The following is a 140444-nucleotide window of genomic DNA, read 5'->3' on the forward strand; positions in this document are numbered from 1 at the left end:
TAGATGGGCTGTTCTCTGGTGCATGCTACCATATGATTAGTTCTTGAATTAATTGAGACTATAACAAGTGGCCCATCCTCCCTGTGGTCAGTGCTCTGAAACTCGTTAGCACCAGTGCACAGCCTATTAGCTGAGGACTTGCAACATCAAACCCACCAAAGGTTTACTGGTGAACAGGAGTTGCAGTCTTGCAGCCTTTAGCAAATGCAAGAGCTACCGGCATTCCTGGGAATTAGTACTTTGCAATTATTTGCATGAGAAGATCTGGAAGAGTGAAGTACAGGGAGGACTTTTGGGACTCTCCGAACCAATTGAGAACACGGACAAATTTTTGTGGGCTTTCTTTTTCTATCATGCTGGAGAGCATTGGCATTGCTTTGAGCTGCTTGGTGCACATAGTCTTGGGATGCGCTGTTTCCCAAGGGTCAACAAAAGCGAACTTGCAAATTGCTGATACCCAGGCAAGAAAGCAGGCAGGAACGTTTGGCTGTGGAGCTTATTTTCTTAGGAAGGTGGTTTGGGGTTATATTTTTCCCCTGAATTTTCACACATAACTACATTAGTATAATCTGAGTCATGTCTGCATATTTACAAAGAAACAGATCCCCATGGAGTTTATGGATTTGTCATCCCCGTGCCGAATCTTTCAGAGCTCCCCTTCCAGACCATAAGTAGATATTGTGTTTGCTCCGGGAGACAAAGGCCGTCCCCAGATGCTTGTGCAGCTTTTCCAGAGAAGTGAATAAGAGTCATGTGTCCGTGGTTCTTGTGCCAGGACTTGATGGGCAAAGTGAGTGCTGAATTCAGGCATAAGGGCATCGCTACAAAAACTTCAACTTGAGTAACCTCCCTGCCAGATTTGATTTCTGCAGCCCTTGGAGGGCACCTGCAGCCCCAAGACCTTGTTGCCATATCCCAGCTCGCTTGAGACCCCACAGCAGCTCCCGGCTGTCATACGGCCTTCGCAGACAACCAGCCCCAAAGGTCTCCTGCAATTTCCCTCACCAGGATAAGATCTTCCCTTTGCAGCTCAGATGCTGCAAGCTGTGGGTTTCGGTTAGGACAGACACCCAGCCCTGGGTCTTTCAGAGAGAGCTGGCTGGCCTGTGCTTGTGCACATTATTGCAGTTACAACCTTTTCTCCATGCAGCAATATTTAAATAGGTATGACTCTCAAACATAATAATGCAACATGTGCAAAAGAAATACCTTCCAGCCCTGACTGATCCACTTCTCCTTTCATTGCACCAGCTAGCAACAGGACACACTGGGGTTCAGGCCCTTTTCCTCTTAAGACTTACTGGGGTTTGGGGAAATGTGTGGCGGGGGGGCTGCTTTTACTGGAGGCCTCATCTACCAGGTGTGCATATATTTTCAGTGCTGAGCCTTGCCTAAAGAGAAACTTTTAAAATGTGAATTTATTCGACTGCTTGTAGCATGTGCAACTGCAGCTCTGTCTAACTGTTGACACTCACTAAGGATATAGGAACCAAAATCAGCCCACTTATGAAATCGATTGAGTTATTTTCTTCTAAAAGCATCTAATAGTAGAAGGAAGTGAAAGGTTCTCAGACACAGATAGAGCTGGAATACAGCGATCATGGGATTTTTTTTTTTTTTAATGTTAGGCAATTACTGATTGCATCATACCTCAAAGTGTGATGGCTTCTAGACCATTTTTTCTCCAGACATACTCGCTGGGCCTTTAATCACGTAAATGCTTGACAGTTTTGGAGTCTGGCTAAATTATCGGTTTCAATGCTACCTTATGAAAATGATTCCAGTGAATTCAATGTTTACTCTTAGTTTTATGAGAGAAACAGGTGGTCACAGCTCTATACACACTGCCCTGCACATAGAGAGGATGAAAAAAATGTCAGTTCAAAGCAATTTAAGTGTATGTGGTTTTAAAAAACAGTATTTCTTTTTACTGTGTTTATATCTATTGTCTTCCATTTTCATCAGATGTCACTTTGCTTTAGTATTAAATAAAAGGAAATAGTATATTCAGTAGAAATTATTTGTATTATATCAGCTTGTCAGGTTTCGTATTGTTTCAACTACTACGGTCAAGTTCCTTCACATCTACCATAACTCTCTCTGACGTTTTTTCACCTTTCAGTCTCTTCCACTCCTCAAACTGTTTTATTGCTCTCTCTATACCATTTCAGACCATTTGACTTTATCTCTGAAGTACCTCACAGGTTTTTCTAGTTTTGATTAACCTGGGCAAATGGACGTCATCTGCATATTTTCCCATTGCCTTGTTCAGCCTCTTTCCTAGCTTATTAAGCAGTATTTTCTCCAAGCCTTCCTTCAACCTTGGAAACAGCTGAAGAGCCACCTATTGCTCAGCTTCTAATTGTCCTTTAAACATCTTGAGCATGGTGGGTACAAAAAAGTCATATGAGGCTACTCTGGGCAAAGGTCTCCTGCCTCTCATGCTGATGAGCATCTTCCTCCTACTCTGCCCACTGGTACATCTGTAGCCACTTGCTATCTTTGCTATATTGAAAACGAACTCTTGACTTGCTCTCTGTTAGCCAGTTTTTATCCGGGACAGACTTGCACCCACATGCCTAAAGCCTATTCAGTTTTCTGAGGAATGTTTTTTAAATGCTACTGAAAGCATGAACATATTTTTTCAACCAGTTCTGCTCTTTACTGCGGAAGATCTAACAGATGATGGGAGAGGCAGTTTTCCCTGGCAGAAGCCACGCTGGTCTGCGGCTGTCCTGCTATATCCACCAAGCTGTTTTAAAGTAGTATTTTAGTTATCAGTTGAGCCAGCACTTCCTGTTCCTGATTCAAGACTTCCTGGTGCATGTTTTTTATTTTAAAGACTGGTACAATCACTGTGCTTCGGAGAGTCTTAGCAGTCCGGAGAAAAATATTCTAAATTCCTTTAGGGCTTGAGGGGGATGTTTTTACTGGCAACTCACATCAGTTCCAGTCCATGGCTGTTTGATACGTGGTGAGGGAAGGAGGAAAGAAAAGAGATTTGTGGGTAGCAAGCCTCCAAAGTATCAGGGCTTTAAAAATGGAAAACAATACCTTAAGTTCTGCTGCAAAGGTCATCTCCAAGAAACACATTGTCGGGATGGAAAATGCTCCTGAAGCAAGGTGCTGCTGGCCAGAGGCCTCCTGCCACATATTGGTCACCATGGCATTTGACCCCACCTGGGACACACGAGAGCAGGCCCTTACTGAGATGAGAAAAGGATGGACAAGCGCAGTCAGGCATTACTGGAAAAGAAGGTCACGTTTGCTTCATCAAATGCCTTCTCCCTGACGTGGTTAAAAGTATAATTCATGCTGACTTGTCTTGTGTCATACACTTCAACCGGTAGAAACTTTTTCAGTTTCTCTTTGTTAACTTACACATATCAGCCAGGGTAGGGGATATAACTGCACGCTAGGGCAAAAACATGCATCATGATGGATGCAAATAAAGCAAATAACTGTCAGGAGGGAAAGGGTGTCTTCAGTGGGGTTCATGGTTGTGTTCACAGACGCCACAGGAGCAAAGACCATCTCCGGATTAGTGGTGATTTCCCATCAGGGACTCCTGCACAGAGTCCCATGAACCACTCTAGGATGGGGCACGCACCTGCAGGACGTAGCAGAGTATGTTCCCTCTCTAATGTTATCATTTCTAGTAATATAAAAATAGAGTCAGAGCTACACAGCATTGAAACAATCACTTGGATAGGCAATTGCCCTTGGGTGTATGGAGCTGCCATGATTGCCTGGCCAGTGAGGTAATGACACAGGATTTAGCCCTCTTTGCAAGCTCTCATTAAAACCATTGAAAACACACGCACCTCTTGATGATATGCTTGTTTTACCATGGAATTGTAGTTCTCCCTTTATGAGAGAAATTCTCTTTTTTCTCTGTCTTGTTGACAGTCTCCTTTTTAAGAGAGACATACAGAAGAGTGGTACGATACATTCAAACTTCTCATTACTGCGATATTCAAAGAGTTTGGCTTTACTGCATCTCAATAAATAATTAAAATATTCCATCAATGCAGTAGCATGGAGAGTGAGAACAATGTATGACCAGAAAATTAAATGTCTTGTCTTTAAACAAGAAGCAAAGCCATTTTGAACAGAGACTGCTAAACCAAGCGCCCTTGCTCATCTGACATGCATTCTGCGCTGTGTTTGGTATTCTGTGACAAGTGACTGTGTGGGGATTTTGCTGGATGCAAACAGTGAAAAAAAAAAACATGTTTTTTCTGCTATTCTTGCTTACTCATCCCAGATATGACTTTTCCAGCCTCTCTGAGGACCTTAAAGTAGATGAGTGGCTCCGTCCAGCTCTGCCATGGTCAGCACAAAGAAGAAACAGAAGTTGCTTGTTGTCACATCGGCTCAATTCAGCGGAGATTCACTGGCAGCAATTGCTTGTCCTCTTCACTCACCTCCGTACATTTGTCTGTGTGGCACCACAGATGGTAGCATCCGTCTTCCCCATCAGCAGTAGGCTAAAGAGTGGGTCACGTCTGCATCCATTTTGTAACTCTAATATTCAAAAAAACTATAGAAGATCCCTTAGGGTGGCCAGGGATGAACATGCCATAGCCAAGGTTTTGCTGCTGGTTTCCCGCTCACTCATTGGATGCATGGGAGGCCCGGCATGGGTGAAGATGGGCTCTCATCCCATCCCATCTCCATCTTCTCTCCCATGGGAGAAGCAGAAGAGCTGTTCTCCCTTTTCTCTAGGCAATAAGGTGCTGCAGACCACACACAAGCAGCATCCCCTGGCCTGGCTTTGCCCTATAGATCCCGAGCTGAACTATGCTGAATCAAACAGCAATCATGGAGTGCTTCCAGTGAGCTGCTGGGATCTGAGAATGAGCTGCTATCAAAAATATAAACTCTTTTTAAAGTGGCCACTTATGTTATGACCTATTTGGTGTCAAGCACTTCTTTTTATTTTTTTCATAGATCTGGTGCTACAAATTTGGTCAAATCAGTAGCTAAAATACTTAACCTCAAGAAAGTAAATAGAATACGGAAGGAAGAGGAGAAAATATCCATATATAAAGGATAGTTGTATCTTACTAATCTACTATAATTCTTTGCAGATCTCAACAAGTAAAAACAGATGTACCATTTTGGCTTCGGTATTTATGAATGAACAGCACAAAACCAGAATCAAAGGGTTAAACAGTGAGGTGGAAAAATTTGCTAATTATGCTTTGCTTCCAGATGAATGAAGACTGTAGGGAATTATGTAGGGACTTAACAGCTCGCAGTCATCAGAGCAGCACAATGCTACACGAAGTGCCCAAATGCCAAACGCAGCCCGATGCACTCAGAGAGAAATACTATGAGTACTCAGGCATACCTCACACAGGATTTGGCACTAATCAAAACCAACCAGAAAACAAAAGGAAGGAGACACTCGTATTTTTCTCTCATGCTTCCTCTTCTGCTTTGAATAAGCTTCTGTAGACATCCACAAGGCTACCTCCTACAAATCCCTCCAAAAATCCTTTTGATAAATATATATCTTTTCAAAAGGCAGAGATTAATGTGCATGTACTATTCGGTTCTGTCTCCTTGTGGTCGTGCATCTGACTTCATTTGTTTTCTGCCTTAAATCTGGTGAATTCACTCTAGATTTTCTACCAAACCTGAATGTAAGAAATCCTCCCTCATTGGTCATGTCTCCTGGCCAACATAGTAATGTAAATAATGTTGCATGAAATTGAAACACAGCAAATTGAAACGTGATCTGAGGATTTTATTGAAAATTATTTAAGTAAGTAATGAATGGACCATCTTGGGGACCACTGTGCCGTAAGAAATCGTCAAGACCAATGATTTTCTGCCCTCAAGAAGGATGAGAAGCTTACAAAAGAGCATTTGATGTTCTTTCTTCATTAAAAAATAACTTTTTCTCTCATTTTCCGAAGTCACAAACTAAATGAGAACTAAAAGAGAAGGAAGCCTCGCCTAAAATATTTTTCCCTAGTTGTCGCTTTTAAATGTACTTTACGTCTGCCTTCAAAATATTTGTCTCTGATTATGTTCAGAAGTAGGATACTAAAAGAGATGGATCCTGGCTCTACATGATATGACAATTCCTCTATTCCTGCCAAAACCTGTTGGCTGCATTCAGCAGTTACACCAGATAGTTTATGATCCCCCTGAATTCCTAATTATCAAACTCTTTTCCAGCTTTTTGAGGCTGTTATGTAACAGAGTTCCCAGGGAATTTTCTATTTCAGGGCAGCGTTACATCTGGCGCGCTCAGGAGATCGGCAGCAAGAGTGCAAAATTTCCTTCCAAGTTCCCACTTCCATTTCAACTTCTCTGTAATGTTAGGGAAGAAAAAGGAAAAAAAAAAAAAAAAAGAGAGAGAAAACGCAAAGCTATCAGCTGGGATTCACTGGCTGACTGACAGGAGTAATCTGGTGTACGTCATGGACCCAGATTGAAAATAACATGTGACCCAAAGCAGCCTGAGCATCTCGCGCCAGCTGGTTCCACGGGCAGAAGTGCGAATGTTAATAAACACCCAAATGAAAGGAAGTTGTTGGGTTGTAATTAACATATGCCATTAGTATCTGTCTCTTTGGCCAGACACAGCAGACAGGCTGAACCCATACATACAAATGAGTGTCTGCCTGAACTGTACAGAGAAGAAAGAGAGATGATTTCATTGTGAGCGTCTGGTGCTGTCAGCAGCTTTAAATCACAGCGGTACTTACTAACAAAAACAGTGAAGACCATTGTGTTCTAGCACAATAATATGGCTTTTAAAACCTCATTTTATTTAATAAACATTACTAAATGCTTGTTTGCCCTCTTCTTTTCGCCAGAGATGCTTTATTTAAAAGATATTTCAGTTGAAAAACTTTGGCTAGCTGCGGATATTTTCAGTGCGATTCTTTTTCCAGGCTCCTGCACCTAGGACTCTTTTGCAACACTTTCCAGCTCCTCTGCCAGCTAGGAAGGTGGTGACAGCAGTCCCGTGGGAATCATTATCAATGCACTTCCGAAGAATGTGATTCACAGTTTCTTCAAGGTCTAAAACGAGCTATGAGATTGCCTGAGCCACCCACTAGCCGAGATCATTTTAAGTTATTCTGCGATCTACATTAGGGCAAGCTGCACTACACGGGAAGCTCAGAGAAGGCAAAAATTGCCTGGGTGTGACAGCACCTGCCAAAATTATGCCACCTCTTCCCAGGGCACGAAAGAGTGGCCACGACCTGCCGGACAGGGGGATGGAGATGAGGGGCCACATCCCATCCCCGTGTGCCACCAGATGCTCTTGAGCCACCTGAAATGCCGCTCGAGGAGTGGGGAGCGTGCGGAAGCTCATGGAGGTCAGCTCAAGCATAGCCATTGTTCACCAGGGCACCAGTAAAGTCGAGAATTGGCTCTTTATGAAAACAAAATATGCTACTCACTTCAGGTACAGGGAGACACAGGCCTTTCATAAAACCCAGAGCTAGAGTTGGACACTGACCTTTTAAAAAGCCAAGGTCTCTCTCTGTCCTCTTATCTCCAAGCAATATCACTACAGTGACTTACACATCTTATTGTCATCCAAAGTTATAATTTTCTCCTTGTAAACTCTGATTTCAACGGGCCAAGCAACAGCGTGCAATAAATTAACTAAGTTAGGATGTGAGTAGCTATTAGTCTCCCGAAGTGGTCACAATACTCAGGTTGGGCCCTTTTATTTTGCGGAAGCGATAATGACACTATTCTGTTCTCATTACCAATAATTACCTTCGTGCAGTTTTATATTTCCCACCTCACGATTTTCTGTCTCCTAGGGCGCTGAAAGACTAAATCTCATAGGCAAGTCTTTGCCCACTGGCAGTGTCTGAGACCTCCCAATTAATTGCTATTCGTTCTGTTCTATCTCTGAAGAGAAATGCCAGCAATTGAAGGTTTAGTGGGTTTCATCCTCTCTAAAAGTAAAGCCTTCGTGAATATGAAAAACAATAATAATTTGTAATCCCCATAATATATTTTGGGTAGGTAACTGTAATTAATTTTTCAAACTATTTTAGTCTTCCTGTAGATATTTAAATGTTTATTTACATAAGTGATTAGTTCAAGTACCATCACTACCAAAACCGGTATATCTAGGACTGTAAACGTGGTTCTGCTGAATTGCTAAATTGCAGTGAAAAGCAACAAAGTCAGAAGAGTCTGGGCTACGCTCCAAGACGCTGGATTTATATGATCACATTCTGCATCTTCAGTTCAGTTTGACAGAGTATTTTCCTGCTTTCTCTATTAAAAAAGCTTCAGAGATCTCTGTAGAAGTCTCTCTTTGGAGGCATTTGAGATGGCAAATGACAATTAGACATTTCTATAGTGCAGAAATTATTTTCTTTGCATTTCCCAGTTCACAGGCAGAGCTGTAGTCAGCAATCCTGACTCATTTTCTCATCCTCCTACTTTTAAAACCTCCAAATTCTCCTATTTTTTTTATTGAAAAAAAAAACTGTCTTAGTATCTCTGAAAAAAATCTATCCTATTGTCCTTATTTCCAGCTTAGTACAGCAAAAGCTTCTGCTGACTTCAGTGCAATTTGTGTCTGAGGAGACACTGCAGAAAGCCCAGAGGATTCCCCACTGTGGCTTCCCCATTTTAAGGACAGAGATGTCTGGACCAGCTGGCTCTCCACAGTCACCGCTGGACACAAGAGGTACTCCCCGAAGAGGCCAATGAGAAGCTGTAGGACTATCCCTTTCTGCTGATCCTACATCAGGAGAAAGGCCAAAGGCCAGCTGTTATTCAGCATGGCAATGGAGGTGTTTTGTTTCATGTTTTTCCCAAGTTTTATATTAAAAACCTAAGAGACAGTTGTGGTGACACATCCTCTGTAGCATGTAGAGATCAACCAGCCAGCTTGGATGCAGCCAAGCATCCCTGGATGCACAGCTGGGCTACCAAGGGCATCTGATTTTCCCCCTCTTACACCTCTAAGCTTCACCCTGTTATAATTTCCCCCTTTTCCCCCTCTTTGCATCATGATGTGGGTGGGAGGCCAGTGCATCCATGCTGCATCTGGGACACGTTGTGAATGTCCTAACTGCCCTTTGCAAGATCTGCATTGGTCAGTCCCCTCTAATGGAAAGAAGACCTAGGCTGCTGTCATGGCTTCTTTAGGGACCCACAGTGAGCTCCTGACCCTACCTATGGGCTAGAGAGAGATCCAAGTTTATTTCCCATCCCAGGGCAAGTAGGGTAGAAGTTGGACTGTATGACCAAGCTTGCTTTGGTGTTCCCACCCAAACCGTTGCATGGCAAGATGGCTCTTGAAGGATATCTTTGAATGCAGGACTCAGAATGTTGTCAGGCTTTTGGATGGAGAAATGTCCCGCTAATACCGTATCATGAGACTGCTACTTTCTTCAGAAAGACTATAACATTATATATTTTACCTTAAAATGGTCTGGGAAAAAAGTACTGTAACATTTGGAAGGTGGATTGGGCACCTGCAGCTAGAGCCTAATTTTTCTGAAGTCTTCAGTCACCCAGGGAATAGATTCCAAAATCTACTTAGCATCAGGAAAAATGAGATGTTCTTGCATTGTGGGTATTTTCCCCTTCATGACGTTCCACTACTTGAAATAGGATACCCAGAGAGAAGATTCAGCCGTTTTAAAACAAATTCCAAGACCGAGACCTGAATCTGAGAGAGCATTATGGGAACTGGTTTCACTGATTTTAGTTGCAAAAACTTTATTCTGGATGTTCGAGTTTTCTTTAATCTTTTGATAATGCTACCTTAAGTATTTTAACTTGTGAAGCTGTTCCACCCAAAAGTAGTTGTTCAGCTACACAGAGTTCAAAGGCTTGAGAAGAAAAGGATGCCAGTAGAAAGTTCCATTAGGAAGCAGATTTAATCTTAAAACATGTATATTCATCATTGCTCAATGTATTTAGTGCAGTGCCCAGGGCAACCCATTATGTCAGCTGTGATATAGCTCCACCCTCATGCATTCTGCTGCCTTCGGATGCAGCTTCCGAAGCCCCAGTCTAAGCTGGGGCTGCTGCTGTCCCACTGCCCCCTCCATCCCCATGCTCCCACCCTCTCCAAGTACCAGCACTGGTGTTCACCCCTGCACATGAGCAAACTGGAAGAGCTCCACCAACAAGAAACATCCCTGCAAGGAAAGGGAAAACATTTTCTGCCAGTTTAGCTCCGTGAATGGGTTCACTATGGGATCGGATGGCACAGGGATGGAGGCACATATTTGCAACCAGAGGCCACAACGCTGCTGGCTGAAGGTGGATTAAATTGTGATGGAGTCACAGCTGAAGGCTTCAGCCTTGAGACCAGCGTGCTTCCCTTTGGACTCCCATGTAACCCCATTGGCCTCAATGGGCTTTGCTCATGCTTACGGTTAAGTAATCTCACAGGTAAGATTTTTCAGGATCAGTCCTTAAGTTTCCACCTAGTGATTTCAACACATTCCGATTTCATGAGATTGTTCAATTTTTGGGGGGGCAGCTTCAATATTGTAAGCCCAGCAGCAGGTAGCTGCTGTGAGATAGATATAAAGTGTGGGTAGTTTTCCACGGGCTAATTGCGCTAAAGCCCAATTTCATGGGCTAATACATGACAAATAAGACACTGACAAATTGCGGGGGACTCAGTGAGACCGTCCAGAGTGGTGGGGGCTGGAGCCCTTACCCTGTGAGGAGAGGCTGAGGGAGCTGGGCTTGTTCAGCCTGGAGAAGACACAGCTTCATGGTGAATCACAGCAGCCCCAGCACCTGCCGGAAGGGGACTGAGAAGACGAAGCTAGGCTTTTCACAGTGGTGCATGGAGGGAGAATGAGAAGTAAGGGGCAAAAATTGAAATAAGAGATCCAGATAGGACACAAGGAAAAAGCTTTTCCCCAGGAGGATAGTCCAGCAGTGAAATAGGTTGCCCAGAGAGACTATGCCGTTTCCAGCCTTGGAGGCCTTCAAGACTCCACTGGATAAAGTCCAAAGTAACCTGATCTGACATCACAGCTGATCCTGCTGTAAGCATGAGGTGGGACCAGCGACCTCCTGAGGTCCCTCCCGACCCGAATTTTCCTATGTTCCTATGATCCTAAGACTTGGAGCCTCTACTCTTTCAAATCTTTGTATCTATAGCCCACCTAGAGCCTTTGCATTTACAGTAGGTGTGTGCAGCCTCCGCAGCTGCAGTTGTGGTAACTCATGTGGAGGCAGAGACAGCTGCGGTGAAACCCTCCCTGAGTAAAGGCACAAGCTCCTATTGGTTTGGCCTCCCCCTGGCCCCAGAAAAGCTCATCACCCCACACCAGGGTGAGAGGACAAGCCCAAAGCTAGGAGGCATAAGAAATAAAAACAGGAGCCCATCACCGCAGGGCTAAAGCTAGTTCCTATTGAGGCTCAGCCGCAGACATTAAAATATGACTTCCCTGGTGCTCCAAATGTGGTGCATTAATCCTGCAGGGTCATTATCTGTCTGATAAATATGTAAACGATAGGCGATGATATTGCAGTGGCACTCGGAGCAGGCGCGGTGCTGGATGAGGAACACCTTGTAGCAGGCAGGCGGTCCTGGCTGAACAGGTGGGCTTTGGCCCGGGGCTGCAAGGTTTTATCCTGGTAATTGCAGCCTGCGTCCTGCAAGTGCAGCTCTGAGATTTTATTTGACTTTGCATTTTCTGGGCTGGTGGGAAGCCGGATCATGAAGGGTGGCAAAGAGCGAAGCATGTGGTGAGGAGCAGATGTGAAGGAGGTGGCTGAAGCACCTGCGAGCACTCATCTTTGTGCTGGAGCATCTCTGGGGCTTCCCAAAAGCAGAGCCTATCGTCAAGGCTGAAGAAGCACCCTGCTAGCCAGACAATAGAAACTGAAAACTCCTGAAATATTCGTTTTTCCTTCTTTTATTGCATGTAAATAGGGACAGTTAGTTCGTTCCTTTTGCATCCCTTTGCACTCCAGATAAAAGCTACCTGTGGTCCCCGGTGACTTCAAAACACTGGTGCACAGAGGGGAATCGGCCTCTGAGCTGAGGGTGACAGTCCATTTCCCAGCAGCAGCTCTGTGTGAGGACATAAGTCATGATTTAATTCATTTTTCCAAAGGATCGCCAGAGAGCTGCATCCTGATGGTGCCAACAGTGCCTAGAGACATGGCGTGGGGGGTGAGCGAGGCACTCACATGAGATGGACGGCCCCGGCTTGCAACTGAGAGGGACACCCAGACCCTGGCTGGGGGAGTCCATGCCAAATGTTCCCTCTCACGCTTTCTTCTGGATCTGGAATTTTTTTTAAAAAATTTTCTTTACATAGAAAAGGGAAGAGGAGGGGGGACTTCAAGAAGAAAAAAAAAAGCGCCCTTTATGGTTTTTGACTTCAGCATGGGAAACTAGAAGGTTATGAAGGGCAACATAAGAAGCAGAGCGAGAAAAATACAGCATAGTTTTAGTATTAATTATTCTTCATTATAATTAAGTTCTTTGTCACTATGAAGAAAAGCTGAGGATCTTAGCCATTTGTTTTGCATTTTTATAAAACAATCATGTATCCAATTACCAGTCTTTATACCACATAGACTGAGTGCAAGCATCACAGGATGATGGGTCCCGTAAGGCACCCTCTTCTGGAATCATCAGATTACGTGGAAATCTTATATTTGATTTCTTTGTAGAAATCTAACTTTTTCCTTCCAAAGCTGTGACTCCCATAAAGGCAGAGAGGAAAATAAAATTATCAACAGTTTTTAAATGGGTATTTTTTAAAGCTTATTTCCTAACTTTGAAGGGACTTGACTCACGTTCTCTTGTGTGTTTTATGTGACAGTACTGCCTGATAGCGTATAGAACAAGGGTGGCAACTTGACAACCTCAGTTCATGTAAGAAACAACCCGATCTTAATAGATGTCTTTTCCCTCTGTGATGTGGTCTGTTCCGCTTTGTTGCACCACCCTCACGAAGCACATCACCACGAATGAGGTAACTGGACATTTGAGTCTGTGTATTTTTAAAAAAAATGATGCAAACTTTTTCTCCCAGACTATGTTATTCAACCTCTTCCCTTAAGTACAATTTGCATAGAAATAATCCTACAGTTCTGGAAGGTCCTATGTTTCTCCCAGGCTAATAGCATATTATAAGTAAATTCTCCCAAAGAGAAAGATGAATTCTGTCCCTCATATTTAGGTTATTTAGGTGAAACGCCTTCATTTCTGGCTAGCACATTTGAGAACCTTAAAAAGCCTTGACTTCCTCCACAGCATGAGTGCTCGTTTCTTTCTAAAACCTTGTCTCCTTTAAGGATGCCACAGGCTGAGCAACTAAAACTGCTAGTCATCTTTGAAAATGTTGCCCTTTTAACATATTGTCCGTACTGTCCGTGCCTGGGGACTGTGAGGGCGCAGTAAGCTGCTCGCTGCGGCAGCCTGCAGGCAGGGGAAGGACGTTGCCGGAGGGCTGTCATGCTCCTAATGCTGCTGAAAGTCATTCGTCGGGTGAGTCTTCCTGGGAAAACGGGGATTATCTAAATTTCTAATGTAGCAAAACAAGCAGGAAAGGAAGAAATCTACCTTCTAAGGCCTTTTTTTTTTTGTCTCATTAAAAAACTGAAAAAGACCCAGGTAAGGTCTTACTGCTCAGTCCTTGTAATCTCTTTAACTTTTTTGTGGGTTTACTTGTTTTTGTTTTTCCCTGCTGGAGACAGTGATAAGTTCTGACAACCATGAGACAATGTTTCTGAGGCTCCGGTTTCAAATTGAACTGTAAGGTCTGAGGAGTAGCTGTGCCTATCTCTGGGTTTACACGGTGGCGCTTCTGCAGTGGAGCCATGTTTTCCCGTAAGGAGCCCATGAAAAAAGCATTTTCCTGTTCATCGATTCTTTCTAGCTGGTGTGGGCTAGACCAGCCCACTGGTAGACCAGTTTTCTACCCCGAACATTTATCCAGGTACTTGGCAGAGTTTATTATTTTTGCAAGCTTTGACCGTCTCCTGCATGCAGACAACACGATTTTCACATCCTTTCGAGTGGCAGTGATTCCACATCAGATTTTAGAAAAAAACGTGTGTTCTTTTGGTATCATGTTTTAGCAGATGCCAGTGCTCAACTGACACTGAAAAGCCTCCAGCGGCCAGTCAGAAGAAGAGCTATAAATGAAATAGGTTGGCCACGATAATATGAAAGAGCTATACTTTCCCACATCCTTTCAAAGTATATATCACTCAAAATTTATATGACCTTTCTGGCTGACCTTTTTACATACACATCTCACTGGACAGTTGTTTTCTTTCTCACATATTGGACTACTTTTTCTTTACAAAATTATGTGTCTATACAGAGACTAGATGTGTTCTCAAACAACAATTACATAGCGCAGAGTAATAAACCTATTGTTCAGCCTAGCAAATCAGGCTATTTAATCAAAGAAATTGGATTGTTATTTCTTCACATTTGTAATGCTTTGTTTGACTTCTTATACACTCGTACATACATACATGCGTGCACAAATACATGTTCACAGGGGGCAAACACAGCGATCTCAGCAGCACAAACAGAGAAGGGCCTCTACGGCTTTTCTGATCCATCGGAAAAGTGTCTGCCAAAACAGCCCTGGTCACTGAACTGAAGCCTTTCTGAACCGGGTTTTCCAAAGGTGCAAGCTCTGATGTCTTAGAAGGAAAGTTAGAGCACCTCGAAAAGCTAGGTCACAAATATGGAATATTTATTAACGACCAGCAAAAACTGGTGACTGGGCAAGTGGAGTGGAGCTCCTTTTTCTCAGTGTGTTTGAGGGGAGCTGATGTGGGCTGGATGGCGAAAAGGTTTCAGTTTGCCTTAGGAAAGGCTCCAGGGCTGTCCCCCCCCAAAGGCTGCATGCCAGCGGTGGCAGGCCCTGGCCAGCAGCAGTCACTGCCAGGGTCGTGAGCCAGTGGCCTCTGAGCTCCCATCCAGCAGTCCCAGAAAACACGGTTAAACCGTTTGATGTTCGGTGAGACCTCCTCACCTGTAAATGATAACGCGGAAGTCTTAACGAAAAATATGCTGCTGAGGTAAAGAGACAAAAAGGAAACAGAAAGGTCAAGAAGATGATACACAATGACCTGTTCCTCCCTTTCCAAAAGACAGTGATAATTGCTGAAAATCCTCTGCTTCCTCCTCTGGGGCAATGCAGAGCTGGAGCCCCACCAGGATGCCGGTCCGCCCTCCCCTCCAGTGCCGCCACCAGCAGGAGCTCCCCATGCCCCACTCTGGAGCGTAGCTCGTACTCACCCTCGGTTTCTGCCCTTTACCTTGGACGCAGCACACACTGATGCTCTCCGTTATTTAAAATGGACCTCTCAAATGGGCTGCGCTGTCTCTCTTTTAAGCCCCGCGCTTCTGCAGTCGAGCAGCATCACCAGGAAGTGTCAGTGTGGATGATTCCCCCAGACTTTCTCATGCTGTTGCAACCTCCTCTACCTTATGGCAGGTGTAGGGTTTCTTTGCAGAAACAACCCTCCAGCTTTGAGAAACCATATCATCTCAGTTAAATAAGTTTCCATAGGATTACATCTCTCTGGAGTGCTTCTGGATGGGCAGCTCTTCATCTTGTAGGCTCCCAGTGCCAGGTTTAGCTCAGCTAACCCTTTCCTTGTGTAAGTAGACTGCGGGCAGATACAACACATGCAGGGCCTGTGTGCTACCCGTAAATCCTGATTTCTGTTCTGAACACCCACCTTTCCCTTCAACAATTTGTCTTCCAACCATGTTTTCATACAGCAGCCTTCATGCCTGCCTTTAAGGCACCTACTGTGATTTTATAATATACCATGGGAATGGGATGTATCTAACTCTCCTTCTGGGACTGGATATTGCAGAAGGCCTTTGCGCGCTGTATTCTGGCTCCCTTTGACACTACCTGGCAATGAGCAAACAGCCCTTGACGTGCCACCGTACAGCTGTCCCCAGCTATTTAAATTCCTGCTGGGAAATTTTCATTCCCATCTCCTATAACGTTTTTCCAGAACAGGCTATGGGCGTGACTTCACATCAGATCCCGACAACCTGCACTGGAAATGCATTGCTTTGGGGACACAGCTCTGCATGCAGTAAGCTTTAAAACCTTACGCAAAACTACTCTGGGCAATTTCCCTACTTAAACTGCAGGTCTAAAGTCACTGCAATTTACTGGGTGTAACCAGCTGCATGTGAAAGTCATATCAAAAAACTCTGAAACTCTGACAAGCTCTCTGAAGGGTCAGCCACCAAACCTCCAGTCTGTTTCAGCCTGGCTGTCCTCTGCTTTTGGACATCGGAAGTCCCAGATTCACTTTCACAACACCCTGACTCGAGCTAAGTGCACACACACACACACACACACACACACATACACACAATCGCTGTTCTTCGACTTTGGCTGTTCTTCTCAAAATCCCTGAGACTGAAAGCATTAGCTTACCCCCAAAGATGAGAGAATACTAAGAGACAAGAAATTTAGGCTTGCTTCCCAGATTTGCCACAGTTGTCTGCTATGGCCTTGTGCAAAAAATTTTCTCTCTGCTTCCCCTGGGTCCTTATCAGGAAAACTAGAAAAACACTACATCACTCCCAATCTATCCTGTCCACTTTAGTGGTAAGTTTTATGGGTAAGGAGCCGGATCTTGCTACAAAAAGGTACAGCACAACCCAGCACAGCAAGGTCCTGATCTGGGGAGTGGGGCCTGGTAGGATCATTTCCCGGATACAGAGAATAATAATCCTAGCTCGCTGTTTCTTTAAACTCCATGATAAACTAGCAGAAGCTAGAAACAGATACAGTTTCCTTAATATCAACAGGGATCATATTCTGCGCTGAAATGCTTTCCAGAGGTCACAAGAAGTTTACAGCCCTGCAACTTTAAGATGCTTTGACATCTCTGGTAAGGGCATGCTTTTTATGGGGACAGAGTGTTTATGGGAAGAGAATGGCTTTCACCTCGCAAGACAGCAAACCAACTGCAAAGTTTATGAATTTTTGTACCATCTGTTTTGCTTATTAGTACTACTGCTCTCAAACTCTTGAGGAGAACCTGTTTCGGTTCCTATTTCTTCTTGGCTTCTGCAATACCTTTCAAGAAACTATAATATAAATGTCACCAGGCGATTTCCTTGCATGGAGCCTCCCACATTCTTAGCATGTGAGTGAGTTTCGTTTCATGCTGGGGAACGTGCAGTTGTTGCACTAGGTTGCACACAGAGCAGGAGCACTGATGCGGAGGAAGCAAGAAGGTTTTCTTTTTACTCAGGTATTTCTTTCAAGGGATACTCCCTGGGGTCAGGAATTGGGTGGAGATTCTTGGAGGAAGTGACCGACCTGCAGCCTGCCAATCTGGACTGGAGGTGGCGGCATCTTGTTCTCAGAGCTGGTCATCTCTGTGTGGTTGATATCTCCTCTACTGGTGAGCTGGAAGGTGCAAACTCCTGCTAGGGCTCAAGAGAGCGACAGCACAAGTTGCTCAGGAAAAGTGGTGCACGAATTTCAAAAAGCCTTTGGGAGGTGTATGTCCCCCAGTCCGAAACAAAATTGTTCATGATAACGTGCCATCTAGGGCTGTAGCCAAGTGGATTTCAGAGCAGAAGCACTTTGATTTCAGTGGACTATTACAATGCCGCAGCCAAAAGGCATCTTACCCGACCTCTTTGTGGACTTGCTCACATACCACAGACCTCTGGAGAGGTTCATTTACATAATTACAGGGATCACAGATCTTGCACTTCCCCTATCAGTGAACATTTTCCCTTTGGGTACAGTATGTTCTTGCAGATTCCAGTGATAAACCACTCTAATGGTCTTTGCAGTCATCTGATTTAGCTACATAAAAATGTCCTCGTATTCAGCTGGAAATGCAGCTCCCCTCCACACAAATCTGCATGGGAACAGGGTGTGTGCAGCACGTTCCATCCACGGATAAGCTAATCCTTTCTGCAGATAAAAACTGCCAGCTCAAAGTAGCCTGAAAAAGTAGTTACTGAGCTTGTTTATTTTTTAAAGGATGGATAAAATTTCAGAGTGATAAAATCATTTCCTTGAAATATTTGCATTCCAATAATTTACTTCCTTTTGAAAGGCTAAATCTTTGCTTTGTTTAACTTTTTTTACTGCCAAACAGGGTGAGCAAGGGCAGAGATGGCCCTGATCTAAATAGGGGTATGTGCAAAACCATGCACACACAAGATGGTGCTTTGTGATATTGGAGCATGTGCCATGCCAGCTGGTGCTAATGCGTGGGGGGGGGGGGGGGGAGACAACTAACACCCCCTAAGCCCTTCAGTAAATGTATCATTGTCCTAGTAAATGTCTCACTGTGTAAATTCACAGGATCCCTGCAGATGGCTACAAAGAAAATTGTTGTTTAATGCCATTGTTCAGGCTGTGTCGCTGACTTGCTACCTGGGACGTGTTGGTAGGCTACACCTTGCAGGAACAGAGCCTATGAGAAGCCTAGAAAGGAGATCGCGGCATGTACATCGCGGCCAGCTCAAAGCTTCAGGCTCGGAGACCGGATCCTCCAAATTCTGGGCTAAGGACTTATTTTTCAGTGAAGGCTGAGCTTCTTGATTAATTGCATGTAACTGTAGGCAAAACACCAAGTAGCACAAGATTTTCTATAAAGCCACAAAAAAGCTGGCAGCGCCGGATGAGTGGTGCAAAATGAATTGTTTTTCAAAGTCACATAATTATTTTCGTAATGCTGGGAGCCAAAGCCTCGAAACCGCTATAGAACAGAAAATAAAAGCCACTGAGAAAACTAAAGGGTACATCTATGTCTTGAGAGCTGGCCTTGACTTCATCTGGTATTCTCTGTCCTTGCCACGCAACACAGATGGCCTTTTAGACGATGGTTTTGCAAACAGTAGGGATCCATTTGACCGCTATGGAAATCAGGGAAGTGCAGTAGGATCAGGCTACGGAGTCCAGCGTTGGCGGACTTCTGTCCGTCTGCAGGATGTGAGAGCCCTCAGTCCCCTGAGACTGTCATGCTACGAACATCTCACTCAGTTATCCTTGACCATCAGATTTCTTTCAGATGGTTTGATGGACAGTGCTTTTCAGCAGGTGTTTTAACTGACGGTAAGATAGTTTAATTCCTCTGCCTTTAGACCCTGGACATGAACCAAATCATGGAGGAAATTTTCACCAGGAGTCTCCTAATTGTTTTGGAGAAAGCAGACTACTTCTGCACAGGGCATAAGGTAGAAAAAGAGGAGGATATTCGGCTCTTAAATATGACCGACGAGAGAACGATGATTCATCGCGTTTGCTCTGTGAGAGATTTTGCAGGTTGACGCTGCAGAGGTGTGTCTGCGAATGCAAGTTTGTATCATGACATTATCCACCTCGCCTTGCATGGATTTACTGGGGGAAAAAAGGGGAAGAAAATTAATGCCTCTGCTGCCCCAGCATATTAGCCGCCGGACAGCAACACCTATCCATGCTCCTTTCTCCACTAAAGGAAATAGGCATGTGATATACTGTCCCCCAAACCCTTTGGATGAGTTGAAGCTGCATGTATCTGTTTTGAGGTTGTCAGGTGGCCCATTTCCTCACACTCCCAAAGCACCCAGCAAGCAGAGCACTATACCGATCTAAAAGTTAAAAAGAAATAGGTGAAGAAGTTGAATTATAGTGATGAAAGCTTAACAGGATTTGGTAGAGCACGTATCAGGTTGGTTTTCCACCAAGGTAATTCAACTGGCAAAACTGGCAGCTGATTCACATAGATGAAAATCCTGATTGGACTTGGGTGCTTTGCAGGAAGAATGAGAAAGAGTAGTACCAGCAGAAGCTGAGCACTTTTCCTGTTTTTGAATGAATGACCCGGATGCAGGAAGGCAGAGTAAGCTTCAACAGGGAAGGAGAAGCAAATCGCTCTTTAGCAAAGAGCTAAAGTAATCAGAAAAGCAAACATCTTCACGGAGGCTGATCTGAGAGCAAATGAGAGAATCAGAGTGCAGAGCGATCTTGGCGGCTTTGAGGGGGGCAAGTTATAAGTATTTACCCTGCATCCCACAGCGGCAAACCGTGAGATAACTCCGAAACTCTCCGAACTCTCCGAAATAAGGGTTGTTCTTGGAGTATGAGACCATACCTGGAGGAACGGTATTGTTGCAGCTTTGGTGGTACTACTCTATAAATGAGGCAAAATCTACGGTGAATATCTATTAGCAGATCAGCTAAATACTGTTGAGGGAAAACTGAGTGCATCAGCCTTCTGTGGGTAACGTGGCCATCAGGCATTCATTGTATAATATAGATTGGCTTTATATAAATTAATTTAGGAGAAGTATACGTGTCTGACAGGATGATGGCAGGCCATTGTACTATGCAAAGGCTCCAGACAGACGAGATAGCAGCAGAGGTTTGGGTTTAGCACTGATGAGCTAAAGATATGCAAGAGGCAGGGATACAGGAAGAGATAATATCTTGCAATCTATATCTATAACTTCACCGTGCAACCACATACAGGATCTCTGGTCTATCAACTCCTGCGACAGAACCAAGTAATTGTTTCTATTCCAAGACCTTCCAGAATAAATTACATCAGAAATGTAAAATGAAATCCATAATAATACAAATAGGTGGATAGTTTAGGTGATGTCTGCCTCAAATTTTCATATTCAATAATTGTTTTTGAAAAAGCTCAGCATCATCTTTTCTACACATATTTAAAGTAGCAACTGATTCATTTTCCCAACACTCCAGTAAAACAGGTAAGCTGCCTTACATACTTTTACAGATGAAAAACTCTAAATCGGGAAGTTAAGAGGTTTGTTCAAAGCCTCAGGGCAAACTTGTGGCAGAGCTGAGCATAAACCTGAGCTTTCCTAATGCCCCACATGCTATTTGACCCTCTGGCCTCTCTCTCTCCTCCTAAGGCACTGACATAGGAAGTCGCATAGGATTTGAGACCTCCCACAGCACTCACAAACGGCCTAAGTTTCCTACATAAATCCTCATTTCAAAACTCACAGTCTATATTTCACAGATTACGAGCTCTGCAACAGAGAGGAAAGATAACTCAGCTAGCCTAGGGCACAGGAAATCCCTACACTGTCTCTGACTTCTGAGGTGACCTGAGCAATTTAGGCCTTAGTTTCATTAGCCCCAGTTTCCCACCAGTAAAAACACTATAAAACCATGAGACAGGAATGTTATTAGGATAAATCCACACAAAATTCAGTGCTAACCGTGGATATACTTCATACCATGTGGTTACCTCAGCATGTAATGATGAGATCTTTAGCACTAGAGCCTACTGAAAATGAAGATCACCACTTCAGATTTTGCTTCTGTGCTGGCGTCATCTCATCCTTTTAAGTTTTTGTCCTCCTCTTGTTTGTCTATGCTCATTCTCCATTCAGAACAGCTTACTAACGTGTATGCCATCAGCTGCAGTAGTTGGACAGTAATTGCCTTCTCTGGATTTCATACTTGCTTCAGTAACGTGAAGAAAATGCAACTTTGTGGCCTGTGGTGATGGAAAATTTCCAAAAGCATCTGTGTTTAATAAAAAAAAAAAAAAAATTTTAATCCTTCCCAAAACTCAAACCAATTTCTTCTGAGGAAGGCTTTTTTCCAAAAGAGTTCCCACACGTACTGTAGAGCAGATTCTCCATTTACAGAACTAGAAATCTGCAGTCATTCCTAGTCAGCACAACTACAGCGGTATAAAATTGCTGTCACTGAGCAGAGTCACAGGCCTCTTAGTTACAAGCTCACCTGTGCAGGCGACAGCTGGAGGAAAAGGTCTGGTTCAGCGGAAGAACTGACTGACCTCGGAAACCACAGTATTAGGTGCAGAGATGAGTTTTGACATTCAATATTTTTGCTGCTCTCCGTCACTAGAGCAGAATTATTTATCTTTTTTGACTGAATGACTCTGTGATAAGCTAAAGGTGCCAGAACAGTTGATGCAATCAGTTTGTATAAGCTGCAGCCATATTCAAGCAAATGGTTACAGCTTTGCTGGTGAAATAGTTTCTGACTCACCCCCAGTGAGTGAGATCTGTCTTGCGTGAGCTCCTATAAAACTAATGAACCCTTTTCTCTCAAGTAAGGCAAAGCAAAGGCAGGAAAATAAATGGTAAAAGCCCTGCTGAGTTAGATACTCTACCTCTGGCAGTAGACTGTGTCTGAGGGTGGTGAATACAGTCTCTCAGCAAAAGAAAAGCAAGAAAAATTCACTTGCAGTGAGAGAATTGCATATCAGCTCCTTGAAGCTACTGAACACAAAAGATTCTGCCGGCGTTATCGTTGTTAAAGGAAAAGAAAGTCTAAAGGAAATCCCCAGAAGCCACCTTAACTGCGGACAGAAGCACGCAATGCAAGAATAAATGCTCAAAGTAGCAAGAGAGGAAAAGTTTACAGAGCAAAGTGAAGGGAAGGATACATCGGAAAGGATAGCCAACCAGCAAACAAAAAAACTCAAATGAAATCTCTGAAAAACAAAAAAAAACGCCAAGTTCTGCTCAGCTCTGTTATTAACTTGCAGTACCCTGTCTCAATGCACCAGTTTGGCACTTTGAAAAATGAAGTCTTCCTAAGCTTTTGAGGCCCTGAATCCTAAAAGGTAAGTGACTACTAATTATTGTCAGTAAAAGATGTGTTCATCATTAAAAGTCAGTTTAATGATTTCCGAGTAGAAGTGGCAAGCGGCATTTCCTTCACATCATGAAGGCACGAGGGAAAAATGACTATTGCTTCATATTTCTCTGTAAGCAGAGCCCAAGGAACTCAGAAGGAACCACTGTCCTATTGTGCTACAAGACCAGCACGGAAGCCAAGTGAGACTTCACCCAGGTAGTGTTAGGTACATGCATAATCTCAGGACCCAAGTCAAATAGCTCCTGAACAGTGCAAGCAAAAAAGCAGCAAACAAACTAATTTCTGCCATTCTTATGTACGTGACTCCTTACCTTATTAGGGCTGATCTTAAGCTCTGCAATTATGTAAATAATATACCGACTTCCCCTCTGCCTTTGGCTAGCTCGTAGCGCAAACCCCAGAGCAGTGCAGAGCCAAGACTCACAGACCGCCAAGTCTGATATGGGGTGCCCTTTGCAGAATAAGTCCTTGGCTAGTTCCCAGGAGCTGGAAACAAATGTCTGAGGTAACTCTGGTTGTCGGTGCAGGACCAAAAGCATTTCTTGCTGTACTGGAAGCTTAGGAGCCAGAAGAGAAGGAAGCTGAGAGAACACCATACTGTGCATTAGCTGAGAAGTGGCAGACCATGATCTGCAGGACAGTCCTTACAGGGCAAACTGACCCAACCTATGTCACGTTTAGAGCTGTTTTGAGTCAGTATGCATTTCTTTCCACCTCTTTTTACACCATACTCACTCAGACCAAACCTAAAAACTTAAATTCACGACTGAATTGGTGAATGTTGTTTGAGGAAGCACATGAGCAAGATACCAAAGGTGGATACAGCTGCAAAGCAGGTAGCTGCAGAGCCTCCCACTTCACCTTGTGACACCAGCCACATGCCAGATGGTGTTAACGGGGAGAAATGGCAAAGTCCACTTAACCCCAACCAGTAATCTGCTTCTGTAGCATTGCCAAGTCCAGGTCTCTGGCCACGTGTCTGCTGCAGCATTTCTGCCTCGTACGGAAAGGCCCATACAGAAAGGGTGGAGCACGGTTCACGCTGACTCCCTTTCCTCCCATTTCTCTGTGATACCCCAAGACAGCTGGGAAAGTGGTTCTACCTTTGTAGCATAGAGGCCATCCCTATGCTTCATGGAAACGTGAAATCCCCCAGCATTGCACAGGCAGACAGTGAGATTCACTTCCAAAGGCTCTTCCAGGCACTTTTGCTGCACGCAAGCGGTAGATGCATGGCAAAGCATGCAGAAACCCAATATGTGTACCGCTGCAGCAAGCCAGCACCACCTGTTAAGCACATATAACACAGTAAATTCAAAAAAACATTTAAACAAATGATGCTATGAACTTCAATGAACATCAGTGCAGCACTGAGTAGCTTTTTGTCCATGCCAAACAAAAGGAGGAGGCATTGACGTGCAGGCCTTGGCAATTAGAAAATAGTTTGTTAGGGGGAGTGAAGAGAGAAGAAGCTCTGGCTGTAAGAGGGAATAAAATGCATTGTTCACTGAAAGCATATAGGAGGTGACAGCCCTAATGGAACAACTGGTGACTAAACCTTTCAAGGGCCTATGCACCTGAAAGACAAGACTATAATTGCAAGGCAAACAATTAATTTTGAGCAGCACCTGGCACACAAAAGATCCTCACAGCACTTGAATCAATATCATAGGCTGAGCACACTGGAAAAAAAAACCCAGCCCTGTCAAAAGTAGGAGCAGTTATAAATAACACCAGTAGCAAGAGAACCGTATCTGACAGGATTTTGAACCATGCAGAGAGCAACAGTGGTCAGTTGTACAGCTGAAAGGCAGAAGAGGGCCAGAGACTGATGTTCAGTGACAGGGACTTGCTGGGGAAGCAAGGAGATGTGTTATCTTATGGGATCTAGGCAAGCAACAGTCTACTCCGTGCTGGTTTTGTGTGTGCCCTTGAAAAAGTCACGTAGCGCTTTACGGTTTCCTGGCATGAAATGGTGTTCACGAGACTGAGTCTGGTCAGGTTTGTAAAGCACTTTGTGAGGCCTGGACAGAAAGAGCCTCTTGCTCAACGGGGCCTAGAATTCGTTGGAGTCTGACAGCATTTATGCCAAACTACCCACCTGTAAGAAGAACCGGACCATTAAGCAATCCCACTTTCACCCCGCTCCTTCTTCTAAGCAAGTGCAGATCCTTCCGGGGAAGAGTTAAATAGGTCCATTTGATTCACTGACACGGCCTATAAACGAGGCGTAAATCGGTCTCTGTAAGCCCTGAGCAGCCCAGCATGTCAGTCTACAAAAGAAGAAAGGTGAGTAGAAGGTTTAAGAAGGTTTGAGAAAGAAGCTTGACTGTAATTCCTTTACCGTGCTGCCTCCATGCAGCTATTGCTCACCAGATTAGAGACGTGCTTGCTCTCAGTGTTACCCCATTTGCAAATTAATCTGGATCCTAGCTCCAATAGTCTATTCCAGGCGCTTCCCATTTCTAATTCATCTTTTTCCTTTAGAGCCAGTGAAAGCGTGATGCACACACAATAGCACGCACTGGATTTCCTCCTGTGCGAGATGTTCTCACAGTGGAGGAATTCCCTGGAAGAGGAAGCAGCCCAGCGAACCTCGCAGCAGGGCTTTAGAGTAATCTAATCAGAAGGAGATAAGAGGCTGGACGAGCTTTGCAGTGTCTGATATGGATAAACACCAGACCAAAGCTTGTTCAGCGTTCATAGGAGAATAAACTAAAGCATTTAGATAGCATCAAAAATGATCACCCAAAAGACGAGAGCTATCACAACTAGACTTAATTGCAAGGCTTTTTTTAAAAGCAAAACCAAACTTGTTTCATCCGTGTCTTTGTACTCATCAGCTTCCTTTGGCAATGGAAAAGAAGCTTTAATTTGATTAGCTGACTTAACTAACATGCAACTCGGAGCTGAGAGAAGGCTTCTCATAGAGTAATTTATTTCACAAATGTAACATGTTTTTCTGTTCACAGAATACCCACAAACACATTGCAGTTTCCTTTTTTTTTCCTTTTTTTGAATTTAGTTGGCACCATTTCATGAATTGTTTGCAAGTTCACTGTTTACAGCATTTAATGCCCGGAATCAGAGTAGAGGGTTAGTGGCAGTTGGTCACGTACATCACATGTTATTATTTCTGGTGAGTCCCTGACTGAGACTGTCCTTCATAGGGTCACATTCAAAGTCCTTGGATGTCAATGACAGTCTGTTTCTTTGACTTCAGTGTATTTGAGTCCAGTCTTTTGTTAGGGAAGTGACTGGAAGAAGACACCAAGCCTTGACTCTCTCAAGTTGGGTTAAGATTTATTTGGGAATTCAGAAAACATTTATTCCTTCTCGCCCAGGCCTTTCTCAGCTCCATTCCTAAGAAAAGCTAAAGTCTCTCAAACTTTTATTGGAGCCAAAATTTTATTTCCTTGCAACTTACTTACACAGTTATTCAGATCAGTGCAAAATGGGCATAAAATGGTGGCATGCTAACTTCCTGGGTTCACACTCTGTGCTGATGCATTTAACAGGAATGGGTACTGAAGAGTGAAGCTCATCACCTGGATGCAGGGCTTGCCTTTGAATTTTTTTCCAGCACTTTCACAACAAAGAAAGATATGATCAACAGAAGAGTGCTACCTGCACCTCACCACATAGAAATCCAAAATTTAGAAGTTCAAAACTCTTATTTCACAGTTGGAGGCGTGTAAACTCCATGAATGCCTACATGTCTTCCTGTCCACCTTGCCAGGCCCACAGACATCTGTCCCAAGGCATCTCCAAATCCATGTCCCAGCAATCCCCGGTCATAACACCTGCATCAAGATTTGCAGCTCTGCTTTTCAATTCCTGGTCCCTGTCTTCTACCACATGCTGGAGATGTGGAAATCATCCACTCTTTTGGTAGAATGGCCATGGGGAAGGCTGACAACATTGTGAAAGTGAAGCAGCATGATTCCCTGTGGCTCTTTTGACCTCTAGTACACCGTGAGGAACCAGAAGGACTGATGTGGAGACTTTTCTTTTTCTACTCCTCTTGGGCAGGGCTCTGCTGGCAGTTCATCTAACTTTAAAAATGTCTGCATATAAAAATATGAATCGTCTTCTCTTTGAAGTCTGGTTTAAAAATAGCACTATCTGAGGAGTGTATAAATAAGTAATCATTTGGAACACAATATTAGAGCTCCCTTCTTTAATTAAATGGCTGCTTGATGCATTTTAAAGCTTTATTCTGACTCAATCTTCCTGCATCTCTGTATTTTTCCTGTTATGAACAAGTCTCTGCTAACTGCACCATAAATTTTAAAGCAGAGTACATGGCACAGAGTAATAGGACTATTAATATCCTAATTGCTGCACTGTGCTTGGGACTAGTCCATTCTCACACAGACACAGGAAGAAATAACTTGTCAGACACGCTGTTAAGCAACAGTGGCTTCAGTGTCCATCAGTGCCTCCATTTGGCACCTGGCTTGAAGAAGACCACAGAGAAAACAGTCTAACAACGTGTATTTTTCCTCTCAGTCCACATAGTGTTTGCTAAACACAGCCAGAAACATAATTCTGGCCATCCAGACCAACCCCACTCCTGGTCCTGGAGAGTGAGTAGAAAGGCCGTGCATTCCCCTTTGTTAAAGCTTATTCTTCCTGTAATCCAGGGATTGGGTTAGGCTCTTTTTTCAGTGTCACAGAAGACGGGAATGGAAAAGACACACGATATGAGGCCAACAGTTCAGCTCTTTTTCATCCACTGGGTTTTTGTCTTGTCCAGTGTTAAATTACTGAAGTCATCCAGCTTCTACTCTTCTCCCGGGGCACTATTAGAAATTATAAATTCCACTCGTAACAAATGTTTTCTGATTTCAAGGCCTGTATCTTCCCTTTCTTAACTTCATCCACTTATTCACGCTGGCCACTTGGATCATACCAAATCCTCTCCTTGGATTTTTAGTGGAGTGTTATTAGTTCACCGTTGCTACCATTTAGCATAGCTGTACCTATTTGGTAGTTCTTTTTTCCTTGCAGGTCCTTGTATCAGTGGAAGGTGGGTTTCTCCAGCACATCACTCTTCACTTCTCATGCAGGCCTGGTAGCAGCTGCAAAACAACTGGAAACAGAGGACCTCTTTTTTTCCCTCATAGATATGTAGGAAAGAACAGAGAGGGCCTAGCTAGAAGAACACAATGAAAACCACAGCCTTTAGTTTTGGCTGGTTTATTTACACATTTGTTTTTTAGGAGGGAGAAAAGGAGAGTAACTTATGTCCAAAGCTGGCCATTTTTCATCTGGCATGCATGGACCTAAATCTTCCCTGGAGCCTTTCCCAAAAAAGGCACCTTAAATAGGGCGTGACATGGCCTTGGGTCCACACAATGGTATAAATGGCAAAGTTTTGACCCAAAAACTTTGGGCCCAAAACACAAGCAAGGTCAAACACCCCTGCTGTGCCTCTAAATTCAGTAGGTGGGGAATATCTAACCATTAACAGGTCTTCTGTATGCTCTTTTAATACAGAACTACAAAGGGTCTTAAATGGAAAAAGGAGCATAGCCCTTCGCCTTTCTACAGAGCAGCATAACCCAGGTGAGACACACGAAACGCATGAGGTGCCTAACTCTCCCTCTAGATGCCATCAGAGATGCCAAAACCCAATTCTGGTCGTTTAAAACCCTCACTGATCTCCTGCTTACCCATTGCCAGTGGGCAAAGTCTATCCACAGTTCACACATGTAGCGTTTTCTGGCCCATCTCCACTGAGAGCATCCCTTGAAAGGCACCCTCTGCAGCTGATGTGCCACGTGAACGGGTAACAATGTCCCCTACTGTGGGCAGCCCAGGGGTTGCAGCAACTGATTCACAATGTGAAACATGCCTGTCCAGAGGAATATGAGTGGCGAAATGATTGCTCTCAGGCTACAAAGTACCTAATATGGTGCTCTTCATTGCTTCTGTTGAAGCTGCTCCACCTGGCAAACCCTGATCAGAGCGAGAGAGTGTGAATGTGACCCCCGTCAGTGCTTACCACACTTCCCTGGGACCTCTGGCCTTCAGCCCTGGTCCCATGAGGGTTGTCCATTTTCCACATCACAACAAGTTGTCCCCTGTTGTGTGTTAGAGGGGTAACTCTTGCTCTTCAAGTTTGAATTTATGCTCATGCTCTCTCTGATAAACCATCAGAAAACTCTTCAACGGAATGAACGGAAAAATGCCAAGATCCAGAGTGGCCTGGACACAGTCATCTAGACCGGTCATGGCAGGATATAGACACTTATGTGGTGGAACTAGGAAGGAGATGAGGCATGCTTCATGGGTGCTTGCTCAGGGTGGTGCCTAATTCACTCCTGTACTGCATAAGGAGTGTACGGACTGAGTGCCCTCTGGGGCTCAGCAATAGGGCGCAAATGCCTAAGCCCCTTCGGTGACCCTAATCATTGATTACTCCAGTTTCACAGAGAAGAAGGTTTCTCTTTCTCCCCCACCCGATGCCAATGTCCACCAAGCAGACACTAGTACAGCTCCAAACCAACAGCCACCACTTCAGCTTCAACAAGCTGGGCTGATCCTCACCCTGCACATCCCCCTAAAAGCTGGTGCAACTGCATTTGATCAGAGCTTGGATGGGACTAGATCTATTTTGTTGCACACAGGATCGCACCACGCTCCCATGAGGGGCTGCATGGCTTTGTCATGGGAGCTGCTGAAAAGCCAAGTTAGTAATGTCTGTCCTAAGATTCACTCAGACTCCTTGCAGATATGAGCTTCTTCTAAATCCCATTTTTAAATCCTCTTTGAATCTACAGATAAGTATTTTAAGTTGCCAGGTGCCTTCTTTTTGTCCTTTAAAATGCGACCTCTGCATTAGAATGAGATTCACATTGCACATGCTGTATCGCTCCCTTGCACATGTTTTTCTTTAAAATTCTGTTTAAATATGCAGTGATATTCAGTAGAAGTGCTGATGTTCAGGGTAAATATAGAGGCACATTTCTATGTACATATTGTAAAGCTACCTTGAGTTCTTTGTAGTCCAACCCAATTTACTTGGCTGGTTTCACTATTACAAACACTAATCTGCCTGATGTCAAGTTCAGGTGATGAACGAGCATCAGATGGGAAGCTGCTCTGGTGCCACCTGCATGTTTAACTTTGGTCAGGCTCTTCTGAGCTGGGAGAGACCGAAGAGGTAGGAGCAACGCTGCACCAGAGCACGCTCTGCAGTGCTGCACCAGGGATGGGAAGGAGCTCAGGCTTAGAAGAGATTCGGCCCAAGAGGGCCTCCTGTGATTGGACAACAGTGGTTCTCCTCCTATCCACTTCCATTAAATGAAGAAAAGCTCCTGTCTTCGCTGACCCAACACTGTGCTGCTTTTGGGCAGCCGGGAACTGAACTCTATGCTACAAAAATCAGTTTGGAGCTGCATTTTTTGTGTACGTAAAATAACACTGCAGCCACCTAGTAGTCCTGAAACTTTTGGGCTTGTACTGGTTAAAAACTGGTGTCTGAACCAGACACCAGAGTAAAACCTTTGATCTGTCCAGTGGACAGCACAGCTACAGCTGGATGACCTTACAGATTAGAAAAAGGCAATATTTATAAGCAGAACTCATACAGCTTTCTATTATTAAAGTGGTTGGTCACTCCATGTTCTAAGGTCCTGTTATTTGCTTACATGTTTGGGATGGCATTTCTGATGAGATTGCCTCTCTTAGGCTGAGATAGCTTGGTCATTTCAGCGAGATAAGGTAAGAGGGAAAATAAGATAGTTCCGTATGAAAGTTATTTTTTCAATTAAACTTAAAAGGAGGAAGCAGAGATACCTCCTCACTCACTTTGCTCCATATTAAGTAGTTGGGGTAGAGGAACGTCACAGGAACATTTGCAACATCCAGAAGCGGTTCGCCTTGATTGCACTAGATTTTCTGTTGAGTTGCTTGAGGCTTTTGTGGTAATAGCATTATTCAAAATATTAGTGGCCCATCTTTTATCAATTAGGAAAATAATGACAGAATCATCTTTAACTAATCCCTAAACCTCCCCACAACTGCTTGTGTTTCCCATTCACAGTATCTTTGTTTTATTTGCATGTTGGTTAGGATGGCATCTGCAGGATTGGATCTAATATCTTTCAGATTCTAGAAGGATATTTTGAGTCTCGTAGCGGGAGTAAATGAAAGAAACATCAAAAAGAAATGTTTAGGGAACAACAATAAGGCAGGTCTATTTAAAGTTACAAAATTTGTAAGTGCAGTAATTAGAGGCTATAAATGAATTATCAGCCATGCTCTGTATGTGGATGAGTATAAGGACTTCACCGGATTTGTGCCCCCTCACAGAGGACAAAACCGTGCCCAGCTGACTGTTAAGCCTATATCCAAAGCTGGGAAGGAGAGTCATGGCCTCCTGTGGGTCCCAGATGGGCCACAGGAAGTTTGACTGCCCTGCAAAAAGAGGAATCATGTAAACATTGAAATCTATAGGCACTTCGTAGTATGTCAGCTGGGGGTTCGACATAAAACTTGGAGCCATTTCCGAACTTTAAATTTCTAACTCTTTTCAAGATACAGTTTCCTATCTTACAAGTTATGCCAAAGTTGTATTCGGCATCCTGACTGGGCTCTTTCACTATTGTTGATGATCATCACTGCCTACAGACTGAGTAACGAGAGAGGCAAAGACATCTCCTAAGTATGTTTTGGAACAGGCTTCTTCCTTTCCTGGTCATAACTGGTTTTGTAGGTTGGCTAGTTTGGAAACAAATTCATCAAAGCTAGTGGTTCTGGCATTGGCCCTTAACAGCTCTTTCAGTGTTTGCTCAGAGATGGCTCTCTTCAGCTATTCTTTCCATCCCTGACTGTTTTTCCAGACAGAACTCTCCTGAGCCAATATAGTCACACAGTAAACACCCCTCAAATCAGGCCAACATATGGTATCACTTAGGTTTGGAGCAGTCCCAGCACCATCGTAATGGTATTTTGGTATCTCTGGTTCCACTTCTAATCCCAATCAGTCAGTTCCTTTGTGCACAAAATGGAAAAAAAAAAAAAAGTGTTAAATAAACTTTTGCAAACCATGGGAAGAGTTTTCATTTGATACCAAGCTTCATACTCGGCAGAGGAAGAGATTTAGGGTCAGGAGGAAAGCAGTGCCGAACAAGCACTTGGTTCCCTAGTCATCTGTTCTGCCACAGACTAGGTCGATGAGATGTTAAATAAGAATAGCTTTAAAAGCTTTAAAATTAGACTTCTGCGCAACCTAGGTCTGCTTTTCTGAGTTAGTGTAAGAAATGAGATTCATTGCAGGTACAAACAAACCAGACAAACCTGAGCCAGTAGGACCTAACAGAAAACCGCTAGTCCCACAGTGACCGTTTCTCAGTTTTTCCTGCAGCAGCTAAAGGTAGGATTATAGGCAATACAATAAGAATTTAATGTTTAAAGGGGAAGGAAACTGTTGTTTGGCAACAGTAGACTACCTGGGACCTTGGCAAGCCATCTTCTCCAGCTTTGCCTGCAAAGGGCTGAAGCAGTGTAAGGTTACCAAAGATGGTAGAGGGAATCCAGGTGTTTGGTGAGGGATGTATCACTAGGAAGCAAGGGGGAGCTCCGGTAGTGAGGAAACCTGGATTTGTAGCCAGGTCAGAAGTGATGAGTCACAGACTATCTGCAGCAGGGTAGGGTGGGAGGCGTTGCGGCTGCACGAAGGGCAGCGCAAGGTGTGAGGCACTGTGTTTAGGATGCTTGGTTTGGGTTGTAGTTTGTCTCTGAAGTAAAGAGTGCTGCTGTGTTTGGTAACCCTGTACACAACATCTCTCTGCCTGCCAAGTGTTTGTCTAGCACGTAGCACCTGAAGAATCAAGCTATCCATGAACCTTTAGTGGGGTCCTGGCAATACACGACCCGAAGCAACAAGGAATTTTGAGGATACAAGTCTAGTTCTCCAGGTCAGAAGGAAATGTGAAGTCCCAGCTCTCAGTTCGAAGCAGAAGGGCCCTTGAAGCGGGAGAAAGGGGAAGAAGAAGGGTTATGGTTGAGTTTGGTTCCAGCTGAAGCCTTAAAGCACACACAGATTTCAGCGGCTGCATCCCCTCTCAGCAGTGAGCTGTGAAGCCAACACAAGGGAGGCTGGCCTCATTTAGGGCAGCAGAAGGTACCATCACTCACCAAACTGAGCATATGGGAATTATACAATGAAATAGAAGATGTACTGCGCAGAAAGGAGGACGTGCCTAAACCCTGTAAGACAAATATTCAGAAAGATTCTTCTTGTAGCTTAATAACATAGGTGAGTGTCTATATGCAGAGAATCCTTTGGAAGATCTTTTTTCAGAAAATCAGTCTCTTCCAACAGGAAAATGAAAGGTATTCAGGGAGTTCAGAGTCACTTAATTTCAACAATGAGATGTTCTCATGCACACAAACACACAGTCACAAAGGTAACACCGTATTTTCAGTTGTGGCTACCTAAAGATACAGAGGTGCATCTATATTTGGAACCATAAATGAGGCACCTCACATCTACTGATTAGTGTAGACTCCTCTTTCCTGTAAATTAAGCTACCATCTATTGTAGGAGCACCAGCTTCAGACACCCACAATTAAACTGTGAGGTTTCTAAGGTCTGTTAGATGCCATTACACAGCGGAGCCAGCACAGCAGAATTCAGTAGGTCACCTCCTCTATAACAAGATCTCACTAATGAGAAAGTGTTTCCCTGCATTTTCCAAATCAGTTACCATCTCAGTCTTTTTAGGTCCCTAGCTTGAAACAGCTTGAAGTAATTTAATTGCAGTCTTCCAAAGACAGGTGTTCAATACCTTCTGAAAAAATTAAGCTCGTCTTAAAAGCATGTTATATTGCACAACCAAAAATGGAGGCACTTTGAAGAAGTTGCTGTAATAAGGGAATGGTCTGGTTCTTTTTCTTGCTAGACTGCACTTACATTGGTTCAGCCTGCTCTCAATGGGAAGTACTGGGACAGGTGAGCTTAAACACAAATAATATAGACATAGTGATCTTTAATAAGATAAGAATATTTTAGGTTGACCTGTTACTGAGAGGTTTACTTCACATAAGTCTTTTTTTGTTTTGTTTTGTTTTGTTTTTGTTTTGCTTAGCTTCAGGTCATAAAGAATAAAATTGGCTCTTGAAGGCATGTAAGAGAGCATCAAGACAGGAAACATCCTGTCCCCTCCTACTGGGGACTATAGTGGAGCCCCAGTCCAGATGGGACAACAGCTGTTGGGGATCTGCTGCAGGAAAAAAAGACAGACTCCAGCAGCTCACGGGTGTGCCTGGCTTTAGTCCTGCCTAGATCATCTTCAGTAGGCCTTTGGGTGTAATAAATGGTGTGGCCTGTTTCTTGTAGATCTGTTCTCCCTAAAAGCTCTGTTCCAACAGTAGTAAAAATATGATGAGGTTGCCACTTCATTTGTTATGACACAGGCTCCCAAAAGGGAAGAAGGCTGGGTAGCAGAGTAGTCTGGGCACTGGCCAAAAGCCTGGGTGATGACTGCGGCGCGGGAGCCCCCACTGTGAGAACCCCCAGAAACAGGGAAGGCTTCAGACCTGACTGAAGCTCTCGGAGACACAGCCCAGCACTACAAAGAAATGAAAATCAGACTCTTCTTTAACAAGCAGTGCTGTTTCTGTATTGCACAAGAGCCATACAAGTCACGCCGAGCCTCCTCTGATTGGTATGCGTATGTTTAGACTAGTGTTTTAGGAGATGGCAAGAGAGTCTCAGGACTGTGGGAGCCCTTCCACTTATAGCTGTGAATTAATTCCAATTAGCCTTGGAAATGGGCCTCTGTGACTCTTTGTTCTCTGAAATTGTGCTTTTCAGATGCAGGCTTGTCAATTAGCAGCTAATTATGATGCTCTTGCCTCCTCCTGGCTAGAGGGGGTATAAAAAACCACAACCTCTGACAGCTGTTAGAGATTTGCCTTCAGCTTGAGAAGCAGAATTATTGATACGGATTTCCAGGGTCTTTGACTTTTGCCCATAAATCTCTCACAGACCTGAAACTTTGTTATATGTGACACTTCCACGAATTATTTGATGCTGTGAGCTCTGGAAAATGCATTGCATTTCCAGTCCTTGCAAAATGTAACGAAAGCAAAAATAGACAAGCCGTATGTCTGAGAGTCTGCCTCTTCTCTCCTCTTCTTGATCAGCTAAGAAGGAATACAGATGTAAACCCCAGCACGGGGGTTCCTTCTTTTAAGGAAGAGCCATCTGTTCCCAGGCTTGGTTTTGTTATCACCAACTTTTCTCCATAGTTAAGTCATAGGGCCATGATGTTAGTAGAACTAAGCATGCTTAATCTAGATCCAGGTCTGGTATCCCTTACCCCAACAAATCCAACAAGGCATTTTCCCGTAGTGCGCAGTTCCCGTCCCCGCCTTTTGCAGTTGTGCTGGCCATGCAAGCCCAGCAAAAGAACCTTTCCTTCTGCCTCTGTGGTAAGTAGATTGGTCTCCAGGGTCATGGACAGGGCAGAGTGGGTGGGAAGGAGATGCAATTCCTAGTATAGAGGACTTACCCTACAGGGGCCAGGCGGATGGTTCACGTCGCTCCCTATCCTGTCTCCGGCAGTGGTGGCAGGACATGCTACATAGGGAAGTTAGTGAGTATAACCCTCTTATTCCCTTTAGCATCCCTTTCTGGGCCTGCTGTCCATGAATTTGTCTACCCACTTCTTGAACTAGCTGATGCTATCTCTATCCATAACCTCCTGTGGAAACAAACCCCAGAAGTTCACTACTCATTGTACAAAAATGGACTTTATTTTAACTATTTTAATAGGATCTCTGAGTTCAATCAATTTTTTCAGAGTAGACCTTCAATTTCAAGCTGCATATAGTTTTTTCTGTACGCAGGGGAGACTTTTTTTTTTTTTAAATCTAACTTTCTGTACTAGGGAACTGACAAAAACTATTTACTGAAAGACACCAGAGATTTGTACTATCATCACAGTTTTCACTTACTTGCAGATGTGCAGTTGTTCTCACATAACTAGAAGTACAGTCTGCTCAGCAATACTCAAGTTCCTTTTGTATTGATTGTTTCCCTGATCTCCACCGAGCAGTTATTGTCTGACATTTTCTTGGTAATACTGCAAAGGTATTAACAATACTGATAGAGCTCTGCAGAGAGTACTGTTTTAAGATAAAACTTCTGTAAAGTAGAAGTAGAGGTAAGCCCAGGACAAACCCCAGGTCTGATCAGCCACAGACTTTCCCCCACTGCAGATCCACACCTGGATATGAACTTCATACAGATGCCGAGTATTTCCATGCTGGAAGAGACAGAGATTTCCTAGACCCAGACTAAGTTTCAGCTTCAACTAAATCACACATCCTCACTCTAGACGCTACAGCTGGGGAAGTAAGGAAGCTTACCGTTGAATAGATACATAATTGCTCCTTCCAGATACACAGGGCAGAGCTATGAAACTAGTGACTGAGTAATCTACAAGGCGACTGAAGATTTGTTTCCATACTGCAGACACTTAAGAAACATTACTACTGTAGCTTATAGCTCCTGGTATGTTGTAGATTCTCCCCTAGTGCAAAAATCTATGCCCTGAAGAGTAAATAATCAAGGTCAGAGTAAATTAGATTACAAAATATTTATGCTATCCAGCCATCTCTACGTAGTTTTCCAGCATTTCTCTTCCCTACAGAAAACTGAAAGGTTCACAGCAGCAAATGAACGCAGTTTGGCTGGTTTAGGCTGAACTGTATGTAACTTGTCAGAAGCTATGCATTTTGGATCGGATGGGATGGTTAAAGATAGGAAAGTCCTGGGAAGTATTAGGAGAGTATAGGAAAGGGGAAGGGTATTGGGTTATCCAGGGAGACAGCGGAGTCTGCACCACTCCTGGTCAGACAAACACCAGGCAGGAAGGATGGTGATGTTTTTGATCCTGCCCTGAGGACATACGAGATGATAACTGCTTGAGGTCCTTTCGAAGCTAATTTATGTGATTCTATAAAACGGTGACAAAACTCTTACTCTTCTTAAAAGCAGGTACTGGCGTTTCCCCATTACTGACATACTAGAGGTCTCTGCTTCTGTTTTACATAGGACTTCTCAAGTATGTTTGCTAAGCAGATCTGCCAAAGCTGCTCCCTCCCTAAATGGCATATTATAAGCAAAAGAATAAGTTGCTTCAGAAGGGACAACAATATGCAGCACCCACAACATAAATAATGCTGCAAACAAAAAACTTCCCTAAATATTGTGAAACCCTTATGTTCATCCTTAGCAGTGTAATTTGAAACCAGTGATAACAGTGGAAAAACAACCATGAAGGAAAAATAAGCCATCAAAAGAAACCTGGCACACTGTCTACCCCATACTTACCCCCACCAGCAAGGCTCTGCTCTAACATCTACTATTCATCACAGTGAAAGGGAGAAGAAGGTTTGTGGAAAGGAGAAACCGCAACAGCCACTACTGCCGACAAAGAGCAACAATTGGAGAGGAGCATGAGGATGTGACTCAAATAGAATAAATTACTGGAAAACACTAAAAAACAAGACTCAAAACAAGTATGTGCACAGTTGTGGGAGAAATGTATGAGATGGGGCAGCACTCTGCAGCATCTTCATGCTGCAATTTTGAAATTACAGTACTAACAGCCTTCCCAAAGAGCAGCGAAATCTTTTGTAAAACTCAGCGTTACTACATTTCCAATATACTTCTATGGAGCCACTTTCCCATTGACACAAGCCTGTGCCATTAACATGCTTTACATATTTAGGTCTCTTTTCTGTTCCTCCTCCCTTTTCACCTCCCCTTTTTTATACCCAGCTGTAACAGCTTCACCATTGCTGCTGAGCACTAAGGATACAGCACACAACCAAAAGCGGTCCAGTTTCTGCACCTTAGAAGTTACCTCCCGTCAGGTGAGCTGTAATCACTGATCTTATGCAAGCTTCCAGCTTGCCCCCTCTGTGAAGTAAAACACAAATATTTAAGTGAGCCCGTTTTATATGGCAATTGAGGCAGGCTAAGAGCACACACATGGTTAACTAGTATGGTCCAGCCAACAGGCAATAACTCATTAAGCTGCAGTAACGCAACTATGTTTGATCATGTGCTTTATACCCTAAGGCACTTCATAAGTAAAGCAGTAAAGTCAACTTATCTACCATCTCAATTTCTCTCTCCCTCTCTCTCTTTTTTTTTTTTTTTTTTCAACCACAGAAAATTGTGGTTAAACCACAGAGGATAATTTCTGGACACAGAATAGTTCATCACCTTCCTCTTTTCGGCAGACTAAGTGCACTTGAAGATTGTTATCATGTGTCCTTTCAGCCTTCCCTTCCCCAGGCTAAAAACAAATGCTGTCGCTCTTTCTTCATAGGTGCTATTTTCTAGACTTCTTTGCAATGCTGCGCCCCTAGGCACTATATGTACACCTATCTTGAGGTGAAATGCCAGAAACTGGTCTCAGGGACCCAGCTGAATGGACTGTCCCTCAATGGGACGTTCCTATTTGTACAGTGCAGTCTGACATTTCTGCCTTTCCTAGCTGCGTCGTTGCTCCATCATCCATCATGACCCCCAGGTCCTTCGTTGCAGAGCTGCCACCCGACTGGCCTGCCCCATCCTGTACCTGGGCAGCTGATTATTCCTATGTCAATGCAGTTTTGCCCTTGTCTTCACTAAATTGCATCCTGTTTTCTTCCAGATCATTCCTCAAACTATTGAGATATCTTTGAGCTCTGTCTCCTCCCCAGTGTTCTTGCTGTTAGCTGAAATTCTAATAAAGGTTGCTCTCTACTGCTTCGTCCAAGCTATTAATGGAAATAAATACTGAATAGTCCTGAACCCAGGCCAGATCCCCAGGGAACTAGCTCAGTAAATCTTGCCAGTTTGACAGGGAGTGTCTGATAACTGAGTGCTCACAGTAATTTCATCTGAACCTTTTCCCCCTATTTTACTGATAAAAACACGCCTCTCTAAAGGTGAGATGTACTGTAGCTACAGCTTGTCCCCATTTATACAGGTAGCAAGAAAACCTACATTTTTCATAGTTAATGCTAAGATAACATATAGAAGGGAAACTCACACTCACATGATAGAGCTGGCTTAAGCCATTTTCTGTCTGCAGAGGAATATGATGTGATCGAATGCCGCAGTCTGCCCACTGCAAACTCGTTCTAGCTTTCACCAGAAATCTCTGCTGGTGGCCCCACTGCAAAAAGAGTGATAGACAAAATGGACTTTGGAATAATTTAGTGTGACAGTTCCTAAATTATGGGCTTCCCGGCTTTCATGGGATTTGGATCAGGCCCATATGAGTCCAAATATACTTCCCATTTCCAAATAAAAGTGATGGGTTTCCAATGACCATCTCCGTTCCTGCATAGGTAAAATTTCTAAACTTCGGAGTCAGCATCTGAGGGAGGATGTGTGTTTTTATACTAAGGGAAAAGATTTCCAGGAGGAAAGAAATGAAGCCACCTATGTCATCCCCTTGTGCTTTAGTAATTTTGTGACTTGTACAGTGAAACACAAGAAGATAGCTGAAAATGAATAAAGATATTCAGCAGAGTTTCTTGCACTTTTCACATCATCCTGGGGAATAAGAACATGCAAGAAGGTAAAAATAAAACGTAGCCCTAAACACCCATTATATTGCACAGCATGGTAATAGAATATTGCTCACTTAAGCAGGAGCCTTTGAACTGCTCGCTAGAGGAGCTGTAACATCTCCATTGGTTTTTGTAGGCAGCCTAAGGAGATTATGTGCTTAAGTTAGTCATTTCATTTAGATACCTAGAACAAACTTTACAAGCTCCCCCTCCTCCTCCGTCCTGGAATAAATACTTTCATGATGACACAAGACAATTCTCTTTTTAAAAAGGAACTGGTAACACAGGAAAAAATTGAGGAGAAAAGAAGAAATACTCCACTCGCTCTTCAAGGTGGTTGTTGTTTTTTTATTCTTCCAATGTCAGTTGAGCCTAATAACTGAACGGGAACCGAGCGGAGGATGCAAATTAAGCAAGGTCATTTCTGATCACTGGCCGAGCACTCACATTGTGCTAACGAGAAACTGAACTGTAAAATCAAGTCAAAATATTTTTTCCGTGGTTCCCAGTGGAAGTCAAAGCAAACGCGCATTTGTGCTTCCTCTTGCTCCGCAGGCGGCTTGGCGGCCCTTTCACTAGCAATGAGTCCTGCCAGAAAAGCCCATCAGGTCTTTCAGGTTCCCACTGGCAGGAAAAGTACCATTCTCATTGCACCAACATTTGGAAAACAGAGAATGTGCTGAGTCTCAATGTCCTCGGAGCTTCCATAAATCACTCATAGAAAAGAGCGGGGATTAGTTGGGCAGTGCATTGTATGCCCAAAGCGGAGCTGCAGGAGGACCTCCAGAGTCGCTATAGAGGGTTTTCATCACGAGGAAGGAAGGCTGAGCGAATAGCGAGGATGCCCTGGTACAGCAACATCCTGTCCTTGCAGAGAAGAGAAGGGCTTTTGAGGCAATGACAGAGCTTTGGATCCCAGCTCCCCGAGGCAAGTTCAGGCAAGTTCAGGCTCATTCCTTTTGTGTGATAGGAGGTTGGAGTTTATTATTAGATCGAACTCAAAAGAGCCTTGCCAAGTTTGAAAGTTCATGATGTTTCGAGTGAAGAAAAGGAAGTGTCTCACCTCTTAACAGAGGCCGGTTTCGTCATTATGAAACAGGCTAGGAGTTATTTAGATTTCGTTCCCAACGATGTCCGGAGTGTGAAAGGACGGAGGCTGAAGAACAGTCCGTGGGAACTGGGAGGCAGACCTGCCCCGGCAGTGTGCGAGCGAGGGCATGGCTGCATTTCTCCTCAGACTTAAATTCCCACTTCCCAGGTTTGTTTTTTCTGCAAACGTTGAAACAGCACAGATCAAACAGAGCCCACGGTGTGCTCATCACAGGATTACTGGCTTCTCAAACAGAAGAAGCTAGGGTGGCAATTAAATTCATATAACTTCAAGTCTTTCCCCCTTCCCTACAGCTCCTTCTCACCCTCCCCATGCTAGAGGCAGGTTTGCCTCCATCCGAAGGCCGCCCTAGAGCCTTGCTGCTCTGAAGCTGGAAACATCCTCTCGTTTCCAGCCTCAGCTGTTAATGGCAGTCGATACCAATTTGCTTCTGTGACACCCATCTCCGCTCGCTTAAATAGTTCTTATGCCTTCTTTGGGATTGCTGGCTTTGTTTTGATAGACAGCAACCGTAGCACCTCCCAGCCTTAGTTTAGCTAAGCAAAACAAGCCAAAACCTTTTATTCACTTTTTATGAGTTGGGCTCTTCTTTCCTCTTTGCCCAGGCTTGTAGCCCTATCTCCACCTGATCTCATAAAAATTTATTTTCCCTGAAAGTGAGTAATTGGAATTGCATATAGATCACGGTTCACCAGCAAATGTCACTAATAGTACTTCCTTCCTCCATGCTACCTTTCACACCTGTAGGGGAAATTTTACCTTTTTAATCACCTCTTCACATTCATGGTCCATAGTCACCTTGCAGCCAAGCCCAGCACTCAGATCTCTCTAGTCTGGATGGTTTTCAGAGGACAATTTTCCTTTGTGCACCCCTTGGCAATTTTACACCAGCCCATTTAACCTCACACACTTTAATTACCCCACTCTCCAGGTCACTCAGCCAGTTCTTCCTGAAAACTGCCCTGATCCTACTCTGCAAGGGCAGTACACTAGGGCACAGTTCATGCATAGCCTCCCACTGTCTGCGCCAAAAACATTCAAACAAGTATTTAACAAAATCAATCCTAAGACCAGTCTTTAAGGTATTCCACCGGTAGGTTCCCTCTAGCTCGATGCTCCCCTCAAGTATGAAAGCTGTCTCTCACCTTGAGCCAAACCTTTACCCATCTCATCATTCTTACACTAATGCCCGCCCCTACTAGCTTATTCAGCTAGATTATATCTATTTCATCTCTCTTGTCTGGAAAATCAGATATCTATCAAAGAGAGGATCAAACTAGGTTGACTTGAGCTGCTTCTGCTAAACGCAGTCTGTATTTCACAATTTTTTTTCCTGCGGACGCCCTTTTAATTTTTGTTTCTCCCTCAGATTTTGTTCTAGGCCTTTCCTAACATGAAGGTCAGGGTAGTCAACCTGATATGAATGCACTTCCCATTTCTTAAATCCAGGTTAGCACCTATGACTAGACAGGTTCATAAGAAAAATAAAGTAGTTGCTGCTGGATTAATGATTTCATGTATGGCTGTGACTGAATCTTTAGGCATCCTGGGATGGAGATGATCTTGTCCACCAGCTGAGGCGCATTGGCCACATTGTTTTGCTGGTGTGGTCCCTTGAATTTCCCTGTCTTAATTCCTGTCAGCCTTCCTGGTGTTTCCCCAGCAGTTTAACAACTTATGAATTAGGGTGTTCTTTTAGCTTGATGTAATAGCTAGCCTGTCGCTACTGTCTACTTCCTTTCTTATTGCTTCCTTATTCTTGTCTTCTTTTCCCCTTTTTATTTATACCAATGAAAGGATTCAGCTGCTTGCTGTCTTTGTAAAGTCCAACTCAGCATGATTTTCAGGACCTTTCTCTTCATGGCAACGTATCGGAAACTCTGCTTTTTCCAGGTCTTTTAGGGCCTCCCTTCCTCCCTGGCATCCCTCTGTTGCTTTGCAGATCTCCACCCTCCCTTACTAAGCCTCTTTAGTTTGTTGAAGTGATATGTTGCTTTGACGTGTCTTGCTGCTGGGAATGGCAAGACGTCTATCCACAAGCGACTCTCAGGCTTGCATCAGTGGCATGGTGGAGGTGTCTGAGTGGCCAAGAGCGTAGAGGTTACCAGGGCACGGAGGTGTGTGGCGGAGAACCAAGGAACTGCCATGCCGCCCCAGCAGCCGGAGGGCAGGGGAGCGCGACAGGACCCTCCTCACGCTGCTCGCGGTACAGTGCTACCCACCGCCCCTTCAGTGGTGGACACTCACGCAAATTGCAAAATACACGGGAATTATTCTGTGGGCCTCCCTGCCTGGTCCCACAGGCACAGGAGTGCTCCTGCTGGGACACTGGCAGGTTGGAGCCTCCTTCCTGGCACCGCTGCATCCACTGGTTTCTCTGAGTCGCGCGCCCCATCCCACCACGGCACTGCCGCGGGGCTGAGCTGCAGCTCGGTCTCTGCTGGCATTTCCTGTCCGGCGTGCTAACACCAGATGATGATGTGGCAGCAGCACCGATGTTACGTGCCAGGCCCAATGAGTGGGAAAGAAATATTTTTGTTATTTTGAAATGCCAAATTGATTTTGCATCCAGCTGGCACTGCTTATATATCCTCCTCCTCCTCCTCCCCCCCAACACCTCTTTTTTTCCTTAAAAATACTGCCCTCATTTCACAGGCTGTGATTGTTTCTGCAGCCCCTTCTGAAGCCAGAGCTTTTGAGAGAAAAAAAACAAGGTTTGGGTTTTTTCCTGCGCTGACATCATTAGCTGCCCATCACTTTCACAATGAATGTGCCAGCGCTGTCATAAGACATATGCTGTCAGTGGAGTTTTCTCCCCACCCAGCTCTTTAAATATAGCAGAAATTCCCTTTTCTCTAGTAAAGAGAAGCTGTGACCACCAGCCAAGACTGGCAGCAGCACGGGCACCAGATAAACCCGCACCTGGTAAGAAGCGAGCAAGCAGACTCAGAGTCAGCACTCACAAAGAAATGAAGCCCACCAAAACTTGGAGAACAGGCCCTGGACGTCCTTACTTGATGCACCAGCCTGCCCTGTGTCAAATATACCATCGACCTTCTTATTTTTATTGTACTATTATCTTGGCCCCGGCTCTTTCCCACAGCGTTTCCTGCGAAATACAGTGGGCTTAACTGTTTGCGTCTGCAGCCAGCCTCCTGCCCACGTCGATTTGGAAACGCCAAAGGCCACGAATGCAGGAGCAGGGGGAGGCAGGGGAGCAGGTACCCAGCAACAGGGAGCCGGGTGGGAAGGGAGCCCGCGCAGCTGGGTCCCACGCGCATCCCCGCGCATCCCCAAATGGCCCCTGCAATATTGCGTACGCCGTGCTTTCGGAGAGGTTATCTAATCTCACCTTGAATGCACCTGCTGTTTGAATCGTAATTACCTCCCTAGGCAAAGTATTGCAGGATCTGGTGTCCTTTCCGATACGATTTTTCTTCCAATAACTTGAATTCAGTTGAGCTTCTCTTAAGCACCAGTCGTTAGTTCCTTGCTCTATTCGTGGACAGTGGCCTTTAAAAAGATCTCTGTTCTTGCATGTTTTCAAAACGTATTCAACACACATCCCAAAGTTATGCAAACTGAAACTTCAGAAAAACTGACCAGGGGAAAACAGAGAAAGAACATTAGCATCAAATATGTCTTCTTCCCCTAATCATTTCTGAGGTTTCAAGTTAATGCTACTAGAGTCCTCAAAAGCGAGCAGAAATGCTTTAAAATTAATAGGAAATTTTATAAGTAGCCGGTGAAGAGATCTCAGTGCCGAAGTAATCTGATTAAATTCTCTGAATCCAGTTGGCATCCTCCCATATCATTTGGTATCAAGTGCAATCTTTTAATAGGGCAAGCTGTGAGGTACAAAAATGACATATTGCAATGGCATACAGTTCCCTGAAATACAATTAAAGTCTTATTAGTTGAATTATCCCATAAGAATAATGACTTTGGGCTAAATGCATTCATATTCCTTAGTCTTTTCTTCTAAGTCTCATCTAAAATACATGACACAGTAAAAAAGAAAAAAAATGTAGAGCAAGAAAACCCCAAAGTACGGTGGTTACAAAAATGAAATTTTCCCTGAGGATATGAAGAGAGAGAGGGAAATTACCCATTTGAAGGCCAGGTTCAACAAGTGGCGCTCAGAGCTGTACGTCCAGTTCAGAGCTCTCGTTTGTATCTTTGTCGGCCCTGGGCCCCAAGAAAAAGGGGCGAGACAGCATTTTCACCCAACTCTAGGTCTCGGAAAATGCACACATTGTGCAAGATTTCTTCTCCAACCTAAGCCTCCACAAAAGTGATATCTGGAGATGCAACACCCCGTCTCCAGGTTGTCCTAGGCATCTTAAACAACAACGGAAGCAAAACTGCAGCTTTATTTCTTTTTCTTCTTTGGGCCCAATAAAACCAGGGCAGCTTGGAGGGAAAGAGTACACGTACGTGCTAAGCTTCTGGACTCTGACGTGAGAACAAAACTGTTTTCATATTTAAGGCGTGACTCGTACATGTCCCTGAGATTATAACCAGAAGGCTTACGCAGAAGCAAACATACCAATGGGATGCTGCCTGGCTTGTCAAAACCAGGCATTTGGCAGGCAGAAAACAGAATTTCCTCTTTAAACACCAGTGCAGCCGCAACATTTCCACTGCAGGAATCGGTTCCCCTTTTGCACGTGTGTGAAGGGGAAGAGCTGTACACGCTGCTGCCCGCAAACCCACCGCAGGCCAGGGACGTGGCAGGGCTCAGCGCGACTGCTCTGGACGTGGTTCAGCTCAAGACAGCCCTGTCCTTCGCTACGGCTGTGGTAGATCCCAAGAAACCAAATTCTCCCTGAAACTTGGCAGTTTTGCTTATTTTTAGATGCCTTATGTAATTTCACCAGCAGCTGACTGCACCTGTCGGGGCTTGATTTGCACAGACCCATTTGTGTTATTGTTGCAGAGATCTTCAGGGACCGGAAGAACGTATAGGAATAAAAATGTATTCAGATTTTTAAAAAAATGGTTAAACTTTGTGTGGGAAAACTTCAGGAATGGAAAGCTAAAATACATCTGTTGTTTTCAAATTCTGTAAAAGGAGCAATGTGCTAATCAGAAGGGAAGTGAAAATAGGTAGCAATTTACTCCTCCTGAGTATTTCCTCTTGCACTTAAGGACCTGAAGCTTGTTCTTAGATCAGCAATAAGGGAAACAGTGAAGGTGGCACATATGGGAGGACTTTTTTTCAGGACGGGTTCTTGGGAAGTCGAGACCCCATTTGTGTATCACAGCTATGTAAGAGGTAGCTGCAAGATTCCTGCTGGCTCACACACCCAGAAATATGTATGGATCCTCCATTTACAGTGCTTATTCAGACATCTGGATGTCTTTTCTGCCTCAAGGCCCAGATCTGCCCTCCTTCTTCAAGGAGAGTGGTGTCCAATCCCATGGAGTCCCTTGGAAATATGTGGCAATGGCTTGCAAAGTAAGCAAATAAAGGCCCAAGGTTGAAAGCAGAACCAAGGCACCCAACACGCAAAATCTTATTAAATCTAAGCAAAAGCTTCAGTTACTGCCTAACCACCACTGTGGCACCTGACACTCCCGTGTGCCTCCCTGACTGGCTTGCAAGAGCCTGGAGTCCTCTTCTGCACGATCCGGGGAGCCTCCAAGGAGCACGTTAGGAGTGAGCTGTGTTTAACGACATGGGGACACCACTTCAGCCTTCCTCCCAGCACTCAGAGCTGCTCAAGCATTTCATATTAAACCTGTAATACCCTCTACCTGCAGCATCCTGATGGCGCATTTCTGCATGGATAGAAAGGAAAAATATTTTAGTTAAATTTCAAAGATCATATTATTTTACAATAATAAGAAAACTCATAGCATCTGAGACTTAAACTACGTCCTTGCCCATTGTACTCTTGACAGAAGTTGTGTCAGTCCAGACACATTAAGAAATTAAAAAAAATTTTTTTTGAAGAAATCCCCTGAAAAACAATATGACTCAGTTCTGACTTGTCAAATGCAAAGTTCTGCGTTGCACAGAAAAAAAAAAATTCACTTCATAAAATCTGACTGGGGAATAACTGGGTCAGCAGTGGTTTGGGGAAAATGGGCCTGGGATTTTCCTGCACCACAGGCTAAACATAACTCGATAGTATCATCTTTCGGTAAAAAAAGTAAGTCTTGTAGTGGATATACAAGCACCAGCGTCACATCTGAAAACACAGGGTAATTCTGCTCTGCTCTGCTTGGTAGTCCTCACTGAATGCCCTCAGTAGGACTGAACTCCCCAGTTTGGGGAACTGTACTTTTCATATACAACTTGTTTGGTGGGTAGATCAGGCAGAGAGAAGTCAGATGAGGACAAGTGGGCCTCAAACAAAATTATTTAATGGAAAAAGTGAGAAGTTAGTTAGACATCAGGGCAGGGAAGGCTTTTTAAACCCAGAGAAAGCTAAGGAAGCACCGTAGAAGATTGCCCGAGGAAGCTGTGGAGTCTCCGTTACTGAAGATCGCCAGCACCAAGGGGTCGGCAAACCTCTATCAGAGTGATGTTGCACCAGCTGACCTGCCTTGGGGCAGAAGATGGACCAGGAACCCTGATCCTGTAGAGCTGCGGGTGCCAGCCCCAGGGCTACAAGGAGCTCAGGGCATGGAGACAAGCTCCTGGCTCCAGGGGTAGTGTGTCAGCGACCAGGACCCTTCCAGCAGGCTGTTGTCCTTAAAAACGCAGAGTTGATGGTTGTTCCCTAAATTCAGAACTTCATGCAGGTTGCTGCAGTTATGTATTAGATGCATGCCACATAGATCACCTCTGAGAGATGATGTTGTGGGTACTGGTGAAGAAGAGGGGATGTTACTAGGAGAAGGAAAGTCACTAGGCAGTCATCACCTCCTACGGAGCAGGAAGTTCATTTATATCCCGTGAAACGTAAAGTTGGGAGGAATTGTAATGTGCCATAAAATCATACTACTGTTGAGTCTGTAGTTTTGGGGACCTAGGAAAGCTATTAGCTCATGGTTTTGTCTTTGGGAGGCTGGTTTCTAGCTCTCCCAGCTTTGAAGTAAGCTGCATCTATTTCACATCTGAAGAAGGATTTCTGAGCCTGAGTTTTTATACTTTTCCCAGATATACCAGTTAATCTTACAAAAGGTACTATCTATATCTGTAATGTTCACCTTGCCATCTTGCCTTGGAAATAAAAGCTTCTATGCTTTATGCAATGGTGTAGGGAACTACGAAAAACGTGGCTGGAAAGGTATTTTTGTCCAAGGAAGGATTAAACATTTCTGCCTCATTCCTGGTAAATGCCCTTCTGAAATGGTCTTAAAAATCTGCGTAATGGAGACCCTGCAGACTTCCCAGGCTGCCTGTTTCAGTGCTTCATTATCCTTCCCTATCGACAGAGTTTCCTGACATCTAACCTATATTTTCCCTGCTGTAGTTTAAGCCCATTACACATTTTTACATAGGACACTCCTATGTACACACTATTTATTCCTTTTTGCAAAAGCGTAATGATATCATCTTAACAGCTTCATTGTTCTTAAGTGTGGTACTCCCTTTTGTCCCTCTCCATAAACACATGTAAAGGCATCGTGCAGCTAGTATGAAGTAGCCTTTGAGCCTCGACAGAGTTAAATATGCAATGAGTTATTTCACCAGTTCATTCTCAGACAAAAATGAAAGCCAAAACAGACTCCACTTCCGCATACCAGCCATAGCAGAGAAAGTTGTCATCTAATTCTTCGTGCTCCAAAGGCAGTTGATTGAAATGGTGATGGATGCCCTTAAAATATACATATATCAATCATCACTAAGGTTAAGAGCTCAGGAAAATGAAACAATAGAAAGTTGTTTCTAAAAGAAGGAAGAGATTTCTCCTCCCCTAAAAAAAGAAGGAAGACAAGGTGGGAGGGTAGGAGGCAGAGAAAGAAAGAAAGAAAGAGAAAGAAAGAGAGAAAGAGAAAAGAAAAAAGAAAGAAAGGAAGGAAGGAAGGAAGGAAGAAAAAGAAAAAATGAAAGAAAAAAGAAAAAATGAGAGAGAGAATAAGAAAAAATGAAAGAGAGAATAAGAAAAAATGGAAGAGAAAGGGAAGGCAGGAAGGAAAAGAGGAGAGGAGAGGAGAGGACAAGGCATATTTTGGGTGCCCTGGATCCTCCGCTGCCCAGCAGAACCAAGGAGCAGTTGACTGCCAGGGCCTTGGCGAGGTGACATGGACAGCAGCAGGGGTAGTGGCATTGTCCCTCTCCACTGCACAGGCTCGTGCACCCTGTGGCTCGGCCTCTTGTGATCTCCCCTCCACACCAGCGCAGCCCACACTGAGCTGACTTGAGCTGGGGCACAGCCATCCTGCTCTCTGCTCCCTTCCCAGAAAAGGACCATCCAACAGAAGCCCTAATTTTTCTTGTTTTCTTTTGAATTTCAGCACTCAGGAAGAACATTAACCTGGCAACGTGGAACCTGGCTTGCCCGTTTACAGAGTGAACACCCCCCCAGGTTTGATGGTGCCAAGCCTCACCATGGCCTGGTGCCATGGCCCAAAGGGGTGCCAAGGTGCCTGGTCAGGGAGGCAGCAAGAGGTATTGCTGTGTCTCAGATCCAGCTCAAAACATTTTGGGTAGCCATTCTGGCAGTGAGGAGGTTTTAATGCTGGCACCAATCCCTGTATTTCACAAATATCATGTGTGTGCTCGGGAACAACGCCTGACGTGAAGATGGGATTGGTCAAACATCTGCGCTGGAGATAGTCACCTGCAGCTCCCTCTATGGTCAATGGGGAGAGAAATGAGCCCTTCCAGGAGAAACAACGCAGTCCTTATTTCACAGGCCATCTGCTTCTAGCGTAAAGATGGCAGAAACCACAGGCAGATGCTTAAGAAAAGAGCTTTTTCAGCATTGCATGCTGCAGCGGGTGTCTTCCTTCCTTGTGTAATGGCACAACCATATCATTGCTGCTCCTCCTCCAACCAGGTCAGATAGCCAACACACACACAAGAAATCGTCCTAAACTGGATGGTCAGCGCCTTTGGGCAAAAAAGTGCTTTTCTAGCTATATGCAAAACTTCTGGTACACTGGAGCCCTTTCTTAGCAGCATCCCCCCTTTGCCTCCCTCAAAAGGTAATATTGTGAGAACCTAGCCTTTATTTAAGTTCCTTCGGTGAGATAGTTCAAAGGTGCCTCCTCTTAACCTCATCTCCGTAGAACCTGAAGGCTACCAATCCAGGAGGAATAATTCATAGCACTACTTTTCACGGGAACAAAGCAGTTTTACACAGTGTTTTTCCCAAGTGGAAGCACAGCTTCATAAAAAGTCCTTATGAAGGTCCTTCTTTCTCTGATTTGTTCCCTGGTGTGAAGTTTGATAACATGGGGCCTGTGACAGCAGAGGGAGTTGCTTTGTGCTCATTCCTTTTCCTTTCCCCTTCCTGCTCACTCCTAGCCCCCTCTCCTACTAGACAGAGATGTTCGGTTGCTCAGATTTAGGCGAGGTCCATCCAAGCCACCACGCTCTGCTCAGCGTGGCTGAGTCCAGGAAGGGTTCCTGCCCCTATAGAAAGCCCTCTTCAGACCCCCCTCAAAATAACATGTTCAGTCTGGGTCTCTGTGATTCAAGCTGCAACAGGATGGAGGATGAACAGAGAAATTTCTTTAGCCCTCTGTAACTAATGCATGACAAAAGCTCTAGAGGAACCCAGAAGACTGCATCCAGACGTATTTTCTTCTGGAAGAAAAAATCAAACTGGCTCCGATTTGGAAGGAGAAAACCATATGGTAGCTAATTTAATGGCACATGGGATTAATAATTCACCCCAGCTATTTAGGACTTGAAACCTTTATCCACAGTGATTTCAGCAAGGAGTGAAAGGGAGCTGTGCAAGGCAAGTGAGATGCACTGGGGCCCTTGGACGACGCTTTGCCTGGGTCAGAAGTGGAAATGATTTACAACTGTTTCAAGCTGGAATACCACAAAGCCTTGAGGGAGTGGCAAATCTTGCTAGCTCCAATCATTCATCTCTCCTGTCTCTTGTGTTAGTCTCTAATTTTAACAGTCAGCTTCTTTTGAGAGCCATCATTATCTTTTCAATCTCAAAATCTTTCGGTTTCTCTGGAGAAATGAATTAAGAAAAACTTTTCAAGGCTCAGAAGGAAATAATGGGTTTACTCTGACAGCTTCCTTCTAGGAGATGGGCTGGTAAAGGATTTCCAAGAATGGACTCATCCTAGTGTGCCGTTTGTATTCAGCAGTATTCCTGGGAAATTTACACACCTGTCAGCTAATTGCAGCTTCCTTTGTAAAATCAAAATGAAAAATCCAAGTCATTTACTTTTATTATCATTTCTAATAGCAAAGGGCTTGACGCCCCTTTGAAAGGAAATAGCAGCTTTACTCTGCTCTTTGGGATTCGGCACAGGTTGCACTCTTCAAGGTGTAAGCAGAGCAGGTTTCCTTTGAGTCGCCGTGGTGTCAGATGGTTCAATGTATTATTAAAATCCAATTTAAACTTCCTAATCTCATAGGTGCCAGACGGCCGAAGTATGTTTTTCCAGTGGTGTGCAGCCCTGCAGCAGAGCTAGGATGTACTCGTTATAGGATCCTGCCATTGGGGCATCTATCTAATTAGAAGGTTATAACGTTTATGTTTTTAAGTAGTTGGAGCTCTGTTGGCCGTTTCAGTCCTCGAATGTTTAAGTGCTTTCATGGTCTTCATTACACGGCAGGAACATTCCTGCAATTTTAGGCTAATTCTTGCAAAGCTGAAGTCACCCTCATCTCAGCCCAGCTGTAGAAATAGAATTGGGCTGAGACCTTAATATTCATCTCCTGTTCCTCTGCGCTAATCATAAAGCCATGAGAAAACAAACAGAGAAGCAATGCTCACTGAGAGACTACATTCCCAAGGCCTTTGCAGATTTTTCAGTTAGAGGCTGAAAATGAGTGTGATGATTGCCTGCCAGGAAACATTTCTTAATTTTTTCATCCATATGTATTTCTCACTGGTGTTTTCTATGCTCCATTACAACTTCCTATTGCTTTGTAGTTGAGGATTTTAGAAGATGGGACAACTCTTGAGCTGGCAGGGTAACAAGGACTAGAAAATTATATAGAGTGTGGCTTGAACAGAATTCAGCCCAGTGACATAATGACTACGTTACAAACCATTCTGAAAAAAAATGGTCTCCAGAGCACCCACTGGACATGGCATCCTCCCCAGAGAACTGTCCTGTGGCCGTGCTGGGGATAAACAGGAGAGGATACATGCGGCTACCTGACGATGGGAGTGCTGGCCGTATGTGTGACTTCTGTCCTATGTGCTAGAGCTTGCACACTGCACTCAACAGCAGCGTCCACTGGGGAAGAATGGGCTGCCCCTCTTTGTGCTCGGAAAGAGGTTCTTTCTGCTTATTTGCCTCAGAGAAACAAAAATAAAACCCAACTTTTCACATGTATTAAGGGGAAATGAAATCCCCTCTATTAGGATAGAATAAGGAGAAGAACCCTAGCCATTGCACAGGTCATTGTACAGGGACTGAGAAGCATTTTAAACTATTTGGAGGCATAATCTGCCCTCCTCACGGCAAACTCTGTGCGTTCAGTAGCATGGCAACATGACCAAGCTGTGCTTCTTAAAACTAATACCGCATGGAGAGATTAGCTGCAAACAAATCGGCCACAATAACGGGCTCATTGACATGCGAGGAGAGCCTGGGTGGAACAAAGCAACTCTGACCATGCCCTTCCCTCCTTGCCCTTCGGACTTCGGTTTCCACTGCTCATAGAGGTGCCCTGGCAGGCACAGTCCCACGTGGCAGGGAAAGGTCCCCCCTCACATGGCACTTGTCAACAGCTCCATGCCTCACCCATGACGGTCCTTAGGAGGTGTCACCCAATTTGCCACCACCTCGTGTCGGCACCTCCAGCTGCAGCATGCCCAGGAAGTGTCAGAAGAGCGTTGTGAGATAGCGGGCTGCCAGCAGGAAAGTCCTCACACTGGTACAAAGCTGGGGCAGGAAAAAGAAAATGGGGAGGGGGTTATGAAGCTGGAGACGGGTGGCAAACTAAGATGCAATTCCCAGCAGGGCTTCCTGGAAGAGGCTTATCCACAAGCTAGAGGGGGATTACAGCCCCTTCTCTCCCCTCGGCCCCCAGAATAAGTCAAGGAAGGCATCAGTTGTTTCTATTTTAAGAGCAACCAGGGAGGCTGGCAACTGTGAGATGAAAATGAGGGGAGGGGAAAAAAGTTGTCTAGCAAAATTAGCGACACATTTTCCTCCTTGCCTTCCAGAGAGCATGCCCCCTCCCAGCCAGTCAGGGGCTGCACAGCATAAATTACTCCTGTCTAAATTTTAGCCTGTGGTGGTGTGCCTGCCAAGTGTTTACTTTTGAATGCCATATTTTTTCAGGCAGGGATGACATTGGATGACACGTGTCATCACAGTACGTGTCCTTGAAAAATATGCACTGTGAAATTGCACTGACATTTTCCAGGATATGCTGCACTCATGTACAGAGAAAGCTGTTTAAAGGTTTTGGTCAAGAGACTACTCATCAGTTCCACCATGCCAAAACTGGATTAAAAGCTGGTGAAGCTTTCTATAACCAAATGTCACTGAGTTCACAGAACATTAGTGAGCTGTGCGTGCATTTGACTTGTACAGATAAGACCTCTGGGCAACTTCTCCCTCAGATATTTCTGCGTCATTGCTTCCCCCACAAATGAGAACTACCTTCTCACTGCAACTCGTAAAGCTACAGCTTCATCTGTTACAGGTCCCTTAAAACCCAAGAGCTTCTTCAGGAGTGTTTTAGCACCATTAGCAATCTCATTAAGGGCTAAGCAGAGATGCTGGCCCATGCTGAAATATTTGATTTCTACTTTCATTCTCCCACACCCACATTCCTGTTCACCTCTTCAGGCCACGCGCCACCTCCCAGCACCTGGGCTGGAGCTCTTTGAAAAAGTTGGATGACCTTCAGTAATTTTCAGCTCGCTGAGAGCCCAGATCCACACAATGTGGTTGACTAAACCAAATCACTTGATTATTGTCCAAGTCTAGTTTGGTTGTGCCTAGTAGCAGTCTTTTCCGATTGCAGATGTAGCAGCTCTGCTTTGCCATAGAAGCAAAGATCTTTGAGCTGGGCAAGCTCACCTAGCTCCTAATCAGTTTTGGCCTTTACCTACTTGTAGGCCTTTGTCCAACATAAAGCACACATTAAAATAAACTGTACATTTAAAGAGAAGACTTTGTACCTCCAAGTACAGAGAAATGTTTTAAGTTACTGTCTTAAGCCTCAGAGGCTCAGGGTTAGAAACATTTTCTTTTCGTTGTTCTGACTCCATATGGCCAAAGTCAACAACAGGCTGATGTAAATGTTTGATATATGGCAGCCCAGCATGATCTCATCTTTGGGAGGTCATGGAATTAGTGCATAAAACAGTCAGATATGATTAACATTAGGCAGTGCATCTGGGTAGAGATGTACAGATCTGTCACTGGGACTACAGATGGAAGGCAGGAGTCAAATGAAGGTCGAACAGAGCGTCGTGTCTCTCAGGGCAGTCAAAACCGGTGACACCTTCACCCATGCAGTGCTACCGGTAGAAGAAAGCCGTTTGTCCCAAAACGCCTTTCCCTGCCATCAGTGTAGGCTCACCCAGCACACCTGTCCGCTTCAGCAGCACATGATGGGTACATCTGTGCTGGGGAATTGGTTTCTGCTGTTTTTGGCTATTTTTACACAGTGACTGTGAAAGCTTCCAAAACGAGACTCATTGCCACAATTAAACTGAATGCATTTAATAGCAAACTATATCACAAATTGCAGAGTGAAACCACTTCATATTTCCATGGGACTTGCTAGAAAAATAGCTCCAATTAATGAGGCACATTGTAGGGTTGTTTGCATTCAGTTAACTCCGTTAGAGCAACAAATTATCTGTGTGAGATGATGAGGCCAAATTCACCCTGTAATTTTTCATTTAGCCTCATTTCACTGCTTGGCCTGTTTCACTGAGCTGAGAAGCTCTTCACGGAAGGAAAGCTCGCTGGGGGCTCCCCTGTTGTCCCTCCCAAACTTCAAAGAAGTTCACATATGTTGCACAAAGTTAACAACATACGGAGCATGGCTACCACCTAGAAGTCCCAGCTTCCAGCTTTGGAGTTAACAGGTAGAGGTTTTACAGCCCTTCTGACCTGGTTTAGCTCCCCCAATCTCGTTAACCAGAAACTAAGCAGGGACGGTATCCTGGAGTCAGCTTGCAGCAGTAAAATTCATTTCACGAGCGTGCACCAGCCGCAAACAAAACTAGGGCCTCGGTTTGATGGAGAAGAGCGTACTCCGCTTTCCCATCCGCCTCACAGGGAAGCAACATCCCTGGCAGTCCCACATCAGCCGTTCAAAAGGTCCTGGAGCTGTAATTGAAACCATATAGTGCTCCAGAGCTGCGTCACGAAAAGCAACAGAGGTTGCATTTCATCACTAAGCTTACGGTTTTGCTCACTGCTACAAGTAGCGTTCCCACTAAAGCAGGCGCTAGCGCATTTTGGTATGCTCACCATTCAGCTGCATGGGAGGGTCTCCGGGTAGTGGAGGCAGAAGGAGCCTTTCCAGACTTGAGCGTTTTGGGGTAATTCAGACCCTATAATGACGTTTAAGTGCGTGCTTCGGAACAAGCTGAATCTCTCCCCCACCCATTCTTTGCTGTGGGCACTCAGGGATTTCAGTGTAAGCCACAATGAGGTAGGGATGAAACAGAGGCAGAATAGCCATACTATAGTCCTGAATCAGGACAAACGTCCGCAGCCCTTATATAGTATCTTCCTTGTGCCACATATAAGCAATATCAACCTCGTAATTTCAAGTTTCTCTTTTCCCTTCTCTAAACTACTGGAAGGAGCTTCCCAGAAAAGTCCTGTTCACCAGCACTGATTTCTGGTGCAGAACCTGGCCTCAGCCTCAAGCAAAAGGACATAGAAGAGATTCATTTCCAGCAACTACGCACAGATCCTATATAAATGTGTTTATAGCCTCCCATAAATATCCTGAAGAGCAAAAGTTAACATAAAACCACCAACCGAAAAAAAAAAAAGGAAAGAGCAGAAGCGTGTCTGTGGAGTTGCACCTGTTGCTCAGACACCTTTTATTTTTGTTGTCTGTCCCAGCAGTTTCCAAGAAATTTCCACCTATCCTATTCCTTTGCTGAGGTATAGCATTACACTTGAACCCTTAAAGCATGAACATTTGAGGATGGAGCGAGGCCACCAGGTCAAGCCTGTATTTATTTTTAATACGAGCTGCGAGCGGGGCCAGGTCACTGAAGCAGGCTGCACGTTCCTGAAAAAATAAAAGTCTCCAAGGTCCCAGGGGACTGACAAGAAGTACCAGCCGAGGCTTGCTGGGCTGCATCTACCTCCATCACAAGGCAAGTGTACACCACACAGAAGAGCCCAACGTGGAGAGGTGTGGGCTCGCTCTCAGCAGACACACACACACACACACACCCCTTGCCCAAGCAAGGACGTGCCGCGCAGAAGGGCCAGCGAACCCGTGCATGGCACGGCGCTGGCACAGCCGTGGGGCTGTCGGCAGCATGCCCCAGAGGCTCAGAGATGCCCTGTGCTAAATTCAAGCTCAGTCCTGAGCTCCTGCTGTTTCATTGTCTTAGTGGGAAGCCACTTGTTTTATTATGCCTGTAAAAACTTGTCGAATGATAGTCGTCGTTACTTCTGCAGGGTCAAAGCATAGGTGCTTTTTTGCTGTTTCAGATTTTTTCCTTATATTAAAAGTCATATAGCTTATCTACTACTTCTTTGCAACAAGGTCCAAATTATATAGAAGGCGACATTAGTGACACACACAGGGAACAAACTTACTCATGATGTTCCTGTGGACATAGATTCACGCAAGCTTTTTTTTTTTTTAATAAAAAAAGTGTCTCAAAGACACTTTAATGTGGGGAAAAAACACCTCTTAACTTCTTCAGTTGCACCGCTTCTGTTCATGCCTCACCTGGAGCCCTAATCCTTTCCAGTGGCAACTAGTTGGGATGTTGCAAACAAAGAATTATGCCTTCAGGTGAGACAGAGCTCCTTATGAGCTTGCTGCTTAATGATGATAGATCCTGTTCTCATGCACAAAATTACACACACATAAAGAGGTTTGCATTATTTAAGACAGAGCAGCAAGCCTGCATACAGATGGATTGATCTCCTAGCTCGGGAAAAATAAGAATGCTAATTATTGTACTTCCTATGCAGTCATCCAGTGCTGACCAGGGGAAAAAGATCTATGCAGCATTATTTGATCTTTCAGACGTACTTTTAAAACATACCATTGAGCAGGGGATGAAAGGTTATTGTCAAAGGCGTTTTCTTATAGTCAAGCGACCAACACTAACTTTGGTTCAGTGTTGAGACAGGCTGCAGTTGTCAACTCAGCAGTCAGATTATCTCATTTAGATTTCTCTGACCTCACACTAAAATTTCGAAAAGAAAGTGCACTTACATTTTTAAGGGGTATCCTGCTGACACACAACCTTTCCCTGTGGGATAATCAGTGCTTGAGGAGGAAAGAATAGGCAAGAAGATAAATAATTTTTCTCGGTGTAATAAAATAATTGATTTTATATGCACAAGATAAAAAAAGGAAGTCTTCATTGTATGGTGCTTATCATTTGAATGCTAGGCAAAATGGCATTTCTAAAAATAGAGTCAACCTACCATGGGAAGCCTAATAATTTTTATCATGATAATTGATAAATCAGACTTTTATGTAATATTTCTCTTCATAGAAAATTACACCTTTGGAGAAGAATATATTATTGCAAAGAAACTCAAAGTGAGCACTGAAGAGCTGACACCCCTGGCTGGAAAGAGAAGTTGCTTTTCACTGAAAATGCAATATTTTACCACTAAACTGACCTGGATTATATGACAGCCAAGTAGCAGCATTTGTAGAGTTTAAGCTGCTCTAGCACCCAGAAGAGTGCAATAGTGATTGCCCTTTCACAGCATTTAGCATCAAAACATGTAATACATTTTAAAACGCCATCTTGGAGAAATTCTCAAATGATCGTGTGTTTTCTATCATTCTACCTCTGGAGGAAAAGGATACGCAGTCCTGACACCAGATGAAGCAATTCTTTGGATCCACTTTCTAATGGAGCCTGTGCAGAAAAGGCAGCTGTGACTGCAGTCCGCAATCACTTGTGACAGCCTCGGTCGTGGCTCCTCTCTTGCATTTCCTCTTCTCCAGAAGGGAATCCAGACAGCTGTTTAAGGAGCTTTAAAAAATGTTGTCAAGAATTCAAAAAAGAAAAAGAGAGTGTTACTCTGTGTGTGTGTGTGTGTGTGTGTGTGTGTGTGTGTGTGTGTGTGTGCATGTCTTCAGGTTGTGGCCTGCCTCCAGCTGGCTGATGGTGCTGGCTTTCTTCTTTGTTTCTAAGCTGCGAAAGAACCATAAAAAAACAAAACCTAAAGAACACATTAATGCCTTGCCTACTTTCACTTTTTCCATGTATTCGAGTACTCTTGTGGCCCCAGAGATGTTCCACTGTGCAACTATAAATAAAAGAGAGGGAACAGCCCATGAGGCAGCCTGCAAAGACACAGCGCGCATTGTGGAAAAGGTGAGAGAGCAGCTGGAGCAAGCTCGCAAACAGTAAATAACACTCCGCTGCTTCACGCTTACAGCTTACAAAAATAATAATGATTAAAAAAAAAGATGCTCTCCATTTCAGGGAGAATTAAATGTTCTCTGAATTTTTCCCTGGGTGTCTTAGAGCAAGATGCAGTACAAACAAGCATTTCCGGGAAAGCATAAGGAGATGAGTACGTGCTGCCTTGGATTTGTAGGGAAATTTCCTTTCTTTCACACTCTTTTGACCCCACAGTTTGGTAGCAGAGTGCACAGGTATGCTGATATTTAGGAGATCACCAGAGACGCTCCAGGTCCTGTGCGAGAGGCCTTATCCTAAGCCCTTGCCATCAAGGACGATGTTTATTATACGTAGGAGGAGCCATCAGTCAAAGGGATTTAATCAGGTTCTTTGCTGGAGGGAGCTGGAGCGCTTCTAGACTCACAGCCTCCGTTACCTGTCTTCGTGTTTTAGGCCCCATGGTTTTATGCCTCTGACCTCACTGGACCTGCTCCTTTTTCCTGGTGTCTTCCTTTTATATGTCCACAGTTTCTTTTGACTTTGATGTTCATTTGCAAAGTATCGGCTCTTGGTAAAGTCTGTATTTTACCATTTCTAGTGATCCCTGGATGGTCGCTCTGAAGGCAGGGCCTGCTTTTTAGCAACTCTTTTCTTAAGAAAGCAAGTCATAAGAAAGTCAAATAAATGGCTTTCGCTCTGCTTCATTACTTAGGTGAATTCTGGTTAATACTTAAAATAAATCAGTCTTGAATCACTCAGAATCAATCTCACCATTCAGGTCTTAAAAAGCCAGTGTAAACAACTCTGTCTTGCCATTGACCTCTTACTCTGCAAATTGCTCAGAAAGAAGTTGCAGTCAGTTTAGGTTTTGGTTTTGTGTTCCAGCAGAACACGTACAAAACCACACACCATTTTAGTATCTGCATTGCAAAATGCATATTTTGCATTGCAGCAGCCATTGCACAAGAAGCAACCAACACGATTATGTAGAAACTTCAGACAAATATCTTTTAATGACACTTTAATGACATCTTCTAATCACGTTTTTTCTTCTTGCAAATGTTCATTCTCATGATGCTTTCCTCAACTATTACTCATTGTCTGTCACCAAGTCGCAAGTAATCATCTGTCTTCTTCCAACAAAAATCAGTGACAGACTAGCGAAATCCTGTCTCTGGTCTTTCTACAGAGAGAGGCCTAGTTAACAAAGCCAGGTTTGAAGTAGCCTAGCATCCAGCTGCATGTTCTGCCTTGCTGGGTTTTTAGGAGCTCTTGTTGAGGAAAAAACCATGCAAATTCAAAGGGCTCTCCTTACCTCATATCTGCTTTGCTCTAAGCTCTTGGTCTTGCAGAAGACCAAATGAAGAGCAATGCCAGATAAATTACCCAGGTCTTTCCTGAGACATATCACTAGCATTCTCAGCTTCAGAGTCCACGATCCTGACACAATGTCCACACCTTTCATCAGCCCCAGCCATGAGAAGGGAAGACCTGAGCTCTGGCTCCCTATCAGGAGAGCAAGAGTTGAGGCAGAGCTGTTCCCATGTGCTGTGTCCCCAGCCATCAAGTCCCTACCAGTGCGAAAATTAATGTGTTCCCTTCCCATCAGTGGAAAAAATCAGAGCCCTCATGCAGTTTCCATCAGCAATTACTTGATCACCCTACTTTGGTGGAGGTCTGATGATTACAGCACAGCATCGGTCAGGGGACTGGTGAGAAGCTGAAAGGGTTGAACCTATTGTTTAAAAACAGAACGCGACAGCCAAGAGAAGAGGTGAGTGAAAGGATGTCAGAAGTGCATGCTTTGTGGGGCTTTTTTATTCCTATACTAAAATCTTATCATATTGAACAAGCTAGGTTAATAGAAATGGCAAATTAAATGCTACGTTAGGCCTGTCTCGGACCTTTGGACCATTGCTGCAGCTGTTAATCTGCTTTTTGAAGGCACTGGCTCGCTAGGCGGTAAGAACACAGTTAGCTGGCTGCTCTCGTGGCCGGGGGTGCAATGTAAGCACCAGACTTGGAACACAATCTGCCAGTGTCCCTACGCCAGATCCCATAACCTACTTCCTAGGCCTGCTGCCAGTGTTGTGCTATGAGTCACGAAGAGAAACAAACACAAGGAATGTCAAATTAAATAGGACACAACGCTTTCACTGCATTTAAAAGCAGAGCAATTGTGCTGCAGCGTACAAACCTCCCTGGACTCCTCTTGGACTGATTCTCATCTTGGTAATAAGAAACATCCCTTTAATTAGTTCCACCTAATGAAATTCATAAAACAGGGAGTGGGAATTTTGCTCCTGGGTAGAAACTAAAAACTTCTCTCCACTCGCTCTGCCCATTTTCTGCAGCAGTCATTAGCAAATTTTATCAAATCTCTGTGTTAAACAGTAACAACTATTGTTTGCCTAGAACACAAGTCCATTTATGAGCTGCAATATGACACATCTTGGAAATCCCAGACTGAAAAGTACTTGTTAAAAAAAATTAGGACTGGCAGGAAAAAAGTAGTTTCAAATTGTCAAGAACAAACAACAGAGAAACTTCTACCTGATCTTTTAGGTTGCAGTGATCAGAGATGTTCATTTTTCTTTCTGGGCCTGGGCAAAATAATTTATGAAAGTTATTCCATTTTCCCTATCAGCTACCTCGCCAAAGAAAAGCTCCAGGTTCTTTTCATAGTCATTGCATCCGGGACACGCAAAAGAATTTGAGGAAGCATCAAGATGTGCATTTGCTCCTATGGAAATATTGACCCGTAAGGGTCTATTCAAATCCATTTTGGTTATATGTCTCTAAAGGAAACCAATACCCATGGCAACAAACAATTTCACTGCAGAAGAGAGAACACATCCAGAACCGAGTGTGTAATCATCCTGTTTATTGATGACTAAAAGCCCGAAAGCACTGAGCCTGGAGGCTCAGATGCAGCACCCATGCTCTGCACAACACCAGAGCCTTGTAGCACGATGCTGTTTTGCAAATGCGTGTTGTCAAAGGCCGGGAGGGAAATCAAAGCCTTGCCTGCTGTTTTCATTTCCAAACCCTTTTGCAGAGACGAGGTTCGTGGTGCATTTACGGTTGCCCTTCACAGAGCTAGCAGAGGAGGCTGGGAAGGAGGGACCAGATCCCAAGCTGCATTTGGAGACAGCAGAAGCACAAATTACCACAAAGACAAACTGTTAAGACAGTCAGGATTACAGCATGAACTGTTTCCAGCACGCATATAGGCCCCTCAGTTTATCTGCATGTTAGCCGCCTCAAAGCAGCTGCTGACCAATGCGTTCATCCTGTTATTCCACAGCGGGGCCGATAATTACATAGTCTGATTTACGGGCTTGGTCAGAGCTGCTCTTACAGGAAGCTCCACTGCTGCATGCAGCTGCAGTGCTGATGGGGGAAGGAGGGAGGAAAATCACATACTGCAGCCTCGCTGCTATTGCATGGGCATGTGCCGCACTGGGATGTGTTAACACACAGGAAGGAGGAAGCCGCAGCTCCTCTGGTGTCCTCTCCTGATGCCTTCCCACCGATAAAGCCATCTCTGATCCAGGCTGCGAGGCATAAAGTCCTAGTTTAGTATTCAGGGGTAAATTTTTCAGAGCTTTCAGGAATAGCTCAACCCAATCCTGCTCTCAAGGCCTGCTAGAGAAAGGTACTGATGCACAGTACATCTAACTGTGGTCCCACTGCAGCTAAAGGATGGTTTTGCAAGTGAGTTTGGTGAATTTTGACCCAGGAATCTCTTACCGTGACTTGAATCCCCTTTCCCTCCAAGCGTGGCCACCTGCTACGATCTGCTCGGCTCTCCAACCTCCGTGCTCCTGTCCCTGTATCAATAAGATTAAAAGCTGCCAACAGCAGTCCTCCAGGACCACTTGCTGAGCAACTAGGATCATCTCAGCTTCAAACAAAACCCAGCACTCCTTTTCGGCCTTGGAGATCTGCACAGGGTAGCTACAGGGCTACCGTGAGACAGACGCTGCTGGGGAGGGAACAGAAGAAAGCCCCAAGGCTGTAATTTTTAATCTACGTGCTGGTGCAACAGCCTGCCTAAATGCTATACAGCCACCTGGAAATGATGCAAAGGATGACAGTTGATGTCAATACCACCCCATGGCACCTTTTGCCTGCAGTGGCACTGCTGGAGTACACCTCCGCTTGATTTTTGAGAACCTGCGAATGCCAAGCTGGAAGGTCATCACCCCATCAGGCAAAAGAAGGGAGTCTTCACTTCTGAAAGCCAAAGTGGGTCTATATATAATTCTATAAGGAATTCAATATCAAGGAACTCAAACATGATGCGTCCATCCCTAAGATGCATCCAAAGTGAGCACACATCCCCAGAAAACACTAAGAGCGTCAGAGGTTTGCTTTGCCGTGGAAAAAGGCCAGGATACAGGTTTCTTTCCTGGATTTGGCTTTTTATAGCGAGGCTTCCTGTCCCAAGGAAGAATAGGTCCTGGAGGCAAACACTTACCCATTCGGCAGAGCAAATTGTTTGAAGATTAATACTCAGTTTAGCATCTCTGCTTGCAAATGGCCAAGCCTCCGGTTGGAAATAGTCTAATCGAACAGTGATTTTAGGGATTAGAATCACTTGCCTGCGTCAAGAAACAGAGACATTCCTTCCCCCACCGGTGCACTTACCAGCAACCACAACTCTCCATCCCTTATCTTCCTCACCCCATGGTGACCTATTTGAGAAAACCCCACCTCCGTTACTGCAGGGCTTTCTATTTTAGCAGCGCTACAGGGTGGCTTCTCGCTATGCAAAGGCAGTGATATATTAACCACCCAGGTACCGACCATGCATCAGCTTATCTGCCAAGGTCTACTCCAATGACCCTTTGTCCCTGTTATCCTGCTGAATTTATGCTCCTCCTCTGACGTACTGCTACATACTGAAGCCAATGCTGAAGTTTTTACTACTGATGCAGTTAAAACCATTTAAAAAAATGTTATGAGCAAAACTATCTCACTTTACTAAGATCAGATGGGAAGCAACCTTAATCTCTAGTTTGGAAAGTATCGGTTGATCGAAACGGTTTTTGGAAGAAGCATTTTTAATACAAAATTGAAAGAACTAGAAGAAAAAGTCAGTGTCGTCTCAGGGGAACGCTGGCCTGAATTTAAAGATGCCTTCAAGTGATTGGAGCTCAGCTACAAAAGTCAGAATGAAAACCTCTACTTGAGTGATTCTCAGTGAAAAGACACAATGACAGGCTAGATTTTTATTACGGTTAACCCTTTCGATGCTTACTGCTGGAGTTATAGACTTAGACGTACATTTAGATGCTGTCGTTGGCTGCTGGAATAAACAGCATCTTCTGAATGAGTCCAGAAAACATTGGCTAGTTGCCCATCTATCACTTGGGTCTTCTCTCCCAAGAAAGCACGGACATTTGTAAGTCAGCACCCTCTTATTTGCTTGCCCTTAATAGGAGAATGCATTCCCGAAGCCATGTATCAGAACTTGGCTGGTTAGGGAAATTGGACCTCCTCCCTCCTCTCCTCGCCCACATCTTGCCCCATAAGCCCTCCCTTCTTAGCGGTGGCCAAGATCATGCTGAAGTAGGCTAATTTTCAGCAATCCCAGCTCTCAGGGGAGTGAGCGAAGGAGGCTGGAGAAGCTTTTTCTGCCATTGCTCAGCTGGGCTGGTACCAGCCCAGAAGTGGTTTTGCTGGATCACAGCTCCTCTCCAGTTACACCTCTGCCATCCCTGACCCTGAGCAGAAATCCCAGGCCCATAAACTTAAATAGGCCATTAGATGACTCACCCTCGCCCTCTGTGCTTGGATGCAGTCAGTGGAAGAAGGGAGACATGCAACTGCGCAGTGAGCAGGGCAGAATAAGCAGTGTATCAATGTGGGTGCTGCAAGCATGAGATTCCCTCATCCCAGTTTTCTCACAGCTGCAAGTCAAGCAGTATCAGACACGGACATGGCACAGTAACCTATTGAACTAGATCTCAGCTAACTACAGAACAATCTAGCAGATCATTAAAAACTAAACTAAATATAGGCACACATCAAAAAATGGTGATTCTTAAAGATAAGAAAAAGTCTACTTCAACAGACAGCAGATATTCTTGCAGGACGTTCTGTAGCTGACACAGCTGTATCTCCCTCATCTGGAAGTCCCGAACCAGAGCTCTCCAGGACCCCAGAGGCGAATGCAGTGCTTCTACTGTACTGCCAAAATACTCTCCGACATGCCTTGCTATCTGCCACCCTCCAGCAGGCATGAGCACACATAGCAACCTCCTGGGGTTCACCTTTACTTTCAAGGTTGGCTTCATAGGCCAGAGGACACCACAGGTGTTATTTCTCTTAGCTTGTCTTGAAACTAAGGGTCTCTGGCCATGATCGGTGACCCTCCGAAAGCCCTCCTCACGTGCCGGCCAGGAGGGCTATCTGCGTCTGGGTGGTTAAATTCAGCCAGCAATAGGTCTGAACAGGCGTGCTGGGTGGCTGAATCTCACACCGAGCTGGAGGGTAAACAGAGTGCAAGAAGCAGCCGTGCAGCCCAGGTCAGTGGGATAACTAGACAGCTCTCCTCGTGTACTGCAACCCCAGCGACAGTTTTTAAACACTGTATAACCATCGCTGGGACCTCCTAGGCCAACCCCACAAAGCCACTATCATTGCACCTGCGTTCGGCTCGTACCTGAGCAGGAAGGACACACAGCAAACAGGGAACAGGGAACTGTATGCTATCAAGCAAGAAGAAAACGCACTTTGAGAGATGGGTATTGCAGAGCGATCTGAGTACAGGGTTTGGAAATGAGAACTACAGACCTCTCCACATACAGCCTTTCATTTTTGTTTGGCTCTTGTGGAGGCAAAACGAATAAAGGGCACCACGGGAAGGCACGTTTGTAGGTGCAATGCCCCTTGGCCGTGCCTGCAGGCTGCAGAGCAAGGTAATTCCAAGTGGCCAACGGGAGGAGCAGGAGATGCTGCCATGCACCAGCACAAGAGCAGCGCCAGTAAAAAACTGCAGTGCGCAGGGAAGTTGGGGCACAGATAACAGAAACAGCGTTCCCTCAGGGACATGCGCAAGGAGGGCATGAGGACGCTGGGAGGGCACTTCTCCGGCCGCAGCGTGGCAATGGTGACAGCTGCAGCACGCGGCCCATTTTGTGCTGAGCTAAATCTTCCCCCTCCCTTAATCTATCCAAACGGACAATACAAACAAGAGATGGGTTAAAGAAGGGGTGTCAGAAGACTTCCTCCCTTTTTCGTTTCTCCAGCTCCAAGTGCAGTTTCTGTAGCATAAAGCTGAACCTTTGCAGCGGTCCCAAGAAGTTAAATTGGTTTGTGCAATGGCTTTGAGATCTAAAGTAGTCTTCCGACACAAAAACACAGCGTTATGCGCAGCGCGTTCCTTTGATAAGGACTGAGTGATTCCAGGCAACTTCAAAGCCATCAAAGAACTTTTGTTTGTTGACATTTGTGGTGCAGCGGGTTGAGTGAATGTTCCCTGCCTTTCCTAGTCACTATGCAGCAGTCAATTAAAAAGCATTGCTCGCTTTGTAGCCTTTGCTACAGAATGAGGTTTATTGCCCTATTTATCACCATTGAACTGCCGTCGGCTGAATTATTTATAGCGCTTGAAAAAGATGAATTAAGTGGTAAATTCAAACTGGGTCACACAAATGTCTTCTTGGCCTTGCGACTCAGATGTGTTAGTGGGCTGAAGGCCTGGCCTCGTTAGTTTAACTGGATGAAGCACAGCCTACGCTGGTCTTAAAATCTATGGCTACTTGTATTCGGTGGACACTGACCTTTCTTCCTTCCCTCCCTTTTGTATCAGCTCCCTACATCATCTTCCACAGGTGACTTGCCTCTGCATTTTTATTTGTGCATATTAAAATATTTCAGTTAATGAGATCGCTGGAACATCCTCATCGGGAAATTCAGACTGAAGAGTGACATTTCTAGCACAGTAGACATGCGGCACGCCATGTTAGCATGGAAGTGGCTGTTTTTGACATGGGTCGGCCACACGGAAATGTTGGAAATTTCTAGACACTTGAGTAGCACTGGGTTTGGCAGGAAGAAACTGAGCTCCCAGGGGGTCGAGCACTCATTACGCTAATTTTGTAATCAAATTTCTGGTGCGTACCTGCACAGCTCAGCTAACATCTGCCCAACGGCAAGGCTGCCCAGACCAAGAGGAGGCCACCAAGCCTCCCGTCGCCTGTTGGAGCAGGTCTCCAGGGCCCTGGGCAGCCTGCACGAGGACGAGGCCGAAACCAGACAGTGCCTGGGGATGGGCACTGGGGCCCAAAGAGAGATGCCAAAATTGAGATCTTCACTGGCCGGCACGCCACAGAGCTGGGGCACATCCCAGTGATAGGCGGGCATGGGCCGCGTTGCCAAGTCAGGCACCTTCCCAAAGAGCAATGCTTCCCGTGAAGGGCAGAAGCTCACCCTCAAGTCAAGTAAACAAAAAGCACCAAAACATAGAAAATTTACAGACCCACTGGCCTGTCGTTTCAGCTCTGAGCGCAGAAACAAAACAGCTACTTAAGCATGAGATTTTTAAAAGGAAATCTTGTGTGCATTTCCTTGCTTAAATCCTGGCTGAATTCAGTAATCCTTCGCTGAGCACAGCCCGTGCTTCGCATCGCCTCCAATCTCGAAAACGACAATGACTCAATTGTTTCTAAAACTGGAAAACCAATTTTGATGTTACAGGTTTTCTTAGGCCGTGTCTGCCGGCATAAGAAACTCTTTACTACAACATTCACGCTTTGGGTTTTCCCCGCTGGTTCTCCACACCAGGTGGCCCGTCCCCGCCACGGCACCCACCCTTCTCTCCGAGGGGGGCCGCGGTCCCAGCCTGCGGAAAGGGGATATAATCTATTGAAACATTAGCGTGGTTTCTGTCTGGGACGCTGGAGAACAACAGTCCTTGGGCGTCCCCAGGGAGTGGGAAATCGCTTAACTCTGCCTCCAGGGCAGGTGATGCTGCAGCCTCCATGCGACTGTGGAGCAGAAGCAAGATTTGAACCCCGGTCTCGCTCCCAATTTAGCGCAAGATTGTTTTTTCCTGGGCGCCTGCAATACCTTTTTCCCAAAAAGCCTGAATAGGTGTACCCAGCAGGGCTAGAGACAAGCAGCAGCAGCCACGGCCACCACAAGGCAAAAGCGAGTGTTAAACGTGGGGCAAGGAGGTCCAGCTCCTCGTCCCGGGACATGCTCAAGGACTTTTGGGCAAACACAAGCCAGTGAGCGGCTGTGTACAGAAACGCAGCTCTCTTCCCAGCTTGCAAAGACGAAACTAGGAAACACCAGCACCAGATGAAAGCCGGTGCGTATCCTGCAGAAGGGGAGAGAAATAACGTTAACCAGGTGAGTCGAATAAGAACGTTAAATAACTTCAGGGTCAACATGCACTTTGAGGTGTACGTCAGCAATGATTCTGGCACAGTCGCTTCACCACTATTGCTGAAACGGGAAATTTAAACTAAAACCTCTTGACATAAAAGGTGATAAATATCAGTTTGCAATGCCAAAAGAGATTTTATTGTAATTAATCCTGTAAGTACTGGAGATTTACATTATTTTACCCATATCTATGTTCAAAGGTAAGGCAAGGGCATTTTTTAAATCCAGTTTAGAAATAAATACTTGCACGGACTGGAACGCTGTTCCCTCCACACCGCATTTGCTCCTTAGAAAGCATGAGATGATATGTCGAGCTTGGCATTCTGCGGGTTTGCTCGGAGAGGCTCGCAGCATCCAGAATGAGCTCAGTGCTCCTATGCACGGGATGGAGGTCTCCAGTTTACGAACATTGGCTCTCTTGGGAACGCCTATTGGAAACTGAAATGGGAAACGTGTGCCTCGCTACAAAACCAAAGGGCAACAAAAAGGAATCTTTTAACCACGCTATTGATATTTTCTCTCCGGGTTACAAGGGCAGATGATTTTCATTATCTCTTGTGAGCAGATCTGTAGCAACAGTATCGCCTAATAGCACAAAAGACACGCACCAAAGTTTGGAACGAATTGCCTTTAATAGAAAAGTTGGGACACCCGCCTCCACTTTCAGCGGGCTACAAGAACACTTTATCACTGTGCCATGCAATCACCTTTGCCTGGTACAATACTGACGTTTTGTCCTGGGAAGTCAAAATCTTTCGGCTAAGAGACCGAAAGAAAAGGAGGAAAAGGGTTCATATTTAAGTACAGCAGGATGAAGAGTTTCAGCAACACCGTACTCACCGAGAAACGTGGTTTAAGTAATCCCACGGCTATTTCAAATTCAGGTTGAATGTACTTAATAGTGCCAGTGAACAAAAGCGCGCGGACCAGATTCGGCGACCCGGGCGGAGGAGGAGGAGGAGGAGGCAGACAGCTTTAATTAGCAGTCTAGTCAGCTAAAGCGCTAGCTCGGGAGGCGATTAACCTGAGCACGCGTTTCGTTCCCCAGGAAATGCCCCAAGCAGCACTCGTTTGCTCCTCTCCCAGCTTTTTCCCCTTTCCAGGCTCGCAGGTGCGAGACCCAGGCAGAACGGCCTCGTCCCAGCTGTGCTAGGAGAGGGGGACGGGGGCAACGCGGGGGCCCACGGAGGCAGGAGCCAGGGGGACGGGGGCCCGGGTCCGCCGTCTCCCGCGCCGAGGAGGAGCTGGACTCCTCCTCTTCGCTTTCGTTACAATGGAAGCGAAATGCCCTTGCTCCAAATCAAAAGAAATACTTAATTCAACCGGAAACCAGTGTTTCAAAAATTTTGCACTCCGGTAAGATACCAAAAACAAACTCTCCTTTCAAGTTATTACGAACCCACATTGGCTTTGATTTTTCAGGCAATTAGACAAATCTCACTTGCACGGATCCATCTGTAAGCCAATCCAATGGGAAATCTAGCTATTTCAGCCCATACGCTTGCAGCGGAAGCAGAGTTTAAAAGGTCTAAATAACGCACCGGGCACACGAGGTGCCCTCTGCTCACAAGAGCGGTGGATCAGCACACACACATACTGATGGTGCTAATGGTTTTTTTTCTTTTTTTAATCCTCTCTAAAACCAAGGTTACGTTTCCACCCTTCAGGCAGACCACCGACTGTTTAGAAAAGAAAGCACGCTGTCTTGCACAGCAAAGCAGAGGAGACCTTTTCACCACGGTAAGACATTTTCAGGAGTAGCTACTTTTAGCCCCAGTGAAACCCCTACCACTTTGGAAAACAACTGGCACCTTTCAGGAGCGGCACTGCTTTGCCGGAAGAAAAGAACATAACATTTACGGAGTACCCACAACCAGATTTACGTGCGTGGTGATCTCTGTATTTCACTGCTGGCCTGCGTAACGCACAACTGACAGCTTCCAAATACCCTGTTTGCCCACGTGTTCACGTAACAGTGCACGTATCAGAAAACTCTATGGTACCTTTCCGTTTTGGTTTGGGTTTTAGGTTTTTTTGGCAACAGAGCCAGATACAAGTTGCATTGGTGTGTGGGAACACAATTTTAACCCAGTCTGTACCTTTCTATGACAAATAGAAAATTAGTTGGCTGTTTTCCTCTGACTACACACTGCGTTGATTCCAATTTCTTGTCTGCTGTTCGGCAAAAAATACGTAGATCAGTTTCTTCGTGATGACGATAGACAAGTTAAAAGAAACTTTTCAGATGAAATGCACTCCCCTCCTGCAAAACCACCACCTACTATTGCTACCACTTAGAGGTTTCAACATGTAAGATGCTCCTCACTGTTAGCTTTATTTGCTTTAACATTAGCTTTATAGCTTTTATTGGGCTGGTATTTGCTTTATACAGGAGTCCGTACCCACTCACAGTCTATACAACTATGTATACAACAAAGAAAAGATGGAAAAACTATATTATGCCAAGAGAGCTATCTTATTAGACAAGAGCCACTGTCTGAAGGGTATATTTAGAAATTAGAGGACAACTTCGGAATAGAGTCACACAACATAAGCCAGAGGAGTAATGAAAAGGAGGAAGAGTGGGAGTTTCTTTTAGGTATTCCAGACGGCATCAATAAATAAATACCAAAAGTGACACAACTCTTCTTCACCTCACCAAGTAATAGGAATAACTAACACTTCCATAGCATTTTTCATTCATCTGTCTCAGATCACTTCCCAAGGAGAGTTAAAGCATTACATTTAACTTCCCTCTCTGTAAACTGATGCATAGAGCTGAAGTCCAAGGTCATGCAAAGGCAGACACTGGAAACAAATCTAGGTCTTTGACTCAAAGTTGGGAAGCTGGTACCTTCCTTTTCAAAATTTGACTTCAACTTTAATTCTTTAGCTTCGTGTGGGCTATCTAAGGGGTTTGCCTACTCTGTCACTTCAGTAGGAGCAGAGCTTCCAGCTGTCTACACAAAGAAATCATATCGAACACCACATGCACCGCAGCCCACAGAATCGGAGAACAGTTGAGGTTTGAAGGCACCTCTGGAGACTAGCTGCTCCATTCTCTTGCTCGGGGCAGAGGCAGCTACAACAGGTTGCTCAGGGCCACGTCCACTTGCATGTTGAAGATCGCCAGAGATGGAGACTCCACAACTTCCCTAGGCAAGCTGTGCCAGTGCTGAGTCATCCTCACAGTAAAAAGGGTTTTTTTCTATGTTGAAATGGAGTTTCCTGTATTTCAGCTTGCGCCCGTTGCCTCTTGTCCTGTCACTGTGCACCACTGACAAGAGTCTGGCTCAGTCTTCTTTACTACCCCCTACTTTAGATATTTGTACATATTGGCAAGAGAAGTCCCAGCTCTCCCATCCTCTCCTTATGAGAGATGCTCCAGTCCCTTCGTCATCTTCACGGCCCTTCGCTGAACTCACTCCAGTAGCTCTGTGTCTTTCTTGTCCCGAAGAGCCCAGCACTGGACACAGCACTCCAGATGAGGCCTCGTCAGGGCTGAGTAGAGGGGAAAGATCACCTCCCAGCAATTCTCTGCCTAATGCAGCCGAGGATACTGTTGGCCACCTTTGCCACAAGGGTGCATTGCTGGCTTGCTTGTCCACTTGTCCTCCAGGACCGCAAGGCTTCCTCCACAAAGCTGCTCTCCAGCCAGTCAGCCCCAACCTGTACCTGTACATGGAATTACTCCTCCCCACGTGTAGGACTTGCTATTTCCCTTCATTGGATTCCCAAAGACCCACTTCTCCAGCCAGTTGAGGTCCCTCCGAATGGCAGCACAACCGTCTGGTTGCATCAGCCACTCCTCCCAGTTTTGCATCACCTGCAAACTTGCTGAGTGCAAACTTGTGCAAACTTGCACTCTGTCCCATCCTGTAGGTCATGAACGAAGACGCTCAACAGTATCAGCCTCAGTATTGACCCTCAGGTACCCCACTAGTGATTGCTCTTCAGCGGGGCTTTGCATCACTGATCACAACCTTTCAAGCTTGGCAGTTCAGCCAGGTTGCAATCTACCTTGCTGTCTACTTACCCAGCCTGCGCTTTCATCAATTCATCGATAAGGATGTTACGGGAGACAGTGCTGAAAGCCTTGCTAAAGTTAAGATAAACATCCACCAAGCTAGTCATCTCATCATGGAAGTCTATTGGGTTGGTCAAGGATGATTTCTCCTTCATACATGCTGTATATGCCTAATCACCTTCTCATTCGTCATAAGTTTGGAAACGGTTTCCAGGTTTATTTGCTACATTACCTTCCCATGGACTGAGCCTGTAGCTTTCCAAATCCTGCTTCTTGCCCTTCTTGCTTTCTTTAAGTCCACAGGGACCTTCACCAATTGCCATATGCTTTTAAAGATGACCAAGAGTGGTTTCACCCTGGAATCAGCCCATAGCTGGCCAGGCTGTCACTTCCAGATAGTTCGGGGAACGCAATATTCCAGCTGAATTTCTATCTTTGACAGAACGACCTGCCAGAATAGTTTGTATTCGTTCCTCAAAAAGCTTTTTAATCATCTAAGATCTGTATTTTTCTCCCTCCCATGTTTTAAAAAAAAAAAAAAAAAAAAAAAAAAAGATTTTACCTAAATAGTGACTGCACAGCTCAATTTGAATCAGCGGCCATATAAATAAGGGAAGCACAGAAACAGACCCAGTTGTAAAGGGTTGACGCAGAGGATCAGAGTAACGATAGCAGAAGCAGCAGCATCCTCCTTAACAAAGCCAATCAACCCCTCCTGTACCTCTGATACTCTCAGTGTGAAGAGTGAGACATCAAAATTTAAAATCAGTTGCCAAAGTCCTTCAAGGAAATGCTCACTGATTAGAAAAAACACAACACTTGTTTCCTCCTCCTCCTAGTCTCGGACAGGAACAACTGTGCTGGAGCACAAGTGACTTTGATCACAGTAAAGTACAGATTGCCTAAATTGCATCACTAATACAAAAACTGACTCTAGGTTAAAAAACTATGAAATCTGATTTTTTTCTTCAACTGTTCTGGCTCAGTAAGTGAGATGGATTTCAAACAGAATAAACAAAAAAAGCCCAAGAGTACTGAATTTATAAACTAGACACCCACAATTACATTTTCAGTAGGCTAAGCTATCAAAGAAGAAAGATAAAAATAAAATTTCAGAAGCGTGAAGGTTGCCACTGGAATATTTTTATCTAAAGTGAGTCACAAAGCCTGAGAAGTAGAGCATTTTTTCAACAGTCTTGCAAAAATTAAAAAAAAAAAAACAAACAAAACAAAACCAAACCCACCAAAACACACAATAAATCAAGATAACAGTTCCTGCAACATGTCAAATGCAATAGGCTCCTCCTTACACAGTTAGAGAGGCATAAATAGAAAGGAGGAGTAAACAAAACCCACCTCTCAATCTAGAATGTGAAAGTTCTGGGGACAGGAGAAGCCTGGAGGCATTTGACAGTATCAAAAAAAGGTTATTATGGCAGCTTTAATCCAGCCTTTGGCTAGGAATGCAAGTACTAAGAAAATACATTCTGGAATATCAGGAAGGAAGATGCAATGCCTGAGCATGGCCTAGAACAGGAAAAAAAAAGTAGGGGAGAGGAAGCGATAGAGAACTTTGATTTGTTGACCAAGACCGCAATTCATACTTTAATGTGACAGCACCATATGTCTCCGAGCATCTGCTATAAACGTCAGCAGAAATGGTTCACCCCGAAAATGCTAACCGCAGTTTTGCATGTATGCAGTACAACTCCTAACAAATCATTCAATTGTTGATTTATGCCATGCTGGCCTTGTACGGATCTCCCCCAAAAGAAACCTCTATCTTCAAATTCACATGGAAAAAGACTTTCAAAAGATTTCCTTCTGACAAAGTGGTTTTTTGTGTGTGAAAGTTTAATATTCTTAAATCCAGAGTGACAAGAATATAATGAATTCAGATTAAAGCTTTCCTAACAGAGGGCCAGGGCCTGCAGTAGAAAGGTCTGCCATCAACTCAGTAGGGACAGGGGCATGTTAAAGTGCAATTTCAGAGAAAAATCACATACGTTTCTGTTCACTGCACATGTGCAGCTGTTACCCTTGCGTTCAAGAGCTGTGGCAGCAATCGACTCAGAAACCGGGTTCTGCCCAAGTGCCAAGTTATCTATGATTAAGATTCTTTTGCTGTTATTTTCATTGCAATAAAACTGTAAAAAGCCATATACAAGTTAGTAAGAATGAGATGCCTTGTGGGACCATCATGGTAAGAATGAATCATCTGCCTTGGAAGTATAAAAAGTGTATGATTGCTGCTTCAATCTATTCTACACATGTATTCTTAAGACACACAACTTTTACAAGGGTGTTGATATTTATGTAATCCCATAAATTTAGACAGTGCATTACAAATACAAGATGCAGTTATAACTATAAATAGCAGAGGAGTGGGACAGAATTTCCAGCTATTCCTTGTTTTCTGCACTCCGCAAATGAGAGGTATCATCACATAAATGGCACAAGAACAAGAGGTTAGAAATTAGTTATTAGGCAACTAAAAAACCCACGTGACTCGTCATAGTTTAGGCTGTGACATGGATGCCTAGACTTTTACCAGAGAACAATACAAATAAAAATCAATCCCTGAGAAGGCAATTTAACTCCAACATTTAATCACGACTAAAAGACGAAGTGTGAGGAATTACTCTTCAGTGGAGGTTTTGGCTATAGGTTACTTTCATGACATGTTTTCAGTGTCAACGTGACAAACTCACACCTGCAGTTCACAAGAAGGATTCTGACAAACACATGCACAATGTAATCAAAAGATCTAACTTTTTTCTAAACCTTGGCTGATGCTTTTTTTTTTTAGTATTCAAAAACAGTTCATGTATGTGCAGCCACAAATAAGAATGAATGAATGCACAATTCCGGGAAGAAAAATCACTGTATGAGCATCATAAAAAGGTACCAAGAAAGACATTTTTCCAGAAGGTCAACTCAAATCCCCAATGCATATAAAAAAATGAAGGGATAAACAAGCAACTTGGCAAGTTTAGAAAATTTCAATAAATTAAATCTATTGTTCTCAACAGTGAGTTCGCTCCAAGAGTTAAACCTGTCAGGCAATGCCTATGAGAGCAGTTAAGGCTTATGGTTTAACCAGGGGTGTCTGAAGTAAAAAAAAAAAAAAAAAAAAAAAAAAAAAAAACACAGTTTAACATTGATATGTGGAGTTAGTAGCTGTTGACTCTACTCTTTCCCCTACCCCTTAAAAAAAACAAACAAACAAACAAAGAAAAAAACTTCTTCTGTCACTCTGCACCCTTACTGTCTTTCCATTTCTCTGCTTAATTAACAGATTAGCAGAGGTGCAGTACTTTTAGAGCCAGCTCAGTTATTTCTTCCTTTCTTTGTTTTATACTTCACAGCAATAATTCAGTGTCATTTTGTTTCAGCTATTACCATTTCAAAACTACATTTGGATACTTCCAGAAACTCAGATATTTCCAGACTCCCATCACTTCAGATGGGGGAAAACCAGTCTACCTGAATACCACTTTGCTCTGGCAAAGGATTTGAGTTCTGACGTGTTTCCTCTTAACAAGGTAAGAGGGTTCGAAGTTCTGAAGCTCAAAAGCAGCTATCAGTAACTTTTCTAGTGAAGACCACATTCTGTGCCACTGCCATTTTTCATTCATGGAGGAAAAGCAATTACTCAACACGGATGCTGTTTGCACAAGGAAAAGGTCACCTCAACGCAGGACAGATTAGAAAAGTAGTTTTAACAGTTCTCAATATATATTTTTTAATTATTATTTTGTTATACTAATGTCTTTCAAAAAAATGTCAGTCAGGTAGAAAAGCTGAGCCTTCTCTGTATTTTCCACAACATTTTCTACAGCGCTTCTTCACACTGAATTGCCGGTGTTTCCCATGTCTCCTCATCTGCCGAGTGAGCCATCTGTGATGTCTGATCTGTGGGTGCTTTCTCATTCTGGGCCGTTAATAATGCATCTTGTTCTCCTCCTGTTAACTGAAGGTCAGAGCTACAAGAGCAATTAGATTCATCAAGTTTGTCTGCCAAAAACTCTGCTGTAGTTTTGGAGGCCTGTCCAGCCTCTGTTTCAGCTGCTGGTTCCGTTTTTAAATGAAGTCCAAACACGTCATTTCGGACGATGTATCGAACACACTGCAAAATCACATTCCTTTCATGTCGGATGTCCTGGGCTAGTAACTGGAAGGAAAGAGGAGAAAGTGATGCCTATTTCCCTCTATTGATCCATAGTGGATGCAAGCCTAGCAAGATGAACTACTTTACTTGGCACTTTTAAAGATCTTTATGCATATATAGTTAGCACTCTCTCTAAAGGCCTGGAAACAGAGATCAGGAGACTGCCTTACCAGACAAAGTGCATGAAAGCCATGTATTTCCACATTCAGCGCTCTGTCACTGCTTTACAGTTCACTTTGGCAAAGTCAACACACACATTTCACAAGAGCACCACACAGCCCATTGGGCTAAGACTTGACAGCACAGCTAGGGGCATCTAAAGGCTCACTGTCCCTTCTCTTGAGACAGCTCTTGTGCTGATCAGACCCCTTGCTGTGTCAACTGAACTCACTAATGAGTGGAAAATGAACCTGACAGAAGGGATTAACGTTTTGAGGGGTTTGAAAGCTGAACTGAGTCAGCAAAAGGCTCGACATACCACAAAAGCAGCGGGATCAGGCATCCAGAAAGCATGAGGCAGGGAAAGACCTGCCTTCTGGGTAGTAGCGAGCTGCTAAAGCAGTGCACTGTGATGGTCAACCACCACCTTTATGACAGTGCTCTGCAGATGCAGCCTGCAGAGCCTCAGAAGGGCCGTGATTGAGGACAGTACTTGCACATGACTGTCCCACTGAATCAAGTGAAAACACTCGCATGCCCAACACGCGCATGTTTAAGGACCACTCTTTTAGCCCTATTAAGGCAGGTGGAACAAGTTGACAAATTTGACAGCTTCTTTTAAATTAAATTGCCACTCTCAGTTTGCACAGGTGGCTAAAGTCAGTGAATATAACTAAATACCAGGAATTTCCTCTCCAGTTATTTCCCAGTGTAGACTCAGATTACCATGTTTTCTTACCATAGATAATAATTAACACCTGAAATAAAGAATGCATTCTGGGCCATGAATAGGGCATCAGCATGGTAAGTCCATTAGCATCGTTTAGATTTTTCAGGTTACAGCAGCTGTAATTTAATATCCCATACATCTTTTATTAGAAAACATTTATGAGTAAAAGGCACTGTCATCAGACCTTGGTTTTAAATACCAATAACTGTTTTGGGATATAATCCACCAAAACAAGTCTAATAGCTTACTCAGAATGCTAGAGACCTCCCTCCTTTCCTTTAGCCTCACTAAAGTTCATTTTATTATTACAGGAAAAAAAAAAGAGAAAAAAAAAGCATACACAGCCAGAAGCCTGAAGGACATTTTGGCATTGAGAGTATCGGCAAAAGTAATATTCTGAACAAGCTACACGTTTAAAGCAAGTAGCTAAATCTATGACTAATACAGATCTGTTGCAGATAATCAAGCAAACATCTTGGCTAAATTTGGCCTGTAATGTCCCAGAGAAGCTTTTTTGCTGTTGTTTTAAGTTTCAACAAGGAGCCTAGCCAGCCGTTGAGAGGCATGCATATTTCTATTTAGACCAGGTACTAAGAGGTGTTACAGACAGCTGGCCTATAAAATGCAAACATTTCACCTTCAATATTTACCTGTACTAGCAGCTAAAACAGCTTTCAGAAATGCCCCTAGCAGAACTAACCGCTGCACATTAAGGTAGAGAAGAGGCAGTGCAATCATGTTCTCCTTGTAGGAGCTGGGGAAACTGCTGAATTCCCAAACGGTCTCACAAGGACACAGATGGGATGCATCATCACCCTACCTAGCAAAAAAAGTTTGTCATACAGCCATCTGCCATGGTTTATTTAGACTGGACAAGGAACACCTTTGTATTCTATGTTTTCATGCAGTGATTGATATCTGCAGAGCGATGCTACACAGGCCTCGTTATTCTGTCAGCACACAGCATAGCTAAACACACATTATTACGGGGATGGCTCTGATAAACATGTTTCAGTAATGTCCAAGATCATTGCCTAATGAGTGCCAACAAAGATCTCTGCAGCTATTCTCCTACCCCCCACCTTTCCTTTAAGGATCATTTCACTGATACGGTATCTTTTAAAGCAACCCCACTTCTTCACTTTTTGGAGAAGTTCTCAGCAGCGATTCACTGTAAAATTTCAAACTTGCTTCCTCAACGTTTTCATACGCTGTTTCTGACAGCGGAAGCCTACCTGTGAATCTCAGGCACTCCTTTGTGATTCACGGCCACAGTACATGTCCTTCAACAACAGTTTTGAACAACATTAGAAGGCAAAAAGAGCAAAAAAAAAGCAATTTTGAAAGTGGACTATACTGCCAAACTACAGTTCAGGCTTCCAACGTTCTGTTGGCATCTATACTGCTTCTCTCAGCGTGTGGGACTTTCTTCAGAGTCCTCACAGCTTTGATCACCAACAGCTTTGAAGAGCAAGAGATACAGATGACTGCATGCTTAGGGAGCTGCACAAAGGGCAAACACTTCCTTTTCAGTCACTAGCAACTTTAATTCTTGGCAGCGAAGATAATATGTGCTAAAAGGACTATCAAAGGATTTCTCCCACATCTGAGACATGGGATGTGACTCATCAAGACCATTCAGGTATCTCTTGCCTAAGTACCCTCTGCTGTTTCGGAGCACGTGTCGGCGACGCCCTGCTTCCTCCTGCACCCTTCCCGCAGTAACAGTTTTCCTTTGACTGAAGAGCATGATGCTGGCTAGTTACAGAAGCAGGAGGGTAGCCTACCTCACCTGACCTCCTAGCTCATGCTGCTCTCACGTATTAAATGCAATAAAACCTTAATCCAAGTTTTGTCTATACCAAAGAAAGCCATCAAGCTCCCAAATAGGATGCTTCAGACTTAACTCAGAACAGAATCACAACACCCTGGACTCAATCATCCCCATAAACCTCTCGTTATCCTTCCAAGACATCAGTACTGTCACTTCCTCGGGCTGCTCTAAACATGCCCACAGAGAAGAGACCCATGCATCTGCAGTTGCAGCTCAACGGTGCTTGACAGTTTAAGACCTCTTTGGCCGCATCTGAAACAAAACTGTGTGCTCCTCAATTAGGAGAAAGCAGCTGAAAAGTAAAGCTGAGGGCAAAGGGAGGAAGATCAGAATAACACACACATACACGCTACAGGATAACATCACAGGAAGGGAAGAGGAAAGAGTAAAGGTCTTCATCCTTTGAGCAGCTCCCTTTAGACACATAATCAAGTCATCACCTTCGCTCAAAGTCAGTCGTTACCTGAATGCACGTCAAGGTATTTCTATTTGTCTTTTTGAACAACTACACTTTTGCTGAGCAGACTTTTGTACAGCAGGCATTATTTTAGCACTAAGGCCATTACCATTTCCAGCAGAGTCGGACGACGCTTCGGTAGGAGAGGTAATGTTTTCTTCCCCCGTTTATCAGGGCCTCTTGGGGGACCTGCATTTGAATTCGAGCTTCTTAACGTTGTATTTGTAGATTCTGCACGTTCTTGATTCAGATCTGCATTCTGAGGAACACTTGTAGGTTGAGAGGTATTTCTGAGCATTGCCTCGTTTTCTTCAGGTTTTGCTACAATCTTGACAGGGACTTCTTAAAGAAAAAACATATTTTTAGCTCTCAAACGTAAAGGCCTCTTTAACATGCTTATATCCCCATGCACTGACAGTTTATTAGTATTATTCTTACTTGCATGCCCTGATGTAAACACGGGCAAGGTTTTTTGGAGAAAGGGAGGAGTTTGGAGTTTTTGGTTTTAAATACAAAGAATATTCTCGGAATATTCACAGAAAGGAAAGCGAGGTGCTTAAAGTCAGGTATACTGGGGAGGGTGACGGACAACATCAAGAGCTGAAGAGATTTAAGCCTCTGCTTGTTATCACCTCAAAACCGCATTCCTTCCTGTTCAAAGTATCTTGCTGCAAATTTGACAGATGAGGTAAAAAAAAAAAAAAAAAAATCCTGTTGTTAGGGCTTGGGATGCCTAAGTTCAATTCCCTTCCCTGCCAGATGCTCTTTAACTTTTAAGCCATCTAGTGAGGTAAGGCACAGTGATTATCTATAAAGTAAGGTGCAGGAGAGTACTCTACCTTACGCTGATACTGCGAGGACCCCCTAAAGCAAAATTTGAGGCAAGCACAGATACTACAGAAATGGGATGCAGAAAAGAAACTCTCCTCTCTTGTGCTCAGAGAAGCGCAACATCCAAGCGCTAGAGTTTAAGTTTTACTCCAACATCCAGCAGCCTTCTACGGAAAAAGCCCTTAGGGACATGGAAATTAGTTCACAGGGTGAGCATAACAGCACTTTCCTGGCACTCCTCAAATATGATTTGAAGGGAGACTGAAGACAGGCTGCTTTTTTTCCAACTGCCTGATTCCAAAAGGCTTGGGAAGTTCAGTGATACACACCCTAAGCAAATAAGTTTTATCTCCACCCTTTAACCCAGGTCACAGTGGTGGGAAAAGGCAAACAACAAAGGGGGGAAAAAAACACCCAGTGTTTCAGGAAACTCTGTTCTGGACTTTCTAAAGTATGCTATCGGGCTAGAAAAAGACCAGGAATTAGATGCGGCACAGTCCAAGTGGACAAGGCCATTCCAGTGCAGTGCACTGACCGACCACACCAACGCCATATTTCAAAGGTGCTTCTTCAAGGTCAGGAGTCATCACTGTACTGGCAAAAAATAATCGCTCATGCAGTAACCCAGTTTAGTCCTCAAAACTGGGAGTTAAAATGGGGAAACAGACCAGGAGCAAAATAATGACGTATCCTTCTACTCATCCCAGTCTCTCTGTGTATGACTTATTCCAGTACTAGCATGCATTGTCACTGCAAGCAAACTGGAGAGTATTTCTGAGACACAGCCACTGAACTGGCGCTACGTTAACATCTTTGCTAAATGTAAGCCTCAGCTCATTTTATCTGTGCTTGCCGTTCACAACACTGGGGTGAAGGAAGAGAGAAGGGGAGAAGAAAAAGCCAGAGGAATTTCACCAAGCTTCTTTGCACCTTCCGGCTCACTCTCTGACGCGCTGCCGTAGTTGGCCGACAACGAACTCAGGGCCGAGGTGACCTGCTTGGGAACAACAGTTGTTCCCAGTTTCCCGTCTTCAGCAGCTGCTTCATCCTTGTCAGATTCTGCACGGAAAGAAAAGGCGAGAGGGACTTTTCCAACTGCTCCTGTGCGTTAACAGCCAGCTTTGCTATAAAATCTTCATCTGAGCAGCATGCAAGACTGGTGTTAGGCACCATCGCTCAGTGTCGTGGACTGGTGACACACCTGCCTACCCTCCAAACACATTCAGTGGCAAAGGTGTTTAAGCACAGGCTTACAGTCCTGCAGGCGAGGCTGCAGGAGCAAAAAAGGTTCAACTTCTCTGAACAAAAAGCTTGGGCTTTTTGGTTCTCTCTTCGGATAGCGAATTTAATTATAGGTTTTATTATCAGCTGCGGGTAAAGAGAGAGCGAGGATTTCATAATACGTCTTGAAGCCTTGCTGGATTTGGTCCAGTGGGGGCGGCTTCAAAAGCCAATAATGTAAAAAGGAGAATTTCCTCATTTAAACTGAGAATTTTTAAAGGTAAAGAAAATTTTGGATGGTAAAAACCCTTCTAAAGGGCACTCAGCCTACAAGTTAGGCAATCGGTTTTCAGATAGTTAAATACCTAAATCCCTACAGAGCATTATAGATATGCATGAGTTAATGAGATCTTACAGTCTAAAATTGCCCTTGAGAAAGAATACCAGCAAGACAAGATAGGCGGCAAATGGAACAAAAATGCCTAATTTGAGGATACCAGGAAAACAGAAAAGACCTACCAGAAAAAGCTCCCTTAAAATTAACTTAAGAAATTATGATGATTTCAATCTGACGGAAAGGACCTAGATGCCTGATGATCTTGCAAAGACTTAGATAATTTCCTCCGTTAACTCTAGCGGTGTCTACCAAAAAGCATTTCCTAATAAGCCCATATATGCATTTCATATATTTATATTATGTTGTTATATTTTATATCTATATTATATGTAAAAATAAAATATTAAAACAATCTCTACTAGAAACATTCTCAGAAAGGAGCCTATAGAAACTTCTAGGGAAAAGATTGGTTGCAATGTTATTTTCACAGAAAGAATCACATCCTCTGCCATCCCCCATGGGCCTAAGCTTGAATATTACAGCAGGAAAGCTGTCTAATACTTCTTAAGAAGATGATATTACAGAAGTAAACATAAGCGCTTTATTTTTAAAATTACAAATATACCTCTATTTTTCTCTAATATATCATTAGCAATAGGCAATTTGACTTATAGGAACTCTCGTTACTTGGTAAAGTAAATCTGATTTAAATTCACATGTATTCATAGGCACTCTGTCTCTGCTTGCTCTGTCCTCTCTGCAAGAGAGCTGATTCTCACTGGTTTGGTAATCATATCAATATGCAATTACAGGGGAAGTTCATGCTAAGTGTGGTGCATTTTTCTAAGGGAGAATATAACGTATCAGCAAATACTTAAGCAATTACAAAGCACAGGAATTTATTCCCAAGTATTTTTATTAATAGCTGCTTTTTACTTCTATCATATTCAAAATGGTAAAGTGCCACAATGGGTTTGGGTGCCTTTCACTTTTATCTTCTTTAAACTTTTCTTAAATGCTGTTAGCCATAACACTAGAAATCAGCTTATGGCATGCAAAAACAGCTAAAAAAAAATTTACTTTAAATCTGCTAAAAATATTAAAAAAACACATTTATTTGGATATGTTTTTCTTTTGATAGTAAAACCTGTTGTAGGAAGCATTACGCATTACTGAATAAAATTGACTGTTTCTGTTCAATAGATCCCTCAATTTTAGACCTGACATCTGTCATCCTCTTATGCTGTTTGCGTTCACAAATTTAAAAAAAAGGGGGGTTTCCGTCTCCCACTCAATTTCTTAGCTTCCTTCTAGGCTAGGAGGAACTAGCCATCGAACTGAACTTAGATGAATGCATTAGGCAAAGAACACATTCCCTCTGCAGAAAGGGCTGCTGCTCCTCTTAAGAGGGTTTAAGTACGGCAACAAAATGTGTCCAGATAGCAAAAATCATAATTTTTTAAAAAGCTTTTTATGCTACTTAGTGGTAGCACATTCATTTTTCTTTATGTCACAGTTATATTCCTCAGTGTTTATTAAAGTCAGAGTTGTATTTTTTTTTAATGTGCAGTATGCAAGTACCACATTCTTCCTCTACTTATTATAACTGAACTTACTTTATAAAAACAGTTGCACTTTGGTATAATTAGATCATTGAATAAAATGGAGACACTATGGAAAAATATAGTTATTTTTAAGCATCCTTAGTATTCCAATATACAGAGATTAGCGGAATAAACAAATGGCACAGGGATGCCGAGCTCTTGTTCCCGCTAATTGAAGATTACGTTTCAAGAGGAAAAACTCAACATCAGACGTCTTTCCAAGGGATGCGTTCTAGCCTTGCTGCTAAAAATAGGTAGTCAAGTCAGCTTACGCGCCATATTCTAAGAGTCCTACATCACTACTGGCTATATTATAAATAGTTATATCAGTAGAGTTTATACTGCTGCCAGCACGTGGTAACAAAACATGCTCATCAAAAGAATTAAAGAAGCAATACTTTAAAGAGTCACATGTGGAGAGCAAGATCAAAATAGATAATAGAGCAAAAACACGTATTAAAAGAGAAAAGTGCTGACATTTTAAATAATTAACTTACACAAGTAAATCAGTTTTGTTTTCACATTCTCAGTACTGTTTTTTTTTTCAAATACAGAAAGGGATATTTAATAGTCTTCAAAAATAATTTTATTCTGGAAATACTTCATTCCTCTTTTGGCTTTAGCAAAGATTTTCTTATTTTACAAGTGAGGTTAGTAACCTAAGTTGGTGCTAGCTCTTTAGGCTATTGTGCAATATTTATGGCAGAACATGTAATGCTGCAGACAAGGTTTTTGGCAGCGCTTCCAAAACCCTGACTCGCAGGCAAAAGTTTCAGTATCTAAATTTAAAACAACTCAGACACTATTTCTTTTTGTCCTCTCTCGTTACACTCCGCTTGCCAGGCTCCTCAAACGGAGGAACGCGGGTGAGCCAGCCTCCCCCGTTACCGCAGTCGCATCCCCTCCACTCTCCAGCAAAGCTGTAAGTGTGCGTCTTCCTACAGCAGCTAGCTCAGTCCGAAGATGAGCACCACCAGTGTAAGTAAGCATTTCTACAGCGCGTCTCAAATACAAAATTCCATTGTCCAACACCAGTCCCTGCTCCCTTGCCTAAAAGGGCTGCAGTATCACTTCCCTATGGTTCAACTCACTTCCCCTTTGCTGCCCCTCCCAATTAAGCATGTTGAATGAAGAAAAGCTTTCCTAAACTCTGGAGATGACAGGTAGAATAAGATTGTTTTAACTATTACACTATTTAATAGTTACAACTATTTACTACTACTAAATATTAAATAGTTAAAACTACGTTTTACCTATTAAAGCTATTAGCTTTACCTTAATAGTGATAGACTTGAGCTGTGCTCTGCTAAAAGCCCAAAAATCTTCTTCAATTTGTTAGCTAAGTATTGACTTAATTTTGTAATGCCCTTTACATATATGTAGATAAGAGAAATATCCAACATGGATATTTTTCAAATCCAAGACACTCCGACATCCTGTATCCCAACCTCCTCTCCTCTTTAGATTAAAGATTTCTCGATTATATAGCATAAAAGTCAGTGTTTCCCAGTTTTTACAAGACAATCAAACACATAAGGGAGTCTACTAGATTCTTCCCAATGTTTACAAGTGGATCAACTTGGCTTGCAAGAAAACTTACGTGCCTAATTGTTGACAGTGTCCAAAATGTTCTTGTGCCAGCCCTTCTAAAATAAAATTTTCCTCCCTCTTCAATGACTATATTTTAGCTTCTTTTCAAGCCACGTCAGCCAAGCCTACCGGTTTTAGGTCCTCCTACCAGCATACACACATCAGTAGGATGCACACAAACAGGAGAAAGCCCTCTGACTCAGAGAGGAAACAGTATCTCAGCAGCCTTTGAAACAGGCCAAGCCTACCACGGCAGGAGCTCCTTAAACTGCAAGAGTTGCCCCTCTCCTTTTCTCTTTAGGCAGAGCACTGAGCCAGTCTTCACAATGATCACACTGACTTTTCTGCAAGTCCAGGTCCTGAATCAGGACACATCTGCACAGCAATTTCCATTTAAAAGGAAGTTCTACAAGCGAGTTGTAGACACAGGGACGTTCGACTTAATTCAAAGTAACAGGTTTACAACCCTGCTGACCCTGGAACTATTCTAGCCACAGTACGGCAATCCTGGTGACAAAAAGACGACAGCAGGCTCACAAGTATTCTTCTCCAAGCACACTGTTAACACTTTCATCAATTTTCTACTACCAGAATTCTCCATTATAAGCATGTCCAATTAGCCCTCTTTCAACCAAGGACAGCGTTTACATGTTTTCATAAGTACTGAGCTCTCCCCAGAAGTTGCTAGCAGACAGCTTGTTCCACTAGAACTACTTAAAATAAAACTTCTCAAAGTGCCTTTATCTTACCAACATCACTGTTTGCCAGCAGACTGAGAGGGTCCATGTCCTTCATGCACGTCTGAGACCCTGAAGTGAGCTGTTTTTCATCTTCCTTTTCACACAGGTGGTTTTCTGATCCATTGGCTACATTTTGAGTTTTTTGTGATGGCACGTTATCACCTCCACCATTTTTCTTAAACTTCTTCCAGAACTGGCGTTTCTGCTTTTTCTTATGTCTTCCCTGCTGTCCAGACCTCTCCTCATCTTCTGGAGCTTTCCACATCCCCTTCATTTTGCTGGAGAAGAGAAATGCAAAATTTATAGAAATGACAACCTACAATCAAATGAAATAACCCAAAAGCTGAGGCCCACACTTAAGGTACAGCAGTGTAACGTGCTGCCAGAACAGCTCAGCTCAGCGAGGACTCCAGCTCAGCTAACACGTTGTACCAGACCACACATGCAGTCATACAACATCTCACCGGTGGGGTAGCGAGACACGGCTGAAACCTCAGAGAGGCATTTGAATTTCACAAGTTTTATCACAGAACATGAGCATAAGGGCTAAGCAATTTCCTTTATCATCTACAGTGTGAGGACCTAGCATTTCCATTTTACATTATAAAGCCAATATTCCCCTCACTTAAGCAATCAAAACAGAGAGAGCAAGTGTGGAGTTAGAGGGAAGCATCTGCTATTAGTATACTTCCACTGCTGAAATCTTTTTTCTAGTTACAGCTCAGTGAAAGATCTTGTTGCATTAAATCCATCTGGCTGTCTGACACAGTCAATTGCAATGATTACCTATCCTTGACTCTAGCTAACAAATGCCTTTTCATCTTTTCCACTTTTTCATCTTTTCCATCCTTTTCACAGTGAAAAGGAGAAGGAAGAAGAAAAGAAAAAAAACACTTCTATCAAAAAAATTGTTTTTTCAGTGCAAAAAAAAAAAAGGATCCCCACAACTCCTAAATCACAGAAAAAGCACATGGCGACAAGAATAGGGTGTATTGGATTAGTCATCAGAAAGGCAAATATAAAAGTGACAGCTTCAGCTTCCTGAAGATCTCTCTTTTCAGGCAACAGAAACTTCATCCAGCAAAACAGGCTGCAAACGATCATCAGCACATTTCAACCAGAAAAGACACGCAAGAGCTCAGTCTTGAATGAGCCCCATGGTTCATTTTGCTCAGTACTTTCTTCCCAGCAGTCTCACCTACAGCAGGGTAGAGGTCCTGTAATCCCTAGTCAAGTGTATAATACCATACTCGGGCAAGAGCTTCTCCCCAAAACTTCTCCCTGCTTCCAGAGTCACACAGTTGCAAGCACAGACCCAAAGCGGTACTTCTAACCTGGTACCTTACAGCAGCCGGGAGCATACTTGAGGAAACAAGAGCACAAAAAAAGGGCAGTCACATTTCCAGTTTGTATTTCCAGTTTTCAGCAGCCACTGGGAGAATCTCTAGTCAGATATGGTCCAAGACACTGATCCCTTTTGCATCCCATGCTAAAGGACGCTGCGTAAACTTAGGGTATCCCTGAAGTCTTGCTGCAAGGTGTTGAAGTTATGCGTGAAGGACCTCCTTTTGTTTGTTTTCATTCTTATGCTTGAAACGGTCATTTGACAACCTCAACTTTATTCAGTTGCAAGAATGATAATTATATTCACGTCTTCCCCCGTTTAACTTTCTAGATCTCTATTGTAGAATCTTTCCATGCTACCCCTTTGCTCGTACATAAGTCTTCCCATTACTAAAGTTCCTCTCTTCCCTAACTTTCGCGCTCTATTAAATCCTTCGAGAAGAACCACATACAACATTCAAAATGGCTTTATACTCGAATACGGTGACAAAACATATTCTGTTTCATTCTTCAGTCCTTTCACGATAAGTTTTCAATACTGATTACTCAGCTCTCACAGAACCATCTACCATAGTTATCTTGTGGTACAAGAAACAAGTCACCACCTTCCTGTGCACAAGTCTCATCCACAAACCCAGGCTAGTATTTTCCTGCATAATTCATCTCTGTCCAAGGCAGAGAACATTATTGTGAATGTGTACAGTATCTTGCACAAGAGGGCTCCAAATTCAGAATGGTGTTGCACAGCCTACCAAATACCGAGTAAGTACAGGCTCAGTAGAGATGCTGTCCTCGACTAAGGGATAAAAACCAACATTCCGATTTCCCTGTGACCACTGAGCACCCAAAAAGAAAATCCAAGGTCACGAAGACATCGCAACAAATGCCAGCCTGGAATCTGTCTTCTGTCTTCCTCTACTGAAAGATGTACTATTCTTCACTTCCTGCTCAAAGGGAGCAAAGAGCTATGTGCTATTAATCAGCTGCTGCAAGACACCACACAGACTGCCAAAGTGGTCCTCTCTATCTCTAATCTCACATGCAGGGATGCCGAGAATTAATAGTTGTAAAGCACTTCAGAGAACCACAAATGGAAAGCACCGTAGAAGTGCTAAGTATCTAATCCGTTCTAAATCTTACTGAGCTATTTGCTTTAGTAGTACAGCTTGCAGAGAACAAGCTGTATGCTATTTTTGCCTCATGCATCAGTAATTTTGCCAGATAAGCACCAATTCCAGAAATTTTATTGCTGATATACAAAGCACCAATGACAGCTTTTTGGACAGTATATCAAATCTGTAGCACTGGTAGTTCAGGAAGGGGCTGGGGGGAGGGTAAAGGAGAGAGAGACTTCTGAACTCAATCAGAGTTAGAGGTCTCCAAGTGAAAGCAAACAACCAGTAGCTTTGAGGTGGTTTTTCCAAACAATTTTCCAGCTGTAAAGTTACCGACACACGTAATAGATAAGTCAGCAATTCCTGACTGACGTGACATCTGACTCAATTCACTAGCAGAACCACAGGAGTTGCCAAAAACCTGTAGACTTCAAAGAGTTTGTTACCATAACAAGCAAAACTCATCTTTGTTTATGAGAATCTCCAGATACAATTCCATATGTTCAGGGCTTTAAGTTTCAATGCCTTGGTTTGGTTCCTTGTGTCTGAAGTTCTTCCGCAACTTTATATCCTTTGGACAGTGAAAATTTTACTTCAGACTTTTATAAGCCCTTCCTGGAAGCCTTTAAAAGTCAACCAGTTGGAGGGGGTGGGTAGAGGGCTTCACTTCTGAAACACACTCTGCGCCAACGCAGTTTACACCATTACCATTTAACAACCGCTAGTCTGGCACGAACCCTATCCTGCACTGTGCAACTTGCTTATCTTCAAGGATTTACCATGATGTAAGGCTTCTCCTCCTCCCACTCTTTCTTTCTTTTTTTTTTTTTCCTTAAAATGTAGACAAAGTCCAACTTCCCTTCCACACAACAGTAAATGGGATTTAACAAAAGCTTCTGCCATATCAAGTTCAGTCTACTCTTGCCTTCCAGTTCAGCTTTTCTACGTAAAGAGATGATATTCTCAGGGCATGAATCATTATACCAGCATAAAAAACAAAACAAAACAACAAATAAAAAACTAGTCTTCCTACAAACGCTAAGGTAAAGCCAATGAAGGAACAGTGGAGGGTAGAGAAAAGAGCAGAGATTACGCTGGAAAAGTGATTCACGGTATAGGGGAGAGAACAGATAAAATCCAAGAGGGGTAAGAATTAAGCCCAGAACAAACGTAGCAGATAGATAAAGATGATGGTGGGTAGAAGAAAGAAGTAACAGTCAGCTACGAAAACCAAAAATAAAGTTAAATCTTCCTTTCTCAGCCGATTATTGCTTTGATTTATCATCTGAAGGAGGGAGTAAGACGTTAAATCCAGTCATAAAGTCTCTCTTGGCCATTTTCAGGCATTAGAGGATTAGACCATGTAGATTCATTATGCTGTGTGAATTTTATTTCCATTATTTCTCACTCAGCCCAAGGTTATGGTGTTCTAATGAATGGCCATTACATTGTGGTTTTTTTAAACACGCCAGAGTACAGAATTCAGCAAGAACATCAAGTCTCTAATAGAATTATTGTTTAATTTGACTAAAACGTACTATGAAGCACTGCAAACAAAGGAGCATTATATCTGCAATTTGTCAATGACCTGTCCTCTGTTAAAGGACAGCTAGATAGTGCATACAGTGAAAGCAGTAAGTGCTCCGAGACCACAGTGAAGGAGCGTACTTCTGAACTAATTAGGAGCAAAGTGAAAAAGTTTGCCTCAAAATGCTTACCCGAACTGTGGGGTAGTCAGCACTTCTCCCCTTTCTTCCTTCTCCATCTGCACCACCTTCTTCTTTTCAATGTTGGCCAAAGTAGGAAAGTTTCTAGAAGAAAACAAAAAAAAAAATGCACTTGCTCTTAGGAAGCTTACTGTACATCTTAGGTAATTCACCCTCTATCAAACTAACATCCTAAACAAACACAAATTTGACATATTTTTAAAGAGTTTCCTGGAAGTGTAACAGACTGTGTCCTTCTTAAAAAAGGCATTGGTGAGGAAGAGAAACCAGAACACATTTATGTTTATATACTTGGATGTTAAAAAAAACAAAACAAACGAACAAAAAAAAACCAACAACAAGATGCACACCAAAAGAGGATTTTTTACATCTACCTAACAATCCAACAAGTTTTAGGCAAAAAGTTTAGTCACGCCTGCGGACTCTGTCACCCCTATGCACAATAAATAGCACACGATTTTGTCTTGAAGCACCACACAGATAAAATTGCATCTGGAACATAGGAAGGGTCTTAAAAGGTATCACACGCCTTAAGCAAGCCAGTCACGTTTTTGCAATACCAAAATAAAAAAGTTTGGAAGAACAGCTTCTGGATCTACGGGATTCCTTTACTGTGACAGCAACAGAAAAGCACACAAATTTCCTCTTGAGCAGTATTCGGTGTCGTGCTTGCACACTGATCTCTATTTCATCAATATTACTGCACTTTTAATTCCAGCTTCAAGAAAAATTGCTAAGTCATGCAGATCGAAACAAATCTACTGTTATAATCGTCTCACAAACCATCCCCCTCTTTCATGGCCCACGTCCCTCCTCCCTAACCGTTCTTCCCTGCAGATGAAGGCCACGCTGGCTCCAGCATGCAAGGCCTGCTGTAAATTACTGCCAAAGCCCTGAAATGGCTACACTGGTTTTGCCCTGCAAACTTTAATTTGCTGAATCCCAGCGCTTTGAGATAAAGGTAGTAAATGGGAAACACATACACACACTCAGAAACATCTCTGGACAGTCACAGGGGGTATAAATGTAAGTCTAGTAAGACGAATAACAAGAAATGTAACACACCTAGTCACTACCTGTAGTTGTCAGAAAGGACATCCACTTATCTTTAAATATTTAATCTTATCACACGCACCCTCCCCATTTTACAAGACTGCTAAACTTCAGATTGATACACGACAGCTTCAACCACGTACCAAGAGAAAAAGATGAGAAGTATTTTCTAAAAGACACACCTAAATACATTACAGAACTTGTCTTCTTTAAGAGGATTTAAACATGAGCTGTCAAAATCTATTTTAATTGGATTTCTCCCAGAACTCCAGACATATAGCCCTCCAGTGAGCATAAGGATGTGATGTTTTATTTCAGCACTTCCCCATTAGCTACATTTCTCCATCCATGTTATAACACTTCCAGCTAACAGCAAGCATGGAGTGAATTATGTAATCTCAAGAGCTTCACATTCACAAAGACCCCTGTGCTTGGCAGCTCTCCAGAGTTTTAGGATAAAGTGTTTTCTTTCACATAAGTAACATCCACAGGAGGAGATCGAGCCATAAACAAATAGTTATGGTCAAAACAACCCCAAGCTTGTCTTAACCACTTCCCCCCTCCCCCCCCCCCTTTTAGAAGGCATAAAGGAAGACCCTTAATGCTGGAGCAAACGAGTCTTCAAAGTGCTCCTGGAATTATGCTGATTAAGGACATATTCAGACATGTTCTCACAACATGATCTGAGAAATGACTGCCTCCCACTTTCATTCCTGTGAGTTACCACTCCCTGCACTGAGCCACAGCAATGAACTCCATGAATAGTTTGAGCTCGATTCAGTGCCAAGACCGGCAGATATCTCTTAAACCACTCATTCAGTTGACAAAGGCAATAACTAACAGCTGTAGGGAGCTCGTGTCTTAAGCTTGAGTATGCCTGCAAAAGTACATCTGACAGCACCTGTGATGACTGCATTTATCTTCTCCAACTCTCCTTAACACAGATGTTAAACAGTATTTTACTCACTATTTCTACCTCCTGCAGAGAAGGCATCTATTTGAAAGCACCAAGCATTTCACTTCATTCACAATTAACAAACAAGTGGCTGCTGGTTTATTTTTCAATTTGAGGATTTTCTAGGCAGCGAGATCTAGACTTTCAAGTCTTCAGGTGGCCAGTCTCCATACAAGGTAGGCCAGGTCTCACCTCTCCAGGCGCTCTGCTGTGTGATGAGGCTGGGATAGGTACACTAGCAGATATCAGGACGACCAGGCCAAGTCAACCCCTGCAGCCTCCACTGGCAGCAAGCTGGGGAAGTATGGACCAAGGTTGCCCACCCACCTCAGTTTCCCAGCATCAGGGCAATCGCATCTCTCATCACACACCATAGTCCCAGCATGAAAAGGGCACAGACCTATCTGCCCACTGCATTTGGTTTAAGAAACACAGGTTGGTCATCTCTAGCCTAGGTTGGCAAGTTCAGGAGACTATGGGGGGAATTGGATCGGCTTTCTGCATCATGTTCTACACTAGTAAGCTCCACTGCTTGAACTCTTCCGCAAGCGATCATCTGTACAAAAAGTCTCATTGCGGATCAGTGCTTAACTGGTGACAGTCACTGAATTCAGGGTGGTTCCTTCCAAGGCAGGCAACAAGCTGAGCTTACACTCTACTTCTGTATAGATGCACAAACCGTGTGGTAACAAAATCTGCTGACAAAACTTATTGCATCAGCTACAGCTACCCACGGAGGCAGCAAAACTGGACTCATCCCAAAGTGGACGCATATGCCTACAGCGCAAACATTATGGTCTTGATCTACAACTTTATGGCAGAGACCCATACTTTGTAAACTTTAGTAATTTGAGAACAGCCACAAAGTATTCAAGAGAGGCCAAAAGGAGGGAAGTTTTTTTGCTACAAAGAATTCTTATTCAGGAAGACCAAACACAGGGAGATTGCTCCAGAACACAAGCACAACAATCCAGAAGGAAGAGCCTGTACTGAATCTCTCCACATAAAGAATCATGCACTAAAATTGATGACTTGACTTGGTTTTGCATCCTTCTCCCTCTCCCCTTCCCCCCAATAAAATAAGGTTCTTCAGATGTTATATAGAGACACAAGTGAAATAGCAGAAGAAAAACTCCAGCATCTACATCCTGTAAATAACCAGCCAGAGCTTGAAGATGGGCAACCTCAGTCACCGCAGAGGCTTTACAAATTTAAGTGAGTTCTCACGGAACAGGGAGTTAAACAAGGACACGATGGACAAGGACAGTAGATTTCATGGAGGAGCCAGTACTGCCCAAGAAGAAGGCAGCCCCATTTTATAATCATTGCAGTTTCCAACTGAAGAAACCACTATAATCCAAGTTGGAAGATTTTCAGTATAAATTGTCAGGATAACATCAGAAAACTGTGGATTTCAGGCTTAGACAAGTATATTACATGCGCCAGACAGACACATGCAGATAAAATAACATGCAGGTAAAACATACTCAGAAATCCCAGAGACAGAAAATAGCAACATTGAGCAAAACCACTAACTTGCATGCCTTAGTGAAAAGACAGTTTTTCAATAAATGAGCATACCAGCCAAAGCCATACATGTTTTACAGTCCAGCAGTACCCTGCTTTGCCCACATAAACACCGGAGCAAACTAGCTCTAACCAAGCAGGGGGGGGGGGGGGGGGGGGGGGGAGGGAACCAAACCAAACCACACACACAGTTTCACCAACATCTAACAGAAAAGAGCATGTTTCTGCAGCAGTTTACACAACGAACTTCTGGGTCCAGAGCAATACAAGTTTACCAGCTTCAAAGGAATAGCAGTGTAATCAAATTGCCTCTTGAGCTAGCCTTGACTGCATATGCACAACCAATAGCCAAGTAGACAAGGAAGGCCCACAGGGTACACGGATGACCCACAGAGCTGATAAAATACTGTTGGGAGACTCCCAGGCATTTTATTGCTAATGCATACCAGCACTTCATAGTAAACCCAGCTATTTTATCTATGTCTACCTTGATCTACCAAGGCAATCAATCCACTTTGTTTTGTCTGTTTTGTCTTCTCTGCTTTTATCAGGTTAAGACATTTTCCTTTATCACGTCGTTTACTATTACTAATGCATCTTCAGGAAGGAAACCAAGCTACTCTAGGGTTATTGCTATTCAACTTGAGAACCACAAATTAATAAAAAGTGGTTTTGTCAACAGTATTGGCCTCTGCTCATTAAGTACGTATTCGGCACATGAAATACTCCAAAAGGAATGCAGCAGACGGTCCCCAGCTGGACCAGAAAAGAACAGATCAAAAAAGGGGAGAGGGGGAGGGGGAACAAGCATCACACAAGATCAAAAAAATCCTGTTATACCAAGAGCTAGGCAAAACTAAGTTTGAGGATTTCGTTTAACATGAGAGCAGCCTTGCTGCATTCTTTCTAACAAGTTTTGCTCAAGAACAGTTGGCACACATGGCTACCAGGATCCAGATTTCATTTGGTAAGAACAGAAGACAGCAATAACACACTCTGATACACTGAGGAAATGCATCAGTATATCCCCTGTAACTCGAACCTCCCTTTGAGTTTGCGTATAAAAAAAAGCTAAAAATACATAAAATGAGAAAGCAATTTTAATCACTAAAGTTGATGTCAGTCTTCACAACCATCTGCCTGCAAAACAGGCGGAAGCCCTGAGATTTTGTGGAACGTCACTTCCATCACTCTCTGCTTAACTCTAGATCGCCTGGCTTTGCATGCTTAATAGGCCATAAACCATTAAAAAAGTCTTTTAGGCAAATAGAGACATGAAGGCTGCAGCAATGAACAGGACATTGCACGGAGTCTGAATAACAGCAAAACAGTGCTGCCATACTTTAAGCAAAGATACTCACCTACTGCCCGTTCTCCCCTTTCCCTTCCTTTTCCCTCTAAATAAATAACGCTGCACTTAAAAATCTATTACAAAGAACCTGTGTTTAAGCAGGATACACAACGGAGCAAAACAGCAGCTAATTAAAAAAAATCTCAACCCTATAAGTAATTATTTGTACTGGCTGAAGGAACTAGCAAGGCAGAAACGTTAAGTGTGCAGCACAGAATTAAACACATTAAATCACTGCAACCTGATTAGAACTATATCAGTGATGACCTAAAAAGATTCCTTCTTAGGTCTGACTGGACATTCTAGAAAGAAAAAAGCTTCTCCTGTTACTATAAAGACCACACTGCCTAATGTTGTTCAGACTCCCTCTGGTGTTCTTTCTTCCTTCACAATGCAATGTTTACTGTGAGTCAACAGCAGACCTTCAGCACTAAACAGTTTCTTTGCTGGAGACCCAATTTTTGCTTCACAACAGCTTCAGAGTTTTGTTGTTGTTGTTTTGCCTTTTTTTGTTTTAAATAAAAACAAAAAAGGAGGAAGTTAGTACAGGTCCTTCACTGAACAGAGAGTAACAAGAGCCACCCAGGTAGTCATTCTCCCTCTATTCATTACAGCTAAATAAGATGCCCACACAGCAACAGAAATACCAAAATAAGCCAAAGCACTGCTCCATCTAGCGAGCTTGGCCTAGAAGGTCTTAATCTCCTTTTCTTTGTGCTGGTAGTTATTACAAAACTTTATTTGCAGTTATTTCACCATGTCGCAGGAACCAAAGGTTTTCAGCAACGTTGCACCCCAGGCAATGTAGATTCATCTACAAAAGCAGTATCTAGCAAAAGATTTTCCAAAAACCTCAAGCCAAGAAAAAGACCCAGCAGAGAGCATCATACTTACAATTAACTGTAGACACGTTGGACTTTGACTCCGAGCACAAGCTCCCTCCCTCCCCCCACCAAAAAGTACCTAAAATACGACTGTACGTTCATTTCATGTTTCCCTAATGCTCTAACATACAGTATAGCATATATTTACAAACACAGCCCTAAGCATCGATTCAACACTTAAACCCTAGCACCACCCACTAGACAGGAACAATGCCACAAACATCCCAAAACAGAAATCTCCCTATACAAAAATGAAAGTGAATGGTAAAGACATGACATGCAAATACTTTTTTTGTCTTCACAAAACAGAAATTTAAGAATTTTTTTTTTTTTTTTTTTTTACTAATACTCTGACCTCTTTGCATTGTAAGTAATAAAGCCTTTGTAAAAAACATTGTTGAAAAAAGACAATAATATCTATGGTGAAAGCAAGTAAAAACAAATCCTGATTTTAAACATTTTTAAGAGGAACCTAAAGATGACCTTAAGTTACAAAAAAAGAAACAGCAGGTACAACAGTGAAGTGGACTGCCCTGATATGCTGACATTGTGAAAAATTTCCCTTTGCACAAAAAATGCCACCTCGAAAAGAAAGTTTATTTACAGGGATTTGCTCCTTCCCATTACAAGGGGAGAAATTTTGCCTCTGAATACAGCAGAAAATGACTGGCAGTAACAAGAAATCATCTCCTGCCATGCGTTCCACTTCCCGCACACCCCTTTTACAAAGCTAGTACACAATAAGGTATCAAGGGAAGTCAAGATCAAAACAAGAATGCACTAGGCATTGCTTTCTGACATGAATGCAACTACGTTCATCAGTAATACTTCACTGAAGACAACCGGTTTTACATTCAATAAAAAAAGATGACTAGCATACTGTCAAAGTATCAAAGCGTAAAGTGATCTTGAAATTATGCAGAGTGAAAAAAGACATAAGTTTAAAGGACCTCTGCTCATGGAACACAAGCCTTGGATTGACCACTCACAAGACTCCAGTCCAAGTCAGGAGCAAAAGTGAGGAAAATCTACAGCATCTTTCATCCACTGAGAAAAAAAAAAAAGAGCAGATTTTAACCCTGTTTATCTCTGGAAAAGTCAGTGGGATTAGCACTACTGAAGTGCACTGTGAATATTTAAATATTCCAGTACTGGTAAAGCATATTGAAGGTAAACATCACCTCAGTATGACAGAATGAGAAGTACCACTTACATATGAAGTTTACCTTGCGCCCCAGATACAGTATGAGTTAGATTATTTGAGAAATAGTCACCCACAGATTCTGTTCTTGTCCAGAAGGGTGCCAAGTAATGCAGAAAGTTCTTAAAAACTAAGAGATCTCCCTGTAGCCTCTTCTAGGACAACTTCAAGGCTCTACTAGGACTGTAGGAATTTGCACTAAGTGGGAAGTGCCACAATTAGAGTCAGTACAATGTTTTCAGATCTTAGCTTTTTTACTTCTGACCTAAAGTGTCTCAGTGAACAGGCTAAAAGGAATGACAAGATCATTTGACCTGGGGTACCCAAATCAAACATTTCACCTCCTGCTATAAACATCCAATTAACCTCTACGTACCTAGCACACTCAGCACCTAAGCACGTGCTGCTGATGCCATTCAAGTGCCACCTAATTAGCACACAGGGAAAACAGTAAAACAAATTCACAGGCCGCAAGTCTTTCTTACTTTTTTCTTTCTTCTCTCCATCTAGCAATCTCTTCTGGAGTATCTAACTTTATTTTTTTAGCACCAGGACCATGCACCTAAGGAAAAAGCATTTCATACGTTAAGAAAAAAAAAAATACACACAGACTAGTACATGAACATTACACGGTTTGCATCCCCAATAGTGCCAAGATCGCACAAAGCAATGAGCAAGTGAATCCATTCAAACAATATAGTAGTCAATGTATTGTCATTTACATTACTTTCTTGCACAAATTTTCAGCTCTTAGCGTGAGGTGGTACTTCAAAAAAAAAAAAAATGAAGAAAAGTTTCAAAAGTATAAGAAAAGAAACTAATCTAAAGATTGCAGAGAGTCATGTTCTGGGCTCAGTTGGGATACCTACATTCTTCCAGTGTATCTGAACCAACTTCTCATGTGCATTGAAATTGCAACCTTCTTCTGTGCACTGTAAGACAAAGGTAAGGGGGTGAAGTTAACTTTTTTTTTTTTTTAAACTAAGTCATACAAACAAGTTCTAATAAACATTCAAGTACCTTTCAAACAAAGTTAATGAGTGACAGACTATTATAGTTAGTTGCACAGAGCTTTTAAGTTACACAGTTACAAAACAAACACTATTGTTAAAAAAAAAAGTAAAAAGGAATAACACACTTTTAAATTCATACTTTAAATTAATGTGAACTTAACCTGAAACAAAAGTCTGAAAGGGTCTGCAGCTTCAAATTCTGTTAGTTGTTTGCAATGAAGGAGTGGGTTTTTAAATTATTTTTTCCACATAAAATTCCTTCACGTAAAAACATGACCACGTCTTACTGATGTCAATGAATTAATTCACAGCACTCCTACAACTTAGCAACGCTTTGCGAAGAGACATTAAAACGACTTCAACTGTAAATCCAAAAATATTACTGAAAGCTTCCCTACACACAATATTCAGAAAATATGTTAACATTTTTTGTAGCTCATGAATCTCTTCGATAGGTTCTCATTCGACGAGTGACTAAAGCTAAATATATATCAGGTATGAAATTAAAAATCAGAACATAAATAAAAAACACAAACTAATTAACCTGTGTATGTTGTGAAACATGTTCATCGTATTTCTCCTGGTTTTTATAGCCACGGTCACAGGTATCACAATAATGAGAGAAAACCGGTTCTTTTTTCTTTTTGTTCTGCTAAAGAAAAAAAAAACCATTCATACTTTCAAGATAGCAGTTATAAAATTACAAGGTACCCCTATTCCTAACTGTGAAATACTTCCAAGACTATTTTGTCGATAACCTCCTAAATCAAAATATGTTTCAAAAATTTTAAAGATAAGCTAAAACGTCATGAAATTAAAGTACAAATCATTCAGCTTCCAAATAAACGATACGTAATTTTTTCTGCCACCGTCTTTCTAGCAATTACTGCTACCGGACATTCAACCCGTTCAATGTCTAAGACATTCAACCCGTTTCGTCCCTGTGGACGTAGGTGTCATAGTTACGCTGGCACAGCTACCTGAGTGTTTCTCTGTGAAGCAGATGAAGGAATCGATTTACCTTAAACACATACCAGGCAGGCAGAGACTTATCAACAGCTAGGAGGACTGCTAGGGCCACATCCCCGAGTCTCTTCCCCATAAAATCAGTCATGTCACACATGTCACACACGTGCTGAGAGGGCAGCAGAGATCCCTCCCTCTCCCACTATACACAGGCAGATGATCTGGCTGGCAGCCCTTGGAAACATAATGAAGCTATCCAGACACTTCGGCATCACCATGATAAAAGTGTTTATGAAATCAAGCTGTTTCAAAGTCCAGCTTAAACATATCATTCCCTCGGCGGGGTCGGGGTTTAGAGACTGATCATTACGTATTTTCGCTCTTGCAAGAGTAGGAGTGGCAGGCAAGAGCATGCTGATCCCCAGCACAGCTCGGATACAAGCCCCATGCGACAGACGCAGTCCGTACCTTCTGCTTGTGATTTCCACCCGGAGAGCGTTTATAAAACCCCGGCGCTTGCTCGCCTTGCCATTCCTGGGGGAAACTGCCATTGCCGCCTTCAGCACAGCGTGTCCCCAAAAGACAAGAAGACAAGTCACGCACGCAGCCGGCGAAACGCCACTCCGCTTCCCGCCGGGCCAGCGCCCCCAGCCGGGCCCTCCCGCACCAGGGGCGCGGGCAGCCGCGGGGAGGGGAGGCCGCGACCCGCCCCCGCCCGAGCCCCCCTTACCGGCGTGCGGGCCCGGCGGCCGCTCCCCGTACGCCGGCGGGTACCAGGCGCCAGGCGGCGCGTAGCTCTCCGGCGGCGCCCAGAAGCCGGGCTCCCAGGCGGGCGGCGGGCAGAAGAGGGGCGGGCGGAGCCCCGGCGGCGGCAGGTACCAGGGGAAGGGGTTCATGTCGGGCCCGAAGTCGCCGCCCGGGTGCATCTGCCGCGCTGCCTCCGGCCGCCGCCGCCGCCGCCAGCACGTGGGGACAACACCGGCGGCCACCACGAAACGCGTCACTTCCGGGGCTGGCGGGCGGCACGGCGTAAAACCCGCCCCGCCGCCCCTCGCGTTACGTCATCGGGACGCGCCGGAAGTGAAGCCGAGGGTTGAGGGGGGGAGTTGAGGAAGGAGCGCGGCTCGGAACGGGGCTGTGGCGGGGGGAGAGTGCGCAGTCCCTAGGCGCATGCGCGCTGCCCGCCGCCGCCCGGCCATGGCGCGCGAGCTCATCGGCCCCGCGCTGCCGCCGGGCTTCCCGCGCCGCGCCGAGGCCGACCCGGATGAGGACTTCAGCCAGGGTGAGGGCGCGCGACACGCTCCCCTCTCCCCTTCCCCTCCCCCCAGGGCGCGAGCGCGGGGCGCCCCGCCCCCGCCAACGGCTCTGCCCGCCCGCCGGCCCCGCCCCCGCCAACGGCCCTTCCCGCCCGCCCCCGAGCGGGGCTTTTCCTCAGGGAGGGGGGGGGGGGGTTGGAGCCGCGGCAGCGCTGCCGTGGCGACAGAGCGGGTGGTGTGGCAGCCGTGGGAGCTTTGCCGCGGGAGCGGGTTGTGTGACAGCCGCGACACGTCTGCGGTGGAGGAGGGGGGAGGTTTTAAGGCTCCACCTGCAGCACTGTGACACCTGGAGGAAGCTAACCTGCGCGGGTCGTTTTTATAGCGGCTTCGTTAGGAAGGAATTCGTGTGACTGGATCGTGCACCTATGAAGGCGTCTGAAGTGTGTTTTAAAGAATGGCTGAACTAATTTGGTTTTTTATCTTTGTTTCTCGGTTCCCTTATGTGCTTTTTGGTGATGTGTTGTTCTACAGTAGCCTCAGGTTGTAAGGTTAGTGGAGAGGAGGAAAAAAAAAGTGGTGTTGGCAGTTAAGTTCTTGCAACATCTTTTCCTTTGTCAAACCAAAATATTCCATGAAAATTCAGTCAGCCTCTCTCAGGGTGTAGGACTGTGAGTTGTGATCAGAAGCAGTGAGGTTGTGGTGCCTGGTCTGCTGAGGTTTCTCACGTTAACAGCAGTCACGTAGGAGGTGATTTTTCTATCCCACCTGAGGCCAGCCAGGTTATTGGCTCTTCTGCTGCTGGGCTCAGTTTCTCTCGCTGCAACTCTTATTTTCTGAATCAATAATATCTATAAGGTAGCGATTTGAGCCTGGAGAGTGTATATCCTCGATCAGAGCTCTGACCACTGTTGTGTATGTTCAGTTTTTGGCTGTGTTTCAGGGGCCATTTGGTTTTTCAAAACACAGCAGCTCTGACTGGGAAAAGTTTGCTGTGTTCATCTGCTCTTCTCAATTTTTAATCCAGTAGAGGGAGCGATAGGAAGAGAGAGCCAAGCTGCTTGCCTTCACTGACACCATAGCAACACCGAGGTCCAGGAGGTACAGCACCAGACTGCCCGCTGCTTGACTGTGACTTGGATGCGTGCTGAACACAAGTCTCTACGTGATTATTCAAGCTGGTGCAGTCTTTCTTACTTGTGACATATTTGTGCTGATCACCTGTGTACCTTCTGTTAATTGACGTACTGACGCCTGTTACAAATTGTGTTTGAATCCATTTAACAAAATAATTTTAAATTATCATTAGGACATGGTTTCATGATGCCAGGTGTTTTGGCAATATCTGATATAAGACGTTCAACCCGTTTCGTCCCTGTGGACGTAGGTGTCATAGTTATGCTGGCACAGCTACCTGAGTATTTCTCTGTGAAGTGGATGAAGGAATTGATTTACCTTAAAATAAATAAATAAACAGGAAAAAAATTTGCAACTTTTACATTTGACCAGTTCCTGGATCTCAATCACAGTCTGTCTCCATAAATAGTTTTATCTGCTGAACACAGGAGATAGATGGCTGCAGCGTGAAGGGGGGAAGAGTAGCGGGAAGAAGAGGTGCAAGTACTTGGCCGTAACGTGCTTTGTTATGCAGAAGCAGAGCTCCAGGTGAAACCCTGCAAAAGGAGGGTCAAATCATGTGGGGGGCTGCTGTGTACCTACGCATCTTCTGCGCGGTATGATGCTTAGTGGGTCTTGAGACAGAATGGGCCTAAAACATGTTCAATAAATATTGCCTCTTGTATTCTAAGAGATACTTGATCTTCTGACTCTTTTAAGCAGAGCTAAACAGGGTTTTTTTTCCTACGTTTTCTTTTTTTTTTTTTCTTGTGGTCTCTCTGATATTTGAGCTGCTCTTTGTTTGCCACTAAAACCACTTTTGTTTTAGGCTTCTTTCTTAGTGTTCACCTCCTAGCAACAAAGTAGAACTTTGGGCACCCCTTCTGAGTATTGCATCAAAAAGTTTTCATTCAGTATTATAAAATGTTAGACTAAAGATAACTGTTTGTTAATATCATCCATCTTGGACATGACATTACCATATTACATGTAGTAAATGAAACAAAACATTTTTGTTGAGCTATTCCTAAATTTACATTTTTGTTATCTTTATATGGATAGGATACAGCTCCGTTAATGGTTGTAATTTTTAGCATGTAATGTCTTGCCTTTTTCTTATTAAAAAAAATGAAGATGTAGTAGTTGCAGCTTGCGGCACCACATTATTTTTGGCATGTGGTGTTTCAAGCTCTGAATCATGAGCAGGGTTAGAATCTGGGTTCATTCGTCTTGTGCATCTCTGCCTCTAAAGATAATGGGGTAACCAAGGGAAAGGACTAGTTGTTGTCTGCCCCGTTGATCAGCACTAGAGGGAGCTCAAACAGACCTTGCGACAGGATATCAATGTCCTTTGCCGGCATCAGAAAACTGATGGTACTCAACCCTTGGGATCTTTATCAGAACCTAGAGGGGAGAAGACGTTACAGGGACAGACTCATCCCTGCTAAATTTGATTCCCTCTACCTTGCCTTCTTCAGTTTTTCATTGCCCTGTCTGTGGGACGTACTCATCACCTGATTCTTCATCTCACGATGATTCTTTGAAGCTGACCTAAGTCAATGCTGCTGACAAAGGAGTCACGCTCCCTTTGGCCCATTCATCCGCTACATCCGTACCATCCTCTTCCTTGTACCAGCACAAAAGAAATGCTAGGAAATGGCTGCAAATAATGAGAGGAGGGCAGGAAGGCAGAGGGCGGTTTTGTCCATTACAGTGGTGAGGCCCAATTTATTGAAGTAGACATGCCTGTGTGTGATATGCCTGAGTCGATCTAACAGCTCACTGCTGCTGAAGGTAGCAGATTTCCGGTGCCTTTCTGGTGTCATGGCAAGTTGCTTGAACTCACTAAATACAACAGAGGTTAACCTAGCAAAAAAAGAAAGTAGTTCTCCACTGGCTTGTGAATGTTAAGTTGGAGGGGCACCAGAGCCAGTTCAAGGGAAAAGACAAGTCAGAGCAACGGTAATAGGACTGCCCCTTCTAGCAGCTGTGAAAAAGTCACCTCAGTCTCACCTGCCGTGTCCTGTTGGCTCTGTTTCCTTTATATCTTCATCCCCAGAGTTTTCTCCTCACTTTTTTTTATCCCATTCTCCTGCTCTGAGGTTGCTCTGCGTTCTAGTTATTTCCTCGCTTTGCTGTTGTTTGCTAAATCCGTGCCTCTTCCTCAGCTCCTTGCTTTTAGTTTCCTGGCACTCTGAGCCGTCCTCAGTTCCTCCTTTGACCTGTATCTTTACGCTCTCCTGTGGCATCTAGGGAGTTTCTTTCGCAGACTTCGTATTAAATCTCAGTCTCCCTCTTTACCGTTCTCTTTCTTTGTCCCCTCCATCTATGCTCAGCAATTTCTAGCCCTCCCCTCTATTCCTTTTTTACAAATTGGTATCTCCATCGTTGCCCATGCTGATTATTAGACTCGATCAGTCCCCATTTCCATATTCGTTTTCAATGCCCGTCCTCTTGAGTGGCCAGCTTTCAGTCTTTTTCTCCTCCATTTCTTTCACCATGTCCACGTGACCCTTCCTCAATCCCCCAAGCTTTAAATGCCAGCTTTTCTTGCTGAACCAGTCCCTATCTGTCCATCTTTTGTTTCTGGCCGTCCTGCTCAGGCTGTAATTCCGTGAACAAACAGTTCTTTCAGGGGAGTGCTGGTTTTTTGCAGTGTTGTTTTTATGCCTGATAAGTTCCCTGATCCAATTTATTGCACAGCCAACACAAGCAATTGTACCAGCATAATGGAGGGAGTAGTATGAAGGAATCATGAGACAGAAAACATGTAGACTGATGCTAGAGAAAGGAGACTGGTCCCACAGAAGCTTTCTTAAATAGTTTTGCTTTTACTTGGTCTTTCCAGCTCACATTGCCACTCCCAATTTCTCTCTTCCTCTGCAGTATCAGACTCATCAGACGGCATCTCAGGTTGCTCCTTTCACCCCAGATCCTTTTTTCTTATCCTCTCTGCATTCAGAGCAAATGAAATTCCTCTTTCAGGATATCAGGGTACCAGTGGGTGAGAGAAAGTGGTTGATTAAAAAATAAATAAATAAAAACAAAAATCACCTTATATGTGATGGTGATTCTCAGACCAAAATGGGAAGCTTCCTGGCTGTGGCCTGCTCTCCTATTCATCATTCATCTGTTGGTTCCCACTCATCTTGAACTTACTTTTACATATTTTTTTTTCTTTTTTTCCTCCTTGGGGCTGAAATGAATTTGCGTGTCCTGGCTGAAGTCCTTCTCATTAAAACAGAAGACAAAATAAGTGGCAGATAGTGGGCTTTATAACTTGCCCTTGTTCTGTGTCTTACATGAAGGGCAAATAAAAGCTTCATAAAGCTCATTTAAAGGTCTCAATTTCTGCATAGTCCTTGTCAGCTAAAAAGGGAACTTTTAATCTAACTCTAGTTTATTTTACACCATCAAAAAGGTCATAGTTCTTTAACTGGAGATGTAATTTCCTGTTACCCTTCATTTATGTGATTTTATTGCACCGCATCTTTTCTTCTAACCCTTGACTATTCATGAAGTTAACAATGCCTTTTTCTCACCAAACGTCTTCCTGTCCTGTCCACTCTTGGAATCAGTGTTTGAAAAATTAAAAGGAGGCATTGCATCTGTGTTGCAGAAAATTAAATCACCAGTACAATCAAACCTATTAAATGGGTAGGTTATTCATGCTTTGTATAAACTGTGCTATCTCTGGATGCTCTAACCTGGATCTGGAAAGTCTTCTTAGCTTGGGACCATTTGTGGTATTTCTTTACTCCAGCTGGGTCTGTGCTGTGAGGGTATCTGTATCAAGTTTCTTGTTTGGGGGGCGTTTATTATTAGGTTCAGTGCCGCATGAATATGGCTAAACTACTTCTGGACTCAATATATGCGGTACTATATCCGAGTGAGTCATTCCATAACTGTACATGCTGGTGAGGACAATGCCAGAGCCAGCTCGTGCCCTTTAGCCGCATTAGTCTGAATTTTTCCTTTGCTAGGATCCCTTGTAACTCAGAGTGAAAAGCAGATCGCATATGAGGAGAGTTCCATCTACCACCTAGGTCTTCTGACAGCGGTGATTCTTTGAGGTCTGAATGCCAAAATCATCCCTTATTCAGCAGAGTATTTAAGTCTGTGCTCGCTATTCACATTTAGCAATTAAGGTTATTTCCAGTTCAGCTAAACCATTTCTAAAGCAGGATGGCAGTTACATTGCACTAATCTATGGCCTCCCATTCTGCGCATGTACAAATGATGTGATTCTTCAGTAACAAGCTTGAAATGCTTGATTAATATAATTGTTTCTTTTTAATATACCAATCTATACCATATACATTTTAAATCAGTTGTTAGACAAAACAGGCCTTTCTACTCCTGTGCCAGAAGATAACTAATGTACAGAAGGTAACTAAGGTAATAATGTATTAATAATGTACTACAGTACTGTACTGGGGCGGTTTGTTACAGTATGTTGCTGCATAAAATCATCTAAAAACTAGGAGTTTGTTTAGATATCTTCTCTAAATGCTAGACATAGTAATGATTGAATTCCAGGTAGCTTTGTGTTTTGGGAATACCAAGATGGATAACAGTCATTTGAAATGTTTAATAAACTATCCCAAATAACGCTGGGTGTTCAGTTGCAGGACCAGCGCTGCCTCCAGGCTACAAAAGCAGCTGTAGCTCAGAAACACCTGAGAGTGATGACGACTCAGAGTCTCTTCCTCTTCCCAGAGAGGAAGATAGAGATTCCGAAGAGGAGTCAGAAGGTGTTCCAACACCCAAGTTAGTATATTCTTAGGTCTTTCATTCATTTACATCACAAAATTATGCAGAAATTGCAATTGAGGTGTGTCTCTGTAAAACAGGAGAAAGAGACAATATCACACAAATAAGAAGGCAAGCACCGTACCCGAGTAAAATGTAAGGACGTGTTCCTCATGTTCTTCTGGGCCAAGAGTGCTCAGCTGACCTGGGTAACTCCTGAAGGTGGAACTAGGTTATGCAGGGCAATCTGATTTGTATAAGTTCATCTTTCAGTTTCGCTCTCCAATTAGAGTGAAAAATTCCTTAATGTTTTGACTGTGTATGCTGAGGACAATCACCACTTACAATGCGTATAGATATATGTTACTTGAATTTGGCCCTGTATGTGATGTACTGCTTTGCACCGAGGTCATAAGAAATATTCATGGACATGAATTTATGTATTTGGTTAACTATGATGAAAAAATTGAACTGTTTAGCAAATAACATGAGTCTTTATGTATCCTAATCTAGTGGGATTGATTACTCACAGTTAAGAACTTGTGTGTGTCTTGAAGGGCATTACACTGGCTTAATGAGTGTTGGAGTACATATTAATGACTTTTCTCCTGTTGTCTTATTCACCAATTTTTCAGTCCTAGTAGAATTGGACTGGGAAAACTGCTAGTCAAAATGCAGGCACTGTACAAAAATGTAGAAAGTGTGCTGAATATAAAATTACTTTGTGCATAGAAAATGATATTTCAACGTTATACTACTCTTCTTTCTACAGCAAAAGCACTCTTAATGTTTTTTTAAATGTCAGAGCATTTTTGGACTGAGGCTTATGCTACCAAATTTTTAATTGCTCCAAATTATTTTGAATCCTTTTGCACTGTTTCCTTGGAAACAGCAAGATATTTAGTACATAAGACTGTCTGAAATCATTTGGGGAGGGGGGGGGGTTCCTTTTTAAAATGTAGATAATTGCCTTCTATGTCAACATAATTATTAAGTGAAATCTTTTTATTTGCAGAAAACCAAAAAGAATTCAGGAAGATGATGATGGATTTTTTGGACCTGCTCTTCCTCCTGGTTTTAAAAAACAGGATGATTCTCCAGAGAGGTAATTAAAATAGAGTAATACTCAGGATCATTTCCTTATAACACAATTATTCTAGATAAAATATTGTGCAGCACTATTACAGAACAGTTCAGTTGTGCACTTGAGAGTCAGGTGATTAGAATTCTTTACTCCGCATTTTGAGAACAAGAACAGCATTCCCTTGAAACAGAATGCAGGGGCTTCCTAGTACCGTTTGGACGGTTGGAGAGAAAAAGAAAAAAATTTCTGATTTATATTTTGAAAGTCAAAGTTTTGAAAACTTCTTTTTCTTATGATATCTCAAAAAGAGTGCGGGGAAAAACAAACGATGGATACAAGGACCCATATTTGTGTAGTTCATTCCGGCGGGGGAGGCAATAGGGCGGTTAGGTTTTGTGTGACATAATACAATGCAGAGTGTTGGAGTTTTTGCTTTGCTAATGTACTGAGGATTATTGTTTACGTATCTACAGGTAGAAAACGAATCTGAATCCTATAGGTTTTGAGAAACCAAGTTATCAGGTCTAACCAAATAAGTGTTATTTATAGCCCCTCTCAGAAAGCTTTCCATTTGATTGCACACAATTATAAAATACCTATAGAAGAAAACTAGTTACGAATTCCATTCATAATTTAACCATGTCTCACAGCCTCCTGGTCTTTGCATCAGTCTTTGCACTTTCTTGTGCAAGGTGAAATGGTAATCCATACTGAAATCGCTGCTTCCAAGGGAAGGCTCATTAATGAAAGGTGGTCGAGTCTCATGATCCCTATTCCCTTTCTCAGAGCAGTAGGGAGCTGATAGATAGAAAAAATCAATACCTACCTGTTTAATATGAGTTGTCAGTTCTAGGAAGGTGAGCCAATTTGTTGTTGAGCTGTGCTCAACACCAGATGTGGGAAATCACTAAAAAATAATATAATCTCTAATAAAGCATCATAAATATATGCCTGTAGCCTTTGGTATTAGGTGAGGTAGCCTTCTTGCCTTCTTGATTTTGACGTGAATACTGTTGTGGCAAATTGTGAAGTCAAAATGTGCAAAGGGAAAGAGGAAGAGAAAAGGTAACTTGCAGTCTGAAGATTAGAGAGATGAGCAGTAATATGAGTGCTCTCCCATCTCCCATGTAATCTTAGTCTTTTGAACGTTCATCCAACTGAACGTTCATGCAACTCTTATTTCTACGTAGCAGTTTATTTCCAAAACGGTGGATTACTTGCACTTAAATTCAGAGGGCGAGAGTCTGTCTAGTGTTGTGCACGGGCATGAGGGATTAAAACAGTAAAAGGCTCCTGGTAGTTCCTTTGTCTTAGCTCATCGTATGACTGTGCCTGGCACGCACTGAAAAAGCGGATTGTACAGAGCTGTTTTGCACACGGCCCATATTCCTGAATAGGTGGAGAAAGGTGCAGTGTGTGGGAAGAGCCTTGTCTATCTTCCACCCCCATACACCTGGCAGTGTAGTTACGCTGAGCTCTGCAGGGCGTAGATACGATGCTGCAAACTGTCTCCCCACTGCATTGCCCCAAGCATTGAGCAGATGGCCAGCTGGCAATCTAGCCATGAATAACTGAAACGAATGTAAGGCTGTTTGTTTCAATGTATGGACATAGTATTTGTGAGCTCTGTGTGACATACTTGTTCTTTCAGAAAAGCTTTTGTTCTCAGTTACATCTTTTCCTGGCTTGTCAAAGCAAATAATCATAATTAAGAGCAGCTCACGTGGCAATTTATAGCTTTTTAAAAATTGCTTAAATCATTCCAGCATAACATGTCTATATGAACAGATTTCCTTCAACTTTGGAAAGAATATTGCTTTTTGCCAGAGTTAGGCAGAAGTGCAATACTCCTACGTTTTCCGGAAATATTTACACATCAAGGTGAAGAATGAACGTTTACCTTGAAATTCTGAAATTAAACATCAGAAGAATGCTGAAATGCACATGCTGTATTAGTCAGGACTTACAGTCCAACAACAGGAAAGCTTTCCTTGCCATATGTGAAATCCAGTATGCGTTAAATGAAAGCTTCATTCCTTAAAAGGTTTTCCTTTCCTAAGTGTATATGTGCATAGGTGCTGAAGCTTGCCTAGAGCAGCAAAGTGCATTTAACAGGGTTTCATTTGGATTCACTTCCTCTGGTCAGAGAGCCTTTGGACATCCAAGAAACTGTCAAGAATCATGTCAGCTATGTGCTGCTGAGGAAAGACCTGAGCAACAGAGTTATTCATGCGGAACAAAAGCATAGAATTAAGAGCGTGGGAAGGATGAGTATAGGAACCATTTTTCTGATCCTTGGAAGAGCCTTTGAGCTGCGACGGAAGCAAGGCAGGGTCTTTTAGACCTACTCTTTTTCACAAGTTGCACAGATATAGCCCACAATGTAGATAATCTGATGTGTATCAGTAGAAAACTTTATTTATAGTTTGATGTAAATCTCTTTGCCCACAAAATAAAGGTGCTTGTACACTAAAATAAAGGATTCTTTTTGCCTTATCTGTTTGGGTTTACATTCGAACTCTTTAGTTTATCCTGGGAACCTAAAACATGGTTTTAACAAGAAAGTAGTTGGAAAGGAAGGGAGGAAAGTAAAGGCTGCTTCTCTCTGCCAGCAGCTAGGTGGAAGTGGAGTTTCAGATTTATCCCAGACTTCTTGCCTGGGTTTGAAACCTCACCAGTGCCCCTGTCTTGGCCTGAGCTCACATGTATTGCTTGTGCCTCTCTGTGGTTAGCTAAATTCTCTCTACTGGTATCTTTCTGGCAAGACTTCCTTCTTTTTTATTTTTGCCCTTCAAATCCTGACAAAAACATCACTACTGCAGGGCTGTGCTGATTAGATTATACTGGATTTAACAGAATAACATAATTAGAATAATTCAATTAATGTTGTGTTACATTTGATTGCCCAAAAGCCTGGAGTCTGGAGATCGCAATAAAGTCTCTGTCTGATACACTCTAAGGATGCTCTCACTTAGATATTTCTTCAGATGATGATTTTTCAGGTTTTTATTAGCTTTTTATTAGCCTTTAAAGAGTATGGTGGACTATTAAAAGAGGATCTTATATGCAAGAGTCTTTTCAATACTGTAAGGTGAGTACTGTAAAATGCACACTTTAAACTATCCTTACCACTGAAAAGAGATCCTTGCCTTTCTCTGTCCCTGGAACCAATCGACTTGTCATACTCCTTGCAGAGTTGCTATATAAACCAAGTCAGTGAAGTTACCTGGGATTTCAAAACCTTTCCTCTCCTGTCTTTCCTACCCCAAGGAGAAAGAAACATTTAAAATCAGAGCAGTTCACTGATTTTTTTTTTTTTTTTTTTTTTTTTTTTTTTACTGAAGGGCTGTGAAACTGTGGTACAGGGCAAGAATAGCAAAATTGCCTTTGTTGTTGTTAGAGGAGTAAGATATATTTGACCTTTTACCTTTCATTGCTCTTGAATCTGATGAAGGAAGCTTGGAAGCAAATAAATGAGTTTTCTTGACCACATGCTCCAGCTTTCCCAGTTTTCTTGCTTCCCAGCTATCTACAGCTCTCTTCCTTGAAAATGGGATAGACTGTTCTTATGAATCCAATGATTTCTGTGATGTGCGCAGAGGGGGCACGCTTGGCACAGGGAAGGAAGGGAATCATACTTCTCCTCAGCACTTTTATGTTAATCTATTTAAAAATTGTTGCTGCACCAAACAGTAGAAGGCTGTCATATAATTTACTGTCGCTGTTGGTTACGTTACTTCCCTTTTTCACTTAAAAACACTTTTTTTCCCCTTGAGGCCCGTTATAGGTCCTGCATTACCACCTGGCTTTAGGAAACCTTCAGAGGATGCTGGGAATAACAAATATTCCATAGGACCTTCTGTTTCATCAGAATTCTGTACCCAGGTTTGTGAAAACAGACATCTCTTGTTTTAGAACAAGCTATCTGAAATGCTTAAACAAGTAGGAGCCTGAAAAAGTCTACTAGACATATTTTTTAGCATGGCAGTCTAATTTTAGACCAGAAAGTGTCTGGCTCATTTTTGCTTGAGTCAAATACTGGAGCATAAATAAGTTTAAGAAAGAAAACGGCTGGTCTGGTTTGTTGTGATTTTGCTGTTAAATGGATGTTGCAGGCTGTACACAAGAGAGCTAGGCGTCTGAAATTGCAGAGTACTTCTCCGTGATGTTCTTCCATTCTTTCTTTTGGTATGACATGTTTATGACATGTTCTTCCCAAGTGAACATCTTGGCAAGGTTCAAAATTGTAAAGGTTTTAAAGCAGTAATGCAACCTATTAGAATGAATAGTTAGCTATAATTCAAGCTTTTACGCCTTTAACTGAGGGGGGAAGGAACTGAGTATTTAACAAAACTTCACCTTCTTAACATGCTTGTTAGTGCAGGTGTTAAATACATTTATTCAAAAGAATCCAGTCAAGAATGATGCTACAGTGTCACTCATGATCTTTTCAAGATGAGATCTGTACCTTGGAGTAAGGCACAGCAGGATCAGGGACAGTGGCACTGACACACCTTTCAGTTTGTGTTGTGTGACTGTCTTGATCAGGTTATGTACATACTGGGTAGAAGTCCTACAACCTAGTACCTAGTTACGAAATAATACTTGTGCTACTAAAGAACATTCACGAGTAAGTTGTGTGACACACGTGCTGCTGGAAGTATGGGGAGGATTCAGCTCCCTAAACATGGGCATCCAGTAGCTTTCTGTGGGATATGAGTCGTCTGCAAAGGGCTGGCAGATAGGGCAAAGCATCTGAGAGAAACTTGCATCCTTCCAGAGCAGCAGCATGTCTAAGCCAGGCACGATACCCTGGACATCCAAAATGACACTAGCTACCAATGTTAGGCAGCCGAATCACTCTCAGGATATGATAAACTAAATATTAATGCCTTGTAAAAATTATCATTTGTTTCTGTAGTTATTCTGTTTATTTCTAAAATATTTACATTTTTTGATTTTTAACTCCCAGGTACTATAGGACGTGCTAGGAAGGGATCAGACAAAAGCTGCTCTGCAACTTTTCTTTTTTGATTAGTACTTGCAATGCATATCATTCTCCCGCCTCCTACAGCAAGTGTTGTCATAATCTATCATGAAGAATGATTGTCTGACATTTTTAAGAAGCTCGTCATGTTATAACTCCAAATAACAACCAAGCAATTTATCATAATGACAAATGTCTTGAGGCAGGAATGTCAAAACTGGGCTGCTTATATATTTTGCAAACAGCAAAAAAAAAGAATCTTTTTCTTATACAGATCTTCATCTCTGACATCAACTTGGTTACATGTAACTTTATTTTATTTTAATTTTTTTTTCTCTCCCTGATAATCTCCTATTTTTTTTTTTACCTTTGAATCTGATAGAATAATTTGTTTGGGTTTACTTACTTTGTTTTAGTATTATTTAATTATTTGATATCTCCGTACGTCTTTAGAGGCAGCTTATTCCCTTTTGACTCTTCACTTTATATTGATTTTTCCTTCAAGCAGAGGGGCGTTATTTTTTGATGTTTGTTAAATTACATCTTGTTTGAGGTAGGTGGTAATGGAGTGACTTGAACTTAATGCTAATGAGAAAGGCAATGAGACATGCTTCTTCAATTAAAACCCAGCATGGAATTTCTTTTGTCTTTCATCCTCCACTGCTTGACAATTTATTGTGAAAGCCTAATATCTTTGCATTTTTTTTTGTATGTGGAGAGAGGGAATTGTTTCATTGGGCTGCTTTTTCAAGTTAGTTCTTCCCGTTCACCACCTGTTCATTCAAAAAGAAAAAAAAAAGGCAGGGGAGGAGAGAAGGGGGTCACCTCATCCTCTAAATGTTAAAATAGTGGTAGTTTAATGTGGAAGTTTGAATCTGTAAATGTTTCTGAGCAAAAAGACAACAGAAGCTGGTATTATCTACTTGCATTATTAGTGTTTATAAGTGACCAGTTATTTCTTACCTACCTCAGCCTTTCAGATTGGATACAGCTTTTAAATTTGTTAAGCCTCTTCTTCTACCTTGTGGTCCACAGTCATACCCAGCTGTTTTCTACCTCCAAGTTTGCTTCTCCACTGTTCTTACCTCTGCCAACGCCTAAAAGCACGTAGTGTCAGCTGGCTTGGCTAGGTTGGAGCGGTCGTGAAGGCATACCAGTTTCTGTAGCAGACAGCACACAAAATAATGAAGTGACTAACCTCACACCTACTGTCTTCTGACTTCCTTAGCCCAAATCCCTCCACAGGGGTGAGCAGCCAGCTGTGAGCAGCCTTAATTATTAAGGCTTGAACTCAGTGTTGCAAAGTACCTTTACTGCTTTCCTCTTTTCTCTTGTCCTCCATTTTCATGCTCCCCTTAGGTGGATTCTGTACTTTATTCTCCTATTCTCTACTGAAGGCCCTGCGTCACCTTTGCCTCAGGTGCCTTATTTTACACAGAAGGCTCGTAATTTTGTTTTTGCACTACTCAGCACTCTTGTTCTCCTCTCTGGTAATGTCACATCTGGTGTTAGGGTGTCCACCCAACAAACAAAGTTCAGCCTAATGGAAGCAAATCTCCCCTTTCCTCTACCTGTTGCATGAAAGACCTTTGCCATCACATTCTCAATGCTCTGTGCTTCCTGAATCTGCAACCTCGATATCGTCCTACTCCCATTGCTTTATCTCCCACGTTCAGGCTGTAGGCTGTCTTTTCACTTTTGTAGATGTTGGGCTCCCTAGCCTTGTTTCCAGGGTAGCGCTCAGTGTCCCCCTTTTCTGCATTCTATCCATTTCTACTGTGCTCTGCACAGTACTGTGAGCCTTCTATACAGTACCCTGTATGCAGAAAGTTTTCTTGATATCTAGTCCCTTTCAAACTTAACTTTTTCAGCAGTTCTCCACATAACGTAACTGTTGAAAATGCAATGTGAAAAGGGATTAAAGTGAATGACAAGACCAAGAGATTAGACTAGCAGCAACTATACCCAGGATGTCGTTCCATGTGTGCCACCTGTACCCTGGCTTCCTTATTAATCTTCCTAGTGTCCATGCGGAATCTGAACTCTGTTGACAGGAGTTCCTCTTGCTGTGTGAAACTGTGAGCCTTGTTATGGAGGTGCATCCAAACCTTACTGGTGATTATGAAGCCCAAATTACCAAAGTTGAATGCCCGTCTGTTTCTAATCTACCTACCCACTGAGGCTACAGCGACACACGTAGAGCAGCATAAAGTAGCGATAGTCTGTTGTGTACTGCTTCTGTGTTTACTAGTGTTCTTGTCATGGGGACAAGAAGTCCTGGTTCTGGAAACGTAGGGACTAGAAGTCCTGGTTCTGGAAACGTAGGGACTAAATATTCGTGTTAAATTGCTAGAACAGGTCTAATATGGAGTTGTAAACTATGCTTTTGTTGTGTGATTATCACGTGCATTGTATAAGATTTATATGCTCTTCTAAACAGAATCGTTCTGATTCTAGGAAGCTAAAGCATTTCTTGAATGTCTTAACGCTGTGGTTGAGAGAAATATTTTATTTTTGGAAGGTAACAGATAGTAGTGAAGAGGAAGACAACCTTATAGGCCCAATGCCTGCAAAAGGACCAGTGGAATCTGATGTAACGAAAGAATTTGAACGCAGAGCTCAGAGAATGAAAGAAAAACTTACTTCAGCAGACAGTGTGAGTTGAATATTTTTCTTTTCTAATATTTTTTTAGTGGATGTATTTGTATTTTTCCTTGCCTGGCAGTTTTTCTATGTGACCCAAGCTGCAGTTTTACTTCGGATGCTAAGTGGTTGTGATTGTTGTTAAGACGAAGAAAAATCCATAACTTCTGCTGGAAGTTAATAGATTCAGGTGGCAAGTTTAGTTTATTTGCTTCTTTTCTATTTTTTTCACTTTATTTCTTTTGTAAAGGATGAACCCAAGCAAGTTACCAGGGAATCGTGGATGACAGAGCTTCCACCTGAACTGAAAAGCTTTGGGTTTGGCCCAAGAACATTCAAGAGAAGAGCCGATGAAAAATCAGGCGATAGATCCATTTGGACAGATACTCCAGCGGACAGAGAGAGAAAAGCCAAAGTGAGCGTTTATTCATTCATGTACATGCAGGCAGTGTACATGTTGTTAGTATTCTGTGAAAACAAACTAAAGATCCACTGAGCTGTTCAATGATAAAGCTTTTTTCAGGTTTCTCTTTATATTACCAAAACCCGTGAATTCAGGCTAAAGGAGAGGAAATAACCGTTTTAACTAACATTTCTATTCTGTTATTTTCTCTCTCTCTCTCTCTCTTTCTGTCTTTCTGTCTTTCTTTTGCAGTAGCCTGTTACTCTGTATCAGCTCATTGAATTTCCAATTCAATGTGTGAATTGAATTGTGTCCAGTCTCTTCTCTTATCAAGGAAAACCAGAAATACCTGGTGGCCTCTATCCTTCATATTTAATTAAAGTAACTATAGATTTCCATGCTATTTACTTTAGCCATTCTGATAACTATAACATGTAATTTGCTTCTGCTCATCAGGAAAGAGAAGAGACAAAAAAGTCAACCAGCAAGGATGATGAAGAAATTGTATTGTCTGGGAGAGACAAGAGACTTGTTGAGCAGGTGACTTCATACAATGTAAGTGTAATAGCAGAAGGCATCCTCTTCACGAATTTCCTTTAATTCTTCACTCTTTTCTTTCTGATTCTCATTTCTAGCACTGCTGGTTTCCATGGTGATACCAGTACATTCTTCCCTTTTAGGGCCCAAACTTACTGCTGTTTAAGTCATTAGAACATTTCTCTTTGACTTCAACAAGAGCAGGATTTGGTCCTTAAGCTGCTGCTGAAAGCAGGGTATTAGAGTTGTTTTTTTGTATGCATAGTTTTTTATGCATTCTCCTATAGCAGTTTCAGTTGCTGTTTTACTTAAATCATCCTCTCATTAGGACTTTGTTGCTGTGAATAGGCAACCTCGATTCAAACATTAGCTTGCTTCACTGAATTACCAGCATCCCAGGAAGAAGAAAACGGTACTAAAGATTTAATTTTTAGGATGAAATATAGATTCACCCTAAAAAAAAAAGCTTAATGGACTAAGCAGAGCAATGGTGTAACAAACTGCCTCATTACAACAGCATAATTAAATGAAGTTTTTCTCAGTCTTTGCAGAGACAATTAATTTTCACAGACAGATGTTGATCACCAACCAAAAAAAAATTGAACTCTACATCAAATTCCCTTTCACCTTTCTCTCTGTCCACCCCATCCTCCAGTGCATGTGGGCTATTACCTGCCTTACAGCTGCTCCTTCCTGTTCTCCCCTGATTTATGGTTTGAAGTCTTGCAGAAGACAATCAGGTCTCCTGAGAGTATAATTAACTTGGAAAATCGCAGCCTTGGCTTATATTACAAGATTGAAGTTTATCTGGCACTTTTGATAATTTATTTTAGTTCATTAAATCATATGTCTCTCTTGATTTACAGGGCTTGCAAATCCAGATCTATTAGTATACTACCTTAAATTTCCTCTATATTTTCTGTTTGCACTGCCATTATGGATGTAGTATAACATATTTGTTCTGTTCCATTGCCAGAATAAAATATACATGCGCACGCACACACACACACACACACACACGTATATTTACACACACACACACACACACACACGTATATTTACACACTCATGCCTTTTTATTGTTTTTAAGGTTAACAGACTTCTATCCCAAAATTGCAGAAGGCATTTTGTTTAGGAACATCGTTTCTTGGCTTGTTTTGTATTGGCTTTCTTCTATTTGTTTTCTTTTCTATTAAAGTTTTTGTGTCTCTTCTTTCCTTTTTCTTCCTCTGTTAACTTTTATTGAGGATATTTTCTCAGAAAAGAGCTTTAATTCTTAAAGTGGTTTCTTACTTTTAATTCCTGCAGTGCTAGTGCCAGATTTATTCTCTGGTGCAATTCTGTCTGCATCAATGCAGTTGCACCAGGAAAAAGTGTTCTCCGTTTTCTGTTTTCCATGGGAATCTTTTTTTTTTTTTTTTTAATGTCATATATGCTTTATTATTGCTGTGTCTGGTGAAATAAGTAGTTGTACTTGGAGTGATGGGAAGTGAATCTTTCAGAATAAAGGTCCTCTGTTGCTAGATAAGAGCAAATGGACCTGCTCGTCGTCTTTCTGATGAGAGAATTGGTTTGGACTGGCCTTTTGGCAGGTTTGCAATGATTTGAGAGTTGGAGAATTTACTGCAGAGAGATGCAGAAATGCACTTCATCAGAGTAAAGGAGGGGCCACATAATCCTGCGCCTGTGTGAAGTCAGTGCAAGTTTTACATCAGTTTTAGGCTGGATCTTGCTCTTTTATAAACACAACTGAGTCCTTGACCTGGCAAAATGCTTCAGTGCGTTCTTTAGTTCACACCTGTGACCTTGTATTGTGGACCAGCAACAGATAAATACTGAAAATTTAAGAGGACAAATTAAGGACGTAACTATGCATGAGAATAAGATCAAAAGGTTGTCTCGTTTGTTCCTGCCTTTCTTAGCTTATGTTTCTGCTAATCATGGCAGAGTATCTTTATATTTCTTTCACATTATTTTTATTGCTGCTATATGTGGAGATTTCAAAATAATATGGTATCTTTAACATCAGTGGAAGTGAATTATCAGTGTCTAACTCCACATAGACAAAATGGCCTGTGCTTTTCAGAACTATTCTGCGCTGTATGTGCAGAATTAAATTTAGCATTCTGTTTTCCAAGTACTAAGTTTTTTGGAATTCTTAGCCTTACTGATTCTTGGCCCATTTGATCATTTGTGTTTTCTATATCTTGTTGACATTTTATAATATTTTTTTCCCTCCTCCTTCCTCCCACTTTTCCAGGAGTCGAGGAGGTCAGAATCTCTCATGGACATACATCATAAAAAGCTGAAAAGCAAAGCATCTGAAGAAAAGAAACCTCAAGAAAGAAGGCCTTTTGACCGAGACCAGGATCTCAAAGTCAATCGATTTGATGAAGCACAAAAGAAAGCCCTGATAAGAAAATCCAGAGATCTGAATACTAAATTTGAGCATAGTAAAGGCAATATGTTTTTATAACATAAAAGCTTGAAGCTTTTTTGAAGTCAGTTAAATTTCAAATACTTAATTTTTTAAGTATGTTTCTGTAAATATTTGTGTGCAAAATAAATATCTTATTGTTTTAGAACTATTTTTCCTTTTCTGTAAATATTAGGAAGAAACATCCATATTAAGAATAAACTGATAAAGGCACATGCTGGATAACAAAAATAATAGTGTAAACTTGCTACTTTGAAACAGTCATTTTTTTTTGTTAGCATGAAATTAATTAAAATAAGTATTTTTAAGGAGCTTTATAACCAATCTTGCAGTAGGGTTGACAGTTTCTTCGTTTCACCTGCCATGCTTAAGTTCTGTTTGCTGAGCCTGGCCTGATGGCCATGGAAGTATCCCCATTAGGCTTGTGGGCAGGACACTTCTTGACTGAAGTTTCTGCTGGGGAGTGTAAACTAAAATGACACCTTTCACCCCCAAGAATGACTTGTATTTCTGAAAAGGTGTGTCTACACAAATATGGGTTTGTATATGTGCAGTATTAATTCTGTACTATAGCAGGGAGAGATAGTATTAGCAGAAGAGGTAATAAAACCCCAAGATTTGCAGATTTAATTGTAAAGTGGTGGTCTACAAGAAGAGAAAATCTAATCTGAGTCTAATCGATTTGCAGGGCTCATCCATCAGCAAACCCATCTCACTTAAGCAAATGCAAAGTGAAAATCAAACAATAATAAACCTTACTTTGTCAGTTATTTTGCAGAGCAGAATGCCTCTTTTGTCTCAAAAAGGAAATACATTTGCTATTTAAAAATCTACATCCATCCTTACAGTTCTTTAGCTTTTGTGTGTGTGCATGTGTAGCACCTGAAGTGAAAGTTGTGTTAATATTTGGGCTTCAGTCAGTCTTCCTCTTTCAAGTAGCATTTGAATCCTTTCAAAGGAGTTATTGGAAAGGGTCAAAATATGGTCTATCCGTGTACATAGTTTTATACCACAAACCCTAGCAGCATTTTTGAAAGTGTCACACATTTTACATATTAAATACCATCTGGTTCACTGTAATTTGGGAGAAAAACTACTGTGACAGACTGTATGTTCATTTATATGAACAGAGCAATGACCCAACAAGTCACAGAAGACGATGCTTTTGGCCGTACTGCATATGTGCGTGAGCCGAAGGCACAGTATCCGTGTGCTGAAAAATCTTGGGGGATTTTCAGTGTCACAAGTGAATGCATATGTACAATATATTTAACATATAGACAGCACATTTTTTAATAGTCAATTTGTTTTGTGTTTTGAAAAATCAGCTGCCTTTAGTGGGAAGAAGGATCTGGTTTTGTCTTAGGTTTTTGGGGATTCTTTTTGGTTTTTAAATCACTCAGTTTTGAGTTTCTGAGGCTTTGTTTCAAGGGGAGAGGAGGATTTGAATGCAGACCTTTTTATTTTTCTCCTTTCAAGCAGACCTTTGTTAGTGGGTCTCAGCAAACAATTTCTCAGTTGGTTATTACTTTCAGAGTTGTCTCCTTCCCCCTTTTGATCAAAAGTAGCTCTTCTGCAACTGTAGGTTAAATAATATCTCTGTAGCAATTCCACTATTTCTTAAATGGAAAGGTAACATTAAATATATTTAACTGTGGTTGTTTTATTTAGGCAACTAGAGCAATGACAGAATGAGCATCATACTTAAATTGTGGTTCACAAAAAATGATCCTCATGCCCAGTTTTGGAAACCCTACTGCCATGACAAAGTGATTTAGTATCAGATGTTGCCTTACACCTAAAGAACGAATGTCACAGACACGTTGAGAAGTCTTTGCTCATCCAGAGAGTCTTTAACAGGGAGTGTTTGCACAAACAAGGGCTGCTTGCATTAAAGTTTCTTTGTTATGCTCTTGGTTTTCATTTTTGTTCTTTAGTCGCTCCTCCAAATTCAGGACCAGTTGTCAGATGTCGCTGACTGCCAGCTCTTGCCATCCAAGTAAGCTGAGATACTCTTCTTGTTGGCTTCCTCCCCTCTCTGCCCTCATCATGGTCTTCCACCCCACCCTACTCCAAAGGCATGTTTGAATGGAGGGTCTGTGCTGCTCCGGAGGAGGGTTAACAAGGGAGCTCCAACAGCTGCATCATGCCAATGTGGCTTCACATAATTTTACAGTCATTGCACCTCGGTACGTGGGATAGGCAGGTCTCATTCATAAAGCCTTGAATACACATTTGGAACACAATTTCTCTGATCGGTTTAATATTTTTTTGCTCTGAAGCAGCCTCTTGAGGAACTTGATGAAGTATGTGGTGCAAACTTCGGTGAGGGGGAAACTGGAATTGTTGAGAGTTTCAATTTAAGCTTTTCATTACTTTGTGTAAATTGAGTGAACTTTCGAGATGCATTAATACACAAATTAATCTCCTCTAACCAATGCCAAGTCATTGCCTACAACAGTCATTAAAATAAACAGTAATGCAGTAAATTACAAGCTCTGTAAGCGTTCATGTGAAAAGATGAGCTTGTCCCATTTGAACAAGCTGTAAAGCATTTCTGCAGAAATGTTAGTGGTTTTTTTTCAGAATCTCATTTTAAGAAACAGAATTTATTCCACAGAAAATTCTCACTATAATTGCTAGGTAACATTTCTGGTAAGCAGCTCCCAGCACAATTAATGGATTCGATTGCTATTCTGTGCTGCCAGATAGTGTAATGGCATATCAACCTGAAGCACATCAGAAAACTCTGTTTTGTAACCAAACGTTGGGGAGATTTTCCTGGATGCAAAAAGCCTATCAGCCTAGATATTGAAGTGCTTATCTTTTGGGCTGATGATGTAGAGAGCATTTATTAATACATTTGCTAAAAATTATCCCTGTTTGAGAGTAAGCTCCCCTTCTTCTGTAATGTCAGATAGGTGTGGAAGGCAATTCACAGTGAAGCCAATAAAACGAAGCCCATCATGGGGCAGGCAAATGCTATATTAGGATATTTAAGAGGAATTTGGAGGAATATTTTGCATTAATGACAAGAACAAAACATATATATATACATATATATATACCGTCTGCTGTGTTACCAAGGAACAATTCAGAGCAGTAAAGATATTTCATGAAAACTTGCTAACTTCTTTGCATCTGTCTTCAAGACAAAATATTGAACTACCGTGATGTTTGATCCAGAAAAAAATTGCTTAGATTTTGGTAGAGCAATACTGTCACCTGAGAAAAATCTCCGCTTTTCTGATGTTTACAGAGAGTTATTCTTTGCTTATGCTGTTACAGTAGTGGATGTGCTGTGCATGTTGGCTTTTTTTGGATGAGATGCGTTTCTGAAATAGTAAACAATTAGCAACAGAAATGCATTGTATTTGAGGCTGCGATGACGTCGGGTTGATAGCACAAAAATGACATTGTCAAAATAGGCTTCATTTATTTGTTTGTGTTTGGTAGGAAAGGGTTTTTTTCTATGTGAAAGACTGTTTTGAATTGATCCCAGAGGGTTTCAGAAGTCCAAGGCTATTTGTGCCCTGGGACTTGTTTTGGTTTTTAAATGCAAACCTCATTATCTCTGGGCAACACGTTTTCAATTGTATGTTGTTTTAAGAGTAATATAAAAATAAAAATTTGTCAAACCTTACCGTACATACAGCCTTAACCTCAGCCGCCTCACATATATACCTTGTTAGTGTCTAATTGCCTGACTAGATAATTCTGCAAAAGAACATACGTGTGATTTTCTGTCATTTTGAATTGTGTGCAGCTTTTTATATACTGAATTGCCAGTCTGAGCAACAAGACTTTAAAACTGCTGTATAAATAAATCCAAACCTGATTCAGAATAACAGCCAAAGGTATTTCTTTGTGTCACCTTTCTCCAGCTTTGTCTTGGGGGAGAGGGGGGGCACAGCAGAGCTACACAAGTAGTTCTCTCTTTCAACAAGCGTACAGAAACATACAAAAAGCTGTTGGAAAAAAAAAGTTATGCAGTATCTTTCAGCCAAAAGCTTCAGGTATTTCTCCTGCGCTCATTAATGAAGATAGTCTCTTGTTATCTGAGGTCAGTGAAGTATGAAAGTATTGGCTCCAGTTGTTTAATTCCCAGGAAACCCGTCTTCCTATTGCTGACAGAGCCTGATGGAAGCGGTAACTTTGCAAAATTATTCGCATAAATGTGGAGTTTCTGTTCTTTTCAGTTTCAGTTTTGAAGATGTAGGTATTGCCCACGCAGAGCTTATCTTCTCACAGCAGCAGTCGGGCTTCCAAGTCCTCCTGCCGTAGCCAGCATGGCAATTGCCAAAGGCCCTTTCTCCAGGATCACCATCCCTGTCCTGTTCGCTGCGGTTCTGTCTGTCTATTTTCTTACACCGGTCTTTAAACCACTAATAAATCCCATTACTCTTCATAATCATGGCAGCTTTGAATCCGTGTGGCAAATCAAGCCTTTAAAAAGAAAAAGTTTCCACACTCTTAGAGTGCAAACTTAAGGTCTCTAGGAGACGGCAGCCCAGGCTGGTGTCACTTCAGCGGAAGCAGCTGCAGCTGGAACTTCTTCCAAATAAGCGATCCAGACATAAATATTCAAAAGCCATTCTCATAAGCAGACTTAAAAAAAAAAAAAAAAAGGTGGCTGGCCCAACTGCTTAAAATTGCTATTGATCGCTTTACTTGAGGATTTTGACAGCTTTCTGACCTTGGGGCAAACCACACAGTCTCTCTCTCCTCCTCTCCTGGTTTCTTTCTCCAGATCCTCACTCTCGGCATATACCAACCCGCAAATATCCATGCACATTATCAGACGGTGCCAATGGGGTAATTCCCGTGGGCCCGGGAAGAGCTGCTGCGGCTGTCCCCACCGGTCAGCCCGGTGGCTGGGCTCTGAGATCCAGCCAGCCGTAGCATTTCAGAGCTACTCCTTGATGTGTCCCACGACCCCCTCGTAAGCCTCGCTGGCCTGCTCAGGGTCGCCACCATCCACCAGCTTAGGGGCAGGGAGGACTTCACCTGGTGCCACTGCTGGATTACGCCAGCCCACCGCACTGGGCCGCGGGGATTTGTATTCACTGGGTGCATCCTTCCCTAAGAGGCTGCCATTCTTTTCCCAGGCATAGGGCAATTTTGGAGGGCAGACCTTTGGCCCCAGCGGGGCTCGGATCCAGCCATGGGGACCCAGGAGTCCCCGGGTAAGTTTGACCACTGCTCGGCTGCATCATCTGTCTTTAAAATGCTCGTTAAAGCACGGCACCATCATGTTGAAAGGGAAGTAGGAGCAGTCGTGCGGCCGATATCCAATGGACTTTGCAGGTTGGTGTTAAGTGGCTTTTTTCCTATTATTGTATTTTCTTATTATTTTGTAAGCCTTGGAATTACCTAAAAGAAATGGCTGGATTTGCAAAATCGCTAATAGGAGATGCTAAAGACACACGCATGTGATTTGCAGTGCCATAAACTCTGCCTTCATATACAATTGGGAGAGAAAATGTTAGTGCTGCTCCTGTTTCTTGCCCATGTGGGTTAAAGACAAGCTGAAAAATTACGTTGTTGAAACTGTAATGGCTCTACAAGTAATTAGGACACGGGATCTGGATCCCACTGGGCACATCTCTGCATGCCTTTCATTCCCATCACTGCTGACTTATATTTTAATGTTTCCCAGAGGTCATCCCCACCGGAAGAGGAAAATAGTCAGAAAGAGTTGAAGAGGCCCAAGTGTGAAGGAGCAAACAGGCCAAGATGTCGTTGACCGTGCAACAAAAAGGTGATTTGTCAAGATTTATTTAAGATTGTTAAGGTTTGTTTGCAAAGGGAAATGGACTGCCAGGAACAGATGTCTGAGAGCAACTAGATTTAACCCATCCAGGAATTTGTGCTCTGCAAAGCTTTTACCCATAGGCACCTGCAAGCTTCCCCGAGCCAGTAGGCGGAGGTGGGGTTTTTTGCTGTAACGTGGAGCACGGTCCTGGAGAGAAGGCAGCCGCAGGGATCGCAGCAGGGCAGGGATGGACAGGGACGGAGGCAGAGAGGCGAAGGAGCAAATATGCCCAGCTGCCACTGGCCACCGGCGTTTGCAATTCCAGCAGCCCTTCACCATCACTACTTTGGTTGTGAATACGCCAAGATTAGGGTTGCCACTGAGAGCGAGTTTCTTTCCGCTTGCCATAGCCCTTGGAAGCCTGTGGTTATACATGTGCACATCAGTTACGTTCCTGGTCCTCAGGGTGGCTGAGCGCGCTCAAGTTCAGCACAGCCTCACGGAAACAGAGCTGTAGCCTTGCAAGTGATTTCTTTCTAGATATTTATTTGCAAGTAAGAGGCATACACTTGGAACTTGAAGTGTTTTTCTTCTTCGTTAAGAAAAGGAATTAAGGTATTCCTGAATGCGTTTTGCAAAAAAAGACTTTAAAAAAGCTCCCGTAACTTGCTTGCTCCCTTATGGCCACAAAATGTTTGTGAGGGCTCATATTCTCATGAGCCACAACGTGACAAGGCTGGCGGTTGTGCCAGGCCTTCATTTAAGCTAATGAGGCTGTTGCAGAACACAAAAGCCACGACTGCTGTTCTCCCGATTCCCAGCCTCTAAGTGAAATGCCAGCCTTTGGGACTGAGCTCAGGCTGCTGCTCCAGACCTGTAACAAGTATAAGTGCTATCTGCAATTCTCAGTGTTTTCAGTTTGAATATAATATATGTATGGCAGGTGCCACAGAATGTATGCAGACTAATACTGCACGAAGCTTAAAACTCTCCTGTAGAAGATTGCTCTGGGAAAGGAATAACTCTCCCTCTTTTCTCTTCTCTGACATTTAATCTAAAACTTGTTTTAAATAAGATAATCTCTAAGACTTTCTTGCAAGACGAGCTTTGTAAAGTGCTATCAGGTTTATCTCCAATGGTAGAGCCACAGGAACTTCCACCAAAGAGAGGCAGAACTTCTTTATAAGGAGTTTTTCTGTAACTAATATTATCACGTTGTTTCTAAAATACTACAGTTGTATATGAAGAATATAATGAATGACGTTCATGCATACAGCACAAATATGTTATTTATTTGTTAGTTCTAAATATAGCAGAAGAAAATCCAAGAAACAAGGGTCATTGTCCCACCGTCCCACAGTTAACGTTCCTGGCAGCCCACTGGACTGTCTGCTCTTGAGCCATGTTCAAGTCTCATGTGCCAATATCCCTGTTTGGTTCACTTGCTTTGTGAATATTGCCTCCCATCGTGGGTTGATCTTTATGCTGGAAAAAAATGACAGCCTTTTGTGTCTTCATTTAAAATCTGCATTTCTGCTTCTTCCCTTTTTGTATTAGTGCAATCCCTATATTTTTGGCAAAACCTGTGTTCCCACCGGGCATTCGAGAGCCCAGAGGGAAACAGGAAGAAGATCTTTGAAAAGAAAACTTCTCATCTTCAGAGCTATGCTTAATTTGAAGATTTTTCAGGATTTCTGCAAAACTTTAGAGAGCTCTTCTGCTGTGCTGACAATGGCTTCTTCCAAGCTGGCGCAGTCTTCCTATCTGCCAAAGGAGCCAGCTGCTCCGAGGAAGAGGCTGACTCACCACAGGGCAGCAAAAGCACACCAATCCCCTTAAAGGAGAACTTTGAAACACCCAGTAGAAAGGCAAACAGTAGCAAACCATGCCCATGCCCCTCCAGGTGTTGCTGCTTCTCCACCACATCTTCCCGCAGGAGAGCCAGCTCTGCCACTGCTGACACTTATGCTTTGAGGGCTCTGACGGGAAGTCGAGGAAGACCACTGGTGCAATACATACATTTACTTCCATGGATACATACAGTTATGTGGCTCTGTCCTGTCATACTCAGCCTCCTCTGCAGCTGCCCCTGGACAGCGGCTCTGCCCTGCTGCCAGCACGCGTGACCCTGCTCCGCCGGCTGGTGCACCGACCTCTCGTCCCACCACCACCGTGTCCAGTGTGAAGCTGGCTGCTGTTCCCACGCACCCGCCAGAACAGACAGCACACCCACACTGCAGATAGCTAGAAATAGGTTTTAATGACAATATAGTCTAGACTGCAGCTATCAAGTGCTTAGACAAGTGTACTGACCAGCCCATTTTATCCTCTTTTCCCTCTGTTTTCCCTTGCTTCTTCTCAATCCACCTTGACCCCCACCCTTAGTCTCCCCCGACATCCCATGTTGTCTTGAACGTTCCCACAAGCCCCTTAAAAACATTCTGTGAAGAGTATTATACAATCCCCAAATGCTTTTCCCTCTGCATCCCGTAATGAATCCTACCCCATCGTATGGTGTAGGTCATATGTATCATATGGATATTATACTTAATATCTGTGGAGATATTTTTAGAGTCTATCTTAATAATCTCTGGTCCCCTCTCAGGAAAAAAAAAGAAAAAGAAAGACGAAAAATCTGAAACCCCTCCAAAAGAAACCCCTCCCATCACAGCTTTTTTAAAAGAGGCCATGGGGTATACCCATTCAAGCATCTCCATGACAGGAAATAAGTTATATCTGGGGAACGCATTTCCCAGCCAGGCTCTGTAATAGCTCCAGTAAAGGAGATGGCCAATGTTATATTTTATAACTTCAAAAGCTTTCCTGTTTTAATACTCCAAAGCTCTCAGGGTTACAAATCATTTTAGTGATTTTTTGACTCATTTTAGCAAAATGAGACACAAACAAAGCTACAGGCATGCTACTAAGAAAAAGAAGCTCAGGAAAAACGTGGATCTGTTGGTGAATGGGGGGAACAACCTTGTGACAGGCGATTTTTGCTTCAGTCTTCACAGCCAGGGCTGTCCCAGGAGAGCGTCAGCCCTTTGAAACCCCACGGACATGAGCCAATGGTGAGGCTCTCTGGACTGCTGTATAGACCGAGGGGGTTGCCGCCTGCGCGTATGGGACACCTTGTGGGACGTGCCACATTATGTCACATTATGAGAAAAGCAGCCCCTTCCAAGCTCCACTCCCCTTTCCAGCCCCACTCACAGTCCAGCCCCAGGCTTTTTCTTTCTCTCAACCCTCACCATGATCCTAACCCTAACTAACCTTAACCCTCATGGTAGGCTGAGTTACCTTACTAGGTAAGAACACCTAGCCTGTGTCCTGATGAAAAAGGGATCTCAGCACAGTCTTTTTTGCAGCCAGTGCTTTTCTTCAGCAGCTCCTTTCCGTTCCCACTGCTACTTCTGCTCCAGGCTTTCTCTTTCTCCCAGTCCTACCAAACCCCAAGCCCTAAAGCTAATCCTTACCCTAACCCTACTGGTAGGCTGAGCTTTAGGCAAGGTCCCCTGTACTTTGGCTTCCAACAGATGTTTGGAAAGGCAGATGGTTCCAGCCAGTAAGAATCAATTTGGTGAGGTGCCTCAAGTACATGAGCTATGAGAATTGTTTGAGGATGCAAGGCTTTCTCAGTTTGTCAAGGAGGAGTTTTGCGGGGAATCTAACTGCAGTTTACAAGTACCTGAAGATGAGTCGCCATGATCTCACCAAACGCCTCTCAGTCATGGCAGACCATTCAGCAAGGGGCAATGACCACAGGCTGTCACTTGGGGGTTCATTAGGACACCAGGAGACGTTCTTCACCAGGTCACCTAGCAAGGCTGGGGAACCTCCATCCTCAGAGATTTTCAAGTCTTGGAAAAACAACCAGCTATTGAGCTGATCTGGTGTTGGAGATAGTCCCTCTCAAAGCAGGAGCTTGGACCAGAGACCTCCTGTGGTCTCTTTCAACCAGTGTTTTTATAATTCGACATTTGTTCTGGTGTGACCGCATTTCAGTGATGATGGGCATGTGGCAGAGTGACAGATTTGCTGTTCTTTCTCTTGGGAGTTAGAATGCCTCCAGAATAAATGAGAGTCCTCCGCATGTGGAATGCATGCACGGACGTTGCCCAACATGAAGGAGCTGCATTCCTTGGTAATATCTGTAATGACTCTGAAAACCCCTAAGATAAGGACTACCTTATCCTAGGTGAAAAATGCGTAAGGATCGCGCGTAACTTTCAGCGTAGACCCACCACACTTTTGCTCAGAGGGACCTCAGGTGATGCAAACTAATGTTGCAATTTTGTTTATGTGAGGATAACAGCCTTGCTGCCTAAATTCATTGCTTACTCCCAGAATAGATCTGAAAAAAAACATCTTCACTGTTTTTTCTGCAGCCTCACTGGCAGTGAATTTCCACTATGAATTTCCACTAAACCTGCTTCGGTTACATACAGCGCTATAAAAGTTGAGCTGCTGTTTTGTGGAAAAGCCCCAGCTCTGGCCTTGCTCAGTAGTGACGTAAAATCTGCCATTGTTCATATTACCTATCTCCCGAAAATAGACCATCTAAACATCGAAGACCTCCAGACAGGATTCCACTATGCTGCCATATTTATCAGGCCAGTCAAACCATTTCACTAATTCCTTCTTGTTCTCCACTTTTCTTTCCCAGTTACTACTTTTCCAGTCTTGCAAATCTTGCCTTGTTGGGGAGTGATGTTTTATGATTCCTTCGAGTAGAGAGAGCCCAGTAACTATTTTGTCCACCTAATCTGCTCTCTGGGTTTGGTTCATCAGTCCAGGAGGGAGATGCTACTGGCCAGCCAAGACCCAGGCCTGCTTCTGGCTTGCGCTCATGTTATAATCCCGTGGGAAGCCCCTGTGGTGCTGGAAACGCACCCTCTGTGTGGGAGGTGGCATGGTAAGTTCTGTAAAGGGCAACATACGCTTCCCTGAAAGACCTCACTTGGGTGACACTCCTGACACGGGAGTCAGGAGGAGGGTCTGCCGACTTGTAGCACACATCAGGGTCATGGTGCATGCTCTGGAATGACTCACATCCCACGCCATATGTCTCTTCAAAGCTCTGCTGCTGAATCCCTCCTCTCCCACATGAAATCCTCCAGCGAAGGCTTTCTGGGGATAGGGTTAACTATAGATTCATGAAAGAGGTTAAGTATAGGAGCTCCTGGACACCACTTGTTATTTGGAAGGAGATCCCCTAAAACATGACAAAATTTTGTGGAGCCCAATATGAGTTTGGGAGTGGGATCTCCAGTATCCCAGTAGAGGCTGGTATTGGAAAAGGAGCCCTGAGTTCCAGTAAGAGACTATTTTTGTAGGATAGGACAAAGGGTAGTGTTTCCTCTCCTGGCTCTTTGATACCCCACCACCACCATTGCTACGGTTTTGTATTGTGTTTCTTGGCATCTTTCTCTTCTGCCTGCCTTTCACCTGCTGTGCATGCAACACGTTACGGATGATACATTGGCCTTACAGGTCTTCCAGATAGGCACGGTTTACAGGAGGGACATAACTGGATGAAATGAATTAGCCATATGCTAAGATATCTTAGCACGAGCTTTCCATAACCCTTCCTAGCTGCCTCCCCCGGTAGCAATGAGCAGGCTTGCGGGCTGAATATCTCACCCAGCAATCAGGCACAGCAGCTGAGCTGTGTTCAACAAGGGAAGTGGGGGCTGAGTCCACCTCATCGCGGAGATACTGATTTGACCATGTTAAATGAAGGAGGCTTGGAGTGCATTTGCGTTGAGGCCATGGAAGACTAATGATCCTTTCCACTGCCTTGGGTTTTTTTTTTTTTTCTTTCTGTTCAGCTGCTTTGTACCTCTTGTGTTAGGGCAATGAAGCTTTTCCCTCGCCTAGAGAAATGTCTGCGCTGCAGGAAGCTTGCCAAGTCAATCTCTCACCAGTCGTTCCTGGAGCGTTTTCCTTCCCAGAGTGTTCCAGGGAACCCAGAGAATCAATAGATTGCAAATTAAAGCAGTCAGTCCACATTTGGGGAGAAAAGGCACGATGGAAAAATAGCAACTTAAGGGAAAGAACACCGCCCGACTCCTAATGTGTGTAAAGCACACACAGCTTGGACGACACTGTCTAATAACTAGCAAGGATTTGTTGCTGTTTCCAAGGTAACTTACATCTTCTGTGATACAGGTGAGGCTCAGCCTTTAACAGCACATAAGCAGAATACAAATAATAGATCTGAAAGTGAAATGCACACTAAACGCCGAGTGTGGCCACATTCGCTCTAACAATGGCCGCACCCCTTCCACCCCTCCAGACTTTGCCCACCGAAGCAGAGTGCCAGGAATGAGAACTTGCCTGCGTTCAGCCACGGTGAATGAACCTTCATGACTCACTAATTACCAGAGGTAAGTCAGGTAAATCAAAATTACCCTAGATAATGTTCCAGATGGAGTCATGACTCTAGACCCTTGGCAGGCCCGTGTACAGGGACTCCGTTGATACATAAGTGTCCACGGTGTCAGACCTCGCACTGCCTGGTGCAGTTCAGTTCAGCCTTGCACTTTTTTTACGTACACATCTGCGAATGTACACTAATCCATAGCCCTGGTCCTGGAGACATCAAAGTGTGAAGGAGCCAACCGAGCGCTCAGTTACCTATTGCCTCAAGGACTTCCTGGGGTGTTCTGGGGAAATGAAGGAGTCAAGGCCTCCGAAATTTTGTGTGGTGCCAACAGCACAGTATCCCAGGCAACCATCGGAGAATTCAGTTGCTATAAAATGAAAACTAGATAGCTATTCATGCATTGGATCACATGGGTCAGATGTTGTTCATCTCTGTACTGTCTGTTACAAAAGTCATTGGGGTTTTAATTGCCTCTTCAAAATCAGTATGAAAGAGGAAAACAAGAGAGATAAGAGAATACACTCACAGTCACTTACTGAATGCAATACTTTAATTCTTTCATGTTTGCATTATTTTAAAAGGCTTCCACAAAAAGAAAAAAAAAAAGTGTTTGCAAGGGCAGAGAAATCACGGCCAATGCAAAAAGCTTCACACAATTGTTTTAGTCGTTATTATGCTGTATATAGGCACGGAGCTTATTAGGAAAATGTGAGTGTCTAACAAAGCTTGTGAACACACATCCAAGCCTTTGACGCTTGCGTTGCCCCTAATCAAACATCATCTCTTCATTATTTTCATTAACCCAGGCTTCGGCTGCACAAGGTGGGAGGGTTACACAGGTGCCAGATTGATTTTTTCAGACTTGAGCCAACATGACCATCACTGCCACCTGTGACAAAGAGCACAGCGCCAATGGCTACGGGCTGTGCTCTCACAGATGTCTACGGATAGGGCTCTTGGGGAGATCAGAGGAGGAAAGCTCTGCACAACACTGAGGGCCAGAGCTTGGTCTGGTGGGAGCTGCGCAAAGTCAGGAGTTAGAAGAGGAACTGGCTATGACATCTGCTGCAAACATTGTCTACTACCTGGTCATTGAGATGCACTTCTTTTCATGTGCTCATAGCTTTCCTGAAATACACTGTCAGCTGGCATTACCTGTCCAGAGGTTATCTCTGATCTACCTATAAGACTCCTTATTATTTTTCAAGTATTTCAGAGAACAAACTTAGGTAGCACTGCCAATATTAAAGAATTCCCAGCTCTGGTTGCTGAGAAGCTCTGGTTTGGAATATGGATTTAAATTCAGGAGAGACAAAGGTATGTCTCATTAGTGTCACAGAAGTGCTTTTTTATTGGCAAATCCACCCCCCTTTGTAAGCCTTGGGCCCTCTCAGATAACACATGCTGAGGAGAGAGTGGTTGGAGTTTGAGGAGCAACTTCAGGAAACTTGCTCTGGCAATGCTGTAGCCCCAAGGCAAAGGGGCTGCGTGAGATCTCCTCCCCTTGGCAGGCAGGAGCTGCAGCAATGCCAGGCTGAGCAGGTTTGTGAACATGGGGATGGTCCACCCTATTTGGCCAATCTCGTCAGTGGCTGTGGCTGTGGAAACCTGGTGGTCCGCTGTCTGGGAGGATGCCAAGAGATCTATGTCACCTTGTCCACCGCTAGGAAGAAACGAAGTCTGGTCATTAGCTAGGGCAACCAGTGAAGTTTCTGTCTCATCCCCATGTCTCTAACCCCACTGATCAAGGCCCTGGAAAACTGAGGGTAGAAGGAGCCACCTTGCCACAGTGTTTGTCGTGGTGGGTACACTGGGAGGTGGGTACAGCCCAAAAGAGAGATTTTTCACCTTGTGGAACACGGACCTTGAGCTTCCTCCTTTGAGACCTCCTGGATCCCTTTTAAAAGCTCCTGAATCCTTTTCGCAAAGTGAAAACACAGACCAATAGTGGATTTACAATCTCTTGGCTGGCTTTTAGCACGCAGGAAAGGCAGGGACCCCCACCAGCATCTGTGCTGCAACACTGAGTGAGACTAGACAAGGTGCAAGCAGCTGAGGTATCATCCTATTTTGGCTGCTGCACATCCCTAAATTAGAAGCTGAGCAGTTTTGGCTGCAACGTAATGTAAAAACTCTTACAAGGAGGAATTCTTGGTTTAGCAGCTAAGCGGAGATAGCGAAGGTCTGCCAAATGCAAAGGAGTTTGAAATACAGCAGGCACAAGTTTGCAGTTATGATGGTAGAAGAAAAGAAAGCCTTTTTCTCAGCCTGCCAAGGGATAAAATCTCCAACTCTCTGTATAAGTCAGCTGGCATAAAGTGCTTCCAACAGCCAATATATGTTATGGTGTAGTTATTCCATCTCTTGATCTCTAGGCTCTGATTCTCAAAGAAAATGTACAAAACCTTCCATAAATGAGTGTGGGAATTAAATCTCATTACTCTTCTGAATACTAAAGTTTCAGAGCCTGTTACAATCCTCCTCTTTTCCGCATGCTCACTAATCTCTCAGTGCTCTGTTATGCTACTACTATTCTACAAATTACCCACCTTTCTTTTCCCCTTAGGAGATAACCACCTATACTTTCTTTATATTCCATAAGTACCAACTATCATTGCCATCAGATGGTCTAACTCAGGCACAAATATAATTAAACCCAAAACACTTGTTCCCAAAATTTCAGTAAGTTTGAAATTCAATATGTCTGTTCCAAACCTGAGGAATGTGTGTGCCCAGAACCTTATCTGTTTCTTCAGCTCTATTAGCTGACTTAACAAAAGCTATTGCACCTATCTACAAATCTGTATCTATAACAATACTGCCACTTCAAAATGCTACGTACTCTGGAAAGAGGAGGGGCAGCTTACAGTTTGGGTCTGCTCTATAAAACACAGAGATGCAACACTATATTCTGTTTCACTACACTTGTTAAAATGTCTTTAGTACACTATGATTTTCTTTAAGCAATAGTTTAAAATCAGCGTTCCTCTTTGACAGTGTTGATCCCTGGCTACCATTCCCGGTTCAGTTCAACCTCCTCCTCCCTCCTTCAGCCACTGCCCCTGGAGAAATGCCTCTTTGCCTCTTTATTCAGAGGGCTCCTCTCCTGAAGCGTAGCAGCAGCATCCCTCTTACCTCACCAATGTCAGCTTTCTGCTCATTTCCAGCCTCTCAACCTGATGAAAAAGTGATAACCAGAAAGTGTTGTGGAGGAGAGGGAGTGCTGCAGGTCCCAGCGGGGAGAGGCTGAACTGGAACAGAAATTATGGCTGGCAGGTCTAGATGAAAGGGGCAAGACAACAATCCATATTTATCTTTTACAGCTAATTCCTACCAAACCAGCTTAAAACAAAAGTACCAACAGCAAGGTCCTGCAGACTCAGCAGCACCCCACTTCTCCCCTCAGCTCCTTCTTCAGAGGGATTTTGTGTTGTGGTCCCTTCTGAGGGGTTTGTCTGTAGGAAAGAAGAGGCAAATGGCCAGTGTATGGGTAAGCAAAAGCCACCGGATCCACCAAGCCCAGGCTGTGACCACAGACCAGCAGACGTAGAATAAGGTAGAAGGGAAGCAGGACGAGACAGGCTTCTCCAGATCATGTGCATCACATTCACTCGTGGTACCTTGAGTCCGTCCTACCCTGTATCTCCAGTTAAATCCCCCAAGCTAGTTCTCAGCTCTGATCACTGGAGATGTCATTTAACTGTACCTCAGTTTCCCAAGTGTAAATAAGGAGGTAACCATCTCCCTCCGTCCCAGGAAGATGAGGCTCAGGATGAGCCATTCCAGGTCCATTACCATCCCTATCGCTTATCCATCATCTGCTTGTGCTTTCCTCTGAGGATGTCCAGTCTTCCCAGATGTGGGGCCGAGTCTCCTTCAGGGGTTTCTACAACATCTGATTGTCAACTTATTACGTGAGCAGGACATGCAGTTTCCAGTGCATCCCATCGGGATACACCAGGACACCTGCATAATATCCTTATTGTGCAGCTCAACAGCTGGAGAAGACCTGAGCCTCTTCTCTTTGAAGTCAGATATCTTCACTGGGGACTTTCCAGGGTAAATTACTCAAAGTTTGCCAAACCCTTAGACGCAGAACTGCCACAGAAAAGCCCATGAAGAAGCAGCATTTCTGACTGAAAATAGCGTGCAGGGAAGACTGTCTGGGACCACACCCAACATGGGATAAAATCTACGTGGCAGTAACCCCCATTCAGGAGGTGCCGCCTCTGCGTTAGGCAGTGCTGTGAGCAGGGTGCTTTTGGGATAGCCCAACTTGCAGAGCCCATCGAGCACCCCAGGGGTCATATCTCATGGCCAACACTCTTTTTAACACATTACACTCAAACTGAAGGATGAAGCATGCTACAGTATGTTTTGAAGGAGCTATAGTATTTATCCTGTTCGGAGGACCAGCACGGGAGATAAAGCTTGCCTTGTCGAAGTGTGTAATCAAACATAGGGCTTTTCTCACACTTGGAGTATTTGTAGCACCTCTCCTCCTGGTTACTTCTTGAGGTGTCTAATAAGGGCCGAGTTCACAGTGCTAGTGGCTTTTAACTGGATCTCATTTAGGATCTCTTTCCTCAGCTGATCCTCTGCTTTCCACATATTTGTGGCAATATATTATTTTTGAGACTTCTGTCCCACTCTCAGATTTGGTTGAAACCAGCTGATGGTTTCAAAAGCTGGGGAGGGGACAACTGTCAAGCAGACATACACCTACACAGACAGCATGATCACATAAGCCTCCTTCCCTTAGGAAAACAAGCTAAATGCTATGTAATCATGACATTCAAGGCTCTATTATAATGCAGAAATATAGATGTACAGAAATAATGTTGTGTGGGCAGACTAAATTCTGGCCTCTTTTAACCTTCGGCTGTGTGGCTTCTCAATTTTAATTTTTTTTTTTTTTCAGGGAAACCTTGTAATAAGCAATATAGCACCTTGTGGGATGGAACATCACATTTGATGGAGCGTGTGTTTAGGTGGGGGAAGACATCATTTAATCTTGTTTTGTTTTTTACCATTTTTACACGCACCGCTCCACACATGACTGACAGTAGACTCATGAACATGTGCCCCAATATGCAGAGGATCAACCACACAAAAGCCATCCACAGCTTTGTCCCCGTGCAACACACGCTGGGACCTTGCACAGGCAGATTGATTGAACCTAACAGCTCCACTTGTGTGCATAGAGATGAGTCACTTGAGTAGAGGCTGTGGCATCTGCCCCTAGTTTTGGAGCCACTTCCTTCATACCAAATACTAACTGTTCAAATAGCACGCATTTTTCTGTTTTAGGGTCACTATTTACAAGTACAAATTAATAACTGTGAAAGAATGGGAAACGGCTACCAGCCAGCACTCTCCCTCCCCTCTCAAAAACAGTTTTCACAACTTAAGTTTCTAGAGAGGGTCAGAATGGGCAATTGCTTTAAATATCAAAAAATAATGGTATTAGCTGCCAGAAATTCTATGTTTCCTAAGAGAAAGGTGAATATCTGGCACTTTAGAGAAGTTTAGAGGAGTAATTATTAGGGCTGAGATTTGTCTTTGACAGGTTGTCAATGATTTCTCAGACTGAGCAAGTATCACAATGTTTTCAAAATACCAGGAAATTTTCTAGTGAAAAGCAGCACAGTTTTGGGCACTTAGCTGAAGCACCTCTGAATGGCTGTCAGAAATAATTTGCACTGTCTCTCAGCAGAGGCAATGGATGGTTTAACATCCAGGCCTTTTGTTAGGCACCGACATCTCAAATAAGCACACATCTGGCCCACAGGAAATTGCTAAACACTTTTCCTACATTTGCCACTCTTCATGTGAATTTGCCTGCTACTGAAACAGCCACTTCAAAGTCCCTCATCAAAATCGTAATTGTGGTTCAATCAATAATGTTTTACAAGCGGAAAAAACGTGATGACCCAAAAGTGCTCAAAATGGAGATCATGCCAAACATACAACTCATCGAGATGTGAGGACACTTAGTATGACCTGCCTTGATTTTCAAAAGCCGAGTTTCAGTGAGCAGTGATCATGATGATTTCATATTGTTCATGTTTCTAATACGGTGGGAGACCTCCCTCTGTAATGGATTTCATTTAGCTAGAAAGCCCATGATGGGCTGGCAAGCACAAGGGACTCCCTCTGTCTGGATTTTCTACAGCAGCAGCACAGTTTTATGTGACTGAGAGATCAGGGCAAAAGGACAAGGAGAAGAGGTCCCAGAAATTTAATTTCAGCTCTGTCACTCACCTCTCCACATGCTGATAAAGTCCTTATATCTTTTATTTTTTCAGTTTGAACCCTCCTCTACATGTTGAAAAGTTGTACAGCTTTGATGTAGTGCTGCTATTTACGATATCAGGAGTGAGACTCGTGACTGTCTTGTGACTGCAGAGTCGTTAAGGACAGGGTGGATGCACGCCACCGCCACGCTCTGCTGGACTCCGTGCATTTACCTGAGGTTTGTGGACCTAACGCGACCTCTGGTTTGAGGAAACACCAGACTCCCAGCAGTACCAAGGCCAACAGAAACAGTGAAGATTCATGCTTGCACCTTCCGTTGTCTTTCGGATGTGAGCCATGTCCTTTAGCATTTATTTGTGAACATTTTTGCCTGTAACACCCTTCCATTGACTGAGATTTGTTCTTTAACGTGAAACTACCGATTCTGCTACAACATACTGGATGTCCATCTGCCCGTTTAGCTACCCGTCCTCACTTTTGAACACACTGGGTGATTCTCAACCAACTTTGACAGTGAGGGCAATCTTGGAGATTATAAGCTTCCCAAAGCCTTTCAAGAAAGCAACCTCAGTACAGACTTTCAGCAAGAGAAAAGAATCACAGGACTCGGTAAAAGGCTTCACAGGACTCACAGCTTACAGGATGGGGAAGAAGCTTTTCCCAGCCAAAGGAAGAACACAAAGTCAGCCAACCAAGAGACACAAACTGACAAGAAATTTGACTTTGTTACTTCCAACACTGTCAGAATTACGCCTTCTCTCACTGTTCAGAAAATCCCCCCAAGAGCACAGAGAGTTCGGGTAATTTAACCACCTCGCTGTTAGGGAGATGTTACTTCCTAGCATAACAGGCTAGCAACCAAGGATAAAGGCAATGCCTGGTTTCCAGTCACTGCTGTCTAAATTATGGATCAGAAGTGGTAGGATTTCAGCTACAGCTGGGGCATTGGGAGTGTCAGTAACGCACAGCAGGTCAGAGCAGGGACGGTGAGATTACCAAAAAGCTCAGCTGGGGCCAGCTGTATTCTTTAGTGTTTATTCGCGAGACAGCTGAGTCAGAGTCTGCAACGATAGCAAATCTTTAATGGTGAATTGGTAGGCTAACAAGCATTAGAGGTAGAGATTTTGAAGGCAGGAGAGGCACAGTAGCTTATATCAGGGTGTTCCTAAGAGGATTAAATTCCATTTGTTCTCTAAGAATAACCAAGTAACGTGCTGTGCAGGCATGGACCACATCTGAAGGGCGAAGCAAGGCAGGCAGAGGTGGAATATCCCATCCTGAAGAGCAGTGTAGAAAAGCAAGATGCTGCTAATTTCCTGAGGGGGTCTGAGCCCCAGACAAGGAGGGATAGATTACAGAAATGCTCTAATAAGAGGGATATCAGAGCGATAATGTGATATGTGACTGATGCAGCGTTAGTACTGTGCTAGAGAGAAGGCTTCTGGTAAGGTGTACGTGTAAGAAATAGCCTTAGGAAAAGGCTAAAGTACAAGCCCTGAAAAAGCTGTAACAGGAGGGTTATTTAAGTGAGTGCATGTTTAAAAAAACAGTGCAATGAAGATACATGGTGAAATCAGGGCCAAGAGCTTGACTGCACCGAGTGGCAGCAAGAGGCGCTATAAGACTAAGACAACAGGGTGATAGCGGTAAAGGTACTGGTAGCCTTAGGGCAGTGCAAAGTAACAGGCCAAGGTTTGCAAAGCTGGTCAAAACACTGGAGCCCCTGCAAGCTCTTAAGTGCCTGTTTGAGGGCTGCAACTGCCAAACGGCTGCGTCTTCAGGAGAAATCATTCTAAATGAGGAGCCTGGGTTTTCCGGCAATAAGCAGACTATGAGGAAATAGTCTCTGATGGTAAATAATCCTAAAATCACCACATTTCTTATCCCCAATCCCTGAGTTCAGAGACTTTTGCCAGAAGAAGAAAAGAAAGTGACCCGAAGCCCGGAGGTGAGGTGGAGCCCTTGCCCCTTTCACGGCCCTTTGGTACCCATCTTCTCACTGTAACTTCTTGCCTTCACTTTTTCCTTTGTTTCCCTTCTGTTTATTTTGGTCCCACTGCCTAAAATGCCATTTCTGCTCTCCTTTCATGTTTAGTTCATAATAATTAACTAGAAGGCAAAATCTCAGGCCTTTATCTAACCTCATCCATCAACAAAATCCAGTAAAACGTAATTTGATTGTAGGTCTGTAACATTTTTTACGGTTATTCAATTTATTTCAGTAAGAAAGAATTCTTTGGTAAAGAGAGCGTATTTCACTTTGGTCAATAATATCATCATTAGCTTATGCAATACGGAGATGAACCACTTTGAAATAACAATAATACTTATTAGATTGTTAGCACTGTTTTAGAAACATGCCAGCAGCCAGCACTAGGGAGGAAATGGGGCTGAAATTAAAGGTCTTCAGGCACCAGGTGAAAAGACTTTGGAAGGAATTTGCACATGGTTAGCAGGAGTAATGAGGCAGATGCTTCAGACGTTTCAGATTAATTATCTCATTTAGAGCACGTTAAAGGAGGTGCTAGGTCTGCCTTATAACCAGGCTCGAGGATGGGATACGTGGCCAGGCACGAGCACTGGTGGTTTGTTTCCCTTAAAGATATCACTTAAATAGGCAGCCCCGCAGGATACCAGAGTGGCTGGTTCTGAAGCAACGATGTCCACAAAGGAGCTGCTTTTATTGCAGTCGCAGGTAGAGTCGAAAGATGGCTCTGCCTGTGCTCTCAGTGATGGACAGTTGCAATAGGTTGTTAGCTAGCTCTGTACTTGTTCAAACGATGCAACTCCTGTACAATAGTTTGTATGGTTTCCCAACAGAAGCTCCCTGTTCTTCCTTAGTAGCCTTCAAAACTTGTTCTTCTGATCATTAATGATTTAGCACATACCACGTATGTTCTTGTTCAAGGGTCAATGAATAGCTCACTCAACAAAATAATAGCTCTTTACAAGATAATGTATATATCAGTAAAATACCTTAGCAACAACATGTTATTAATATCCACCTCGTTACGGTAATATTACTGGCATGTTATCATAGTTGTTCAATTATAACCTAAGGAAAATAAACCCCTTGTAAACAGATTTTTTTCTTTTTTGGTAGCTGAACAGAAAATGTCTTCACCAAGCTGCTACCATAAAGTCCACGAGACAAGCGTTTGGAGGAATTGCTGACCTCTCGTGTTGAGGTGGTATGTCACTAGAGAAAATTCAAGAATCAGACAAAATGTAATGGAGCCAAGGACTGGAAAACAGGTAGGATTCAGTTCTACCTGTAGCATCTTCCACTCAGCTAGAATGAAAAGACACTTTAGAAAGCAACAAGCTGCACAGAGCTCACATTACCTTTGTTCTATTATTTGGCTCATAATGTCACACGCTTAAAACCCCTTCTTGAGAGATGCTGGTGCAATATGCTAGCTAATACTTTTTTATGTCAGAAAGAGGCAAAAGGGACCTCGACTTGAAGAGGTAACATCAATTTCATAGTCGCTATTTAAGAAACAATTTTAAATTAGCTTCAGATAAAGCATCTCTCAAATTCTCTGACAGGTGTTTTCTTCTTTTATTTATTTGCAGCTTTGAATTTGTTCAGTTTTTTTTCCTTTTCCTTCCTTGCTACAGTGAGAATCCAAACAAGCAAGAGGCCAAGCTGCCTGCAGTTAAACCCACCATAATCACAAATGTGAAGGAAGACATGGTATGGATGAAGCCATAAGCACAGCTGCAGCTTCACTCACCTCAGCCCTGGCTGTTTTCAAATGCACAGCATATATAACTATATGTGGTTATAAATACAAATAGAGAGCAAAAAAGGATTCAGAATGAAGATTGCCTCCTGATCAGAAATGTTTTCTGAAGTATGTTTCAGACAGAAGTGTAATGCTTAAGTTTCTAAACTGCCTAATGCCACAGACATCAAGCTATGGTCATGATGCTCTTCCATGCTCTGACACAGAAGAGTTTGGGGCGAACAAGGCTGTTGCTAACGTACGGTTCAAAGGCAATCTGAAAACTCAATGACTGCAGCCTCTGAAGACCTTCATTGCCAAAGGAAATAGACGTGCAGTTCAACAGTTCAAGTTCTGTATTGGGAAGTAGTTACTCAGACTTTGTTTTTTTCTCATTCCAGTGTACGTGATCACACTCTGCCCGGATAATGTTTTACCTCTTCCCATGTTATGTCCTCTCTTTTCGCAGCCCACACAGATCAGCTAAACTGCTAAAAGGAGAGTAATGGATCGTGGCTGAAGTTGGAAAAGGGGTTGTCCTGGCAGTTCAAGCACTAATGGTTGTTCTGAGTTGTTATTCTTGTAGGCTTTTGAAGCAGTGGATTCTTTGCTGACTGCAAAATTGGATATTCGGGTTATAGGAGAGACTGTAGCTGGTCAGCAGAGCTGTGTAACGTTGTGCGGTGAGGTAAGGATATGTCAGGATCTGGGGGCACACCTGCCCGTTGCTTATTTCAGGATGAGAGGTGGGTAAATTCCATGTTGCCCCATTAAAAAGGGGCACAATCCACTTACGCTGAGCTACATCCCTGCATTAGCAGTGACATACTGCCTAAACCAGGGAGCGGGCAGAGCGGGAGATGAAAACGCTGACACCTGTAAAGGAGTAGGATGAGCAGCTC

General features: G+C 43.3%; 2 protein-coding genes and 1 long non-coding RNA gene across 4 annotated transcripts; 1 reads left to right on the plus strand and 2 right to left on the minus strand.

Annotated features, from left to right (window-relative positions):
- Positions 1–60827: 60827 nt before the first annotated feature.
- On the minus strand, positions 60828–62736 carry LOC104147693 (uncharacterized). 2 transcript variants are annotated; one of them, XR_011138604.1, is made up of 3 exons: positions 62613–62736; positions 61713–61792; positions 60828–61097 (listed from the first exon to the last, which is right to left on the minus strand). It is a non-coding gene; the product is annotated as an uncharacterized lncRNA (long non-coding RNA). The 2 variants fall into 2 exon arrangements; XR_694946.2 differs by lacking the exon at positions 62613–62736 and adding an exon at positions 62443–62610.
- Positions 62737–72515: 9779 nt separating this feature from the next.
- Positions 72516–99213, minus strand: NUFIP1 (nuclear FMR1 interacting protein 1). Its single transcript, XM_068929762.1, has 10 exons — positions 98929–99213; positions 98667–98755; positions 97777–97881; positions 97089–97151; positions 96705–96781; positions 89240–89332; positions 85072–85340; positions 80501–80629; positions 78849–79081; positions 72516–75562 (listed from the first exon to the last, which is right to left on the minus strand). The coding sequence occupies exons 1-10, from the start codon at positions 99122–99124 to the stop codon at positions 75224–75226; spliced, it is 1593 nt and encodes a 530-aa protein (XP_068785863.1). The 5' UTR covers positions 99125–99213; the 3' UTR covers positions 72516–75223.
- Positions 99214–99251: 38 nt separating this feature from the next.
- On the plus strand, positions 99252–121258 carry GPALPP1 (GPALPP motifs containing 1). The gene is made up of 8 exons (XM_068929763.1): positions 99252–99480; positions 105193–105337; positions 106335–106424; positions 110180–110288; positions 113912–114046; positions 114284–114448; positions 114893–114991; positions 117234–121258. Exons 1-8 carry the CDS (start codon positions 99369–99371, stop codon positions 117447–117449), a joined length of 1071 nt encoding a protein of 356 aa, XP_068785864.1. The 5' UTR covers positions 99252–99368; the 3' UTR covers positions 117450–121258.
- Positions 121259–140444: the final 19186 nt, after the last annotated feature.

This window comes from Struthio camelus, chromosome 1 (genome assembly GCF_040807025.1).
Source record: "Struthio camelus isolate bStrCam1 chromosome 1, bStrCam1.hap1, whole genome shotgun sequence".
NCBI lineage: Eukaryota > Metazoa > Chordata > Aves > Struthioniformes > Struthionidae > Struthio > Struthio camelus.

Bases quoted from the DNA above. Each gene is read 5' to 3' on its own strand.
- NUFIP1 (XM_068929762.1), bottom strand. From the start codon at position 99,124: ATGCACCCGGGCGGCGACTTCGGGCCCGACATGAACCCCTTCCCCTGG. The intron at 97,882-98,666 runs GTACGGACTGCG...TTTCTTTAGCAG, and splicing joins GTGGAAATCACAAGCAGAAG to AACAAAAAGAAAAAAGAACC. The intron at 89,333-96,704 runs GTAAGAAAGACT...GTTTTCTTCTAG, and splicing joins TGGAGAGAAGAAAGAAAAAA to AAACTTTCCTACTTTGGCCA.
- GPALPP1 (XM_068929763.1), top strand. From the start codon at position 99,369: ATGCGCGCTGCCCGCCGCCGCCCGGCCATGGCGCGCGAGCTCATCGGC. The intron at 105,338-106,334 runs GTTAGTATATTC...TTTTATTTGCAG, and splicing joins GAAGGTGTTCCAACACCCAA to AAAACCAAAAAGAATTCAGG. The intron at 114,047-114,283 runs GTGAGTTGAATA...TCTTTTGTAAAG, and splicing joins AACTTACTTCAGCAGACAGT to GATGAACCCAAGCAAGTTAC.